The 124,142-nt window shown below is 42.1% G+C and overlaps 5 protein-coding genes and 1 long non-coding RNA gene across 15 annotated transcripts; 4 read left to right on the top strand and 2 right to left on the bottom strand.

Moving 5' to 3' along the window:
- The first annotated feature begins 379 nt into the window (after positions 1–379).
- Positions 380–21,406, top strand: LOC121621162 (serine/threonine-protein kinase BRSK2-like). Its single transcript, XM_041957506.1, has 19 exons — positions 380–471; positions 786–926; positions 2,034–2,150; positions 2,844–2,877; positions 2,958–3,026; positions 3,885–4,031; positions 7,314–7,345; positions 7,568–7,732; positions 9,288–9,385; positions 9,539–9,689; positions 9,844–9,904; positions 12,250–12,347; positions 12,423–12,526; positions 12,904–12,952; positions 14,097–14,220; positions 14,351–14,452; positions 15,233–15,341; positions 15,905–15,994; positions 16,104–21,406. Exons 1-19 carry the CDS (start codon positions 380–382, stop codon positions 16,325–16,327), a joined length of 2,007 nt encoding a protein of 668 aa, XP_041813440.1. The 3' UTR covers positions 16,328–21,406.
- Positions 21,407–23,180: 1,774 nt separating this feature from the next.
- cpt1a2b (carnitine palmitoyltransferase 1A2b) lies at positions 23,181–56,495 on the top strand. The gene is made up of 19 exons (XM_041957905.1): positions 23,181–23,293; positions 28,307–28,449; positions 29,542–29,681; positions 31,643–31,820; positions 32,338–32,439; positions 32,595–32,732; positions 34,042–34,119; positions 34,373–34,480; positions 35,986–36,073; positions 36,331–36,526; positions 37,728–37,916; positions 38,703–38,808; positions 39,443–39,559; positions 46,580–46,744; positions 49,646–49,774; positions 50,011–50,166; positions 51,208–51,321; positions 51,524–51,616; positions 52,571–56,495. Exons 2-19 carry the CDS (start codon positions 28,309–28,311, stop codon positions 52,697–52,699), a joined length of 2,367 nt encoding a protein of 788 aa, XP_041813839.1. The 5' UTR covers positions 23,181–23,293; positions 28,307–28,308; the 3' UTR covers positions 52,700–56,495.
- Positions 56,496–59,591: 3,096 nt separating this feature from the next.
- On the top strand, positions 59,592–93,375 carry pih1d1 (PIH1 domain containing 1). Of its 8 annotated transcripts, none has more exons than XM_041956519.1 (17): positions 59,592–59,929; positions 60,743–60,802; positions 60,880–60,945; positions 61,066–61,116; positions 61,207–61,290; positions 61,447–61,549; positions 61,673–61,684; positions 61,821–61,859; positions 70,282–70,581; positions 71,524–71,553; positions 71,894–71,917; positions 72,748–72,851; positions 75,257–75,316; positions 82,855–82,928; positions 84,460–84,542; positions 86,226–86,283; positions 86,445–86,582. In XM_041956519.1, exons 2-16 carry the CDS (start codon positions 60,764–60,766, stop codon positions 86,246–86,248), a joined length of 1,092 nt encoding a protein of 363 aa, XP_041812453.1. In that variant the 5' UTR covers positions 59,592–59,929; positions 60,743–60,763; the 3' UTR covers positions 86,249–86,283; positions 86,445–86,582. The 8 variants fall into 8 exon arrangements, 6 of the variants coding, with proteins under 6 accessions (XP_041812453.1, XP_041812452.1, XP_041812456.1 ...); XM_041956518.1 differs by having other exon boundaries at positions 59,596–59,929; positions 61,441–61,549; XR_006007575.1 differs by lacking the exon at positions 86,445–86,582 and having other exon boundaries at positions 59,597–59,929; positions 61,441–61,549; positions 84,429–84,542; positions 86,226–86,282.
- On the bottom strand, positions 85,227–95,494 carry LOC121620478. The gene is made up of 4 exons (XR_006007577.1): positions 92,917–95,494; positions 91,985–92,110; positions 91,156–91,334; positions 85,227–86,602 (listed from the first exon to the last, which is right to left on the bottom strand). It is a non-coding gene; the product is annotated as an uncharacterized LOC121620478 (long non-coding RNA).
- Positions 95,495–101,781: 6,287 nt separating this feature from the next.
- On the top strand, positions 101,782–109,118 carry tnnt1 (troponin T type 1 (skeletal, slow)). 2 transcript variants are annotated; one of them, XM_041956525.1, is made up of 14 exons: positions 101,782–101,822; positions 101,935–101,948; positions 102,042–102,113; positions 102,338–102,355; positions 104,931–104,951; positions 105,445–105,466; positions 105,599–105,659; positions 106,375–106,491; positions 106,717–106,794; positions 106,950–107,063; positions 107,164–107,273; positions 108,357–108,447; positions 108,738–108,778; positions 108,882–109,118. In XM_041956525.1, the coding sequence occupies exons 1-14, from the start codon at positions 101,797–101,799 to the stop codon at positions 108,925–108,927; spliced, it is 831 nt and encodes a 276-aa protein (XP_041812459.1). In that variant the 5' UTR covers positions 101,782–101,796; the 3' UTR covers positions 108,928–109,118. The 2 variants fall into 2 exon arrangements, with proteins under 2 accessions (XP_041812459.1, XP_041812460.1); XM_041956526.1 differs by lacking the exon at positions 104,931–104,951.
- Positions 109,119–112,533: 3,415 nt separating this feature from the next.
- On the bottom strand, positions 112,534–122,909 carry syt5a (synaptotagmin Va). 2 transcript variants are annotated; one of them, XM_041957030.1, is made up of 10 exons: positions 122,819–122,909; positions 117,780–117,946; positions 117,257–117,271; positions 116,074–116,255; positions 115,485–115,571; positions 115,137–115,304; positions 114,812–114,979; positions 114,591–114,708; positions 114,356–114,489; positions 112,534–113,506 (listed from the first exon to the last, which is right to left on the bottom strand). In XM_041957030.1, the coding sequence occupies exons 2-10, from the start codon at positions 117,937–117,939 to the stop codon at positions 113,297–113,299; spliced, it is 1,242 nt and encodes a 413-aa protein (XP_041812964.1). In that variant the 5' UTR covers positions 117,940–117,946; positions 122,819–122,909; the 3' UTR covers positions 112,534–113,296. The 2 variants fall into 2 exon arrangements, with proteins under 2 accessions (XP_041812964.1, XP_041812965.1); XM_041957031.1 differs by lacking the exon at positions 117,257–117,271.
- Between the last annotated feature and the right edge of the window lie 1,233 nt (positions 122,910–124,142).

Raw genomic sequence — 124,142 nt, forward strand, 5'->3', positions numbered from 1 at the left:
CTACGTCTGAGCTAGCTTTCTGTACAAGCTTTGACAAGGAAGCTTGACAGCACAGGCTGCATTTCATTCAGAATTTCTAACCTTTCCTTCCCTTCTTTCTTCCATTCGTCCCTCATGCTTTTAAAAACACACTTCATCACAGTTAATACTTATTTGCTTATTCTGGCCCTTCCAACGACTTGTTTCTGCCTAGAAATGAATCCTGAGGATTTTACAGCAACATTAACAATGCCTGCCTCTGCTCCACATTTCACCTCACTCATTTCTCCCCCTCTCTACCTTCCTCTTCCCTCTGACATTTCAATCTCCATCATTTCTAACCTCGCTCCTCCTCTTTTCTATCTTAACCTTTCTCCGTTTACCCCCCCTCCCTCTGTCTATGCAGGTGGAGAGAGAAATAGCTATTCTCAAACTAATAGAGCACCCTCACGTTCTGAAGCTGCATGATGTCTATGAGAATAACAAATACCTGTGAGTATCTCTTTATCTTTCTCCTTTCCGCTGTCTGTTTTTTTCTTCCCTCTCTGCCTTTGGATCTCCGCCAGAGCAGAAACAACCTTGAATCTGAAAAGGAAAAAAGGTTCTGTAAGACAAAACTGAGATAAATATGCACATGACGTGGTAGATATAAAGAGCTGCAAGTTTGTATGTATAGAACAAGCATCCATGACTTGCGTGTGAATTTGGATGGCAGGTATTTTATCTTACACGTAGCTGTCAACAAAGATCCTCCCGTTCCTCACCTGTTCTCATCTGTCTGACCTCTCTGCCCGTCTGGCTCTCAGGTACCTGGTGCTGGAGCATGTGTCCGGTGGAGAGTTATTTGACTACCTGGTGAAGAAGGGCAGGCTGACCCCCAAAGAGGCCAGGAAATTCTTCAGACAAATCATCTCCGCCCTTGACTTCTGCCACAGTCACTCCATATGGTCTGTGAGAGCTAATGACCTTATGAGGCCTGGCCTTTTGTGTGTGTGTGTGTGTTTGATCAGATCACATGGCCTACTATAAATTTAAAGTATATATAAAGTTGGGAACACATGTCCACATTTATGGGGTGGTCATGTGACCTGATACCACCACATCCAATGTATATATTAGATTGGAAAGACAATATTTGGCACCATGTTACCCACACATTAGCTAGCTTACGACTTTGTGTTGCAGCTAGCGTTTGATGTTTCTATGTTGAAATACTTCACCGGTGTTTTTTCCCCCTCCTCTGCTGGCACATAACTTTCTTTGGACATTATCGCCACCTGTAGATCAGTGAAACAGTGCAAAAACCATTGGCAGGCTGTGCTGTGTATTGCATCATTCGCATGCATGCACATGTGTGTCCTTGTGCATGTGCACATGCGCCTATTTAAAGAAAATCTGCTCCATAGCAGTCCAAAGAGTAATTTAGCTTTGTTTTACTAAAAGCTGAAGTTCAAACACGAATGAGACTCAATTATGTAAAGTATAAAATGCATTTTATTGATAATATGAATTAGGATAATCAGCTTCTTAGCCCATGTCATAGAAAATATGACAGATGTTGTTAATTGTTTGATTTGTTGAACCTCATACAGTCTAGACATATGAGTTGGTATGAGAACAAGCATTCCCTGAAACAAGTGTTTGGTGGAAAAGGTTTGGTTTGATCATCAAACTTCTGATATGCATCCATATTAGATCCATCTGAAAACCACCTTTACGTTAAAAACCTGTTCATAACCTCGTGTCAGAACATCAGAACGGAATTATCATCAAGCTTACTATGTTTCTGGAAAAGCCAACATTTTTCACACCAGCGTTTCCACTGACGTCAGCCAAAGTATTAAACCTAGTTCCCCGTCAGAACCAGGACACACACACGACTGCTTTCTGTTCAAGATCACTTTACTTTAATAAACAGCAGATCAGTGTTGACGTGCCATGTTGAAGTTAACCAAGTGTGCGAACAAGGTTAGTTTAGAAAAGACTCAAGCATTTTCACTGAACATGTGTGTGTGTGTGTTTGTGTGTGTGTGTGTGTGTGTGTGTGTGTCCAGTCACAGAGACCTGAAGCCGGAGAATCTTCTCCTGGATGAGAAGAATAACATCAGGATAGCAGACTTTGGCATGGCCTCACTACAAGTCGGGGACAGCCTGTTGGAAACCAGCTGTGGGTAAGTACTGGGTTAGATGGGTCAGCTTGTATTTACAGGTGCATCATATTATCACCACCCTTTGGTCATCCACCTGTATAAATAACAACTTTAATTATATATATATATATTTTTTGTACTGTACCTTATGATTAATTAGAAATATTATATGTTCATAAAATGTAAGTTATTATACAGGAGGTCAAGTTATTCTTAATAACTCCATGAGACAGCTGTGTTCATTTTAATGTTACAATGTGTGAATTGCCTTTAAATGAAAAAAAAAACAGGTGCATATATATCATATTTATGATATTGATGTATAAGACTGTAAGATTGAAACAGCTGATCACATTGTGTGATATACCAAAGCGTGTGCAGAACATCCACTCACTGCTCTGCTGTGCTTCTTTTCACATAATCGATGGCTTTGTCCATTAAATGCTTAAACATTTTGACAGCGCCTGCCCATCAGGAGGAACGTGGATTTAACCGACAAATTTAGCAGGGGATTGTAGCGTTCACCTGGGTTCACCTATTCAGTCTGGTCCATGGAGCAAAGAGCAGCTGTTCTCAGTTTTTGTACACTCAGGCTGCAGTGCTTTTTTCCATGAATCAGCACTCTACACTCACAGGAAGTCACTGCTTCCTTTGTCTGTGTGTGTGTTTGTGTCTGACGAAAGCATTTAATAATTTCTTCTTCTTTATTTATAGATCCCCTCATTATGCTTGCCCAGAGGTCATAAGGGTAAGTTTCCTTCTCATTGTGTGTGTGTGTGTTTGTGTGTGTGTGTCTAATGCCACCCTGTCCTTGCATTTGTGTTGCAGGGGGAGAAGTACGATGGTCGCAGGGCAGATGTTTGGAGCTGTGGAGTCATCCTCTTTGCCCTCCTCGTGGTAAGAAGATCCCTCTCATGTTCTGTTTGTTTCTTTTCTTTCCTTCAGTGTTTCGCTGCATGTCTTTCTCTCCCTGCCCTTTCACTGCCGCTATTCAGCTCAGGCAGAACAATAAAACCAACGCTGGCGACACCTTGGAGCAAAGTTGTGATGAGCTGGCCACCATTTTGTTTGTTGTATCTTGTGCTATACTAGCAAGGTAGTAGGATGCAGAGGCATGTGGGTGACACAGTACCCGGCTGCTGACGGCTTTACACTTTGCCTCTGAATGACAGTTGGTGGGTGGAACCTGCCAAGAGATGCAGCAATGCGCCAGCGAAAAGCAGGGAAGAAAAAGAGCGCTAGCAGACATGGATGTCGACATTTGTGAAGCCTTAAATATAGATACAGTGTACAGAGAAACATAACACAAAGACATCGCTCTGCAAGAAAGCTGCCCCTGTCAGCCCGTCCAAAGCTCCCTAATTAACACATTATATCTCATTTGTTTAAATCCATAAATGTAGAACATAGTGCTCAGTAAAAATGGATATTGTTATTTTACACTTCAGTTATTGTACGGATTAAACAAACAACATGCGGTACAACATAATCATTGAGCTTTAGAGGTTACCTTTAAACAACGCCAGGCTAGCTGTTTTCCCCTGATTTCAGGCTCTATGTTAGCCTAAGCTAACTGCTTATTGTAAGTTAGCAAATCCAAAATGGTGAACTATTCCTCTAGCCATGACATTTTTTACACACAAAACAACCAGCCACAGACTGTGCATGGTTCCACTTGCACAACCTTCACCTTTTTCAATGTCTTCTTAATCCGTTTCTCTCTCATAATGTCTCTCCATCTTCTCTCTTTACCAGGGTGCCTTGCCCTTCGACCACGACAACCTGCGGCAGCTTCTAGAGAAGGTGAAGAGCGGGGTATTCCACATGCCCCACTTCATTCCTCCTGACTGCCAAGCTCTGCTGAAAGGAATGATAGAAGTCAACGCTGACAAGAGACTGACGGTGAGGAGCCTGTGCAGGGACACCTCATTACCTGGCTAATGGCAGCGTGCTTTGAATTATATTGTAGAGAAAAACATCATCATGGACTCAAAGAGTTGCTAAACCTCTCAACCCAACAAGTCATAGTTCAGCAAACGACCCGTCAAGCGTCTCCACATGTTGAAGTGGTGCGCAGGAGGCTGTTGTCAGAGTGATGCTCTGTATTTATAGAGTTTAGCAGCCTTTCTGAAACCAAAACACGAGAGTGTAAGGAAGGAATGGGTGGTTATCTAACGTAGCTGCGAGCATTAGCATGCCCGGCTAACTAGCTGACTGCCTAACCAAGCGCTACTTCCAACACCAAGGAGGCTATCAGTAATTAGCTTGTGGTGTTCCCGACTAGCACATGCGCTGCAGTATTTTCTCACTGTGTGGGCTGCTCGCTTTCCCCTCAGATAGTGTTTGTTTGTAGCTCCGTCCTGCTTTTTATTGGATTTGGGGAAGTTTACAGTCCAGCAGCCCCATCCGATGACACCCTGCGGTACCTTTGTGTTTGCCAAACAGACCAGCAAGCCTTCATCCTACAAGTCTTTCCTCCTTTAACGTTAAAGTGAAAATGTGCTGTTTGAAAATACCAACAATTTACACTTCAGTACAAGAACATGCTGTTTCTTTATGTCCATGTCTTCTACACGGATTATCAGCCTGGAGCATGTAGCGCTAGCCTCAGTCTTTTAGCAGGTATCATGTATGCAGCCATCAATTTCAAGATGCTATCAAGACCACTTTCAGAGCGTTTTCATTTTAATAAGAGTCAGCCACATGCAATAAAATAATCAGCCAACATTTTTAGCTAACTCCTGGAACTAATGCTAGTTTAATTAGCGAGCTACCGCTTATGTAACCTGTCAGCAACTGTTCGGTCATTGGTTGCTGACTAAAAAATGCTGGTGTTGACTGCCTCTGTTTGAAAGAAGGGGCCCAAAAATTGCGAAGCATTTTGATCTGCCTCAGTCATCATTCTAAACTGCACATGAACGGAGAGCTTGACAGGAAGTGACAGTAACAAGTGAAGGCGGGTCAACCGTCGCCACTCACATTGTACCGCATCAGTTTCTGCAGCACATGAAGCATGAACCAGGCATTTAGGGAGGAGGGAGGAGGAAGCAGAGAAGACCCAGCCCCAGGCTGCTTGAAGATGTGACAGAAATTGACCCTGACGCAAGACCTTATACAGGGGGGAAGTGGGAGGCGAGGCAGGTGGAGAGACAGAGCGGAGGGACGGGCCTAAGGTGCTGCTTAAAGGCAGGAGTGGAGTCAGCCATGACAGGACTGGCCTGAGCCTTTATTTCTGTCCTCAGAGGCAAGTGCGCAGTTTATGTGGAGACTCATGGAAACTAAGACATATAAAGGATGAGAGTCATATACGGATACATGTAGAAGAGTGAATGGATGGATAAAGCAGCTTCATCGGCGGCTGTGGAGAAGGATGGAGCCACTGAGGGTGAAAAAGACTCTGCACTGGCTTCCTTTTCACCTTAATGCCAGCTTTCCCTCCTGAAAGCAAGGCGCAAAACGAGACTGGTAGTTCAGAGCGAGCTGGAGGAGAGAGGATGATGAATGAATGAATGAATGAATGGCTGAGTCAATGGGCTGCTAGAGGAAATTCCAGTGCACTCAGGTTATGAAGAGAGGCTGGGATAAAGCAGGCATGTGGGGTGGAAATGAATTCATGTTTACGAGGCAGACAGCTGTGATAATGTGGTTAGCTACATGCTGTAAAAGAAAGACAGAGGGAAAGAGTAAGTCCGGTCAGTTAGTCATTCAGCTACAACAGAGCAGATGTAATCAAAGCTGTGGCTTCGTCTGATGAGCAGTTGATTAATGGAGCCTGAAACCAGGTCAGACTGTCTCTCCCTCTGTCTCTGTCAGTCTCTAGCAGCCTCCATGGTAAACCACCTACCGTGCAAAGAGGCAGAATTCAATCCACTTCAACAGTATATGGGTAGCTGGCAAGGAGAACATTAGGATGTGAGCCCTCATATTAGTGAGGGTGTCTCCTCTGTGCTGCATGCATTACTTTATAAGGAAAGTAACAAATGCAAAGCTCTCACTGCATGCAGCTGCTTGCTACTCTCTTCTCTGCAGATGTACAAATACGGCGTTCACAGCAGGCCCACTTTTGACTTTTTACATGCTTGCAGAACTGCAGCTGCTCCATTACTCCAACCCCAAGAGATAGTGTGCAGTATTGATGCAGTGGCTACACTGTATGCAGTCCAAATGCAGAGGGGGGACTTTTTACAGAGTACAGTATATCATGTGCTAAGGGGATTTAGGACCGGACTTTCTGCTGTTGTGACAGTAGAAAAAAGAGTCTGTGGCTATGCTGGTGGCTCTGTGAGGCTGTACATGAGCTAAATGCTAACACGCTGCTACTTAGCAGGTGTAATGTCTATCATGTTCATCACCATGTTAGCCAACCAACTTTTGCTAATTAGAACTATGTATAATGTTTTACCAAGGCTGATAATAATGATAACAATAATGCTAATAATATTTAGAATAATGATAATAATGAACTTTATTTCTATAGCACTTCTTTTAACAATGTTTAAGCAATCAATAACTAACCATAGAGTCATGCCACTGGCATGACGAAAAACTATGTCAAACAAATGGGACAGTCAAGTCATAGATGTTCAGAGCTGGATGCTGGACCCAAAGATGGCATCTATTCACTTGCCTGGTGCACACACTAAAAAACGTTTCTAGCTTTCATGTTTCCTCTGGCAGTGTTTATAGCTAGAGGTGTCCTGCCCACAGTTTTACAGATGTCTCCATTACAATGTGGTCTGTGTGGTGGGGGATTTTCGGTTGCAATACTGTGACTGGCCACCGGGAAAGATTGGAAGGCAGGCTGAGTGTCGGCGCCACATCCAGCTCTTACAGCCCATATAGAGAGCTCATAGGAACACACCGAGACAGGCTAACTCCTGAGACACATTTATTACTCTCTGGCCAATACTGTGCAAAAGAGCAGCTAAATGTAGTGTTGTGATTGCATCTGCAATGCTGGTGCGCCAGTGATCGACTCCCATAAACGAAAATACTGGTTTGGCTATTTTTCTTATCTTTCTCCCTTTTTTATATTTTACACAGAACCCATCATGTCATTTGTTTGACAGCAGCTGCTTAATCTTTGTTGACTTGTTTCATGTTAGGGTTATATGATCAGTGGTAAAATGGGAAGACATGTTTGGATCAATGCTTCATTATTGTTTTTTTTTTTGTTGATTACAGCTTGAAGCAATACAGAAACACGCCTGGTACCAGTAAGTACATCTATTTTTCTTTCATTCTTCTTTTTTCTTACTCCCTTTGCCTTTTCCCTCCAGCTGCCTATACTGACATTAAAATTATTATTCTATCTCTACCTTATTTTTGTTAGGAATTATCTGCACCATCCATCTATCAGTGCTTGCTGTAAACATTAAGGTGTCTCTAATGTTTGTAATTGCAAACATTAACCACGTGCACTGACTTTTCCCTGTCAGGAGTGGTCGTAATGAGCCTTGCCCAGAGCAGCCGCCCCCTCGCCGGGTGTGTGTGAAGAGGATCCTGTCCTTAACAGAGCTGGACCCTGATGTCCTGGAAAGCATGTACTCCTTAGGGTGCTTTAGAGACCGGGTCAAACTCACACAGGACCTTACAAGTGAGGAGTGAGTAAATATAACCATCTACCCATTTCCACTTTGAAGAGATGCAATGTTCATGGAGGAATGAAAGAACTGAAAACACTGTCTGCGCTGCACCTGTTGATCTCCAGGCATATGCAGTCATTAAAAGACTTGAACAGACATGTCAAGTCTCACACATGCAATTTGCAGGTTTTCTTGCATGCACGCTAAACAAATATTGCATAATTGTGTGCGTGGTTGATTTAATTTCTGTCTCATAATGTCTCACTCTCTTGCTCTCTCCCTCATTGTCTTTTTTGCCTCATTGTGGCCAGTCAATTACTTACTTCATTAATCTGCCTGGCATGGCAGGAACAACAGCAACAACATCAACAATGGCCCTTTTATCTCTCTCCCCGTCCATCCCTTGTGTCCCACTTCTCTCCCTAACTGATTTGGCTTCTCACTACCCATAATGCACTGCCGTCCTCTTCAACAGGACAAGCCAACAAGCATTCATATCAAAGCTGCACTAGTCAATGTTTTTATATTAACAATGGATCAAATGATTATGAGTATGTAAAAGGGGCTGTCGTGACAAAAGCACAGATGATTATCACCCGACTCTCTGTCTCCTCAGCTCTACGAAGCATTTTAGTGTCATGCGGCTCATTGTTTTGTTTGTTTCTGGTCCAACTCGACTGCTTTGACTGAGCCTTGCAGCTCTCATCGTCCTCTTTAACAGCCACAGTAGGCAGCTGTTGGTACAGTTTTTGCCCAGTTTTTGTTTAGATGTGAACCTCCAGGATGATGTCAGCTGTAGCTGACAAGCAGGCCTGGAATTTTATCATTTGAGGGGCAAGGCCAAAAGAATGAAAGAGGCAATGTGTTTGGTGTTTTCTTCTGGCAGAAAGGCCAGCAAAGCAAACAATGATTTTACGGGTTAAGGGTGATTTTATTTTTAATAAACAGTATGATTATCAGTAAAATAAATGAATAGGTAAAGCTGTTAATTTCACAAAATAACTTACTGGTTACAGTAATGTTACAAACATTGAGTTAAAATAGTGATTAGGCACGTAACACTTCAGCTAAGTCAAAGTTGTAGCGAAATATGAGCAATGTTTAACTATATATATTATATATGTGCTGAGAAATTCACTCAGTCACAGCTTTGCAGCATTGGCACATCAGCATTGATGCAGTTCAGTGAAGTCTTCTGGTTGGCCGGTGCTAGATTTGTGTCACACTATCATCATAAATAGACGGCAGGTTTTCCGCCACTGCTTGTGTGCACACTGGATGTTGTCCAATGAGAATTCAGAGTCATATTGACAGGAAAGACGCAGAGGAGAAAATGGTTAAACCAGCAGGCAGTACAGATGGGGCATCAAGGCCACCGTGGCCACAGGACATATAACTTTTTGAGGGCATAAGGCCAAAATGAAGGAGGGCACAGCAGCTGTGGTCCTCATGGCCTGTGTGAAATTCCTGTCCTGCTGACAAGCCTCTGTCTCATCCTGTGTTCTCCAGCTCCGTCAGTTTAAAGCTTTCTCTGACCTTTGAATTCTGTGTCTGTCTGCATCTTCTTTTGCAGGGAAAACCAAGAGAAGATGATCTATTACCTCCTGTTGGACAGGAAGGAGCGATACCCCAGCTGTGAAGACGAGGATCTGCCACCCAGAAATGACATAGGTGAGACAACGTCTATAGCCTTGCCGAGGACAACAAGGCAAAAGCTTGATTATGAAAGAGAATTTGGAAGTTATTACTCATCTGATCTTTGCAGATTGCAAATAGACTAAAATCATACTTTCTATTTTTTTAATAAACATTTTGTCCTTCAAGACCCACCCAGGAAGCGCGTGGACTCACCCATGCTGACGCGTCATGGCCGCTGTCGTCCGGAGAGGAAGAGCCTGGAGGTCCTCAGTGTCACAGAACAGGGGTCTCCCACCCCACCTCGCAGGGCCCTGGACACTAATGCACACAGCCAGAGGTACAAAGCAACACTGACATACCATGCAAGGTTTTGTCAACCTCAGTAGCAAGTAACATCAGTTATAAACTAGAGAATTAGTTTTGGTTGTTGCACCTGAAACTCTCATTCACCTCCCGTGAACCTCCTTGTTGTTTGTTGCTGTCTTCAAAAGGTCTCGTTCAGTCAGCGGAGCATCCACAGGTTTGTCCTCCAGTCCTCTCAGCAGTCCCAGGGTAAGAACTTCACTCCGTTCTTCTCTTACTGTCTCCAACTATAGTATTGAGCTCTTTGTTTCTACTAGTACTATGTGTTACCTCTGACCCAGCTGCCTCATGTGAAAAATAGGGTTTGACTTGCTGTCTACAGACACAGATACAGACTTTTAATCAACTGTCTTATGGTGAAGGAACTTGTGAGATTTACTTGTGAGTTACACTGCTCCAACATCAGATACCTGCTGTCTCTCATCCAGTAATCTCAACCATCTTAATCTCCCTATGCCTAAACCAGTCCTGGCCTAGCCTGTAAAATGTGCTGTTCTGTACTGTACATCACATAATCTGACTAAATAATGACACTCGTGAGAGTGGGAGAAAGGCACAGAAAGCTGTATTAACATTCAGATATCACTTTAGCAGCTATTAATTAAAACAGCAAATTTTGCTGTTGTCACTGTTTTTATATAGTTTCATATGGCAACATGTCATAATATACCAGTAGGTATGTATACTGCATTTCTTGTTAGCCATTTTCCCTAGGTTAGCCATGCTAATGCAGCTAATGCAGATTCTCATAGATATTATTGCTGCTGTTTACAAGCAGCTGAAGCTCTAATTTCCTTTTTTAGATGAGAAGATCAAAACCACTCTCATGTACCGTATGTACAGTAAAAATGAAGCAACCGCTAGCTCCCTGTTAGCTGAACCTAACACAAATGCATGAAACAAGAGGAAACAGTTAGCCTATTTCTGTCCAAAGGTAATAAAATCACCCTACCAGCACCTCTGAAGGTCACTATTTATTATATCTTGTCTGTTCAAGTCCGTATGAAACCTACATGTAAAAAACAACTGTTCGTGGTTGCTGTTTTATACGTACAGTAAGACACAGTAATTGCAAAATATAATAAAAACCATGTCTGCAATCTGTTGTGGACAAGCCTTCCACTCTGTCTGTATACGCAGTGGAGCTCACATGTCAGAAACTGGGATCATAGTTTACCTTCCTCACATTAAATGAGCACATTTGAAGGACAAGGATGATAATATGTTTCTCATCAAATCATCAAAGAGACCAAAACAACAATGAAATGACCGTTCTGTGCAGCCAACGCCTGTCATAGCTAATTCCTCCATAGACTTCCATTTTTGTCCAAAACCTATTAGAACACATTACTGTTGCTCTGGGCGACATGCTCCGTTATTAACACCACCCTGGGCACTGTGGTTTATTTTAAGTCAGTGCCACATACGCCCTTTCTTCCTGTTTGAGTAACATTGAATAAAACTACAGTGTGCAGTTGTTTTACAACATCCTGAGTCTTGAAACTACATATTTGTGGCCATCTTCAGTAGAGACCAGTAGGCTTGGAGCTGTGTGCCAAAGGCAAAGAGGGGAAGTCAGGTAGTAGTGAGAGATGACTGAATGTGTTACTTTTGGTCTTTTTCTTTGTAAGTGTTGACAGTAAGAAAAATATTGAATAATTCCAGCCTCATCCTTTAACTTGCAATAATTTATAGATTTATACAGGTTCCTGCAGGCAACATAGTGTTAACTAACATGATTAAAAACAGTTGTCAGATGTGTCAGAAATCTGTCTTTCCAGTCTTTTCCTATGAACACACAGTAAACACGTTTATTATTGGCAGCTTCAATATAGAAATATCAGTTCTGGATATCAAAAGCACAAAACCAAATTTCCTGTGATGCTGTTTTTTTTGCTGAGAGCCTTACCTTTCCATCATACTGTCACATTCTGAGTCATACACATTCCCATTTCACAGATACATCATGCTTCCTTGTAAAAAAAGTCTGTGTGCACATGCTGACGTGGACAAAAAGAGACTAAAACACGAGTAACTATACCCAAGAGTAGAGATCACCGAATCCATCTTCCATTTGCCGCCTCTGATCGAGGATTGTTGAAGAATCATTTCCTTGAACCATAATTCATGACCATTGCCTTCTCATCTGTCCACCCCCTTTCCCTCCTTCTCCCCATCTCTCTCTGTCTGCCCATCAGAGCCCGGTCTTCACTTTCAGCCAATCAGAAGTCACCCCCACCTCTGCTTCCTCCTCCAAAGACCCCAAACCAGGAAATGCCACCACCTCTCGGCCTACCCGCCCAGCGCCTGACCCAAAAACCCAAACCCTGCCCTCAAAGGGCCCCACTGACCGGCCCCAGCTCCACTCCATGAAGTCCCTCCCTCTTCAGACTCCACGCTCCCCCTCTCCGTCCCCCTCCCCACTCCTCTCCCCCATTCCACGCTTCTTCAACTTCCCCTCTCCCTCTGTGTTCAAGTCCAAGAATGTCCACTCGTCCTCTAACTCCTCTGCCACCCCTCCTCCTGTGTCACAGGTCACGCCACAGGGCTCACCGCTGCCCACCCCGCTGGGCACACCTGTGCACCAAATCCAACACCCTTCCTCCACCACCCCTCCCTCCTCTTCCTCCTCGTCTTCTTCTTCCAGAGCGGACGGAGCCGGCGGGGCCTCGCTGTCGCTGACCCCGCCCTCGAGCCCGGGTGGCAGTGGCGGTCTGGCCGCCTCGAGCTCCGCCCACTGGAGAACAAGGCTCAACTCGTTCAAAAACAACCTTCTGGGCTCGCCGCGCTTCCATCGTCGCAAACTGCAAGGTGAGGTTGAATAAGTTCAGCAACCATAACATGAAAGGTGATGGTGTGAATCCTCTGCACTGATTGGTTGAACAAAATCTGTTTGACAGCTGTAGAGTAAGTAACATTTTTCTCCATCAGTGTGAATTAGACGCTCTGCTAACAGTTTAAATAATCTAAATAAAGAGTTCTCCTACTCTGCATTCGCATCCAAGATAGAATCTATTATTACCAAGAAACTTGTGCGTGCCCCAGCCTGCAGCCTGCGGCTGTGATGAGTAATGTCTGATTCTGTGATAATCTGTAATTAGAGCAATTAGATTAGAGCCTGTCATCAAGATTCACTTCCCTTTCCCTTTTCCTTCCTCTCTCCTGTCTCTGTTTTTTTCTTTTTTTAGTCCCCACATCAGAGGACATGTCCAGTTTGACTCCAGAGTCCAGTCCAGAGTAAGTCCACGCATTTTTCTATTTTACATCTAAGTGCAGTACAGAATTTAAACAGTTTGTTGTGCTCATTGATGATGATGTTCTGGAGCTTTGGACAATTCTTGAAACACTGGAAATTGTACAGGAAATATTTTAAATGATCTTACCCACTTGTGAAACCATGCGCTTTTTCACCAATTAATGATTTAAAGTGGCTATAATCAAACTTTTTTATATCACAATGGATCACGCGACTTCATGTTAAGTTAAAGTGTCGCCCAGCTTTACAGTTTTCTCAACTCTACAGAGCTTTTTAGCATTTTTTAGCTAATTGCTATGGTTTTCCGTCAGGCAAGGTTTCTGTTTGGGTCTGTTTGGAGCAGGCAGCTGTTCTCAGTGAAACGTTCTGACAAACCCACTGCACACTTTCTGTCCAGCACCACACTCGGGTAGCGACTGGCTGGTGAACATAGTGGAGCATTCAGCAGCACATAGCTGAAATAAGAGTGAATACTGGACTTTAACTCATTGGGTGGTCAGAAACACAACTCCAAATCAGTGCTAATGTAGCTCTGTAGCTGCTGGATGGGAAAAGAAACATTTTTTAGGCATTTTAAGCATTGTTTGCTGGCATGGATTGGCCCATAAGTGGCCAAAAAAATCTGTTACTGCAAATTAAAAGATTGAATATGAAAATAAATGACTTGATAAACAGCTTTGCAGAATGTGCTGTATTTCTAGTTGCTGTGCTTTTGCCATCAGGGCCCCTCAGCTCTGGAACAACACTGTAGCACTTTCACCCTTTATTTTCATGTTGTAGATCCCTCCACAACCTCAGGCTCCTGGAATTATTCAGTTTTGAATGATTTAATGATCATGCATGTGTTTTTTAGAGCGTTATTTGTTCTCCCATTTATTCTCCATACTGCAGAACTCTGGTCACTGCTCAGATTTTTTTATGCCAAATTTAACAGTATGACCAAAATGCTATAAATAGTCAATTCCTTGACGTGAGTGTCTCTGACTGAACACTGTGTCAGTCATTACAGGCCAGTTAAAAATATAACATCCAATCCGAATATTTTGTACTCTAGTTCATTTGTACTTGTGTGAAATGTGTGAATGGAACTAATCTGTCGCATATCAAACACTCATTTATTTGCAGACTGGCTAAGAGGTCCTGGTTCGGTAACTTCATCAGCCTGGAGAAAGAGGAGCAGATCTTTGTTTTGATTCGAGACAAGCCGCTGAGCTCTATCAAGGCCGACATCGTGCACGCCTTTCTCTCTGTGAGCACAATTAAGCTTAGATAAGCCTTGACAACTTCCAGCAATGCGGTATAATGCCATTTGTGGCTTTAAAGGCACAGATTTTATGTTCTTTTTTACTGAACGTCACCCTTTCCCTGTGCCTCTCCAGATCCCATCCCTCAGCCACAGTGTGGTGTCTCAGAACAGTTTCCGGGCAGAGTACAAGTCCTCCGGCGGCCCCTCTGTCTTCCAGAAGCCTGTCAAGTTCCAAGTATTATTACATTTTCTACCTCTTCAGCCCTGAGCGCAATGTTTACAAATGCATGTTGGCCGCTCATTGTTTGGGTCTTTGTAATGTAGGTGTCCTATACCTGAAAATTCAATAATGCAGATACACAGTTTACATCTAATACTAGAATACAATCTGGAGAAAAAAAGCTTTTTTTTTGCCTCCTGTCAGGCAAGTTGTAGTTTGCAGTTAGTGTATGTTGTTATTGTTGGATGTATGTCTGATATATTCTGTGCATATATTACAACCCTGATTCCAACAAAGTTAGGAAGCTGTGTAAATGTAAATAATTACAGAATGCAGTCATTTGCTAACAAACTGTGTTTACCACCAACAGTTTTACAAAGTGTTCCTGAGCCCATGTAGTAATATCCTGTTTATATATTTAAGCATTTTTGGAGCATTCCACAACTTTTCCAGTCTTTTGTTACCTGTGTCCTTACAGTTACATACATCAACAACAGAGAGCTGTTTGTTTAATTCATTTCTCAGTGTTATCCTTAAAGCCACTATGTGTAAATCTGAAAATTTCCAACTTTGGTGCCCCCTAGTGGTTGTAGTAAAAACCCAACAGATCCATCCCAGTGAGATGAATTAACTGAAGAAAACATACAGACCAATAATAATCACACAGAGCCTTATAAAATTCACCCTAAGGGCGCCTGTATCGTTTCAGTTTTTGATGTTGCGTGAGACAGCCTTATTAATGCTACAATCTTGGTCGTGGGTTCAAGGATATGTGGTCCTTTCTCTGCCTCATAGGTGGACATTGCCTTTTCTGAGGGAGACAGGGAGCGAGAGAGGGAACGAGCAGAGAGGGAAGGAAGAAGAGAGATGGGCATCTACAGCGTCACCTTCACTCTAATAACAGGTAGGAGGATCACTAGCTAAAGTCTTTCTGTTAGGATTAAGCTGTGCAGCTACATGCAAAGGTTTCGTAAATTGGTGCAGTAGTCAGTCTGCGTCCTGCTTACATTGGCACATGCTTGCTAAGTGTATATTAATGGTTATGTGATATGCGTTTTCAGGTGTGTTAGTCTGGCCAAGGATCTGTTTTAACTTCTCATATTTACGGCTTGGCTTCAAAGCAATCTATACATTATTCAAAAGATCCTGAAATATGTGGGATACGAGGCTAAAAGTGTGTACCTCAACTGTCTTGAAAGAAAAAAGTTAGCATTTAGTCGCTAAAGAGCCGGACGTTTCACCAAGGAGACAAAAAGCGGCTTAAAAAGAGCCAGGTGGCTAGAAAGACGTCTCCACGTGAATGCTAATGTTGCCGGTTAGTGACAAAATATAGGCAACAGCTTGCTTCAGCTTGAAAGCTGATAATATGTTTTGTGTTCACAATGTATTTCTGCTGCACCCAAGTTATTGCAGGTTTATAGATCCTGGAGTATATGATCTGAGAAGAGATATCCTGTCTCCTCCCAGGTCCCAGTCGCAGATTCAAGAGAGTGGTGGAAACCATTCAGGCTCAGCTCCTGAGTACTCATGATCAGCCTTCTGTGCAGGCACTGGCTGGTAAGTTGCACACACACACAACCAAACACACTCACACACACTGCATGTACCAGTAGTTCAGTTGTTGGTTTCACTTCTCCTCTCCCTGATTTCACCCCTGGCCCCTCAGATGAGAAGAATGGCCAGCTCTCCCGGCAGCCCAGCACTCCATCGCGTCAGAATTCCCGGCGTTCCGAGAGCGGATGCGAGCGGGACCGCGGAGAGAAGGAGCGCACGGCAGACGGGGGAAGCGGAAGCGGGAGCAGCAGCGGGACCGTCTTACAAAGGCGAGGATCGGGGAAAGACAAGACCAGACTCCTCTCGTCGTCCAACGGGACGCAGTCTCATCCCTGAGAAGAATGTTGTGGAAGAGAGGCGAGGGTCATCTGCCTGGCCTTTTTCTCTTCCTCCCCTCAGTCCTTCCCACATTCTTTCCTTCCTTATTCCTTATTTCCTGCCTTGCTTCCTACCATTATTCCAAAGTAATGGGATGTAGAAGGGGGATGTTTTCCCTTGAAGCTGATCTAGGGTTATGACGGAGAACATCCCACAAATTGCTGATTTTAGCAGAAATGTATACTTACAGGGGTGGCAGAGGGAGTTTGAGCTGATCTCCAGTCAGCCTTCAAGAGCAGCTTCACACCAGAGGGGCAAGTCCAAAGACAGCATGTCCAAAAAGTCCCAACTTACCAGAGAAATACAGGAAAAACTCACAGCCATGGAAACAGAGTTCACCTTCTCCGACGAATCAAGAAAGCACATGTCCTTCTCACCGACCAATCACATGCAACACATGGTTCAAATCCAACAGCAAACCGCCCACCAGTCACAACGCCACAGGAAGATCCCGGCCAGCAACAAAGCCCCTTCAGCCATTCTCTTTTATCATTTTCTGACCAGCCAGCTGTCACCTGAGTCATCAAGTCTCCTCAACACCACCTGACCGGACATGATGAGTCACATGACAGGAAGCCCGCTCGCCTCTCGTCCCCTCGCTCTCCATCTGAAGACAGATGTGTATTCTCAAGCAGAGCGACAAAATGAGGTTGTCTTTTGAGAAAGTTACAGGAGTCAATTTAGACCTGATTGTTCAAGTGGATATTATGTCTAAATAATTAGCAAACTTAAGGCTGTCAAGGAGTCTCAGAGCAGAGGAAAAAACTGAGAAACGATGGAGAATGGATCAGAATAAGATAGACAAGACACCACTTTTCCTTGAGTGTATGAGCAGCATTAAGTCCCACAATTACTTCTGATAAAGCTATGATACCGTATTGCCTTTAACGGAGGAGAAAACAGTGGATAGTTTAGATTAAGCCCCATTTTGAGGACACTAGTCACACCACAGGTAGAATGTCTCACAAGTGAAGATTCCCACAAGAAGACGGGGGGATGAATAGATAGACGGAGAGCAAACAGAGGATAGCTAGCAACAGGTATCCCTTTGGTAGCAAAGGAAGGACAAAAAACAACTACAAATACTAGCCAAAAACTTAAGATAGCTTAAAGACAACAGTGAAACAATAGGTGAGGATTTGTTTCCTGGTCTATCTCAGCATTCGTACGCCTTATGTACATTGAAAAAGCTATTGTTTGCTGTATTTTCCTGTTGTACGTTCTGGCTGTGAAGCTTCCATGTGTGAATCCACTGCAGATGATAGGGGACATTTGTTTAGCCGAAGCTAATATGAGGCCTCTGCACTCTGAGTTAGCCTAAATAGCTAGCCATGGCAGGCCTGTTGAAATGCCGTACATGGGGCTGTAGCAGGCGAGATACTCTGCTTTTTTCTGTGTTCGTAGCACAATTAGCCTATCATGTAAACAGCGTATTTAAGACCCGTTAAAAGGTTCTCAAATTAAAATGAGTCAGTCTGAGTTTTCTACCACTAATGAAAAATTAGCTCAATTAGCTAGCTAACTAGCTAAAGCTGATTTTGACGGTTGACTGTGAGTCAGCAGCTTGAAAACAATAAGCCTGCTTTGGTCTACTTAGTAGAAAGGTTATTTTTAGTAGTTCTTTTTAGCAAGTGGCAGATAGTGTTACTGTTGAAAAATCCTGATATAACTGACTCAGATTAGATCTAGAAAGCTCGTTTGCTGCTTATACTCAATACAATGCAAACGTGGCACAAGCCGACACAAGACAGAGATACACATTTCATTTGGCTAACTTGGACTGCTTAGTCCTCAGTTTAGCCTCAGCTGACCATCAGAATGCATTTTGTCTCCTATCTCTAATAATGGAGTCACTTTAGGAGGGGATCACTTCATGGCCAGTGTGAAGAAGAGGTATGATTACAGCGACCAGTGGCTCCTTCAATTCACTGTACACATGTGCATGTATGTGTTGTCAAAAGGCGCGAAAAAAGTCCAAATCTATCCAAACAGAGAAGAGAAGTCCATGAAGCTACTGTAACTGAAGATGGATGATGTGGACTAGAAAAAACAAGGCTGGTCAAACAGGACAACCGAGCGTTTGAGCTTCTTAGACCCACAATTAGGCAACTGAAACCCTTCCTACGTTCCTTGCCGAATGATGCAGGGCGACTCAAAGCCCCAGCAAAAGCCTCAGCCTCAGAGATGGGGGGAGGACGTGAACAAGAAATGTACTTTTCACAAGAAGGAAAACAAGAAAGCGAGATAGAAAAAGGACTCGGGTGTGTCTGTCGTCGTAAAAACTCTGCACACGTACTGCCTGGAGGGGGGTAAGGAAAAATGAAGCCACACATAAAGAATGAAGTTTTGCTTGTTTTCTCTTTTCTTTCCGTATGTTCTTTTTTAAACTGTCGTCTGGTCTTTGTGTGTGTTTTTTTTTAATGTTTACGTGTTTGCCACCAGCAAAATAGAGGGCGGCGCTAACCATGTGAATGTCAAAGACTTCTCTGAAATTGTTGCAAGAGTGTTCACATATTTTTGTTCCATATGTTTATTGAAAATGTATTTATTTATCTATTTATTTATTTATTCGCCATGTATTTGTTGCAATTGTGATTTTTTTTTTTTTTTTTGAAAAGCAGGAAATGGTTGAAGACAGGGAAATGTCACTTTCAAGATGTCTGACACTGCAGAACAAACCAGCTTTCCCTGAACTGAACTGAAACTGAACAACTCCTCTCCCTTTTTCTTTAACATTATGACAATTGATGCTGCAAAAATACCTTCCATCTTTATATTGTGTTTTTAGCTGCTGGAATTTTACATAATTAGTTGAAAGACGCCTGTGTGTATGTAAGACACACACACACACACACAGACCTTTCAAATTAGAAGTCTTTTTTAGTCAGGCTAATGTCGTGGCTCTAGAGATAGCAGTGGTTTAAAGGTTGATCCACCACTGGGACAACTACTGGATGGATTGCCATGAATCTTTACAGACATTCATGGTCCCCAGAAAATGAATACTAATGACTCTGGTGATCCTCTGACTTTTCCTCTAGCGCCACCAGCAGGTCAGAGCTTTCATTTATCCAGTGAAATATCTCAAAATCTACCACTTGTTTTGGCACCTAGGGTTGGACAGAAATTCGTGATGTATACGCTCCTTCTGATCCCTCATCAGCCATCATCAGGTCCAAATTTGTCCGATTGTTTGGTTTGTGAAGAATTACCTGAAAAACTGGCGTTTCTTCTAGCTGCAGCTGCACTTTATGCTCAGAGCTAACTTGCACTTGTTAGCATGCTAACAAAACTAAGAGAGCAGACAGGACCTGCTAAAAATCAGCATGTTAGCGTTGTCTGTGTGAGCATGTTAGCATGCTAACATTAGCATTCAACTCAAAGCACACCTAAGCACAGCCTCACAGAGCAGCTAGCATGGCTGGAAACTCGTAGTCTCGTGCTGAATAATTCATGAACAGTGACTGCAAACACAAATGCGTTTTTTTGTCATATTCATTCCCTGTGAAACACTGTTTATTCATGCAAACCCACACTCTGCTGAAACCATTAAACATTCCTAATTGACTTTCTATAGTCTCTTCACACACTGTGCACACTTAACTGAAATAGCTGAACAAGAACGGAAAGAAAGAACATTCATTTACATTTTCATCAGCCCTTTTTTAGTCTTTCACAAATTTCTGAGTAGCTGGAAAATGCCGTTAGCAATTGTACTTAAACATCCTAGAATCTGTTTACACAAGATTAGGATCCAAGTGCAAACAACTTCATCAGAATATCCTGTTTGATGAGTGTGTCATAGCCACAAGGGATGTTGTGGAATAGTTTCAGAAAGCTTTGCCTGTTGCCTGCCTGTTTTTCTGGACAGTTTTGCAGTTGTGGCACAGCACTCAGTCTTCACTGGTGTAACATTAGATAAAAATGGGCTTTATTCCCCCTCTCATGCAATCAGAGGTTTTCTTTTCCCGCCCTGGCGCTCTAAGTGGGCCTCTTAGAATCCAGCAGTGAGGTGACACATCTGAGAGGTCAAAGGCCGAGGAGGTTTAAAGTAACAGTCTCACATGCACGAACAAGTGTTATGTCAGTCTTTTTTTTTTTTTTAAACACGAGGTCAGGGTCAAGTTCACCTTCCGTCCATTTTTAAACAGAAAGGAGCTAGTTAAAGGATAGTAATGGGCAGAGCAAAGACAGACAGAAAGGCAAAAGAGGCTGCTCCAGACTGTGCTCCACTCTGAGCAAACTACACCAAAATCCATTCACAGACACAACGGGACCCTTGGCACGTTTGTGGCTGGGAGGCTCTGGTGTTCGCGAAACTCTCCTATTGAAAAAACTCTCACCCCTCCCTCCCTCATTCCTCCTTTACTCCCCCCCCATTCACCCATTCACTTCACATTTTCTACACCCCCCATTCCACCTCTTTGTATCTCTTGAATCTGCTCCACGCCCGTCCTTGTCCCAGCTGCACATATCTCACCCCTTATATAATCGCCCCTCCCCCCGCCCTTGTATACATTTTATACACTGTATACTTCAAAGCAGATGCTGTATACATTTGTATACACTGTATGCCTGTCTCTGTCTCCATTGTATGCCATCCATATCTATGTAGCGTTCACTATCTTTTATCGACACTGTAGTCACCGTACATCTCTTCTTCTCATCATTATGGCCCATTCCTATTCTGCAGTTAGAGTTGTACGACTATAACCTCTTGTCTCCCTCTCATATTCCCCTCCACTCCCACCCTGCCCAGCCACACCCCACCCATGACTACCCCCTCACCCCCCATCTTGTGAACCTCCACACCACACAGTAGAAAAAGTTTTTTTTTTCACTCTGGAGGAATTCGTGATGTCAGAAAAAACCCGAAAGAGGAGGAGGTGTGTGGGGGAGGGTGGGTCGAGAAAACTGCTAAAACGATTAATGATGATGATGACAACGACGAAGAGAAATGTCTGTAGTATAATTACAAAAAAGGAAAAGTGCACTATTATGACAATGATTATTATTGCCTGTGAGAAATACTGACCAATAAACGACAATGGAAATATATGTGGGTGTTTGCATTCTTTTTCAGAGTCGGCTACATAGAAATGAACAGTAATTATCTTTACTTACATACAAAGACTTGTGCAGAGCTGCAGCTACTCCTGAGGACACGTCCTCAGTATGTGTTTGTAGAATTAACATTCTGCAGTAACAGGAATTGCACATAGTTTTTTTTACGGCTGATTCTGGCATGACTTAGACTAGGTATCTTTAAATAGTTCAGTTTTTTTGGGGGGGGGGTCACTTATTCACTTCCCTAACTTGTATTATGTCATTTCTTTAATCACAAAGTGTCAAACTGACACATTTTGTTTTACAGGGGAAGTCGCTGTGCTTATTCTATAACTTACTATAAACACAAGGCGCTGTTTTAATTAGTTTTTTGTACACATCAAACCAACCATATATACATTATATTGTGTTAATTAATGAGCTTTGCTGGTACTGGTGGGCACATTTTGTTTCCTTTGGATAAATTAGCATTATTTACAGTGGTAATTTGAAACAGCATTTAGATCATGTAGTGAGAGAAAACTTACAGAATATCTAACAGTCAAATTCATAATTGGAAAGGCAAAATTTCAGTCTGAAAATCTGATTTACTTTTTGGTGTCTACTCAGTGGTCTTTAAAGTGGAGTGGGGGAAGTGGGACTTCTGATTTAACTCCACAACTTTCTAATTGTGGCTACGGCCATGTTCAAGTTCTTTGCACACAGTAGCAGAGGTTTTGGATATCTGGATTGTGACCGAGTTTTTTGTTTGCCATGACATTTGTTCCTGTATACTTGTAGAAAAACTAGAAAACGATATAGAATATATATAATATAGAATGTATAATAGAACAAAAGTGCTGTAACCTGTTTTCTAAAAAGGGTGTGGTAAGGGGGCATTCAGAGATAAGCTGCATCATATTGACAGTTCCAAGCAAAAGATAATGAGTCATTTGGACAAAGAAATACAATAAAATCAGTTATATGTGTCAGTTGCAGCCCGGCCAATTGTACTAACTAGACATACCTCTTTTGGGAAAAAAAGAAAAAAAAAAAGATCCTCCATGTGTCAGAAGTGGGCGTGTCGCGGTGTCACGTGTAGCTTCCTGCAGACAGAAGAAGAAAGTGAAGAGCTCTCACTCTTATACCAATATAGTGTCCAGATGTTTTTATCTGTACAATTGAAGGTGCTCAGTGGAACAAACTGTACGTTTTTCAAAAATAAGCTGCAATGCAGATGAATTTACCTCACAATGGCGTAAAATTATTGTAAAGAAAAGTCTTAAATTAAGTTATTGTCGCTTCTACAAAGTGCTGCAATTTGGGCCAGTTTCAATACAGAACGTGTCCGAGTATGGAAAAGACAGTGTTGGTTATCTTTATACCGTCCTTCAGGACCACTACACTATCCTATTGCACAATAATAATACATGCTGTCTTTTTTTATTGCATTATGCTACTGTGTGCTTCTGCTTTTGTATTCTCTTATCTAATATTGATTAAATATCCTTTTCACATAATGTTTCTTAATGTTATATATTTGTTCTGCATAAATGCTGATGCACACATAATAATGTACTGTTTGTAGTAATGCTAATGTTTTATCTATGTCATATCTTGAATTATCTCATCTTGTGGGCTACAGTGCGCATGCATCAACGTAAGTCCTGCAGTCCGCCCTGCCTCTCAGAGGGAGTGCCTCATCTTGTCACACCCACACGATCTTTGTCTGCTGGCGCTGGTAGTGATTTCCTCGCCGCTTGAGGAGAAAGTCTGAGTGAGTGCGCCGTGTTGCTGGCTGGAGAAGAAGGGAGGGGTGCTGACAGACGTGTTCGTATCAACCTTCTCACCGAGAAAGCTTCTCGAAAGACACTTCAGGTACAGTTTAAGTCGTATTTAATCATTTCGCATCGAACTTTTTGGCCCAGTTTGCCTCAATTCAGTTCTATCCGCTCCTTTTACTCTCTGCTGGCTTTTGTGCATCGCAGGGGTGGGAGATGGAGCTGGGCATGAATGGACCACTGTGTGGTGAATAGCATATTACAGTAGGCTACGGTGCATGTGTGCTAATACGCAGTACGTTCACAAAGTTAGCTTAAACGTGTCCAGAGTTGCTGGTGTCTGTTTGTTGTTTTGGCAGGCGTGTGTGTGTGTGTGTGTGTGTGTGTGTGTGTGTGTGTGTGTGTGTGTTTCTGTAGTGATTGAGAGTAGCATGGTTACGTCGCACACAAACCACTTTCTTAAACCAAACTGGTCTGACCATTCAAACCAGTCCTGGAGCGTCTTCAACGTTACTTTGCATTGATGTTGTTCCTCGCTGACATTAGAAACTGTGGGCTGCTCTGAGACCTGACAGCGCCTTGTCCTGTTAATATATTTACAGCCAAATAATAGCGTTATGTAGTTTGTTTTACATACCAGCCCGTACATTTAAATAACATTTATTGAACATGAAATGCTATTTATCGCAAGAGGTATGATAGATAATTGTGGCACTTACGCTGAGATAAAATATGATGTTAGCCAGATATTTGAGCAAATTCTTTGTTAGTTGGGCCAATAAGACATAACACAACAAAATAAACAAAAAAACATCGAAAGACGTGAAGATTTGTGTGTGTAGTTTAGCCTCCTTAGTAAAATGAACAGCCTACAGACTGTTATTTGTTATACGTTACGTTAAGCTAACATGTAAATGCACTGTGTGTGAGCTCGTGCACACGCGCTTCTTCTTTCCCGCCGTGCTCGTGTCCGCGTGCTGAGCCTGTCAGGCTCTTCTGGAGTCCCCCCTCCCGCTCCGACAGGTAAAACTTGTTGGTCTACCTAGTCTTGACAATTAGGAATCAAGCACTAATTTTTAGTTTTGGTGTGAAAGTTCAGGTCCGTGTGGTTGCTCGTCAGACCCGGAAGTCAACATCCCTTTGGAGACACAATATTCGCAGCCTGAATAACTAACTGGTCACCATAACAACACAGATGTTAGCATCCAATATTCCTAAAGAATATATACCTGACAATATTTTGTTATTTAATACCACTTTCTGCTGCTCTCAAGATGTTTCCAGTATACTCAAAGTCTCATCAAACCACCTGGATCTAATAATTATTTTGTCTGCTGTGCAACAAAAAAATGTAACCTGTTTTCCAGATTTTCTAAATCAAACAAAGACGATAGCTGGAAATGACATATCTCCTGCTCAGTGAGTGCAGTGTGAAGTGAAACAATAGCATTTATTATCAGTCATGATAATGACTTTCCAGTATTTTATATTTTCATACAAAATAAGTGTTTGTATTTTTCTTGTGTCATACAAAAAGAGATATAATTTCTGGCTTCCTGGACCAGGAAATACAGCTGTAACTGAGAAACAGGTTATAAGTCTTCTTTTATTGTTCAGCAGACTGAGTATTTGTTTCCTTCAGGTGGTTAGAGTTGAAGAGTCTTTGAGGATTGTTGAAATACCTTCAGATCAGCGGTTAGTTTTGTTAAATGACCTGCTGTGTTTTAAAAATATCTCCAGGCATGTATTTATAGTAAAACCACATGCTCTATAATTGAAATATGACGTTATTTGTAATGGTGAGAGACACAAACTGGAGCTAGATTTAGGTGAGATGTGTCATGACATAGAGTTACTGTTGCAGACAGCTAGGATATATATATGTGGAAAGACTGAACGCTATGCAAAGAAATCATATTACAAGTATTTTGACAGATACTATGATTGTGATATGAGTCACAATTTTAGTGGGAATTGTATTTTTGCATTTCATTTTCACTGAAAAAAGTATAATAGTCTTTAGTGATTAGATTTTTTGCTGTACCGAACAAGCATGCTCCCTTACGTCTGGAGAACTTAATTAGCAGGCTGGGGCATCTCTGTTGCACCGCAATGCTTCATTTATAATGTATGTTGTGGTACATTTTACCGTAATCAAAAAACTGCTGCTCCTGCGATTTGGATATTGCAGCCATAATATGTAGCCATCAGACAAGACTTTCAGAACCAGTGTATTTTGACTGGATCCTGTTTGTAGTTTTAGAGACAGGCTAGTCCTTACCTACCCAGGAGTGACGGCTGGACTGGGGTCTGTATAGACATTCCCAGGCAACAGTGAAGATTTTGGAAAAGTGAACCTTTACTTCTTTAATGTGCTGCTTTACTATGGTTTAAAATTATTTTAGGCAAGGTTAAGGCTTTTGGGTCAGGCTGGAATGGAGTTTAGTTTTTGGGATAAATGATGTTAGATGTGAATGTAAATCACATGGAGGTCCACCTAAGTATAGTAAGGGTCTGTGTGTCCATCTCAGTGTCAACACCTACAACTGAATGCTAGTTAGCATACCCACACATTTCCTCCCACCTTCATTCTCTCTCTTCTCTTTCTGTGTGTTTTTCACTTCGCTCTCTCTCTTTCATTCAGTCACACACTCACTCGCACAAAGAGCTGTGTGAAATAGCTGTGGGAAGTGAGAAATATGCAGCAATCAGTTGCTTGGCCGGATAGAGAGAAGGGGAAGAGATGAGAGAGGTCCCCACACACAGCTAGTGCACACACAAACATGACTCACAGCAACTATATGTTGACCTACTTTCTATAGTTATCGTGTCATCATCCAGTACTGTATGTACCAGAGAGAACAGCTGTGCATTACTCTGCCGTTTAACAGTACAGGATGCCAGAGCTCTCAGGCTTCCCTGTCCCGACACACACACACACACACACACACACACACACACACACACACATACACACACATACACACACACACACACACACACATACACACACATACACACACACACACACACACACACTGCTGCAGAGGGTTAGGCGAATAAACGGAGAAATTGAGCTTTTGGACCTGGCAGATATGTTTCCATCTGAGTTGTTATTATCTGTTTAGCTGGAAAAAGTCAGCAGCACAGCAATGACTAAGCATTTCCTTTAGTTGGAGCAAAGGAATTCAAAACAAACCAAGCCAGCAGTGACACTGTCAGATTTCTGTCCAATCTGTGGCTGATTGCTTTGGCAGCGCCCTGTCTGCTGCCTGAAGGCTGACAGATGAATGTTCCTGTGCAAACTTTCTAAACATAGATTGTAAATTTAAAGATACCAAACCATATGCTGCTGTAGAACAAGGATGTTCATGCGATGTCATCTATAGGCTTGTGAATGGATGTTTTAGACTGGGATTTGGAATGACGTTTGCCATCTTTGTTGTCTGAGTACAATAGGCTGGGTCTGGAGGAAAGTGTCCAATCATCAGCAAGTGTGACAACCCCTAAGATAAAGATGAAGACAGAGGAATAAAGTCATACACACAGGTCTTAAACGTTGAACTCGCTTTTGATGGATTTCAAACATCATCCGTCATCAGTTCACATCCTGCTTTTCCCGTGCACACTAGTCTGTTAACATGCCCTGCTTAAGGGTGAGCTGTAGCTCAAGGAATGTTAATTGATGACATTCTGTGCATAGGTTTTAGTGTTTCGCTCTCTGTCTCACAGCAGTCAGTGAGCCAGCACGAACAATGCCAGGAGCCTGAAACTGAAGCAGCGAAATGGAATTCAGCCATCCTTATTGTTATTGTTTGTACATGTGACATGTTTTTATGAAAAAAAGCCTGTTCATAGCTTGCCTTCAGGGGCAACTGCTCCTCAAGCACTGCTTTGGAAAATGTGGATGTTGTGTGTTGTAGAAATGACGACTTGGAAGAAAATATTTACGACTGCTGGGACACTAAGAATGGCTTCAATGGCTTTTGAAATGTATTGTATTTTTCACAAAATGTTTTTAGTTGAGGTTATTTTTCACACAGCTTTACATGAACAGAACTGATGACAGTCTGCTGGCCTGTTGACGGTGTAACTTGTATGAACCTGTAGGTAGGCTCATAAAGTAGGTGCACATTTACACAGTGCAGCGTTTAAAAAAAGAGAATAGTCTGACTGGCCAGACTAGGTACCAGGACAGTAAACACTCTGTATTAACTGCATGCCATACAGCACTCTGTTTTCCTGAGCGGAACAGTCAGTATTTTTACATCCATAACCTAAATCAAGCCTGCCACAAAGAGAAATGGCATCCCATTAGTTTGATCATTACCTCTGCACACTGCATTCACTCCCCTTATATAACAATCACAGTCACTTGGACAATAAAATGCAGCAATTTGGCATGGCAACCTTGATGAACCAACGGTCAATCAACAACAAACAGACGTGTTTATATAGCAGTGTAGACATAATGGCTGTTTTTTTATAGACTACATTGCCAATACTCAGTGCTCTATGTGGTGGTTTTTCCAGGTACAGTGCACCTCAGCGTTTAATATTTTGTGTGTATAACCAGGTTACAAAGTTAGTGCAAATTTGTCTTTCAGCGCTTAGTTGAAGTTGTATGTTTACCAATTAAAGCTACTGTATAACAGAGGGCTTCACACAGTATCTCCTCCCTCAACAGGAGAGCATGCTGTGTGCAGTTCTGTACTCCGTATTCTTGGTTGCTGCAGCAGGACTCAGTGAGACAACAACATTCCACTGACACATTAAATTACTCAAGTATTGTCGCACAGAGCGTTTATACAAGAGAGAGCAAACACTGGTGTCTGCTGGCTTATAAAACCAGCTGCTGTGTAAAGTTCATGCCATAAACAAACAAATGCCACAGTCCCAACAAGGTAATGAACATTTTCTAGCCATCTGGTTCAAGAAGAACACACATAAAATGGCAAAAAACAGACTTGATTTTTGAAAATCAACAATAGATTTGCAATGATGAATTTTATTTATACATTACTCTCTTAACCCTGATAAATGATTCATGATTAACTAATACAAGGAGTGATATTGGTGTTAACATTTTTTTTCATTTGTGTTTCCATAGTGATGGCGGAGGCCCACCAGGCGGTGGCGTTCCAGTTCACCATAACGCCAGAGGGGATAGACCTGCAACTGTCCTATCAGGCCCTGAACCAGATCTACCTGTCTGGAGTACGATCGTGGAAGAAACGAGTCAGCCGCATGAGGGTGAGGATGATGGCTAATCCCTGTGTTTGTCTGTGTGCGTGCACGTGTGAAAATGTGCCGTCTTTGTCCTCATATTTTACATATCGTTCAAAACTAACTTCAGCTAAACATCTTGGCATTTCAATATCTGTTTAATTTAACCACTTTAAAGTGTAAATGTCTTTAAATTAGATGCTAATTGAGCTGAGCCAGTCAGCGCATTGAGGGCAGGTGTGGGTTATCCTGAGTCATGGTGCCCAGACAAGGCAGGACAAATCCATCTGAAAAAATCAGCTGTCTGTGATAGTTTGGTCTTTGTTTTTGTGTCTTTCTTGTTGTTGTTGTCATGGGTAACTGGACACGTGAAAAATGTGTCATACATTTTTTCTTTGGGCGATATGTTAAAATTTTCCTACTGGCTACTGTCTGCCAAACAATTGGCAACTGCTGCTAAATAAAAACCTTAATTCACGAGTTAGATGTGAAAACATTCTGCCACTACATCCCCGCTGCCTCTCTCTGCTGTTGCTGGCGTTTTTGTGTGACTGGGTAAGCTTGCAGAATGAGAGTCTGTGGCTGGCTCAGCCGTTATTCATTAATGTTGAAAAATAAAACAACAAAAGTCAGTCCAAAAAAAATAAACAACTGGCAATTGACTCCGCCAATTGCTGACAGCCGATACAGTATATTTAACCAGTCCCAAACCCAATCGTGTCTGTCATGCATCTCTAGCTTAGCCACAATGGACTTTGTAAACAGAATTCAGAATGAGCATATATGTATAAAAATCAGTGTTGATGAGGTCAAACATTAAATATATTGTTTTTGTGTTTATCAACTATAAACTGGGGGGGATGTAATTTGTTGCAGGGGTAACTGAAGGCCTTATTACAGGGTGTGAATTCCCATCGGTATAAGTGAGGAATGGTGAGCCTTTCCTAACATGTACAGACATGCATTTTTGCCACAGCCGTTTTGACGACGACATGATTTATAGACTGCACACTGCGTACTGTAGCTGTGTTGGAGCCTCTGTTTTCAGTGACCCAGTGTAAAAGAGGGGGAAAGTTTCACTAATCACAATACCTGCTGTTTCTTCTTCTGTGGTAACAGAACAGCGTGATAAAGGGAGTGTACCCTGCCAGCCCTTCCTCCTGGCTCTTTGTTGTCATAGCGATCCTGGCCACCATGTATATGCATTCGGATCCCAGCATGGGGCTCATCACCAAGATACAGCAACACCTGCCACTGAGGTACACAGACACACACAGCTTTGCTTTCGGCTTGAAGTTGCTGATCCATGACTTGAATGTCATTTTATTGAGAGCCATCCACAGTCAGTTATAATCTCTACAGCAGCATCTTGGCCTTGCCATGTGTTAACTTCTAACTTCTCCTTAAAGAATGATGTTGTTTTTTCTGTGAATAGATAGAAAAGAAGACTCCCATATGAGAGTTTGAGTATATTTATTTAAACCCCACAAACTGTCTGCTTACACTCTCAAAACATTTTTACATTTATGATGCCACATCTGACATTCAAAAGCTACGATGCTGTGGTTGGATGATGGAGATAACCGGGAAACATTAATATAATTTTTTTACATACAGCATCCTCACATTGCTGCTGTCCAAATTAGCAAAGCAAAGCAATTACTAGTTCAAATGTTTAAAAGAATGTTTGTGTAATACCTGAAACTAGAGTTAAACTGATAAAACAGCAGCCTGATTTGTGTCGTCAGTTAAGTAACGAGAAATTGTCCACTGGAAAGCCCCTCTTAGCATCGAAGATTAATATGGAAGGGATTCGCAATGATTAAAAAAATTACGATTGTCTCATACATCATGATCAAATATTGAGAATCCGGTATTTGTTGAGCAATACTTAGAGGTGATGCTGGCTGAAAGTCACAGCTCTACTTTAAAGTTTAGTTAGGTGATGGAGGCTGATCCAAAAAAACATTATAGTATATGTGGGTGTGGTGCCTTCACTTGAACTCTGCCCTACTTACTACCCTGTCTACTCGCAAACTGTGGCTTTAGATGTTTACAACATTGCTGACTCATTGCCTACCTCATATGCAGACACACAAAGAAATACACACACACCTGCCACATTCTACCGAGCTAATGGAGGTGATGGAGGCTGTAAACGGTGGCATTTCCTTTGAGTCACGTTGCTACTTGAGAACACTGCCAGCTGAAAATGACAGCTCCAGTTTGAAGGCCAGTCTGAGTAGCAGCAGCCTGGCAACTAGTTCTGGTCCATATCAATATTAGGGCATTGAAACCACCATGGGGGCTTCTGTTTGTGCAGTGCATTATAGAGCACTTATACCATTGCCACTTACTGCAGGATAAAAATAGACTGTTTAATCGTCTTCCATTTTTGAAAGTGCCTGTCTAAGCCATGGGTCATGTCCCCTTCACCAATGAGTCAATGGGTAATGCAAAGCAAAAGTGTTGCCGCTGTGGTTACCAGCAGTTTAGTGTCCCTGTTCCACAACAGTGGAATAGTGTTTCCCAAAAACAAAACAGTCACCTCTCAGTCAATCAGAAGCACATATGTGCATACCTTATAATGGAGAGTCACGTTTTCCTTGATTTCACTGCATACAGTATGATTTTCTGTTTATTACACTCATGCCTTTTATATTCATATTATCTTTTTATTATATGTGCCTCATTTTATTTATTCCACATAAAATTATATTTTTTTCAACATTTTTATTTCTGTTTTTTTTCGTGCTTTGTGTGCTTCAGAAAAAAATTATTTCAAATTCACTTCCTGTTCCTGAATCTACACTGAAGAAAAATATGAACACAACACTTTTTCATGAATTGAAATAAAAGACTTAAGACTTTCTCTGAGCACACAAAGAGCTTCTCTCAAATTAGTTCACAAATATGTTAAAATCCTGTTAGTGAGCCTTTGCCAAGATAATCCACACGTGACAGGCATGGCATGTCAATATTCAGATTGAAAGCACGATGATTACACAGGTGTGCCTTGCCAGGTCACAATGAAAGGCCACTCTAACACGTGCCATGACATCTTGCGTTGTGTTTTGTGTGTTTATTTATTTGGTTCCAGGTAACATTAAAAATTAAAATTGAAACCCTAAGAAGTGCTGAATTGAGCTTTTTATCACCGTCAGACACACTGTTGTATGTTCACAGCCAGTCATTGTTCTTTCCCCCTCCCTGTCTCCAGTCTCCATGTCTCCCTCAGTACCCAGGGTCAGACCATGGTGTCTGCGCTGGTCTTCAGCACTCTGCTGTGGCTCTCCCTCATCCTCGCGCTCAGATTCTGCCTCAAGCTGCTGCTCTCCTACCACCAATGGATGTTTGAGCAGCACGGCCGAGTTTCCAACGTCACTAAAGTCTGGGTGGTAAGCCTCGCTATCACAGCTCCCTCCAGTGGCCGCTCTGCAGAAGTCGCTTTGGGCCATAGACACAAAATCAAATTTAATTTTGTTTCGTGGTAGTTGTAACAGCTTGTTTTTCAATCTAACACCATGTAAAGGATTACAGTTTAAAGACCATTTTTGTTGAAATTATAATCCCACTAAATTGTGTTGAATTTATTTTATATTTAAAATCAATAAGATAAAATAACTAAGTATATTAGTATGAGTTAGTTATATAAAATATCCTGTGCAATGCGAGTGTGTGTAGACACCATATTTTGGCCAATATTTATTTTTATACTCTTTCTGTATAATGTACATAGCCTTCTATAGTCTATTTTATTTTGTATCTTTTGTTCCTTTTGTTGTACTTGTTTTTCTACCTCTCCAGTTTTTCATTCTGCTGCTATAACAGGTGGATTCCCCTGGCATTGGATAAATAAAGTCTCATCTTATCTTTAAAGTGTCACAAATATCTGTCATCCTTTGTTTTTCTCAGACTCTGCTGAGGTTATTATCAAGCAGGAAGCCTCTGCTGTACAGTTACCAAACCTCTCTACCTCACCTGCCTGTTCCTTCCATCAAGGACACAGTGAGCAGGGTGAGTGCACACACATTATCTTCACATACAGTGTTTATGTGTATACTGGGTGTAAATAATCTATATGGAGAACAAACAGCAGAACAGGAATTGCTAATCATCTAATGCCCACAGACGCAGATTTTGACTGATGCTCTGTTTTCTCTCCGTCTCAGTACCTGAAGTCAGTGCGCCCTCTGTTGACTGATCCAGAGTTTAAAAGAATGACCGAACTGGCCAGTCACTTCGAGTCTAACCTGGGAAACCGCCTGCAACGTTACCTGAGACTCAAAGCTCTGTGGGCCACCAACTATGTAAGTGTACCCAGTTGCACGCAAATTTGAAACTGTTTTGAAAAGTCGACTAACCGTTCCAGTAATTCTTTCAGCAAAATGGTACAAATTCTCCAGCTGCAGCTCCAGCTTCTGAAATGTGGATATTTTCCTGCTTCTTTTTGTTTCTTGTTATAGAATTTAAATATCTTTGGATTTGGACTGTGAATAGAATCTTTGGGAGTGTGCGAGGTTGATTCACTATTTTTTGACATTTTATATACTAGGTGATTTAACATTTGAAATGATTTAACACCACACTTGTTACGTTTTCCAAATCAAATGTTTACACTGTGTTAGAGAGGCATTGATTTAACTATATGATCATTTTGGAGGATGCACTTTGTGTTTTTGTTATTTATTGCGTGACACTCACAGGCGTTTGTGTTATTTTGCCTCCCCCATTTATATCAATGGCAGCAGGGAGAGCTTGCACAGTTTTGCACACCACCTTGTGCACAGAGGCTCTTTTACATTGTCTGTCTGCAATGCAACAGTTGTTGATGTTTTCTGACAAATGACTACAGTATAACTGTGTTGTTGTACTACTAACTATATTTTAACTGTATTTCTGCACTTTCCTGTTTGAATAGAATGCTTTGAGCCTCTTGCTCTGCAGAGTCCTCCACAATCTACCCTACATAGTACCGCTTAGCTCATGTCATTATAGTGGCCTTGAAATGGTGTGTTCAAAGAGCATCACTAAGCTAGCATTAAATCAATGATTATTTAAATAAAGGTAAATACAAACTTTTTGATGCCATTGTGAAATAATGCTATTTCTAACTCTAACACTGTTGAAAAGTAGGTTTCCCAAATGGGTCAGTAATCAGTGTTCAATTCAGATAAGTATCAGTATTTAATGTGCTCAACATGATCACAAATGCAGGTATTTAAGACCTCAAGGCATGGGCTGCCAGCATTGTTCATGCTGGTCGCCTACTTGATTTATGCACATATTGAGCATATTAAAGTTTTTCCTGCATTTAATGGTTTCTCCTTTTTCGCTTTGTGGTATAACTGAAACCAGACCCTTTAATGTAGTCCTGCACTTCAAAGCGTTGTTGCATGTTTTTGTTACTGGTCACAGACTTCAAAAAGAGGCCCACACATGCTAATGCACACCTCCCAACTTTAAAAGTGACTTTAAAGCAGTAAGCTGTGGCATGTTCATGTTTCTATTTTAAACACAAACAAAGTCAAAATAAAGGTGTACAGGAAGTACACAGTTTTGATTTGTCCTCTTTATTTCGTATGGACAAAAGTACAACCTGTCTTGTTTTGGTTTCAGGTGAGCGACTGGTGGGAGGAATACATCTACTTGAGGAGCCGAGGGCCCATAATGGTCAACAGTAACTACTATGGCATGGTAAGCAGCTACCTTTCACAGTACAGTTTAGAAAAATACTGGGCCATGTGTGTTTTATCTTTTTGCATATTTTAAGATTAAGTTTAGCCAAAGTTGATGGAAGCTTTTTTCATTATCTTCCTTTACCTTTACCATTCTTGCTAACATCTTTCCTACATTTAATTGTCCTCTGTTTGTTTTTACGTCTTCAAAAGCAGACATCTTAAGTCTTTTTTTTTTTTTCATTTTAATGTCCCATGTACATGCTTTCTAGGACTTTCTATATGTGACCCCGACCCCGGTGCAGGCAGCCAGAGCAGGCAACACCATTACTGCCCTGCTGCTCTACCGCCGCAAGGTCAACCGGGAGGAACTCAATCCAGTAAGGCCACATACGTACACACTCAATGGGTTCATGTGCAGCTTACGTTATTGGCCTGTAAATGTGTATTTGATTTATGTAGATAAATTACAACAACCGTAACGTAAATGTATAAATTAGGTTGTGGTAGTCTCCAGGAAATTAATGTGATTTTTAATCAGCAGCTTGATATTCCATACCTGTCAGGTGGATGGATTATCTTTACAAAGGAGAAGTGCTCACTTATGCCAGGATCAGACTACATGAATCTAGCCTCATTTTGAGACGATTCGTCGTGGCCGAGGAATTACCAGCATCATTGCTGATCCTGAACGACAACTGGGAGTGGATAGTTTAGTGTGACATGCTAAATGACCTGTCGTGTAGCGTCTGCGAAGCCTCACGACACCCTGACGAAAAGTGTAGCATGGCAGAATATTCTTTTCTTCACAGGCATAGTATGACATCTCCCATGACATGTTAATCATTGAGCTGTGGGAACAGTACTCCTGCCTGTTTGATGTTTCCTCGAGTGAGAACCATGACTGACTCAAAATAGAAATAGCAGAAGCACTTCATCAGCCATGGGCTGTCATAACATTAACCCCGGTCCTAACTGCGGGAATATGGCTATCATTACTCCAGTAGCATGTGGTTGATACCAGCTTAACATTAAAATAGCCTGTTTGATGCAGCCACGCCTGCTACCTGTAGAATAAATAACTATGGAAGTAAAATTATTATATGTGAAACTCGTAGCTGTCCTAGGTGTTATCCAGATGCAACCCAGTAGATGTATCAATAATGGATTATTTATTTATTTATTTATTTGGTACACAAGACCCCCAGCATCATACACAATGCCTCTGTCAGTTTGATTGACAGTTGCTTCACCTGCCTCCCCGATGACGTCTGAACTCGCATGATCTTGAAGACGTGCTGTGATTGGTCAGGGTCATATGTGTAGTCTTGCCAGTCGACCGATGAAGACACAGCAAGAGTTTATGGCACTGTGATTGTTAGATCTGACGCGGTGACCAAAGACAAAAATATTGTGTAGTCTGATCCCGGCATAACACAAACTCTAACACGTTTTTGCTCAAAATTTAAGAGAAATCATCCATTTGTGCTCACAGAGGCATTTTTTTCAACTTGTCCAAAGTGGGAGCAAAAACAAAAGTGTTGTCGAGGTATTTGCAGAGCTTGCTCTCTCTGAAGTGTCAACATCATTTTCATGATACCATCATGAATTATTGGCCATGCTAGTAGCACAGCTTTGTGGATGGCAATGTCAGTCTGTCATCATCAGTGGCTTTGTTCATCACTTTGGTTCAGATTAAAATATCTCAACACTATTCAATTAGGGCTGAACAATTATTCAAAATGTTATGAACATCAGTGAGTCATCCATCAAAAGAAGAAATGACAAAAACATGCACGAGCATCACTGAGTGAAACTGGCATTAAACTGAGAGAATGTTAATTAAACAATGAGTTAATGATGGACATGTCTGTGTGTGTGTCAGAGTCGTGTTCCAGGCACCGTCATCCCTCTGTGTGCCGCTCAGTGTGAGAGGATGTTCAACACAACACGCATGCCAGGAGTCGAGACAGGTAACACACACACATACACACACACAAACAGCATAGCAAGCTGATGCTCATTTTACATTGAGATGAAATGTGTATTTATAAAGTAGAAATGAATTAGAACCCAAAAAACAAGACAAACACATAAATAGCAGATATAGAGCACGAAAAAATATCCATCTAGTGTTTATTCACTGGACTGGCAAGCTTCAGTAACATGTGTTTTTTTATTGAGTTGAGCCAGTGAGAATAATCAAGAATAATCCTCTCTTCCTCCACAGATGTGCTCCAGCACTGGGAGGACAGTGAGTTTGTGGCAGTGTATCACAAAGGGCGCTATTTCCGCCTGTGGGTGTACCGTGCAGGCCGCCTCCTGTGTCCCAGAGAGATTGAGTACCAGATCCAGAGGATCTTAGATGACCCTTCACCCCCACAGCCTGGAGAGGAAAAACTGGGAGCACTCACAGCTGGAGACAGGTAGGAGCAGTAGTTGTCTGTATGATGCATATTTAAATGTGTGTCTCTCTTAGCAGGATACACATGGCATGTTGTAATCTATGTTTGTGTACAAGATCTAATTGCAGCATGAGTGACATAATCTGTGTCGTCTTGTCGTAAACGTTGCTCACTTGGCTGCTTGAGAGATGACTGTGTGAATTGGTGTTTGTGTACATTTCAGAGGACCCTTGAGTATTTAAGAAGTTGGGATGTTCTTTGTACTCCACTCCTACTTCATAACTTTCTCTAATCACAAACACCACTTTGCATAGATCACATTACACACAAGCACATTTCAGTAATGGAAGATTATCTTATTGGCTACAGCAGTCAGATTTTATAAAGGCCCCATTAGCGGCTAATAAGGCAACAGTCTACTCTCCCCGGGGTCCATCAGAGTGGTCTCGTACTACTCTTAATGAATGTAAGAAGAGGACTTTCATTTTCAGATTAGAAAAGGTTGAAGTCCTTATTATATCATTTGTTAAAACATTTGGCTTCAACTGTTGATGCCTTAACATTAGTGCTCATCACGCTCTTTGTTTTGGATAAAGGTTTAGAACGAAGGCCAGACAGGGTAGGATGACAGCTGGGTGTTGTAATTTTTAGGGAACATCCCTTGACATCTCTTGGAAAAAGGGGAAATGGTATTTTGCTTTGTCAGCCAGTCTTCCGTCAACAGTGACGTCCTCGCCAGATTCTGTCTGTCTGTACCTTAAGAATCTGCAGCCACTAGGTGGCTCCAGAGGAAAAGTTGGAATCACTGAAGTCAGTGGGATAATCCTCTGGGGATCATGAATGTCTGTGCAAAACCTCATGGCAATCAGTGCAGTTTCAGTTGGGCCTCTTTTCCAAGTCACTGTGACAAAGAATAGAGTAAGAGAATCTATAGACCTAAGTATAATGACAACCCATTATTTTACTTCCACATATCCAGCTTGTTGTTGAAGTAACCCCAAATACATCTTAGATGCTGAGTTCTTAATCATATCATCATCTTAGTCTTAAAAGGACATCTGCAGTTTCCTCTTTCATGATTTTTTTTGTGCTTTTGAGATTCTTTCTGCAGCCTGTGCTGTTACAGCACTACACATCTGTGTGTGGATGTGTTAGAATAGAAGTTATAAAATAATATTTATCATGAGTCTGAAGTGTGTTCCTGTGTGTCACCCCGTTCCAGGATTCCTTGGTCTCAGATGAGGAAGCAGTACTTCAGCTCCGGCATCAACAAGCGATCACTGGATGCCATCGAGAGGGCAGCCTTCTTCGTAACCTTGGATGATGAAGAACAAGGCATGAGGGGAGAGGACCCGGCAGGAAACCTGGACCGCTACGCCAAGTCCCTGCTCCATGGCAAATGCTATGATAGGTGAGGAGGACACGGGGGAAAGATGGTCCCAACCAGAGATACTAGTTCTCTCGTACTGTACTTTGTGCTTTTCTGCTGCTTCTGAATCCCAAAATATCAGCCTCCAATCCTGAGCTGTACTTCTTCTGAACTGATCCAGAGTCCCCAGTAATCAGTCTGCAACGCCTTAAAAACTTAAACACTAATTAAACTGTTGGCAGAAAGGTGGCGTACCTTATCTCATACTCTACCTGTTAAATGTTCTCACAACCGTCCCAGACAATGAAAAAAGATTTTTTTTTAATATTTTATTTTCAATCTTGTGAGCCCATAAAACAAGTCAGAAAAACATAATGGTACCCACACTGGCAGAATCACCACTGAAGTAATTTTGGCAAGATTCCCTTTAAACACCAGTGCAGAGTTGTGAACGGGAGGAAGCTGTAAGATGAGGTGAAACCACTGTGTCATTGAGAGCATGCTAGCATGCTGATTCGTTTAGTTAAAAGCACTGCTCAGTAGAGCCTCACAGAGATGCTAGCATGGCTGCAGAGTCTTGTTAAAAAAGGAATTGTTGGAATCCACTGTAGCTGATGTGCAAGGCTCTGCCTACAGGAAGCACTGCATATCCCCTCTGTGTTTGTAGCGGTTTTAGATTTTATTCAGGACATTTTGTTCATTTTTCCAAATACACCAAGAGTGTGAGTGAATATGTACTGCAAATAAAAAAATCATAATTCATTTCCTAGATTCTGAGCTGTTTCTCTTTCTCTTGCCATTTCCTCCCTTTCATGTCTTGTCCCTCAGGTGGTTTGACAAATCCTTTTCCATTGTGATCTACAAGAATGGGAAGAGTGGACTGAATGCAGAGCACTCCTGGGCTGACGCACCGACAGTGGCTCACCTATGGGAGGTGTGTGTGTGTGTGTGTGTGGCCATGTATTACTGATGTTGTGAGAACATAAAACCGTTTACACAGTCACATTGTGGGGACTCACCTTTCCTGTGGGACAAGTCCCCATAATGTAAATCATTAAATTTTATGGTGAAGACTTGGGTTAGGGTTAGGGTTAGGCAAGTAGTGGTTTTGGTTATGTTTAGGGTAAGTCTCCAGAAAATGAATGTAAGTCTATGTAATGTCCCACAAAGTGATAGAAACTGTGTGTGTGTTTGTGTGTGTGTGCGTGCGTGCATGCGTGTTTTCATAGGATTTTGTCCCATAAGTGTGAATTCCTGCTTACCAGTATTAATCCACTGCAGTCTGTTTCTCATAAGTCCCCCTTTTCGGAGAAATGGCTCTATTTAGAGAAGGAGGATGCAAAAAGAAATTGAGATCATGTTGCCAGAAACAGGCAGCGTGGTCTGTGTACATCCCTGCTTCCTAGCTTTGTGCTATTTTTAGAGCTCTGTGAGTCAGAGGGAATGAAAAGGTAGTTAATGAACAGATTACCACTGTGACCTTTTTGATTCTCTGTATAAAAGAGAAAACAAATAAGAGCTCTAGAAATGAATGGGTGGAACATGAGCATATCTCTTCCCTCCTCCAGTACGCCCTGGCCACTGATGCCTTCCAGCTTGGCTACACCGAGGACGGACACTGTAAAGGCGAGGTTGACCGCTCACTGCCACGACCCCAGAGGCTAATGTGGGACATTCCGTCAGAGGTATGTACACCCTGCAACATCTGTGGGTCTGTGTACGTCTGTTGAAACACTCTGTTTCACTTACTCAGTTATCACCACTGTGCACTCAGGCCTAGACGGACCCATATCTACAGTTACATCTAATGATGTTCCTCTTTGTGAGGAAATTGTGCATGCAGTCCCACGTATTAGACCTTTCTGACAACCCATGACTGCCAATTCTTAAAACTCCACAAAGTTAAAGATGCACCTGTCGAAATCAGTCAAATCATTCTATTTTATATATCACTTTAGATATATTCCTGCTTATCCTTTCAAGTTTAACTTCATTTAGAGTAATATATCAGTGATTGTAGAACTTATTGATATGTCTGCTGTGAGCAGGAAAAGCACATGACTAATGATATTTATCATGGCTCCATTTCATTTATTTATGCCATGTTACCTGGGTGGCTTACCTTGTGGCTCACTGTACATAAAGTACTTTCATTTTGGACCAGCTCATGTAGCCCGGTCTGAAACTGCAACAGTTGTCACTGGATTTGAACTATGTGTTCGTGAAACTACTTTTATGCTTTCAGGATGCTGATAACTAAGCAAGTAGTGTACAAATACAAAATTGACTCATGTGAGAGCAAGTTAAAACACTGATTATACACTCACATTTCCATTTGACATAGCACCAAATAAAGGACGTCACCACAGTACCCATATTTATCTCTACGTGTACTGAACAGTGTTTGCACTGTTTTCTACCCATTAATCTAAATGCTTTTGAGCCACATGTGACTCTCTCATGCATGTCTTTGTGGTGGTCCCACCCCTCATCTGGGAGTAATCTGAATTTCCTATATAAGCTACAAGTATTTTACCTTTTACTTCCCTTTCTGTTCTTCATTTTATCATTTTTTTAAAATCTGAAATTGCTACTGAGCTATCATTAATGTTACGTAACTCATTGTCTTATAACAGTTTTGGTCATGTAAATACATTTGTGCAGTACCTCGATGGCTTAGTAGTTGGGAAAGTTTGCATCACCCTCAGCATAGTTGATGAACACTTCTGATTGTTGCATTTCTAAAAAGCATTAGGAGTTTCAGACTGGGACAATGGGCCCAGTGTAACCCAGTACAACATTCTGGAAGTTTCTCCTAAATGTAAGATAGTAGCTCACGACAAACATAACAATGAAAAAGTAGTGTCTTCTTTTTTTTCTGTTGAAAATCATGGGTTCTGATCTTTTACTTTTAGTATTTTAGTCTTGTACAGTATGTTCTTTTCTAGTTCATTAAAGCCAGAATTTCTGGAATGTCCAGAGGAAACATAAGGTAGAGTTTTCTTGGTAAACATAACCTTATCATGACAGCAGGTACCAACAGTGGTGGTCCTGAGGAAAGTGGTGGTGGTCCTGAGGAAAGTCAGCCAAGTTGTCCATGGTTTGATTGTCTTTTGGCACGCTGGGAACATTTTTTTTTTTTGTAGTGCAAGATTTCATAGCAGAGGAAGAGTCAGCCACAGTCACTTAACCAAGATGGAAAGGTTACAGTATGTTAAGAGAAAGGGAAAATAAGAAGGGAGTATAAGATAAGAGGAAAGTTAAATAAAATACAGAACTTAGCAAATAAATATTTAAAAGGTATATAAAATAATAATAAAATAAGAAACTACACAGTGCAATTAAAGTCAGAATTCCATAGGTATTAGACAATGGTAGTACACATACAGTACCCACAACTTGTGTTGCATTTGAACTAATGTGAGTCATATCATCTCAAGCAAAGTGACAGTAGTGACATAGTGGTGTGTCTAGTAGCAGCAAAGCGTAATATGCAAGAGTAACATGATACTCGGCCTTAACCATGTACACCAGAATATCAGTGAGTATGATTATAGATTGATAGTCCCAGCAGGAAACACCAGTTTAGAGCCAAAGCTATACAGACTTTATCAACAATAGCTTAACACAAGTGGGAGATTTTATGGGTCACATGATTGAAAGAGTGATGAAAGCTTTAAGCTATTTCCTGTGCAAACAATGAAGACTTTTATTTTTCAATTGAAACAGGGAAGCAGGAGTGTCTGCCCTTCAGTGAGAGTGTTAGTTAATCTAAATATCAATCGGTGATGCAAAATAAGGAAACAGACGTGAACGTGACTTGGGACCCGAGGTGGTTTCCCATGGCGAAAGTCCCCTTGTAGTCACTGCTGCAGCATGCGGGCTGTTCAGCTATTCAGAAAACTGCTGAGAGGAGAGGCAGGGATTTTCCCCACACTCTCTCTCTGAGCTGGCTGTCTATCTGACTGTCAGTTTATTACCTGCACCTACTGAAAAGGCAAACGAAAAAGGAATCAGGCCTGAGAGACCCATAAAACCTGTATATGACTAGTTTCTCTTTGATTTGTCGTCCATTCACTGCTGTCTGTCCACGGAATCATGTAACAGGAACTGAAATAGTCACAATGTGTTTATGTGTGTTTGGGAGGTAGGAGGTATTCAGTGTTAATGTGGGATAGAATGTTAAATGTAGTTTTATTCTTAGTTTCATACTGAAAATTGTCATTTGTTTGAAGTCACATTTTGTTCAAAACGTGGACAGTGGAATGGATTTTTCTCCTGGCTAAAAGAATACCAATGAGAAGTAAGCATGACTTGAAGTATGTGTGAAGTCATTCAGGCATGAATTTATTTTCCATGTGTATCTACAACACAACAATCCTTTCTGGCCTCTGCACGTTCAAGTGTGCCAAATAATTCCAACTGATATTTTAATGTTTTTCTCAAGTCTTCTGCTGAATTCAGCGTGCTTCAGTGCTTCCCTCGATAGAACGATTTAATGAATCAGCAGTTATTACCATGGGGAAATCTTTAATGCTTTAAAGCAATAATTAACTGTGAATTGTGGTAAATGGTCACTAAATGAGTGTCTGTGTATGAGCTGTAAGAAATCTAAAATTATCAATGATAATGTTTTCATATGCTCACTCTAGCTTAGCCTTTCCAACCGCACAGAGGCAACTATGTTATCTTATCTTACTCATCAGAGCACAATGAACAGAGATTTATTGAGCGAGTGAGTCACTTTCTCTGTCCATGAGTTGCTTCACATCTAAGCATAAGACCTGTACAGGATATGTGAATGATAAGATATCAAACTTGACTGTGTGTATCAAAGAAGGTTCACTGAAAGCACTGGACTCTGGCTCACATTTCTACTGTGGGTGTGTTTTAGTAATGTGTTGTCAGATTTAAAAAAAAAAATCCCTGTGTTTTGTGTTTGTGCACTGCACCTGTAGGTCAATTATTATTAATGTTGTATGGAGTAATAAATCTGATATCTTAATAAATAATTAAAATGATTATCTAGTTTGTTAGGTTAACACAAACACACACGCATGCGCACATCTGCCTGAAAGCAGAAAGCTCAGAGAGTGTGTGCGAGAGAACAATAGGCTCCCCTCCCCTGTTTATATTGGCATTCCCCTCTGCCCTTATCAGACTCTCAGGAAATGTGAATGGGTGTTTACACCCAGCTCTTTTTCTACGTGCAACATTTGACTTACCAGGTCTCATATCAGGGTGTGCAGTAAACCCAACCAATCCCAAAGAGCTGTTGAAAGGTGCTCTCTAAAACTACTTTTCCTGTTTTCTTTTACTATTTCCTCTCCTCACTTTCATTCCTTGATCACAGCATCCCGAAAAAAGAAGTGTTTCTTGTGTATGCTCTGAGCTAAATGCTCCAGTCAAAATATACATACAGCAAAGAAATCAAAGTATTATACTCTATGAATGTGTGTGTCATGATTTGTGGGCAGATTTAACCAGAATTTGGGGTGCAGCTCAAAACATAAATCAGTGTCACATTTCTGACCAATTCTGTCTGGAGACATGTGTGTTACAGTATTTTTCAACCACACACAGCAACCTAGAAGTGTGAATTGGCTGCCATTCGTCACACTATGTACATAAGCAGTGACTTGTGCTTCTGTTACTGCCTGCGCATTTAAGAGAGGATCATTAAAAAAACCAAAACATCATAATAAACATAATAACTGACTGATTTACCCTCACAAAGGGTCACATGATTTGTGGTAAGGTCAGTTTTTAATTGAACTCCCTGGCTCTGAAGTGCAAGTGCAAATTGCACAGGGGTAATTAAGAGGTCAGATATGTGGACGATTTGAAAAAGGAAGAAATGAAGCATGAATTAATCTTCTTTTACAGAAATGTCAGTGATACTAGACAAGGAGTAGGCCTGTGGTAGTTCTTTTGAATTCTAAATCAACACTGGAATGCTGTGCAGCTTTTTTGTTTGTTTTTTTAACATATCTATTCATGCTGTTGCTTGCTCTGTCATGCCCCAGTTGCTTTGCTAATACAACTAGCATTATGCTATTTGTGGAATTACATTCTGGTAGTGGCTGTGTGGGATTGTTTCTGGCTCGTGTGATCCAGTTTTTCACATCGTTGAGAGTTCTCAAGTCCAAAAGTCAAATTTTACTGAAAAAAGTTTTAAAAGATTCAAAAATTTGTATTAAAAAAATTAATATTCTGGTTCTGCATTTGCTTGGCGCTCGGCAGTCCATCAAGACGTCCTCTTTCATACCGACTGTAGAAATCGGCAGTTTGAAAGCATTTTAAGATTGCTGATGATAATCCCAAAAAAGGCAGCAAAAGTTCTCTGAATTTTCTCTGCTTGGCTAACAATTAAATGGCTTCTGAACTCCCATCAAAATTCAGCATGCTAACATGCCCGCAGTCACAATGCTGACATGCCTATGGGAATTTAATGCCAATCCATCTGATAGATGTAGTAGCAGACATTCACTCAGTGCCACAAATTTCAACCTCATGCTGGTTTATTGTTTATTGTTTATTTAAAAGGATCCCCATTAGCTGACGCCAAGACAACAGCTAGTCTTCCTGGGGTCCAGACAATACTTACAAAACACAATAATTATCAATACAATATCAATTGCTCACAATCTCGGTTAAAAGAGAAAAAACACTGAACACTGAAAATACTTAAAAAATTATAAAATATAAACACTAAAACAAGGAAAAGCAACACACCCTTCATGTATCACATGACAAACCTCACTCAATCAAATAAGCAAGATGCTTTTATGAGAACATATACATTCTTAATCGCTTTTTTAAAGCAGTTTTTCCCTTAATTTCACGAACCACCACTGGAAGATTGTCCCAAAGCACAGTTGACCTGTAGAATACAGTCCTCTTCATAGAGTCAGACTTAGGGAGGGGTAGAGTAATCTGTCCACTATTTGCCCCTCTAGTGTAATGTGAATGTGTATTTGAGCAGTAAATTATATTGTCGTAAAGTAATTTAGGAGTCTGGGTGTTAATAATACTATAAAAGTATATTAATAAATTAGTAGATAATCTATCCACGACCATCAGCCAAGCAAGACATTCATGCATTTCTGCAACACTAGTTCTTGAAGAACAACCAAGAACCAGTCTTGCAGCCTTGTTTTGAGCCACTTGTAATTTCCTTAGCAGACAGTTTGATGCAGCAGACCATACAACTGAACAGTAATCTAATGACATAAAACCAATGTACAAACAACACGACTAAACAACTGAGAATTGAGAAATGGTGCAACAGCTCTACCCATTTTGGCAACAACATTGTTGATGTGACCAGACCATGACAATGTGCAATCAAGCCAAAGTCCAAGAAGCTTTACCTTTTTTACTTGCTGAATAGTTTGAACATTTATTTGTATATTCATTTTAGGATTATCTGATAATCGATACTTAGAACCAAATATTATACTCATTGTTTTCGATATATTTAGACTAAGTTTATTTGTATTTGTTTGTTTTGATCCAGTTATATAATTTGCTGATCTCACAAGACAGAACCTGATTAAGCTCTGAGCATGTAGGGGCTGCATAATAAATAGTAGAATCATCAGCAAACATAGTCAATGTGGCCTTACTGAGTACATATGGCATATCATTAGTAAAAATTGAAAATAAAAGAGGTCCTAGGCAGCTTCCTTGGGGGACTCCGCAGTCCAGGGATTTGCTACAAGATAATGCACCATTAAAATAAACTCTTTGCGACCTCTCAGACAGGTAGCTCGTGAACCACTTAATGGCAGAGGAAGTAAAACCATAACTAATAAGTTTGGAAATCAAAATGTCATGGTCGATCACATCGAAGGCAGCACTGAAGTCAAGTAATATTGTACCCACGAGCATTGAGTCATCAATTGATGTTAACCAGCTATCTGACATTTGTGTCATTGCTGTGCAGGTGGAATGACCAGACCTGTAAGTTAATATAGATCTTAGTGCCCTTTAATTTCTTGGCAGAAGAAAGAATCAGCTCTCTGTCTTTAATGCAAAGAAGTTTGACAATTTTCCTTGGCCTTCCCCCCCTCCTGGTATTGACCAAGCCTCTGTGCACGCTCAATGTCCATATTGTCTAAAGACTTGGGCTTGGATGGAACAAGCCCAAGTCTAAAGACTCTACCATGGATGGTGGTAGAGGAGAAGTCAGGGCACCACCACATTAATTTGGATTCAACCTCTGGAGTAGAATGTATGTACAAAATGATATGTGGCAGTAGATCCAGTAGTTGTTGAGCTATAGACCGACTGTCAATCAGTTCATGAACACAGTTTGTGAGGGCATCTTTACTGAAAGGTACATTAATTTGCCCTGTGCATTTTTAATGTCCAAAGGTTTGTCCCAGAGGTTGTAAATGTCACAATAGCACCGACCCACACACAAACCAAGGCAGTCATGCTTCAGGCACATATGAAACTTTAGAACGTATTTACGCCTTTGAGCTTTGATGCTAGTCTCAAGCATCTTTCACATATTGCAGTCTGTTATGACAGAGAATGTAATCTGAACTCTTTTACACACACGGCCTGAGGCTTAAGGCCTATGGCAATACAAAGCTGGATAGTGGCAGAGGCTCTTAGCCTTAAAAAGTCATATTATCACTTTTGTGTATTTAAGTCTCTTTTTCTCTGTCTGTCTGTCTGTCTGTCTTGTCTATCAGGTCCAAGCTCAGGTGTGCAGCTCCCTGGCTGTTGCCCAGACGCTGGCAGATGATGTGGACTGCCACGTGTTTCCCTTCAGAGAGTTTGGAAAAGGACGTATCAAGAAGCTGCGCGTCAGCCCCGATGCATTCATACAGATCAGCTTACAGCTGGCTTACTACAGGGTAACACACACCAAACACACACATTGCAGATTGGATTTGGAGAGGTGTAATGTCTAAAATGTATACTTTATGCATTGCATTTCAATCAAGAAATGCAATGAGTATGTAAAACAATATCTAGCTGGAGCTGATGAGCCTGTCCTGAAAGCCGCAGTGAAAATGAAACGACTTGGCTCAATCTTGTCAGGCGCCAACATATTCAAACATTATTCCCTGTGTAACTGAGGTACAAGATCTATGAATATAGATAGTTGACTTGTAAGAAATGGTCTTAAGAATGGTCCTAACTCTGAATTATCAGTAAAATAAGTCGTGGTAACAAGCATGACTTTTATATCAAGAAGCCAAAAGCAACTTTAAATAAAGTCTAATTATGACTACAGTGACCCCTGTTGTAAAATAAGGACTACAATCATGTCTACCCACACTGCCTTCCCTGAAGCAGGCAATAACACGCCTCCGTGTTATGGCTGATTCCTGATTACAACTATCTGTCATTCATTCAATGTACTGAAACATGCACGGGGAAAGCTGATATAAGGTATTTATCCAACACTCATGTTGACTATACAAATACATGCAATTTGGGATATAATTAATAAGAGGCCATCTTACGATGGGATCACAGCCCCCATCAGCATGTTGACATTCTGACCCATGAGTACTCAGTCGTCATCACTACATTGTTATATGTGTACTCAGTACTCATGGGTCAGACCATATTTGAACTTGGCCTTCATTTTGACCTCAACTAGATGTCTGTGAAGTTTCATGACTCCATCTAGCACAGTTGAGATGCTATTGAGTGTCCACAGACAGACATTTAGTGTACTGTAGTACTTTAGTACTGAAAATCCCATCAGTGGTCCTGCAGGACCATAATATAAGATAATTTGCACACACACACACATGCACAAGCTAAACATAAAAACCCAGCCACAACAGCTAGCTGGTGTAAATCTTAAATAAGTTGAAGTAGGATATAGAAAGGAAGCCCATGTCGCCGAATTGTTAAGGCACACACCAGCAATGGAGAGAGGGATATGACAAGTGTAGCTGCCATAGCTGCTGCCTCTGCTGCTCACTCCTTCAAATGAGTTTTACAAACTGTCCTGAGGAAAACATGTTGCTGTTGTAGTCAGACTTAGGTGGAAATGTGTTATGGACACTGGCCCGTGTGCCCCTCTTCTTTTACCATTTCTGTTGTGTTCCATTTATGTGTTGCACATGTTCTAACATGTGAAATAGTTTTTTTTATGTGAAGCTGCTCATGCTGGCGTCTTAAACAGGACTCTGTAGGAAGAGATCTTGTATCTCGATGGGACCTACCTGGCTAAAAAAAGGACAAGAAAAGCTTACTCACTAAAGATCAAAATCTTACTCGGATTGAGCGGCTTCGTACAAACCAGCCCAGATCCCATTTGTGGCCTCTGCATTGTTTAGTCTATCTGCGATGGTTGTAGCAGCACAGAGCTGTATGCTGACTAGAGGAACACACAAATGCATGAAGATATTTCTTCAGCTTGTAGACACAAGCCTGACTTAACCTGTAAATTGACTTTAACAAGCCAAGAAAACACAGACGTGACGTTGACAGTTCTCGCATCCTCTTAACACTGACGCTTGTGAATGTCGTTTCTCATTAAAAGGTTGAGTTATTAATGGTGCCTCCATAACAAAAAGCAGTTTGATAGCAGTTCTAAAGATTTTTTAGTGACTGGACATCTTTGTGTTTGGCAAAGGCCGTCTAATTTATCATTTTGTGGATATGATCCAACTCATTCAACGTTCTTCCACACATTTCATGTTCGTGCAAGAGAATGCGTCATATAGGCGTTATTTGTGTCTTATCCAGCCAACAGCAGGGCAGAAATCTGGGTGGAGGTTTCTTCAAGACCTGTTCAGCATGTGCACTCACCAACTGTAACATTGTTTTCTTACTGTCTGTATATAGCTTGCAATCTTGTTGGATAATTTCTGTCCTGGTTACAGTGTAACAAGCAAAGGATTCTGGACTTTGAGCATGCACTGTGAACTTATTGATTGGCTGAACTCCTGCTTCAATTTGATAGGGTTATTGTGGTTATTAAATAAGCTTGGTGTGTTGTCCAGTCCCGTGTCCAGACCAAGCAACAACCACCATGGCTCAACGTTGAAGCAAATGTGAAGTGCATCAAGATTGAGAGTTAAGATTAAGAGCTCTGCTATCAAAGCTCAGATTGAATTGATGTCAAATGAAAAACCTCTTCAGGAAAAATCCCATTTTTTGCACATGAAGTTGTGTCTGTGTTGTGGAGACAAAAAGAATCTGTTGACAGTCTAACAAGTAAAGTAAGTTAGATATTGATTGAGGCACAGGACAGTAACTTTGGTCATAATCACCTGTTTTTAGACCAACAGCATAATTCCATAATTGACTTTCCTGTCTCTAAGATTCTGGCTTTTTAGTCAGACAGATGGTTAGATTATCTGCCTGGAAACATGTCCTTAAATGTCCTTTCCTGGACCGGTCTGTGTGGTCAAGTTGTTCTCGCGTTTCCTGTTTATCTTTTATGTGACTTCTCTCGGCTGGTATTTGTATTGAACTTTTTTTTCTTCCTATCTTTGATTTGTTTGTCTTACCTTGAAACTGGTTTCATCTCTCTCTGTTACCTCTGTGTCTGTTTTATGACCTTATGGACCCTGACTACAACAGGTTTAATGTATCCGTTGCCTGATAACGACACTAAACAACATTGTTAGACAGCAATGTTAGCTTAGATGGTCAGTTTTTATGGTTTTTATTAACTCTGCAATCTTCAACAGTGTCTTTAACAGTGACCACATGTTTACATCTCTGTCATCTTCTCTCATCTTCCTCTCAACCCTCCACTCCTCCTGCTCCTTCTCTTCTTCCTCCAGGATCGTGGTGGTTTCTGTCTGACTTACGAGGCATCAATGACCCGTCTGTTCAGGGAGGGCCGCACAGAGACTGTGCGATCCTGCTCCAACGAGAGCTCTGCCTTCGTCAAAGCTCTAGAGGATGGAGAGGTGCTGATAAATTCCTTGATTCCTTGAAAATTTTAAATTCCTGCTGACCCCAATGACCGTCCAAACTCCTGTCTAAAATCATCTTGTCACAGTAAAAATGAAAGTCTAATATTTACTCAGACTCTCTAATAGTTAGACTGTTTTGTGGTGTATTTCTGGTGAATTTACAGTTCAGAGATGATTTATAGCTGATTCTGTTTCATAGATGTCATTGAAAGTGTGATTTGGTTCGACAGGCAGGGGAACAATGCAGGCGTCTTTTCCGACTGGCTTCAGAGAGGCACCAAAACCTTTATCGAATGGCTATGACTGGAGCTGGAATTGACAGACACCTCTTCTGCCTCTATGTGGTCTCCAAATACTTGGGGGTGGAGTCACCCTTCCTCAAAGAGGTAGCCTTTTACCTTGCTTCAATGTTACATTGCTATTTTAGTCTTTTCTCTTTTCATATACAGAATGTGTGTGTGTGTGTGTGTGTGTGTGTGTGTGTGTGTGTGTGAGACAACGGTGGCAAAGCAATACTTAAATGCAGATTAACAGTAACAACACACTTCACAAGTGTTTTTTCTGATCTGTTATTCAGCCATAGTGCTGATTCAAAATAAGAATGAGTCACGGTAGTTTGATGATGATGAAAACCTGTCTGATGTGACTCATGTTCATGGATAAGGTATGGTATTAAAGTCTAAATCACATTAGGTTTAGTGACGTTCATTAGCTTCCTTTCTCACTCTCTGACCTGTCATCTGGTGTTTTTGTGTTTCCCCAGAAGTTATAGCAACAAGTGACCAAATGAAACCCTCTGATACCTGTTACATATTAAACCTTAGATATGCACACAGGCAGGTTTTAGACTGATTGCTGTTCGCTATCTGAGGCTGTATTTTGACGCACTGGTGCTTTGAGCAAAATTCTCACAGACAAAACGCAAACATATTGAAGTTTAGCAGGTAACACAATCTTAGCTTCTTAGCACGCTAACATTGGCCAATTAAAGCTAAACATAAAGCCCAACAGATGCTGGTGGAAATGTCATTAGTTTTCTCGTCAGTCAGCGTGAGATCACAAAAGGATGGCGATGTAATCGGCCCCCTCAATTAACCGTTATCAAGTGTAAATGTAAGTGTAACATAAACAGCATGCAGAGAAATATGATGACAGCTTGTTGAATCAGTCTGATTGCCCAAAGAACATATCAGCTGCAAACTCTTTCATATATCAGTAAGAGCATCTGTAGATGTCGTTGTAAATCTATCAGCAGAGATGAAAAATGAAAATCCTCCAACAGGTAAAAAGCTGATGGAGAGGTGTGTGTTCCATGGCATGATTTACTACCTGCTCTCACCATGAATGATGCCTGTAGGGCAGATTTATCTTCACACGATCTGCTTCACCACACTCGTTTTCTCTCTCTCTTCCCACTCACATTCCAGGTTTTGTCGGAGCCTTGGCGTCTTTCCACCAGTCAGACCCCAGTGCAGCAGATGGAGCTGTTTGACCTGAAGAACCACCCCGATTTCATATCGCTGGGCGGAGGCTTCGGACCTGTGAGTGACACGCACTTTCCTCTGGTTGTGACTGCAAATGTGAATGACAAGAATGTACTGGGTGCATGCGTTTTATAGTCAGAAGACTGTGCACTTGTTAACACACACACACACACACACACACACACACAGGTATGTTTGTACAGTAGGTGGTGTGTAAAGCATTAACACTGATCTCATATGATCTCTGTTGTCGTGTCAGGTTGCTGATGATGGTTATGGGGTTTCATACATCATTGTGGGTGAGGATATGATCAACTTCCACGTGTCATCCAAACACTCCTGCAGTGACACTGTAAGTAAAGCCTTTTCCTGAAGTAAAGCATGCTGGCATGATGGTGCACTGAGATGGTTTGTAATTTAAATAGCAATTTAAAGATTTTGTATCAAACGGCAGCGAGTTACCATTTTTGCAAGGTAAATGCGACTGTGTGCAGTATACTGGGAGGAGGCAGAGAAATCATACTGTAGTATTTAAGGTTTGCTTTTCAGTTACTTTTCATGAAAATGGCTGCACATTGGTACATGATGCATCACCCGGCTTGTTGAGACATGCAGGGCGAGCATTCAGCTTGACTCTTCACTTATTACGCAATAACAGTTCTGATGAGTTTCCCCCAGACATTCTGCCTTGCCAAGCAAAAGACAAAGTTGCATCAGCGTTAATTCATTCATACACCACAAAGCACATGACAGGACAGGAGAGACTGTGCTGTGCTTAGCTGTGTGTTTTCACTTCCCAATTCATTTTTATTGTAGAGTCCTGCATTGATGAAAGTAGCCAGGTCAATATGTGGACCACTATCAGCTTTCAGATATGTCACAGAAGGAGGTATATCTGAAATTGCTGTGCAGAAATGCTGAATTCAGTTTGAGATCATTTAGAAACAGTGTTTCCATGAAATAGTTTGTCCTCCTGAAGTCACTGGCAGGTTCATTTACACTGTAAAATGTAAACCAAAAACAAATCCAACAGGCCTGTATCAAGCTTCTTAATGTTATGTGTTTTAATAATAAATTACTATCAGCATATGTCATTACGGATTTTTTTCAACTGTCAAACAGCCTCAAAAGTCCAGTATGAGCAAGGTTATGACTTATATTACTTCTGTACCACTTCTCTCTGTCCACATCCTGCCGGCTCTTCCTTCTTCTCTCTCTGTGGCTTTGATTCTCCTCCCACGGTAGTTTGTCTCCACTCTTTCCTTTTTCCGTGCTAATTTTCAATACTTGATTTTCTCCATTTCAGGACTCCCACAGGTTTGGAGCTCAGATAAGTCAAGCTCTCCAGGACATCATGACTGTCCTCTCTGCTGACGCCAAAAGCTCCTCGTCCGCCAAAGGCACGGCCCCGCCTCAGCCCAAGAAGCTCGCCTGAATGTGGCAGAAAGCATCTCGCCGTGTGGGCAAACGTCCCCCCTGACAAAAGAGAATTTAATGAGTAAAATCAAAGGGAGGTCCCAGCCTAGTTCAGGGGGGCTTTGTTTGCGTCTGCCATCATTTTAAGTCACACCAGTAAGATAGCTTGTAGGCCCCATTCAGACAGAGAAACAAGGCACACTGAAAATGCAAGGAGCCCGTTGATTTTGACAGGTGATCTGTGGCTCGTCCCCCCCCAAAAAAAAAGAATAATTAGAAAACACCCACACCTGCTTCAGAGCTCTGCCACACCTCACCTGAATGTTATGATTTGCATTCCTCCGTTTAAAAAGCGCGGAGTTCAGAAGCCTCTCTGTGTGAACAGGCACTAACATATTTGACAGCTATTGAGCATTAATACACGTACGTACGCTTCAGAGAGACTCAGCTTGACGGCATGTGAGCCTGCACAATGCCTCCAGCCCCTACTTTCTCTGAGAATATGAAACCAGCGATGGGTGATTTTCAAGAAAGAGGGAGCAAAGGTCGTCATCTTAAGAGGAAAGTCTTAGTAGACAGGTATGAAGCAGAGAAAGGGAGACACATCTCCCCGAGCATTAGCAGACCATAAATCTCAAAGAGAGCTGAAAGGGAAAGTTTTTTTAGTTTGTCCCCAGTGTGAAATGATGCTGTGGAGAGATAAATGTCTCTGAAGGGAAAGAGTTATTTACAGACCTCCACCCAAAAGAGCCCCTTTTTTATATCCTTTAACTTCATGGCGTTTAGAACGAGGCAATGAAAGTCCCAGTCCTGCCTTTAAAACGGCAACTATATAATCTTTGATGTTTGGGTTCCATTAGCGTCACCTGATCTCTGCACGAGCCTGAATCAATCGTTAACCGCTTGATGTCGTAGTTAAATTTTCAGTAAATCAGGAGGAAGCTGTTGCTGTTTATAAATAACTGCTTATATAGTTACATTTCTCACCAAAACGCACTGAGTCTGTCCTTTACGTCTTCAGTTAAAGTAGCTGTACCACAATGTAAAAATATTCCACTCCAAGTAGACGTCCTGCATTCAAAATATTACCAGCAATTGTTTGCATTTCAAGTATATAAAGTACAAATACTCATAATGTGGCTGGAAGTCAATACATATTATCAAAAGTACATTATTTTTAATAAATCATGTATTTGGATTTAATGTTGAAACATGTTTATCTCCAAACTACAGCTCTCAGATCTGATCTGTAGTCATGTAAAAAGTACAAGACTTTCCTCTGAAATGCAGTGGAGTACAAGTATAAAGTAGCTGGAAAAGTACAAGTATCTCAAACGTGCACCTTAGTATAGTGAACTGCGGTTTCATGTGTCATCGGTTATGATTCAGGTTATAACTGGAGGCCTCCAGCTCTTCTGAGCATTGCGTAGCAGTGCTGTGCTCACAGTGCAGCCACAGGAACACCAAACAAAAAGTTTCAGTCCTCACATTATAGAATTTAAATTCACTGCAGATTTATGCAGTTCAGGTACAGTCTCTGTTTACAGTAACTGTCCATAAAAGCAAATACATGTTTTTCAGGCTGACTGAGATCAGGCGGTAACTTACGATGTCACTGGAAGTTTTATTTATTTATCTGTTGAAAGGATGGAAGAAAGCAAGAGAGGGCGGCAGAAGAAAAGGAAGCGCTAATGACCTTTTCATGATTTTCTTTTACTTTTAATTGTCAGTTCAGTGCACTGAATTAATGAGTTGTTGATGTTTTAGTTCAGAGGATTTACATGATCGTAAGGACATGCTTCAGCTTACCAGTCACAGCTGTTGAATGAAAGGCAATTCAAGTGTTGCGGATGGTCACAAGTAGACTGTTTATATGTGAAATGCAGTCACGTTGCCTTCATTATTCTTACTGTCACTGAACCAGTTACTTGGAAACATTTGAGAGGGAAAGTGAAAGGGCTAAAAGGCTCCTGCCAACTCTATATATTTCCTTTTAAAGGACGCACACTTATTAAAGCAAAGACAGACAGCAGTAAGTTCCCCATTTGATCAGGATTCAGGTTTACATATGGTACACACAGTCCACCTCTGGGCCAGTGGCACTTTATTCCAGGGGAGGACATCAATAAGGTGGCACCCACCTCCAACCATCCGCCGTTTTAAAGCTACGGCTTTTATGAAACACCCTCGTGCCTGAATTCAAGTATTCATTAAAACACTTTCAATGCAATTTCTTAATCAATGCAATTCCTACAGGAAACCGTGGAACACGTGTTGTTCTGTGTTCTCTGTGTGCTAATGAGAATGTACTACAGTTTCTCAGTTAGTTAGGATGTGTTCTCATGTGCAGCGATGTTGTGGTTAAACAAAAAGCAAGTCAACTATTGACTCCATCTGTCACAAAATGGTACATGTCAGAGCCTCCACTCCAACATATTCATGGTCTCATACAGACAAACATTGGCTAAAAAGAGGCAGCGTTGACCTTCCACCACATCTCTGCTCATGTTTTCTAACTGTACCCTAACTTTATGCGATCTCTTTTTAGAGAGATTTTTTTGGCTTAATATTTTAGTAACGTCAGACCACAGTGGCTTCAGTCTCACTTTCAACATTTAGCAGCTCATTTCCCAAACTGTTTACGGCCGAGCGGCCGTTTGTTTTTATAATCGCTCTGTTATGCAGCCACAGGGCATGAATCTTTTTGTTTTGTTGCAGCTGAGATAACTGTAGCAGTGTAGACCAAAGTAGAACAACTTGTCTACTTCTCTCCACTCATGACTTTTCTAACAGTTTCACTTTGTGGAAGGCCCACAACAATGTGTGTACAAAATGTGTATTATTTCTGCCTTTCCTTTTCCTTTTATCACAGTATTTACAGTATACTGAAACAACAATCATTTTTAACATGAGTTTTGTTTACTAGTAATCACAAAATTCACAGAATTCATGATCACAAAGTATTCAACATTTACCTACTTGATAAAAACAGACCTAAACCAGTTTAACCGCTCTGTCACGCTTTTGTCGTCGAGGTCTTGAAATACAACTAATGGTTTCATTGTGATCACAGAACAATCAGGCTTATGTTTGCATCAGAAACATTTGTCAGGATCACACAGACTTCTCTAACTTCCTCTCCTGCCTTCCACACTTACATGATGTCCTGCATGTTTGGGCAAATCCTCGAGAGAAAACTAGAGTCACTCGTCTCTTTAACAAGGGCTTCTGATAATGTTGGTGGATCTAAGATCACTCTGTTGTTGCAGTTTGGATAAGAGCTTCAGCTAAATGCATCAAATGCGATACAGATGTTGTTTAATCCTCACTACTCTCCGTTGTTCACTTTATGCCTCACCTGTCTACACAGCCAGTCAAACCATCATGTGCCTCAGTCCACTCCTTATACGTGAGGGAATCAGTGTCCCCGGGCTGTCAGCTGTTCGCTCTCACAAAAAGCAGCAAAGCTAGCATTTAGCAGCAGGTTTACAATGTGCTTAAGATTCAGATCAGCACCGTCTTTTCTTACTTTTTAAAATTTGGGATACATTTTTATGTTTATGTCTGTGTAATCTGTAAAACTGCTGTTTATACTCCTGGTTAATAGTGATGCTTGAACATTTTTGATGAATTTGTGGGTATTGTAGTTTTGTGTTATATCCCAAGTTTACTGACTTTACACTCCAGACAGTGCTAATTATTGAAATGTTTTTGTCAGTGATTTTCGTTCTAAAACTTATTTAAACGTCAATTATGAACTTGTAAAGGTCTTTTATACATGGTGATGGCGTGAAATAAAATACTCTCTGACACTACAGTGCATCTGCATTTTGTCTTTTGTTTATCAGTGAAGTAATTGATTTGTTTACATAACTGTCAAATTAAAACAAACATTGAACATTTCTCAATACAGAAAAATGTCAGCTAGGTGACAAAATGTCAGAAAAATGGTGCTTTTCTCACATCACTCTGAAAGTTTGCACAACAGTTAGTACATTTCTCAAAACAATTAGTGCAAACTGCAAAGCCTAGTGGCTAACCTGCATAATCTCATCACTTGCTAAAAATGGATAGCCCATCCCTCAAATGCAAGTATTTATGTCAATGAAACTGCCAGTGTCATCAAAATGAGAAGTCTTGACACCATCGTGTATGAACAAGATAGTCAAACGGCTTTGTCACGTTTTCATTATGAAAGTTTATTCTGTCAGTGTTTTCCAAAAAAGGCCAGAACTCGGTGACACTACCTGAAAATGCTCAGACAGCACTGTACACTACCTATACAACCATTGAAAACAACAGTAAAGTTACTCATTGCTGTAGTTAGAGGAGGAAGTGAGTACAAGACACTGATTACGTATGTTTCACATTTTTACTGTATATGTGCTTTGCAATTCTACAGCTTGTGCAAAAGAAGAATACACTGCAGTCACTTATTTAGAGCAAACATAATAAACATTCTTTTGGTAGAGCCGTGCACAATGTGAACAATATCACAGCTAACTGAACATAGGTAAATCATTCTGCCACATCCAGACGGTCCTGTCTGTCTGGCCACATAATTTCCAGGAAAAATGATAAAGAAAGGTAAAATTTGCTTTAAAAAAAAGACTATTAAATTTCTTAAGAAATGTGAGTAAAACTTTTTCCAGTAGCGTCTCAGTGCAAAAGTGTCCTTGTTCAGTTCAGGTTATGTTTTTCAAATTTTGTTGTCAGTGCTAAAATTTAAAGTCACTGTTCTGGCTCCATACATATTCCTCACTTATCTTGTAAAGACGGTGGGGGACAGTGGATCTCCCCTGGATGGATGGATGGATGGATGGATGGATGGATGGATGGATGGATGGATGGATAGATAGAGTACTGTACTGATCCCCTAAGGGAAATTACAATGTTGCAGCCACAATGCACAAAACACACAATTTACAGAAATTGGGAAAGAAAAACACTATCTTTAAAAGATATGCACATGCATAGAAACTAATGAACTAGATAAGAAGTAAACTAGAATAAAACATAGATAAACTAAGCTAAGATGGAGCTCTCACAGTGCAAATGAAAGTCCCTCAGAAGCTAAGTCTCCATGCACAGAGGAGAGACATTCTTTTATCTGTTCTCACCTCGACTACGACACTGGGCTTCACTCGGTCTCGGCCGGGTCTCGCTCCACCGTCTCCACTTGGCTCAGAACGCTGCAGCTCCACTCTCTGCTGGAACAAAGAGGCACGATCACATCACCCCTGTGCTCGCATCCCTACTCTGGCTCCCTGTTTGACGTCAACTTGACTTTAAAATGATATTGCTTACTTTTAAGGCCTTAAACTGCCTCACTCCTAAATACATCTCTGATCTGCTGACCTGGTACGTGCCATGTTGACCAGTCAGATCTGTGGATGGAGCCCTGCTGGTTCCTCCCAGGTCACAGTTTGTGGCTAAGAGTGATCAGGCTTTTCCTATTAGAGCCCCCACACTGTGACCTCTGACACACTGAGTCTCTGTCCTCTTTTAAATCTCTTCTTCAAACTTCCCTTTTTGTGAAAGCTTTTGGAAATGTTTCTTATACGTACGTTTTATTTAAACTGTTTTCCTTTCTATCTATTTGATCTTGTTCAGTTCTTCTTACTGTCTTTACTTCCTCATGTCCTCAGACATTTTTCTCATTTAATCTGCCTCATCTGGTTTGGTCTTTCGTACAGGTCTGTGTAACATTAAGAAAAGCGCAATATAAATAAAGTTTATAGTCATTATCATATCAAGTGATCATTATCATTACTGGTAGCCATATGCAGAAGGAGTGGAAAGTGATGCTGCAGGAGTGCTGCGAGGAGTTTCTGAATATTTGATTCTTTACAAGTTGACAACAAGCTGATAATTCACAGTAACTGTCAGAGAAGAAGCCTCCGAGTCTTCATAGCTACCTTTCAGATCAGCACAGGAGGAGAATTTGATACAGATATATTTTGTCTTAAAACATGTTTCTCTCTTTCCCTGTACTGGTTTGGATGCTGACAGTCGGCTGTGTTTGAAAACGACCCCTCTAATAGATTACAACGTGTAAAAATGGCTGACGTTCATTCTAATATCTTAAATATCACCAAAGATGCTCCGCAAGGTTCAGTGTTAGGTCCGGTGTTGTTCTCGGTTTACATAAATGCTAATGTCCCCTCTCCTGAATCCGGTAAACTCCATCTTTATGCAGATGACACAGCTTTTTATCGTACTGCAGCTTCTACACAATCTGCCATTCAGCGTCTGCAGGCTTCATTGATTCACTCCAACTATTCAACCGCTAGTTAGTGCTAAATGGATGCTGTTCACTGAGGCTGCTCATACCGAGTCTCCCAGCGTTCATCTGGCTAACAGATAATGGCGTATGAGATAATTCTGTCTAAACTCACATAATCTTTCAGAGAATAAGTAGCTGGAAAAATAAGTCCCTCAGACCCTCAGTTGGCATAAGGCCATTCAAATGTCAGATCCTGTTTTAAGTGATGTAAATATGTTTAAATATGCTGTAATGTTTTCTTTTTATTACTCTTGTATCATTTAATCTTATTTTAGATTTAATTGCATCTGCTTTGTTTTCATTTATCACTAACTACAGTAGGTTTATTTTAACTTTTATCTATCATACATGCTTGTTTTTATCGGTCACTGCTCCACACCTGTGGAGGCAAGGACGCCTCCTCTGCGGTGAGACAAAGGTGGATGAGGTATCAGCCAGGTAAACCGTGGTGAACCGCAGATAAGGCTGCAGCCAGCCACCGGCCATAACGCGCGTTCCGGAGAGCTTCTCCTTCGGCTCAACCGGGTCTGAAGTCGACAACTCTCCGTTGTGCGGGGGAGTGAGGGGTTTTTTTTTTTTCTCCGCGTCTTTGGTTAGAAGAAGTTTCAGAGGACGCGGCCCCTATTCTGGAAACTCCGGGGGTGAGATCACAGTGGGAGCTGACGACTGAAAAGGTGGAAAGTGAAAGTAAAGCCTCAGAAGGAGAATGCGCGCAGGCCAGGAGCAGAACGGAGCAGCGCGGCCAGCACCACAGCACGCCAGACGCGTCCGCACTTAGTCACCGCGAAGGATCAGTCGCCATTCGGTGCGCGCCCGGACCGTCGTTCTGAAGCTGCCGGACCAGTGAACGGGTGCGACCACACCGACGCGCGGCTGCGCACTGAATGCGTCTCCTGCAGGCTGCGCGGAGGCTTCCTGAGGTCCGCGGAGCTGCGAGGGCTGTCGCGTGTGCAGGAGGGACAGGTGACAGACATGTTCAGCTCCTGACAGTCATCAGGAAATACTGTGTGTGTGAGAGTGTGTGTGTGTGTGTGTGCGCGCGCGCCCTCTGTAACGCCTGTGAGAGCACATGCATGGAGACAGAGAAACCAAAGGCTGTCTTATTACAGTTCAGTCTATTATCTTAAACCAGGTCCAGCCAGCCGTCTGGCCAGAGCTTTCTCTTGTTCGTTATTTATTTTTTTTATGCCTTCCTTCCTTCCCTTCTTCCTTCCTTCCTTCCTTCCTTCCTTTTTTCTCAGCCCTCCTGCATGTGTGGTATTTGTGAATCAACACGTCCCCTCACATTGGGCTCATATTGTAGTCAGAACAGTAAATTTCACCCATTTATTTAGAGAATTTGGCGAAATGTTTAATTTTGCACAGATCTGATCACTTCATCGCAGCGCTCCAGAGGCATGTTCAGACTGAACTGAAGCTTTTTTTTTTTTTTTTGTGCCTGGATTCGACCACTGGAGCGCTTTTGGTGAAGCTGTAGCTGGTGCCATGAAAAACAGATTAGTGGAGAGACAAAGTGGTTTTCCTGGCATGGTTTGGTTGTCCATTTAGATCCTAAGATAAATAATTTCTTTGCTGGTGAGAGTGCCCCATTATACAGGGTGGGAGCAGCCTCTGAGTGGTTTGATGTGGGGTTTTTTTTGTTACTTGGTTGGATTATGAGTGGCCTTGCCCTGCACAGACAACAGTCTCTGTCTCTTATCATCGCTACAGACCCAGCAGCACACCCACATATTGCTGCGTCACCTAACTTTCATTTTTCTCCTTCCTCTTCTCTAGTGTGAGTCTGGTGGTGGCAGCATGACATCATGGAGATACGTGACCCACCTGTTTCTCTTTGTAAGTGGTTAAATGAAGCACTTTCTGATCAAAGTGCGATAGAACCAATGATGCACGTTTCACATGCTTTCTGCCAGGTGCTCCTGAGCAAGATCAACCTGTCGAAAGGGGGCTGTCACGACTACTTCAACATAAATTCATGGGTACGTGTTCCTCGCTTTTTGTCTCGGTTGCTTGGTGTCCACAGCAGCATTAAATGCTGTCAAATAGAAGGTTGATGATTCATATCTTCTGTGTGTCCACTTCTCCGTTCCACTTTTAAGGCTAAAAATCTGACAGAAACCATCTCCCTCGTCAAAACTAAGAACTCCGAGGTAACATCCTGGCACAGATTCCGTGTTGATGTGAATACATTTTTTTCCGGACAGTTTTGCATGAGACTAAGTGTGCTCTTCCCGATGCAGGACATAGTGGAGTGTACTGTGGAGAGAGAGTGCCTGCAGGGAAGGAACATATGTCACATACTGTATCAGTGCTTTCAAAGAACAGTAAGTGAACGCCACCAGCTTTTCACTGCCTTTCTCTTCACCTTGGCATCGTGTCTGTTTGTGTGACTTTTGTGAATGACTCTGAAGTCCATGCCTCGCTTTTCTGAGGGCCAAGCTTATGAATTGTTGTTGTGTCTTTTTCCATTCCTGGTCGAGGTAAAGGAAATCAGCGAAAAATGCAAAGGGACCACTTTTCAGACCGTCCCGTACTATCACTTCATGTGCCTGACAGCCAGAGCTTTCAACCACATTCCTGAAGGTATCACTCGTACAGATGGTACAGATAGCGCTGTAGCTAAGACACTCACTGAACTGAGACTCCCGCTGTGAAACTGTAAAACTCATTGTTATCTTTTCTTTTCTGTCCTCTCTTGCATCACAGGCTGTAAATACGGTGAGTGCACGTGCTGCATTGTGTGTGTCAGTGTGTGGTTTCTGTTCTGTCAAGTGTCCATTTTTATGGTGTGTTCATGACCTTCAGTGACGTGATGCTGAATTGATGTTGACTTATTAATTTTTTTTTTTTTTAGAGACCGTGTGTGAGCTCTATCGGAAAGAGCCCAGCACTGGTAAGTCACACCCTTTGTTTGTTTCCCATGCACGCTGAACGGCAGCTCTCCCCCTCCCCAGCCACGTTCCCACAGTCCAAATGCACGGACAGTCTCATCACTCAGGGAACCATGGATACATATGTTACCTCATCTTTGCTCTGATTGATCATGAATCCATGATCATTGATCATGTTACGTTTTCATCTTAACATGGATTCAATTCATTTCTTTCCATCATTCACTGATCAAACACACAAAACTCCACAAAGCAATTCATTTAATAAAAACTGACTAATAAAAGACTGAAATATCCCTTTCACATACAGTAAGTATTCGGACCCTTCACTCAGTGCTTGGTTAAAGCAGCTTTGTCAGCAGCGACAGCCTCAAGTCTTCTTCGAAATGATCGTACAAGCTCAGCACATCTTTCTTCTGGAGGTTTTCTCCTGGTCTTCTCCCGCTCATCCCAGTTGGATGAAGAGCGCCTGACGTTTTCAGATCTCTCCAGAGATGCTCAGTCGGGTTCAGGTCCAGACTCTGGCTGGGCCAAATGTAAACCTTCGCTCCAGCCTGAGATCCCGAGCGCTCTGGAAAAGGCTTTCACTCAGGATCGCTCTGTATTTGTGTTTGCCTCCATCCTGACTTGTCTCGCAGCCCCAGTAGCAGAAAAACATCCCCACAGTATGATGCTGCCTCCCCCATGTTGGACTGCAGGATGGTGTTAATGAGGTGAAGCTCAGTGCCTGGCTTCTCCTTGGTTTCATCAGACCAGAGGATTTCACTGCTCATGGTCAGAGAGTCGTTCAGGTGCCTTTTGGCAAACCCCCACCAGGCTGTCATGTGCCTTTTAGTGAGGAATGACCTCCGTCTGGTCACTCGACCATAAAGGCCCGATTGGTGGAGCGCTGCACTGATGGTTGTCCTTCTGTGAGATTCAGATGTTTCCACAAAGGAACTCTGGATCTCAGTCATAGTTGACAGGCCCGAAGGCACGAGGTTTCTGGACTCAAGGATGCAGACCGAAACAGCAGAGAGATTTTCAAAATAAGAATAATTTATTTAACAGAAATCGCTCAGGATGTAATACAAATAAACGTTGGCAAGAAATCAAAGTACAACAAAAAGCGCTAGGGATAATAAAGACTGGTAACTAATTAACTATGATACAAAAGACTAGGAGGAAAAGTAACAAACAAAAGGCTTAAGGCAAAAACTAGGCACTAAGGCTGGTTAACAAAGTATAAACAAAAGACGCAAGGTTAGACTATTCACTAAGGCAAAGTTCAAACAAAAGATATAACGCTATACTAAAGACAAGACTTAAAAGGGAATCAGGAGACACGGATCATGAAAGCTAGACAGCAAGGCAGTACAAGACATGGCACGAGACAATCTGGCACAGGACAAAGGGAGACGTGGACTATATATACACGAGGTAACAATGAACAGGTGGAGACAATTAGGGCGGGGTAGACAATCAGACAGGCGGGAAACACACCGGGAGGTCAAGGGCCTGAAACGAGAGGAGAGTTAGGTTTCACAATAAAACAGGAAGTGCAAGACATGACGCTCGTGAACAAAACAAATTAACACATCTGACGAGACATGACAGTAGTGACCTTTAGCTGACCGAACCTCTTCATCCCTGATTGCTCAGATTGGCTGGGCGGCCATGTCTAGGAAGACCATTGCTGGTTCCAAACCTCGTCCAATTGAGAATGATGGAGGCTACCGTGCTCTAGGCCACTGTTCTTGTATCGTTCTGTACAGATCTGTACAGACAATTCTCTGGTCCTCATATCTTTTCAACATGTCATACACCATCAACTGTGAGACCGTATGGAGACAGGGGTGGTGTGTGTCAGGAAGGTGGGGACTTAGGGGGATCTATGAGGGGAACTATGAGGGGAAACAAAGGGTTGAACCCAGGTGCAGACAAACAAAGGGGACGTAGACTATGGATAAACAATAACACGCTACACAACGAGACAAGACTAGGGCAACACAAGGGACTCACTAACACACAGGGCAAGACTATGGACAATACAATAAAAGGAAAACTCAATCAGGACATGAACACAGACAAACCAAGGGATAGGCTAGATTCAACTTAAATAAATTTATTACTCACATCAAAAGACACAACTATGGGAACTAAAATTAACACACTCTCTAAGGTCAAGGGCTATATATACACAACAAGGCAACACAGGGAAAAGCTGAGCAATGGAAACACACTAACTCAAGAAACACAATGGGGCATGGGTGAGACAGGGGCAATACAAGAACTCTAACACGAAAGGTGGCGGACTATAACAAGAGAAGAAACTTAATTACATAAACTTGGGGCAGAACTAACACATTGACAAAACTAGAAACAAACTTTCAGTGAATAAAATAAAGAACAGAAAACACTCCCGAAGGAGGAAAGGACAATGGGCTAGGAAAACGGAACTGACTACTGAAGGAACTAGATATGAAAAACTAACAACTCAAAATGCACTACTAGTAAATGGAAGAACGAGAATCTAAATTACAAAAGTAATCTAACAGAAAATCGCTCTTAACGAGGAGGACAATCCGGCTAGGCAAAAAACTAAATTATAAACTTTTCAAACAACACACCTGAACAGAACATGGCATGGGACTTTAACAATCAAGGGAAACACAGACAACACTAAGGACAGGGACCCTACATAAAGCAAGACATGAACAAAGGCAACGCAGCAAAAACACACTTACATGAAACACGACTCGGACATGACACGGAATCACACGACAAACACTTACTATGGGACTAGGGCATGAAGTATAACAAGAACACAGACTAGGACTATGACTTTTGTTCCTCAGACAACGAACCGACCAGGACAAAGGGAAGACACGGACTTAAATACACTAGGGGCAAACACTAATGACGCACAGGTGGAAACGATCAGACAATCACACGGGAGGGAAAACACAGGAAGTAAAGTAACAAAAAGACACATAACATGAACCTTCAAAATGAAACAGGAAGTAACGAAAACCAGGCAAAGACAAGACAATGGGAAACTTAACAAAAATACCAACAAGACAGGGCAAGGGTAGAGAACTAAGACAATACAAAAACTCTTACATAAAACGTGGCATGACTATAGACTAAGACAAGACTAGAAACTCAAGCACATAAAACATGGCATGACTAGAAGACATTAGGAATACACAGTAGAACAGAAACGAACAAGAACTAAGAACACTACAATGAACACTTACAAACTGAATAAGGCAAAACATCGAGAGGAAAACTAAACAAAACCGCCGTGCATGGCACGGGTCATGACAGAACCCCCCCCTTAAGGGACAGATCCCAGATGTCCCTACATGGAAAAAAAGGAGTCCAAAAGTTCAAGTCAAGCAGGGTGGGTGGAGGGGGATCTGGAGGAGGGACTCAAAGTCCAGGCTAAGGCATAGTCCAAAGAGTTCAAAAGTCCCATTTGGGCAGGGTATTTAAGTCCATGCTGAGGCAAAGTTTTTCTGGTGGTCTGGCCAGTGGCCAAAGACCAAGGCAGAGTCTTTCTGGAGACCAGCAGCGAGGGTGGAACCCCTCTGGAGGCCGGCGGCGAGGGCGAGACCCCTCTGGAGGCCGGCGGCGAGGGCGAGACCCCTCTGGAGGCCGGCGGCGAGGGCGAAACCTCCGTTGAAGCCGGCGGCGAGGGCGAAACCTCCGTTGAGGCCGGCGGCGAGGGCGGAACCCCTCTGGAGGCCGGCGGCGAGGGCGGAACCTCCGTTGAGTCCAGCAGCGAGGGCGGAACCCCTCTGGAGGCCGGCGGTGAGGGCGTAACCCCTCTGGAGGCCGGCGGCGAGGGCGGAACCTCCGTTGAGTCCAGCTGCGAGGGCGGAACCCCTCTGGAGGCCGGCTGCGAGGGCGGAACCCCCGTTGAGGTCGGCAGCGAGGGCGGAACCCCTCTGGAGGCCAGCGACGACCAACAAGGTTGGAAGCTGGCGATGAGGCTGCAGGACAGGAGGCCGGCAGCGGGGCAGCAGGACAGGAGGCCGGCAACATGGCAGCCGGACAGGGGACCGGCGACATGGCAACAGGACAGGGAGCCGGCGACATGGCAACAGGACAGGGAGCCGGCGACATGGCAACAGGACAGAGGGCCGGCAACATGGCAACCGGACAGGGGGCCGGCAACATGGCAACAGGACAGGGAGCCGGCAACATGGCAGCCGGACAGGGAGCCGGCAACATGGCAGCCGGACAGAGGGCCGGCAACATGGCAACAGGACAGGGAGCCGGCAACATGGCAACAGGACAGAGGGCCGGCAACATGGCAACAGGACAGAGGGCCGGCAACATGGCAACAGGACAGAGGGCCGGCAACATGGCAACAGGACAGGGAGCCGGCAACATGGCAACAGGACAGGGAGCCGGCAACATGGCAGCCGGACAGGGAGCCGGCAACATGGCAGCCGGACAGAGGGCCGGCAACATGGCAACAGGACAGAGGGCCGGCAACATGGCAACAGGACAGAGGGCCGGCAACAAGGAGGACTGTAATCCTGGTCGAGGTGGTCGCTGCAGCTCCGGTTCAGAAGGCTGCGGCGGCGGCAGCAACTCGAGGTCAGAAGGTGGCGGCGGCAGCAGCAGCGGTGGCCGCACCAGCTCGGGCGGCGGCGGCAACAGCAGCAGCAGCAGCTTGAGGACAGGAAGCAGCGGCAGCACCAGCAGCTCGAGGTCAGGGGGCGGCAGCTCAGGTTCAGGAGACGGCAGCATCAGCTGCTCGAGGTCAGGAGGCGGCGGCAGCGGCAGCTCGAGGTCAGGAGGCGGCGGCAGCGGCAGCTCGAGGTCCGGAGGCGGCGGCGGCGGCAACCCAGGAGGCGACAGCAGCTGCTCTGGCGGCAGCACCAGCTCAGACGGCGGCGGCAGCAACGGCTCTGGCGTTGGCGGCTCTGGAACTGGTGGCGGCGGCAACAGCAGCAGGTCTGGCAGCAGCGGCGACGGCGGCTCTGGCGGCAGCAGCGGCTCCGGCGGCAGCACCAGCTCAGACGGCGGCGGCAGCAGCAACGGCTCTGGCGGCTCTGGAACTGGCGGCGGCGGCAGCAGCAACGGCTCTGGTGGCTCTGGCAGCAGCGGCGACGGCGGCTCTGGCGGCAGCAGCGGCTCCGGCGGCAGCACCAGCTCAGACGGCGGCGACAGCAGCAACGGCTCTGGCGACTCTGGAACTGGCGGCGGCGGGAACCGCAGCAGCTCTGGCAGCAGCCGCGACGGCGGCTCTGGCGGCAGCAGTGGCTTTGATCCGGGTGGTGGCAGCACCGGAGGCATGGTTAACTTGGGCACTTGAGGCGAGGATAGCTTGGGCTCTGGTGGCAGCTTGGGCAGTGGAACTGGTGGCAGCTCGGAGACTGGAAGCAGCTCGGGCACAGGAGGAGAGGAGAGGCTAGCAGGCTGGCTAGCCGACACCTTCAGTCGTCGGGATCTCCGCTTCCTCCGTGCAGGTGCTGGCTTGGTCGCTGGGGGTGGCACTGGTGACGACGGGAGGCTAGCAGGCTGGCTAGCCAACACCTTCGGTCGTCTGGATCTCCGCTTCCTCCGTGCAGGAGGATCGGGGTCCAGCGGAAATCCCCAGAAACGGGCACCTGGGATATAATCCTCGTCAGAGCTGTAGAGGGGGTCTGCCCGGTACAGGACCTGGGGTGGGCAGTTCTTCCCCGCAGAAGATCTAGTAAGGACCAGCGGAGGCCCCCAGTATGGGACACCCAGGAGGTCGTCCAGATCCGAGTCGAACTCGGAGTCAGTGGTGAATCTTATGTCTGCTGGGTTCATACTGGTCGGTTCGTTCTGTCAGGAAGGTGGGGACTTAGGGGGATCTATGAGGGGAACTATGAGGGGAAACAAAGGGTTGAACCCAGGTGCAGACAAACAAAGGGGACGTAGACTATGGATAAACAATAACACGCTACACAACGAGACAAGACTAGGGCAACACAAGGGACTCACTAACACACAGGGCAAGACTATGGACAATACAATAAAAGGAAAACTCAATCAGGACATGAACACAGACAAACCAAGGGATAGGCTAGATTCAACTTAAATAAATTTATTACTCACATCAAAAGACACAACTATGGGAACTAAAATTAACACACTCTCTAAGGTCAAGGGCTATATATACACAACAAGGCAACACAGGGAAAAGCTGAGCAATGGAAACACACTAACTCAAGAAACACAATGGGGCATGGGTGAGACAGGGGCAATACAAGAACTCTAACACGAAAGGTGGCGGACTATAACAAGAGAAGAAACTTAATTACATAAACTTGGGGCAGAACTAACACATTGACAAAACTAGAAACAAACTTTCAGTGAATAAAATAAAGAACAGAAAACACTCCCGAAGGAGGAAAGGACAATGGGCTAGGAAAACAGAACTGACTACTGAAGGAACTAGATATGAAAAACTAACAACTCAAAATGCACTACTAGTAAATGGAAGAACGAGAATCTAAATTACAAAAGTAATCTAACAGAAAATCGCTCTTAACGAGGAGGACAATCCGGCTAGGCAAAAAACTAAATTATAAACTTTTCAAACAACACACCTGAACAGAACATGGCATGGGACTTTAACAATCAAGGGAAACACAGACAACACTAAGGACAGGGACCCTACATAAAGCAAGACATGAACAAAGGCAACGCAGCAAAAACACACTTACATGAAACACGACTCGGACATGACACGGAATCACACGACAAACACTTACTATGGGACTAGGGCATGAAGTATAACAAGAACACAGACTAGGACTATGACTTTTGTTCCTCAGACAACGAACCGACCAGGACAAAGGGAAGACACGGACTTAAATACACTAGGGGCAAACACTAATGACGCACAGGTGGAAACGATCAGACAATCACACGGGAGGGAAAACACAGGAAGTAAAGTAACAAAAAGACACATAACATGAACCTTCAAAATGAAACAGGAAGTAACGAAAACCAGGCAAAGACAAGACAATGGGAAACTTAACAAAAATACCAACAAGACAGGGCAAGGGTAGAGAACTAAGACAATACAAAAACTCTTACATAAAACGTGGCATGACTATAGACTAAGACAAGACTAGAAACTCAAGCACATAAAACATGGCATGACTAGAAGACATTAGGAATACACAGTAGAACAGAAACGAACAAGAACTAAGAACACTACAATGAACACTTACAAACTGAATAAGGCAAAACATCGAGAGGAAAACTAAACAAAACCGCCGTGCATGGCACGGGTCATGACAGTGTGTGCACAGAGCTCAGCTTTGAGTGTCATAACAAAGTGTCTGGATACTTGTGTGCGTGATGGGATGTTTCAGTCTTTTCTTAAAGGTACAGGAAACTTGAGATTCAGATTCGGCTTTACTCGCCAAGTATGTGTGCACATACAGACTCCAGTTTAAACAAAGTACTTGCACAGGAAAAAGACATACAGCTCAAGGAGGACAAAAAAAGACAAAAAAAAAATAGATTGAGCAGTAAGTTGAGGGGAAGAAGATCTCAGCTGAACTGTTGGTTTGGATTTATCATATTTTTCTTATTGATTATGTTGCTGTGTCATTGCGTTCTGTACTTACTGATAGGACCACAGAGCAAATTCATCTTCTGACACTTAACGCTAAATGAAGCTGTTAACCAACAGCACTGTCTGATAGATAAGAGCTAGTGTGAATACCACTGCATGAGGCACTGTTGCAACATGATGCACTCATTAGAGGATGGCCTGTCTGCTGTCTGATTAGATGTCAGCAGAGGAGCTTCTAGAGCAGTTGAGATCCAGGGCTGAGCCCTGAAATCTTTGATTGAGTCTGGGGTCAGTAGATAAATAGCAATGAATAAATATCGCAATATAAGTAAGTAATATAAGTAATATACGAATAAAAACATATTATTATCGTTAGTCATTTTATTAGTAGAAAAATATGTAACACAGTAAAAAAAGTAAAGTAAGTGTAATATTGCACAAGATATTTGCACAAATGTAATTAACTTGAGCAAATAACCATCACAGAAACAACGGGGAGGTGTAGCGTAGCTTACTGTCGTAATACTCAGTTACACTCAGCATCTGACAGAAGTTGGCGTGTCGGCTTGGTCTCAACACTAATTGGCGTAATCGCTGTTAGCGACGTCAGAGGAGTCATCCAGGCGATAAAACACAGCGTAACTGATGTAAAAACCAGGAAATGAAGATGATTTTAGTTAAAGTCAAACAAATATGGCGTGAACACAGTTCAAACATATCCAGCACAGCAACACATTCAACATTTTTGAGTTTCCTGTTCCTTTGAATACTGTCTTTGATTTTTCAAAGTCTACAAACATTACAAACATTATTAGTTCTGCCTCATACTCTAAGATGTTATAACTGACTGATTGATGGCCTGCCTGCAGTTTTTGATCAGACAACACTGGCACCACCACCACCACCAACAACAACAACAACAACAACAGCCCCAACAACAACACTGCCAGAAAGAACAACAGCACCACCAACAACAACAACAACAGCACCACCACCAACAACAACAGCCCCAACAGCAACATTGCCAGAAAGAACAACAGCAGCAACAACAGTATTACCACCAACAACGGCAGCATCAACAACAATGGCACCGTCTGCTACACTAAAATCAGCATCACTGTCGCCATCACCGACAACAGTCTCACAGCGTGCAGATAGCAAAGCCCATGGTAAGCTTCATTAATGGAACATTGTACGGCCACTGGAAATACTCATTCACAGTTTGCTGATATTTTCCTTTATTAAAATCATACATCAGACACCATCGGCACCATTTGACAGTGGTGGATGCTTTCTGTGCTGAAGCTCAGCGCAGCAGCTGTGCGTTGCTCTTCATCAGAGGAGAGAAAGCTAATCAGACCAAACCAACCTGTCCTCATCCTTCATGTCTCTTCATGATGATGATTTTCCCTCATCTTTCACAAGCGAAGCAGTGAACCCATTCCACACTCCAAGACAAACACAAAGGTCTGATTTCTGCTTTTCTAACGCCACGTTTCGGCCTCACAAGACTTCAAGGATGAGGACTAACTGGTTGGTTTGGCAAATGCACATCTGGTTAACTTTCCCAGCTCAGTGGGTAAATAACCCTAGACCATGGCAAACTGATTCAGTTTGTTTCCCCTCTGTGGCCTTGTGTGCATTCTGCATGCAGAACCTGCAGCATGTATGAAACCGTATATGCATCCATGGTTTTCCAGTGGTTGAGACATTTGTCACCTGTGGCTGCATGGGCCTTGCCTCTTTTAGCAGGCGCTGCATGCAGCAGATTAAATAGTAAACTGCTTTCTTCTTGTGAGCTTTTTTTTTTATAATAATATTTCAAGACATGTCGTTTTCTGTGTTTACAGAACCACCCATTAGTCCCTTGATTTGATCTTGTTTATTTATATTTAAATAGTACTCAGGAGACCTAAAAAAAAAAAAGGAATCCTTGGGTTGATGAGATTTACATGGGTCAGAATGAAGTTGTGTAACATGTTGGCAACGTCTTTGTCCTCTGTGTATCAGAAGAGACACTGAAAGACACAACTCAACAGTAGTTTGCTTGTCATACACTGTACACTTGCATTTATAATGAAAAGTTTTTTTTGTGTCTCATCTTTCCAAAGGCCAAACATTGCAGTCCATGAATAAAACAGGTAAGCTTTTTCCCTCGATTCAAATGTATACATTTGAGTCAATACAAGCATGTCAGAGAGTTCAGTCTAGAAAATGTCAGAAAACAGCGTCTTCACACTCACATGTGAGCTGTGCAAGTAATGACCACCCATACCCATGCTTAGATAAAGCTTGCTTTTGCCTCCTTTTATTCATTTTTATGTGCTGAACAGCTCTGAAAAATAGAAAACAGCAGCCAGCCTGTGATTGACGTGGTCCTTGCTGGTCAAGATGAAGTGATGGTACAAATGGCAATTACCTTATGCTGTAAGTTTGTACTCACAGTGTACTGATATTGTTTTTTTTTTTGTCTTCCCATAGGCAATAATAATGCAGAGAACACAGGTAACTTTTTCCCTTCATTAAAATTTCACATTTGGGTTGTATTTTTTTCATATTTCAGGTAGCTGCTCTGGAAGCAGAAATAATCCGAATAGTTGAGTTTAACCCCACAAAATTAGTATCCAAGTACCAAGCAGCCACTGCAATGAAAACTCTCCAGGTTTTTCATTTTCTTTGTCCTGTAATTGTTTCCTTGTTTGTGGCTTAAACAGCATCTATTTGTTCTCTGGCGACATAAAAATGAGCATTTGTGTATTTTCGATCATAAGATGGCATCATTAGGCCTGAATGGAGATTCAAATCTCGCTCAGCAAGTTTTCTGGGTATAACCACGCTTCCGTTCTGGTCTGTGGCAGCGTGCAGTCAGCTTGGCGACATAAAAACACCACGACCAGGCGGAGGAAGGTGAACTGTCGCCGCACTCGGAGGGAGATTAAATCTAGCAGCATTTCCTGCGTGCTGCAACACAGCACGCAGCATATTTGTTTTGTGGTGCTGTTTGCTAAATGTCAATTGTGGAAAACAGTCAAAGAGAAAAGTGATTCTTTTTTTTTATGAGTTTTTTAAAGGTCAGCAGGTGAGCTGGCGAACCTTGTTGGCTCGCATAGCTTTAGACAAGCAATATAGGACATCAGCCGGCTCTAACTAATGTGCATTACTTCATATATATAGTACATTTATTTGCATGAGCAGTTTTTGTTGTTAGTGTTGAACATTTTTTACCTTTGCTGCCCCTTCTCCATCCTGATACGTGGCTGTTAGTTACTGTGTAGAAGCAGTTTCATCTGTTTGCCAACATTAACAGAAGTTTCCTCTGTTCTTTCTTTGACCAGAAATCTTAACCCTGAAGATATTATTAATGATCTCTGTGGCCTTCCATGTGCTCGTGCCGCTGGCTGTTTACCGGTACATGAGGAGGCAAGTCAGCGCAGAGCTGGTGAGTGTGAGCAAAATCACGTCTGTTGTTTGATGGTAATGGCACACAGGCTAAGACCAGTTTCGGAGCCTTGCTTATGGAGTGTAGCTCCAAAAGAGCAACTTAGCAGCCCCTGGAAATCTTGCCTTTGCTGACTTCCTGTGGTTTAACTTGTCTCCATGCTGCATTGCGTTGCAGGCAGTAAGTGATTTAAGGGAGGATGAGGAGGGAGGCCATCTAGTAGCAGAGATCTTGCTCAGTTGAATATGTTGGTCTGGTCTGCCTGGATCACTGGTCCTGATCTGATTGAGGTGTGTACAGGTAGACTGTATGGCTCTGAAACATCAGCAGCCTGACTGTGCTCCACGGTGCTGTCTGTGGTGCTGAAGTAACCCTTTTCTCTTAGTCCTGCTCTTCTGTCAGGTTCCTCTTTGATCTATAACAGTCTCTAAACTACGTATATTCAGTTCTATACTGTATTGAAGCCTGTATGCTCTATAGAGTAGTGTCGCCTTCATGATCAAAGGGATAAGTAGCAATGTGTAGTTGCATTAGAGTGAGAGGATCATAGAGGCACACTGCTGCCTGTAGTGTTCCTATAATAATCCCCCAACAGATTGAGCCACCTCTGGAACAAAATATTTTAGGGGAGACATGACTACAGATAGAGGTTTTACTGCAGGGTTAGGGTTAGGGGTTAGAATTAGGGCCATCCCTCATCACAGACTGGGTGCAGGAGCAGTCCAGGACCCGGTGACAGCACTGCTCTTCAGCCTGGTGTTGAAGGAAAGAACAGCACCACAAACTTTCAGCGTTGAGGAATAAATGGACCCTCGCTCATGGTGCACATAGCAGTCTACACAGTGTACACATTAAAGCAATTTTTATTTCCTTTTGTGGAATGACTGTGGAATGTCGAGTGGTAATTCAGCAGAAGCTCAGCCAGTGGAGCTGACGGTACTTTTAGATATTGTTCAGTTATGTGAGAAATATACTCTGCATGCACTGTTTCGCACTCGTTAGTCATGCTAGTTCAGCCATGCTTTTCTCACTAATGATTACAGCTGCTCTGTATCTGATCTTTTTACCCTGAAACCTGGGCAGCATGAGTAATTTAACTGCAGGGGGTAAAGATGAAGCCATGCAGGGGTGATGTTAAACCACCTCTGTCACTGGGCCAAGTCCAAAACGTAGTGAGTCATGTAAAACTCACTTTAGATGCAAAGAATTATTAACAGAGAGCAAGGGAACAGGTCCACCCTCCAGTGCTCTGATCACAGAAGAAATCTGCTTCAAGGACAGGTGAAAAAAAAAACTGCTAGAATTTTGTTAGCACTCAACAGCTACATCGCTCAGAACGTTCACCCTTTGTGTTGTCAATCTGATTTATTGATTTATATAAGTGACTTACTTTCAAGACAATCTGACAAGCTGTTTCCACAGCACCAACATTTTGTGCAGATAAGTTGGTAAAGTGCTTGCCCGTACGATATTCCAGTAGGTTAAACACAGATAAATGAAACTGTTGCCAAGAAACATTTTATATGTACAAAGAAAACTTAATTTCCTCATAATCACAAAAGACTTAATGACCTTACTGCAAACATCACCAACTGGTTCTCTTAAAGAGAGTTTATCATCAATCAGAATCTCTAAAAAACATGTCGGTGAAACTTATTTCCTCATTATGAATGTCAAGTTTTTTTTCTGTTAAGACCATGCACACATGCATGCTACTCACATGGAAGCTGTATCTTTACATTTGTGAATGGTTAACAGTGTCATGTGCTTTCACCTGGTCTAAAACACACCTATTGCATGCTCACTGTTATCTAAAGCTGTACGTTCTAAAGGTGCTAAAGGAGTTGAATGATTTCTACCAAATCCATACTCCTGATCACAGGGAATATGTCTTTAAGTGTGCCAGGATTCTTTTAGACACTAATTTTTCCAAAACCTTTGAAAAACATGGCGATATTGAAATTGGAAGATAGTTTGTAAAGGATTCCGGGTCAGCTGTTTTAAATAGCGGAATAACTTCAGCCATTTTTAGGTTATAAGATGTGATGAATGCAACAATGAATGTTAAAGGCTCAATAATAGGACTCAGAACTAATTTGTTTAGGGAGGCGCAAATTCCATTATTACTTGGGAAAAAAGTGAACCTTTAAGCCTTATCTAATGCTTTTGCAAAAAAAATGGTTTTGACTTGTGTCATAACCTTTTGTGAGTGACTGAACCACTGCAGGGTTGTTACAGTTACTATAGATATTAGAGTACTACACAGTAACTTTGAGACTGACCATGTGGTCATATTTAGGTGATAAGACCGTGTAACCAACTTGTCCAAACCTTCTGTTCCTGTAGTGAAACACATTCAGCTGAACTGAACTGATGTGTCTGTTCACCGCTTGCCTCTCTTTCAGTCAGACACACTGCCGGCATCTGTATATGGGAATCAAGTGGAGAACTCACATCTAATGCAGGTAATTATAAGTGCAGAGTGTGTAAAATACTGTATTCAGCACTTTCATACACACACACACACACACACACCCTGTCATACCAGCATGTCCCCATGTTTTTGACCTTTATCTGTAGTCTGAGCCAACAATTCCAAAAACAAAAAAGAAATCTGGGTCTGTAGCTGCTAGATGCTGGACCACAAGCTGCGTAGGGCTGCAGAGATCATACCTGAGTGGATCTGACACCAGCAGCGACCCTTTGTTTGGTGCTAATAATCTTGTGCTAAACATTCCTTAATGTAGGTTAAACTATTGAATCATTTTCTTTCTGCATGTAGTGGCCATTAGTGTTTGTTAGTGAGATTATTTGGTCAGTAATTATGTCTTGATGATGGCGCATCACTGTGTGCATCTGCTGCTGACTGCATTATAGCTACTGGATGGATTGGCACCAAATGTGGTACAAACATTGATTGTTCCCACACAATGTATGCAAGTGAGTTGGCGATAGCAGAATGTTGTTGTGCCACCAGAAAGTTGACGTTTCTGGTTGTGAAATGTCTCGACAGCTGTTGGATGGATTTCCACAAGCAGTTCAGTACTGATTAGCAGATGTTAGCACACTATAATGCAATGCTAAGGTGGTGAAAATGGTGATATTTTTACTTGTTACACATTAGCATGTTAGCATATAGACAAGCGCTGCTGTGCAGCCTTACAGAGCTGCTGGCATGGCGCTAGACTCGTAGTCTTGTTCACTGATAGACCCTTGTCTCCGTCTCTCTCTTTGTCACACAGCCCCTTGGGTGTGACTCCGTCGTCACACAAAAAGTTCAGAGAAATGACTGCTCTGTCCGCTCTGAAATCCTGCATTAAGGACCCCACTGTCAACATTGCCTCTGTCTCTAAAATCATGACAAATAAGCATCAGATTGGAGAGGATGAACTCTAAGGTGAAGCTACACTTCAAATGCGAAGAGGAGTGAGAATGAAGCATGCCAGTCCATTCATCCACGCTGCAGTCTCTCATCAACATGGAGTACTGCATCACCCAAGTCAAAGGGAAATGAAGTGAAACATCAGATCACTGTGATGAGTATTGAGCTCCAAATATTGCGAAATTTGTCTCCTGTGAAACACAGAAAAAAACTGGGCCACGCTGGGTACGAGACTATTCATGAGGGAGGTTTTTTTTCCACAGACAACAGAGAGGACAGGGGGGTGTAATTACCTGAATGAGTATTAGAAGTATTTGTCGTACCCAGATTGATAGCATAATCACAAGGAAGAAAATGGTACAGGCCTCATCAGGTTGTCTTTTGGTGGATCTTTATCTCAATAGACAGGTAATCATAGGGTCGGCAGAGCTCCCACAGGTGTGCACAGCTGTTTGTTTGCAGCAACATTTGTCAAATACGCCAGCTGTTAAGCCCAACGTGATACTTCAGGTGTTGTGTTGTTTTTCATACATGGAGAAGTTATGATGTGATATAGAGTAGCAACCAGGACAGGCAACACCCGACTGGCCCGTCGATACTTCAGTCAACGTGCATGCAGTTTTTGTGTTACATACGTCTTCTGTACAGGTTAATATGTTAGGTATAAATGAAAAACATTACAGCTTTAACGTCCACGTTAATAAGGTCTGCTTACTCACTAGCTTCTTCCTCTGGGACTCCCTTACAGTGCAGTTCAGCTAAAGCAGGCGGTGCATGTGAAGTAAGCTGCACAAGAAGAGAAGGAAGAAATGTTTTTAAATGTTGGTTAGAAAAATGCTGACTGTGTGACTCCAGGTTTCCTTTCTGTAACAGACAGAGCAGCTAATCAAGTTCTCAGACCCAAAAAGCACTGGTGTGTATTGCAAGCGCTTGTTTTTCTTTCCTTTTGAGTCTGATGGAGATAAAGTTGAAATGCTGGTCATGCACCAAAGTAACAGAAATGCATCTTTAGTTGAGTTTCCAAGAGACAATATATTTTTTGCTGTGTAGGAGCAGTAGAGTATTAATATATATATATATTCTTTGGACATGTTTGAAATGGCTCTTACGCATATAAAAGCTACACAAACAAACTTTTCCGGCCTTCAGATACATTTTCAATGTCAGCATGTTGACACATGACAATGACTGATGATAGCATTGAGTAAAATAACACTTCATTTTGTGTTACAGCCCATCTGCTGGTCACTGTGCTTGGAATACTGTTAGACTTGTGGTCCTGCTCTGCTTGGCTTGTGCGTTTTACATTGATTGAATGTGTTTATGGTTTCATTCAGGTTCAGCCACAAGTGTGATGCCTGATTTTTCTATTTTTTTGTAAGTCATCTGGGTTATTTATGGTGTCTTTAACAGACTGAATTGCCACAGTGTGCATGTGTGTGTGTGTGTGTGGTGTGGTTTTATACACTTTGCTAGGATTAATGCACTTGTACATACTACTTAGTCGTGAATAATAATGATGTGCAGACTGAAATGTGAGAAAGTTGAGTAGGCAGAGCTGACCTGGAGGCAGCCCTAATCTCACTGGCTGAGATCAATCTCAATGGGCGGAGCCTCTAGGTAAAGTCACAGATTACTAAAGGAGTCACTAAAGTACTGAAAAGTCACCTCAGTTAAAATCGTCCAGTTATCCAGCTTCCACTCTGAGCCTCCGGCCACTGAGGTTTAACTCGTCAGCCCTTGCATGTGTTCCAGGAGACCAGGACTAATTCGAAGTTTAGAGTGTGTATCATTTCGGCAGCACATTTCATTTAAAGATGAAATGGACTGTGCTCCATCACGTTGTGAACAGGAACCAGAACATCTAAGCTATGCCTGGTCTCTGTTTGTGGTATTTAACATTTCTGAAATGTATGTGTTTTGTAAAAATGTGAAGAAATGCATCCTCCCAATGGTTAAACATGCTACGCATAGAATTGTTATGTGATTGTAGCTTCTCTCAAACTATTCTGATAGCACTCCTATTGGTTTGCAGAAAAATGCCACAGTCCAGGTAAAGGTCAGGGTATCTGTGAGTGTTGCATCAAATAACAAAACAAATAAAGTCAACAACTAACAAATAAAATCATTCTACTCTGATGTTGCTCATTGGTGGTCATACATTTCCCCCTCACGATTATGAACAGTCTAATAACTTTATTTATGAGTGAAGAACACCATTTGTTGTGTTCCTTCATACAGCACTTAACACTACATTTTGTTCTATGTTCTATGGTCACCAGCTAATCACTAACTGTGAGTGTCTGCTGTTTGGTGCTGGCCAGGTCGTGTACAGTGGCTTTATCAGAGCACTTTGCTGAAAACAGCTGCCTGTGTCTGGAAACCACGCTGACAAGAGCCATTAGACCAAATCAAAACAGTAAAGCTGCAGACAGCTGTCAGCTGAGATGTACTGCAGAGTTCGATGGTAATTTCTCTGAGAAAGCTTTGTTGTCCCCAAACAAGTATCACTGATGAATGGCTTCCAGGCTGTTAGCCAATCCAGACCTCAGGGTGTTATCTGTCACCGTGAGTTCATTATTATTTCCTGAAAGCCTCCAACTGCGTGGGCCATCGCATGCTGACAGTTAAAACCTGGAACTCGGAGCAGCCACGCTCAGTCAAAGGTCAAGTTACAATACTGACTTGAAGTCATGGTCAGTGCTGTCGTGAAAATTGCATTATGTTTGCCCACTGCATACATATTGTTTCCTCTTACTATAAACTATGTGATCAGGGTATAAACAGTATTTCGTGAAGAACCATTAAACAGTTTACTCAAATGGTAAACAGTTATATGAAGGTATTTATAATGAGGCCAAATGGACCAAATTCCTGTAAGTATCCATCCATTATCTATACACCGCTTAATCCTCTGCAGAATTAAAATGAAAATAGGATTAGACATGGCTTTTGAATGGAAAATTATAATGCTATCTGGAATTTTCACATTATCTAATAAAGTTCACTATGGGCTTATGTTACACCCACCCAGAGAGGTACTTCAACATTCTTTAAAGTGTTAAAGTTTCACGAGTATCATTGGTACTTTCAGTTTAAAGCCATAGTTAGACATTTTAGGAAATACACTTTAGCTTGCTTGCCTAGAGTTAGAAGAGGAGACTGATACCAGGGGTCAATCAATTAATCTCCATCAGTGAATGAATTTCTCCTGCCTGTCAGATCTGTATGGCTGAATCCTGACAATGCGGTGATATCCCTTCAGATGGGGCAGAAAGCATGGCAGGTGAAGCTTTCAGACACATTGTGACCAAGCAAAAAGTTTTTCCAGATTAGTTAAATCACTTTATTTGCAGAAGAAAACTATTACGTAATGATGATGATGATGATGATGACAGTCTGGGTACTAACTTCACAGCTCTTAAATTTCTTCAGGACCCATATGTCTTTACACTGAGAGGCATTTTGTTACCAGGAGAAAAAAAAATCATACTTGTGTTATGGTCTGCAGTTAATCACAAACAAACAAGCTGAACACACAGCAGGAGAGTTATGGGATGGACTCTTCACAGGCTGTCATCCATTTAGTATTTACTGTTGTTTGAGTGGCTCTTGCAGCTACTCTGCCAGAACTGCAGCTCCTCATGTGAGTAAAATAGAAAAACCCTTGTCTATGTTACTTTTCCCCCTTCGGATAAATGCAGGCTATTCTTTCATGACTAGCAGACTAAAATAGCTACATCTCACGTTTCCTGAAGAAATCTGAGCTCTACAGTCGTACTGCTTGTGCACAGCAAATCTGTTCTTGTGAGTGGTTCTTACACAAGTCTCAGAGTGAATGATCAGGGAAAGGGCAAGTCAAAACAGAGGACATCTGTTTCATTCAGTTCCCCTTTCACTGATGACGTTTATGATGATGTGGTGTTGAAACAGTCGTACCGATGATGATTGTCATTCCATTCACATGAATGGACAAAACTCAAAGCTCTGGAGATTGCCACACATCATCACAAGTTTCCTCCAACACACAGCAGTGTTTTAGTTCTGTCTAAAAAGCTGTTGTATGCCCCCACGGACACATGTAATTAATTTGATTGCAAGATAGAGAGAGAGATAGAGATTGTCATCTCTATAATGCAATGGCCCACTCAATTATTACAAATGCTGATTTTGCCTTTACACTCCAAAACATTTGGTTTACATTAGAACATATGGGTATGATGTCAACCATTGGCTTATTTTTCCAGGTGATAGAGGATCAAGTCAAGGTTTTCCACTTTCGCTATCTTCCTTTGCCGTAGCACAAGATCCCTTGGCACAGAAGATAAGGCACCTACAACTGCCTTATTTTCTGTGCAAAGGGTTTGAAATGCCATCATGATGGACTATAAACCAAATTTCATTTTGCTGTATGCTGATGATACTGTGTTATATCTAAGTAAAGTAGTATGTGATTTCTGATATGCTATGGAAATATTTTTATTACTTACAAAAAAACCTGCATAAATCTGTAAAATTACCCCTTAATAGCTTATTGGACTATTCAGACCTGCAAACATAAATTCCAGTGGTTCAGATTGTCCAGACTGTGTCATTCTATTCTGGGCCTGCATGTAATATGCATTATTTAGAGAGCAATAAACCAAAAAATCTTTAAAAATTCAAGGTTTGTCTTATTTTATGTTATATAAATTAATTCATTTTCTTCACTCTTGTAAAAAACAGCTTTTACCAAAGGCATAACGTCCAATAAATGGCATAAAAAACATATTCTCACACACACAAAATACACAGAACATCACTGGGAATTTATTGGTATCTCTGCCCAGTTGTTTTTCCATTAAACCATTTACACTGAACATTTTATACATTCAAGAAATTCTAAATAGATTTGGAAACTTATTTCAATTACTGTTTCAACAGTGTCAGATTTAGTGGTAATGTTTTCATTATTCATGATGTAGCAAGTAGGACATCGGCTTCAGTTTTCTGCTTTTTTGGACAAAACAGTGTCATCAGATGGTATATTCATAAACGCTTTTGCAGAAGCTATTGCATTTTCATGCATATCTCTGTTCATAGTTTATAGCTAGTTTATGCAAAATGACCACAATTACATCACTTTTATGGAGTTTAATGTCTTTAAGATGACCTTCCATCTCTTGGAAAGCCACAGATTGAAACACAATATTGCATGCAAACAGTTAATGTGAGATATCTTGTGAGATTAATGACTTTATCTACCGCCCAATACAAAGACACACGTATAACTCTTGCCAAGATCTTGTAACTCAGTGTGTGATCAGAGAGGTATTTATCAGGCTCACAACAGAGTCTTTTGACTGAGGAAGGAATTCTGTTGAAAAAAAAGAGACAGGAAGAGACACAAAAGCCTGAACTTATCACGTTAGAGTAGAGAAGCTGTCCAAATTGAGAACATTCCGATGTGCAATTTGCATATTAATTTGTGCTGACATCAGAGGTGGCAACAGAGTCAAACGCCTCGAGCAAGTGACAGCCAGAGCTGCTTCTGTCATGGCAGAAGGAAAATGCTAGAGGCGTAGGGTCACTGTGGAGCACACAATGGTAATACGAAATAAATAAATTCTGAAAATACAGAAATGTATAGATGTGGCCTAGGGTGCCACTCAGGGCTAAGGTCAATACTGTGGTTTACTCCCCGGCTCCTACGTCCATATGTTTAGATGGACTTGAGTAAGATACTGTACTCCAAACAGCTCCCAGTGTGTCTATCAGTAGCTTTTGGACAAAACTTTCCCAAGATGAGTGTCTGGTGCTGCGTGCTGGTAGAGAAGGCCATTGTTTCCTCATTCACAGTCATATTTATGGGTGCAACACAGGAAAGCCCCACTGCCAATTTTCTCTGACACTGGCCTCAGCTTTTGGTATTTATCTGGCACCATGGGTTGCTAATGACACTGACTAACAATAAGATTTTTTTGAGGCTTTTTTTCCTGTTTGTGAGACCACACACACACAATGCCAAGTCACACACAAGCAAACACTGCAGCTACACAAGCCACAGGATCAGGGGAGAGCAACATGGCATGAATCACAATAGGATTTAGCTTTAGTTCAGTTGACACCCTCCCCTGAAAACACATGCAAAGAGGAGAAACAGAAAGGAGACGTGCAAACAATACAATATGTGATTTCTCTTTGAATCAGACAATTTACAGGATTTTAGTTTCTCCAGATGTTCAAACCATTTTAGCACAGATGTGCTTTAACTCTGTGAGTGTAATACTGCAGTTAACTTCTGCAATACATACCAGACACGTTGAGTCTGGCTTGTACAGCAGCAGCCTGTTTATGTTAGCCACTTGGTGTATATCTGCATTGACAATGTTGTTTCAACAAAATGGTCTGCTAACAACACAAAAAAAAAGGGTATAAACAATAGGAGAAAAAAAATTCCTCGCTGCTGCATTTCAGCTAACAATGTCCACCTTGTCATAGTGTTGAAATATGTTCAAGTCATGTAGGTTTAAATATTAATCAGTATGTTTTGTTGTTTTTCTACTTAGCCTTTAATTCTATAAATCTGCTCAGCTCAAAGCTCTGTCTGTTGCTAACGCATATGATGCTTTTATTCTGAAGGTTCCGTGTCAGAAGTGTTGCTGCGTTGAACACCTAAGCGACATCTCGCAGCAGAAAGTAGTACGGCTGAAAAGGTAAACACACTTTTATTTCGCTGTGTTGAGAGTAAGGACACTATAACACAGTACAGACAGCAAAGAGTGAACTTGTTTATGTAGATAACTACGAACGGAGCCAGTCGGCTAGTATGCACAGGCAGGAAGCTAAAGCTATGCTAACATCTCTGTACGGGTAACAACATGGGCCAGTTTATGTGGCTTGTAACCAAGACGACGAGCCTTCCCTAACTTAAACCGGTAGGTTAGCTGGTTAATGCCAATTTAAGAAGAGAAACTCCCGTGGAGATTAAAAACTAGCATAACATAGATTATAGGTGGTAAGTTATCAGTTAATGTCACGTTCACTGTCAGTCCTGCTGCTCGGGTTCCTCAGTTCTGACTGTCTGTTAGCTGCTCCAGTAACAGCGTGTTGTTGTTCGTATGTCACTACATATAGCAGCCTGCACACAGAAACTAATGTCCAGGCTCACAGCAGGTTTCAGTTCTGGCTGTAGAAATCACTGTCTTTGCTTTTTAACATGAAGCTTTATGTTGTGTTTACGTGACTAAAGCTATTTGTTGTGCTCGTCAGTGTGAGTACCACCCAGCCTGTGACAGCCTGTATAATTTCCCCACAGCTCTGGAGGAGCTTGTTAAAGTCTATAAAAATATGTCTGATAATGTCATCATCCTACATTCAGACAGTATTTTTGGGAATCTCATGATTTGATAATGATTCTAAATGGCGTCGCCTGCAAAAGTTGGTAATTTGAAGAACCTGAAAGGCCAGGCTAAACCTGCACCTCGCGTCCTCCCCAACTGAAACAGTGGAGGATATGTTTCCATTACACCTGCCAGGGTCTTTTATAATGGACTTGTTTATGGTGTGCAGTGGATTATGGGATACTGAGGGATGCAAAGAATATACTAATTCAAACCAAACAAGGCTGCATTTCTTGGCCTAATGTGGAGGAGCTTTTGTGATGGGACATGCCTTACCAACACCTCATGGCTTTGGAGGCGTCATCTCAAATCATCTCAAACTTTGGCCAAAAATTGTCTGACTGTGTAACTGAAAGACCTGAGAGCTGGACAAAAGGAGAGTGTGAATGTCACATCAGAAAAAGTCACTTTAAAATCAAATTCATTCAGTCATTCACCAGTTAAAACCTGTACAGAGGCCAGCACTGGCACAGTGCTGCAATTAAATAAGTAAGACAAGTAACACTGGTCACCTAAACTAGTTGTGGATGGTGGATTGATGAACCTGTGTTATTAAAACCTTAAAAGAAGACAGCCAGTTATCTTGTTCTCATCTGATATAGGAAGGAGTAGAAATTAACATCAATGAAGTAATGTGAACATATCTGAAAGTTGTTCCTGCAAATTATTTCACATTTGCCATGTTAAATTGTATTAAAGTCATGCAAAGTACTTTTTTGATGAGACATTAATCGATTTATGTATGTCAGAGTTATGTGATTTCATTGTTAAAATAAAAAATAAGTTATTAATTGATAATTTTTGGATTTGAAGGTTGAATTCTTTGGCTGATTTCTGCCCATAGCCATGACGACAGATTCCTCACTCCTCAACTCCGAGCTGGAGTTACAGCAGCAGGAGGAGCTCTATCAACAGCTGCTGTTGGAGGTAATGTTGCTTTAATGTTAACTGGGTCAAAATGTGACAGTGTGAATATTGCTTCACAGCAATCACCGTAACCCCAAGTGACACTTGCAGGATGGTAAATAGTCAGGCATAGAGTAACAGAAGCAGAAACAGAGAATAATCATGAAGCTAGCACGCTGACTGAGTAATGTCAGCTACACAGCTTTATCCTCCAAAGCATTAGCTACTGGTGATATCAGACCAAGTAAGGCTTCAGCAACAAAACCCATGAGTGTATAGAATTAAGCAAGAGACACATTTAATGCTAATGAATTCACTTTAATGCAATTGTTTGCTTTCTTGCAAAGTGTTATATGAGAGGATCAATACCACTCTCCTGTGTGTAGGTACAATATGTATGTATGTATGCAGATTAAAATACGTAAATGCAATAAAAATGTAGCAGAAATGAAAATATACTAAGACAATAAAAATATACTAAAACAATAAACAATGAAATATACCAATGAAAAGTACCATCAGCAGCTGAAATATACTAAAATGTGTGTGCGTGCAAATAGCTGACCATTTAGTTAAGCGTGTGTGTACTTAAATGTTAAGTACAGAGAAGGTGCAGGTGGAGGTGAAGGTGAAGGTGAAGGTGTAAAGTGCAGTGTGCAGTGGCTCATAGTCCTCACAGCCACTCCAGTGAGGGGCTGCTGGGGGTGATAGCTCTGACAGCTCTGGGGAAGAAGTTGTCCCTCAGTCTGTTGGTGGTGGTGCAGATGTTCCTGTACCGCTTTCCTGATGGAAGCGGTACAAACAGTCTGGAAACGGGGTCACTTCATATATGAGGTAAAGAAATGAGAGTGGTATCAATCTTCCCACCCAGAAAGCCAGTAAGTGTTTCTATCAAAATGTCAGACTATTCCTATAAGGCAAAAAATACATTACAGGTTTGTTTCATTCATGATGATACACAACATTAACACCATCTTTTTGGTGTTGAGAAACAGATTTGTTACTCAGCTTAGGTGAAATCATTTACATAACTAGTTAAAGGCTGTGCAGGAATGCTTGCTGGTGTAAAAACAGTTTAAATATGTAAATATGGAGAACGAAGTGAAGTCTCAGTTTTATGTGGCCTGCTCTGCAGCTTTCCAAATCCATTTGGAATTCCTAACCGAGTTTCACATGAACACAGAGGGCCTGTAACAGGCTGTAAAAAAAAGCCTGTCAAGTAAAAAGAAGCATGTTGTCTATCACAAGCATCTAATTATGATCCATCAATGAACATGGCATTGATTATGAAGTACTGGGGGTCAGGCCAGTTTGAAATGTAGCCTGGGAACTTATTGCATCACTTGTTTGTCCTTTGTTTGAGTTCAGTGGAGGCATATTTGCTGAAAATGTCAAGAGATAAAATGGCATGCAGAAAGCTCCATGTAGTGCAAGCCTTTCAAACACAGATGACCATTTCTGTACTTTGTGTTGGCGTATAATTAGCGCGTTGGTGCTCATTTCATTTCTTATGTGTCAGTGTGTCTTGACCTCCTCCTCTTTCCTTTTCCGCTCTGTCAGTGGCTCATGTTTTATATAACAATGTGACACTCAAGCGTTTTACTCTACAATAGTTCTTTTTATGCAGTTGAATATGTGTAAAACTTTCCAATAGGTCTGCAAACCACCACTGAACTTAAAATAAACTGCTGGTTATCTGTTTAGACAATGGGAAAGATGCAGGCTGACAATCCAGACTCCAAAGTAATCCGACCACAACCTGGTAAGTAGCTCTGCACTACAGCTTGTATCAGATCTTCAGATTTGGAAGGCAGTGCACATAAATCATTTATTTTTTCTTTCTCTTTTAGTTTCTCTTTGTCTTTCTTTAATTTTGCTTTCTCTTTTTCTTTGTCTTTCCATCCCTCTCCTCCTCCCTCCCAGGAATGTGTGTGAAGACTCTCTCAGAGCCGGGCAAGGAGAAGGTCTTCATCAACATCTGTCAGTCGAACTCAGTCCCACTGCCACCAGAACTGTCCAGAGAGGAGCTCGTGGAGCTGCTCCAGTCGGAGGATCCCAGCGGTTACAGAGTTCCCATGAGCCTTGGCGAGCCACACACAGAAATGGACAACAGTACGTAACTAAAGCCAGAGATGCTTTTTCTTAGGCATGTTACAGTGCTGTGAAAAAGTATTTGCCCTCTTCCTGATTTCTGTGTTTTTTGCATATTTATCACTCGCAAAGGTTTCAGTTCATCAAACCAATTTTAATATCACACAGAGACAACCCAAGGATATATAAAATGCAGTTTCTAAATGATGATTTTGTTTACCAAGGGGGGAAAAAATCCAAACCTATCTGACCCTATGTGAAAAAGTCATTGCCTCCCCTTGTTAAGTCACAAAGTAACTGTGACTAACCACAGTTTTGGGAAAGCTGAGTTCAATTTCACAGGCCACACCCAAGCCTGATTGCCACCACCTTTGTTGAATCAAGAAATCACTTAAATAGAATCTGTTAGACAAAGTGAAGTAGGCTACAAAATCTTAAGAACAAACGCATCATGCCACGATACAAAGAAATTCAAGAAGAAATGAGAAAAAAAGTGACTGAAATCTGTCAGTCTGGAAAAGGTTACAAAGCCATTTCCAAGGCTCTGGAGCTCCAGCGAACCACTGTCAGAGCCATTATCCACAAATGGAGAAAACTGGGAACAGTGGCAAACCTTCCTAGGAGTGGTCGACCAACTAAGATTACTCCTAGAAAAACATCCAAAGCACTGCAGGCCTCTCTGGCCTCAGTTAAGGTCAGTGTTCACGACTCCACTATAAGAAAGACACTGGCCAAAAATGGCATCCATGGGAGAGTTCCCAGGCGAAAACCACTGCTGTCACAAAGAACACAAAGGCTCGTCTCACATTTGCCAAAAAGCATCTTGATGATCCTCAAGACTTTTGGAGAAACATTCTGTGGACTGATGAGTCAAAAACTGAACTTTTTGGAAGGTGTGCAGCCCGTTACATCTGGTGTAAAAATGGCACAGCATTTGATAAAAAGAACATGATGCCAACAGTAAAGCATGGTGGTGGCAGTGTGATGGTCTGGGGCTGCTTTGCTGCCTCGGGACCAGGACAACTTGCTGTGATTGACGGAAAAATTAATTCTGCTGTTTACCAGAAGATCCTGAAGGAGAACGTCCGGCCATCAGTTTGTGCCCTCAAACTACAGCGCTCTTGGATCATGCAGCAGGACAACGATCCTAAACACACCAGCAAGTCCACCTCTGAATGGCTCAAAAAAAACAAAATTAAGGTTTTGGAGTGGCCAAGTCAAAGCCCGGATTTAAATCCAATTGAGATGCTGTGGTGTGACCTTAAATGGGCAGTTCATGGTAGAAAACCCTCCAATATGGCAGAGTTGAAACAATTTTGCAAAGAAGAGTGGGCCAAAATTCCTCCACAGCGGTGTGAAAGACTCATCACCAATTATCGCAAACGCTTGATTTCAGTTATTGCTGCCAAAGGTGGCACAACTCGCTATTAGGTTCAGGGGGCAATTACTTTTCACATATGGCCAGACAGGTTTGGATTTTTTTTGTGCCTTAATAAATTGAATCATCATTTAGAAACTGCATTTTATATATCCTTGGGTTGTGTCTGTGTGATATTAGAATTGGTTTGATGATCTGAAACCTTTGTGTGTTATAAATATGCAAAAAAAAACAGAAATCTGAAAGGGGGCAAATACTTTTTCACAGCACTGTATATTCATTCCACTTGTGACGACTTGATTCATAGTTTGTCTAACATCCGATCAATTATTTAGAGTAGTTAAATGAACAGTTATAATCCTCCATTCCTTTGTTTTCAATGCAACTTGCAATGAACCTCACTGTCATCATTTCAGTTCCAGTATGACTGAGAACAGACTCGAGCAACAGACAGTGGATCATCAGCCCACAAACGCAGCTGTGCTCCCCCAAGTGCCTCAACAAAACTAGTAATTAGTAGAAAGACATGTTAAAACTACTACTACGAGTTAGTAATGCTGCTTTCAGTAGCAACTACAGTGGTGTAGTTGGTGACAGTAATTAACATATATCACCTTGTACTGGAGGACATGTGAAAGCCTTGTGGTAATGTCTTGCTTCTTTGTTACGGCCTGCACGGTCAGATATTCAGTCATGTCATTGAACTCCTGGCACAGGCTAAGATAGCGCTTGGTTATGTTAAGACATATTTCTGCTGTAGTCACATAATACTCCCAAAAGGCTCTACACCAACCACAGCCAACATGCAGGCTTTGAGCTATTCGTACCGTCCTGATTGCATCAGGAGTTCACATCTCGCAGCTGCAGACAGATGGTGTCAAGAGAACTTGACAAACAGATGTCAGAGTTTATGCATCCAGCAAGCAGACTGCAAGAGGCCAAAATATTCAAGTGAACTTCCTGTAACGGAATCAAGGACCTGTGAGGTCAGGAAGACTAAAAGCTGGAACTCATCAGTTTCATCTCTCGATTTCATTCTCGATGGGAAATGAGGTGCATGTGTGTATAAGACCAAGTTCAATTCTCGGAGGAAAAACTGAAAATGCTGTTTCCTGTAAGCACATGTAAGCTGCAAATATGCAGCCTTTTAAGCACTTTTATGAACGGAAAATGTTAAATAATCTCATTTAGATCTCTTCATCACACCACGGGCAGAGGATTTCTAGAGGGTTACACTGTCTCAGAGTATCCGGTGTTGATACATGTCGTCATCTGGAATTCACACACAGCATTTCAGACAGCTAAGACCACCATTTGTACAGTATATCTGTTGGTTCCTGCATTTTATTTTGTCCTGTATATTGCTTACAGAAGCACAGCATTTAAAAAAATCATTGTTTGGACCAGATCTCCATTTCCTGTGATTTCACTCAGAGTCCCAAGAGCTTTCAAGAGCCTGCTGTACTCCACTCTGTACAGAATCCTGCTCAAGCTCACAAGATAGACCACTGACCTTATGTTGACTAGTAATGTTTCCACCTTTCACGCCACAAATTAATGTGTCGGTCAAGTGATTCAAACGATGTAATTATGAAGTGACACAAGGTCCTCCTCTTGTTTTGAAGCATTGGAACAGATGTCTGTATGTATTGTAATCACTGTTAACTTGTGAGCTGCAGTGATTACACCTCTGTTGTTGTCCTTGTACTGCATTTATTATCTTTTTCTGATACGCACCTATGAGTCTGAAATAACATTAAATAGAACTGAATTTTCTGTTTTAAAAGTTGTGTTTTGTAAGTTGTTTCATTTCATGAATTCATCAGTCTTTCTCTCTGTTTCAGGCTCTCAGGGTTGCACAGCGTATGATGTGGTCATCAACCAGGAGTTCTTCCAAAAGTGCCAGGTGTGTTTGGTGTCTGTGTGAGTCTCTAGAAGAGATATTATAATTGCATAGATTGTTGAAAATGTTAAAGAATGGAGGTTTATGTTGAAGTGCATGTATGATTTCAGAGTTATGTTATGTTTTAAAGGTTTTTTGTACAGCTGAGTCACATTTACATGATCTACTGTAAAGCTGTTCTTTTAAAAATCACAGAAACGAATCACAAACAAAAAGAATCAGACACATTTGCTAAACCCCTCTCCTGAAGCTAAGATAAGATAAAACTTTGGGCATTACAGCAGCATGTGATAGTAGTGGGAAGTGGGAAGAAAAATAGCAGAAGAGATAGAGAACATTTGAAAATAAAAAGTAGACTAAAAAAAAAAGTAGCCTGAAAAGCAATTGTCCAATCATAGCTTAGCAACTGTAACTGGGCACGGCAGGCCTGTCAATCTTTGGACTTCTCCACATGTTGGAGCATGTTGTACTACTTCCAGTGATAATTTTGCCAAAAACTCACAGCACAAGTGTAAGGAATGGATTAAATGGTGCATTCATGTTAGCACATCAGGCTGCTAGCTTACGAATATGTGCGTGCACATGCTCACACTTTTAATATGCTTCAGGGGCTAGGTAGCTTCAGCCGATTAAATCTGACCGTAATTATTTCAGCCGGCAAAGTCAACAGTTGGAAATGGGAATCCTGTTTTTGTCTCACTCTCTTTGGCAATAGGGACCCATTGTTTCAAAAAAGCAACAACAGAGAGCCAGAGGTATGTGCGAGAAGGGGAAGCTAGATACATGTAGCAACAGTAGCTGTGGAGTGAGAGGTCATTCTGAGGCCACACTACTGCAGTTTTATGTTGTCAGTTATACAATGATCAAGTCAGATGTTAATGTGAGCTTCAATGTAAAGAAATATTCAGATTGTTTTCCTTAGCAATCACTGAAACATGAGGCTGAGTTGAAAAATCAGAAATGTATTTGTCTGGAATGTGAAACAGTGATCATTGTGCTAAGCTGTGTTCTGGAGTCATCTGTGTCGTGCTGATCTGTAATCTTCCACACTTGACCAACAGAGGACCTCACAACCTTGACTCCAATATAAATGACCTCGTCTTTTTAACGTGGAACAATATGAAGTGTGGATTAATGTGTGTTTCTCGTAGAAGGATCCATTATTCCAGCAGTTTGTCATTCTGGTGTCTTTAGAGGGTTTAGAGAACAAATACAATCTGGAGCTAAGTCGAGGTAAGTGTGTGTGAGTGTGTGTCTGTAACCTTTCCTTCATGTTGACAGCAGTTGTCAAGATTTGTTCTTGTGTTCCTGCAGACTGGAAGGTGCTGAAGAACCGAAAGTTCTTGGGTTCTGTTAGCGAGCAGAACATCCGGACGAAGAGCAGGCCGGTGATCCAAGAGCTGCCGCCTCAGTACGTCCCTCCGACTGCCTCTGTGCCTGACTGGACAGGTTAACAGAAAACATGTGTGGCATCTGGAGACTGTAGCAGGGTTCTTATTTTTCTATCAAGTCACAGAGAATCCAGAGTAAACTGTAAACTGACTTACAAAGCACATTCCTTACAGAACAGTTTCATCTTATAATTTCTACCAGCTGCTAAAATGAATTGGCTACAGCTGATGATAAATACCCCTCCTGTACTCCACTAATTATCTTCGCTTTGATGTGGTTGTTTGGTTGTAGTTTACTCCAGTGTCGATCCAAAAAAGTCTACTGCATGAGATTATTATTAATTTGATGTGTTCACTAAAGCGCTGAAACATGTGCATTTCTCTAATTTTCTGACTTTAAACAACAGAACGAAACACTGAGCCGGGACATTTTCCAGAGAGTGAGATGTGAGTTTCTGATTTGATGATCTCTTCCTGTTCCTACAGGGAGAGCTCCACTGCTGCAGCCAGAAGGTAAACCTGTTATCATCGGCCTGTTTCTGGGTTTTCTGTGAAGTCAAAGCAACTTGCCGGACACATTTCTGTGTTTTCTTTGGCCCTCTGTTTTTCCTTTGTTTTGCATTCCTGTGTTTTCTTTCTCCTTGTATGTTGTTTATGTTGTCTGTGTTTTCGTTACATAACCTTAATGATTTCCTCTTACCATTAACTTGTCACATTCTTTTCCACCTCTTCTTTCCTTTCATCCGCATGTTCAGACCAGAGTTCACCTTGCTTGTGGAGCCCCCTGCTGGGGACCCTGAGTTCCTCATTGCAGAAATAAAACTGCCTGGGATGGTGAGACACACACACAAACACACACACATACATAAACACACTTTTGTCTCTCCCCCTTTACTCTCCTCTCCTCTGTTTCTTTCTCTCTTAGAAGCTGGATAAAAATGCATTCAGGAGCTTCACTTATTGGTGATTTTAAGTATAACATTTTGTGATTCTATACAAAGTTGTAGTGGGTTTTTGTTTGGTTGAAAAGATGAATTCATATAAATTCAAACTGTAATGTAGGAGACCTCTCACAGCTTGTAGCACCAGGCTCTACACTTGTGTAAAACTACAATTGTAAACCCAGTCAATGCTCAAGTAGTGAATTAATTGTTGACTGTAACGGAAGGCTTAACTGTGAAGTAGCTGCAAGCAAATGATATACACTAAATAGATGAGCTAGCTAATAGCCGCCAAGGCTACCAGCTAAATAATCATTGGGCTAAATGTAGATTCATTCATATTTCTGCACTTTCTCTTGGAGGTTCAGTTGTGGTGCAAAGGCGAAATAATGTTCATGTCAGAGTACATCAGCGGGAAACCAAGCTGTTATTTACTGGTTTGCTGAAACTGGACCCTCAAGGAGCACTTGATGCTGTACCAACGTTAGTTAGCAGGGTTCCAGGTCACATTACAAGTCCATTCTACGGGAGCTAAGATGCTAATGTATCAGAGTTCAGAGTAATAATAGCAGCTGTGTCCTGTTTATTTTTCTTTGAACTTTACAGTCCAGCTAAACTTGTGCTGCATTTGCCAAACTCATCAGTTATTCCTCATTCTCATCACATTTTCTCCAGTAAAAGTGAAGCATACTGTTTAGTAGAGTGTCAGCTGGGTGAACTTGTCTCCTTTGCAGACGTCGTCCCGCTCTTTGGTCCTTGATGTCGGAGAGGACCGACTGGTGTTGACGGCTCGGCCCTCGCTCTTCCATCTCGACATCTTCCATCCCCTCCTCGTCGACCAGGAGAACAGCGTGGCTCAATACAACAACAGCACTCAGGTACAAAACACACAGACATATAGTAGACGTGAACGCCACATACACACTGCAGACTATGCACCTGCAATACTGAATTATATTTACTCAACAAACCTGATATGTACACACACACACACAGTCTGTACCTTAACCTAACTTGTTCCTGTTTTTCCCCAGATCCTCACTGTCACCATGCCTGTGGTGTCTTCATGAAACTACAGAAGTAATGCCCAGTTATTTATTTTTTGTTCAAAAACGAGGCTGTGATAATAAAAATGTTTTTTATAAAGTCAGATTTCTCTCTGTCATTTCATTCATGACCTAAATAATTAGAGAAGCTGCAGGTCCTGAAGTCAGTCAAACGTTTCTCTTCGTGCAGAAGCTGATCTGCAGAGTGTGCAGTTTCTGTTTCTGTTGTTTTGGCTTGGACACTGGCGTTGGTTACATCATCTGGTAGAATTAGAAGTGAAGAGCTCTGTGTGCGGCAGTTTGAAATCTGTAGTAAAACATTTTACGAGTCTGCTTACAGAGGTTTCAGTCACCGCAGGCGAATCTTCCAGCAAAGTAAATGTAGCTGACAGGAAGGGGTGACGCTCAAAAAGCAGTCAAATCCAAATATTTGAGCCAAGGGTAAAAAAAGAAAACATGAAACATTTAAATTTACCCCTAAACCTCAATACGTATCATATCATTCAGGTTAATGATTTTTTAGCTGTCACCACCACATTTTTTCATTACCTTCTATGTGTTGACGAGAAAGTACATCGTTCTGTTATCTTTGGCCACAGGTAACAATCCCTTTGTTACAGCATACCTGTCATTCCTAAATTGACAGCTGGAGGTTCCCCCTCATTTGCGGTTGGCCAGTTGGCCACCGAGCAGCTCAACAGAAGCCCCGCTCCATCTCAGTGATCCTGTAGCTGTTGAGGGTTTGTCTTCCATGAACCACACCCAGATTTTTCAGCCTTCGGCAGCATGCTAGCCTTACAGGCTAAGTTTAAAAACAGAAAGCGATCATTTTCTTGTGTGGACTGTGTTTACCGACAAAGGTTTTACAACGTGTTCCTGAGCCTGTGTAGCAATAGTAACAACATGAGAACAGACCCAGTCAGGATGCATTAAAGCCAAATTAGATCAGTCTCAGATGTGGGATGGTTACTCCCTGTGTGGGCTCCTTCTGTCTGGAGCTCTTCCGGCGAACTGGGAACGTCCCCTTTCATGGAAAAGCGAATGAGTGAAGCGGTCACTTCTATTTTCGGTTCTTCTCTGGCCATCATTCTGCCTGACGCTCCCCTCCTTTCCTCTTTTATCTCCCTCCTCCTACTGTTGCTGAGCGTCCACATCTGTTCGGCTCGCTCTGCTCTCACGTTTCTTCCCTTTGTCATAGAGTTAGGAGCTGGGTGGGTCCAGAGGTAAAAATTCCATTAATTTTTTCTGTAGATATTGCTGACCATAGTCTGTTCTCAGACTGACAATGGCTGGCATTTCCAAAAGGAAGCTCACAAAACTTTCTGGGTTGTACAACACGCAAGAAGACGATGTGTTGAGAAACCTTGACGTCATTGAAAAAAGAAAGTCCAGAGAAAAGTGGACCATAAATCCCAAAAGCTTTGCAGGAACAACTGTCTCATTACTGACCTTTGTTACATTAATTTATTAAAGCTGCACTAATCAATATTTTGTCTTGAAATATATCACATTAACAAGTGTAATGTAAAAGACAAACCCACTGAGAATTCTTGCCTGGCTGCAGTTCCCGTCAGTTCTACAGAGGTTTCAGTGCCTTTTAACTCATTATTGTGCTTTTACACCACACCACCTTCCTATTCTGGTTCAGTTCCACAGCTCTCATCAACCAGCAGGCAGCTGCTTTTAGAGAAAGATCTCTGATGAATCTGCTGTGAGTTTCCCGCTCAGCACCAAACAGCAAACAGACAAAGTTAGTGACTGGCTGGGGAACATAGTGGAGCATCATATTTATTGTGTAGACGTGAGAGTGGTATCAATCTTATGATCAAACTCTCAGCAGGAAAGCAAATATGTATATTGTGCAAAGCATGAAGCTTTTCTTCTCCTCACTGTAGATGCTGCCATCGCCATAGTAACAGCTGCTGAGGCTCATGGGTAACACAGTATTCAGTACTTTGATATTCCTTTATCTTTGCCGCTGTTCCTTTTTTTAACGTTCATCCTCTGTTCTACTTAGTCCACACACACCTCATCCTTCCACGTTCTACTTCCTGTTTCCTGTGCTCGTCCATCCCTTCCTCTGCTGTGTCGGAGCTGCCAGCCCTGTGCCTAACTCTCATCCTCGTTAGCTACTCGCCACACAGCGTGTCGGGTCAGTTTTAATGAATGAAAGTTTAATGGCCATTGTCCTCTAACACACTGCTTCGCCTCTCCCCGTGCCAGTTCTTCTCTGCCAGCTTTCTCCCCCTCCATCTGTCACACCCTCCCTCTTCATTTTGTCATCCCCCTCTCCACCTGTGGCACCCCTCCATTTGTCCAGTGAGGTCATCCCTCTATGCTCCCTAATCCTGTGAGGTGCTCGTCTTTCTGCCTCTGCTTAATCCACCAGTGGCCCCCAGCCCTGACCACACACACACACACACACACACACCAAATCTGCACATTTGTGCACACAGACTCACAGTTATTCCTGTATTGTACACTGGGACGCTCAGTAATTCTCACAGCATGCATACACACATAGTCATTCAGACAGCACACACACACACAGAACCCCTCCACCTCTCTGTATAAAAAACTCCCTCTGTCTGTAGCCATTCTGTCTGTCTCTGTCCATCTGTCTGTCTCTTTTGTCTGGTGATACAGCACCTTCATACAGGTACGTCTGTCTCTCTGTCTTTTAACAAGTCTTCTGTGGGTTTGATATATAACCAAAGAATAAACCATTAACGTCACATTTCTTTTCAGTTAGCCATTGTTTTCTTTTCATTTCACTCGAGTGTCATCCATCACAGTGGGCATTTTGTTGCATGTAGCCAGTTTAATCAGTTCTCTGAAAACTCGTTTGTGTTTGTGTGTTTAAGGATGCCACCAGCCAAAGAGAAAGAAACCTTTTTTTTTTTTCAAACAAAAAAAAGAAAGAAATTCAACTGTCTGTACTTGGATGTAGGATGTCCTACATTTCATGTGTCTGTTAACTCGATCTTGCGACTGAATCCTTTGTCAGTACACCACTTCTCAGAACTTAAAACTTGACTGTCTGAGCATCCCTGAATGTACCACCAAAATTTAGTTTTAAAAAAGTTAATTCATTAACCAACTCAACATTCAGGTCTCAGCAAGTTCATACTTTTGTGAAATGAATGGAAATCAATGGCTACCTTGAACATGAACCAGTTTAGCAGTTATCTAGCCGTGCAGCGATTCTGCTTAATGTTCTCAGGTTTTTTAGATATCTCTGAATCTTCTGCCACTGCACCAACATAATGGAGGTGAATGGAATTTCATTTGTGTTCAGCAATGTCTCTCTCCTGAAACAATGCCCCTCTTACCCTGAATAAGTCACAGATCGCACTGTCAACAGTTTTATAGCGTGCTCTGTGGATTACCCAGAGTAAGTAGACACTGTTCACACATCAAACTTTCCCTGCTTTAAGCACCACGAAAAATCCATTCACCTCCGTTTTAGTTTAGCAGCAGCTGAAATGGATTAATAGATATTGCCAAGAAGTCCACAAATGGAACAAGCAATAGTTTATGTGATGAAATATTTAGATATGATATGCTTAAGTGTATGTTTTAATTTCATGAGTTACTCTTAAAAAAATCAAATTTTTTAAGATGAAAAGTCTTCATTTGTCATTTATAACAGATAAATATAATGGATGGATACAATGCAAGAACATCTGTGCTTCGAGTGTTGATTGCTGCGTTATGTGAACTGTCACCTCTACATCTTTGTCTGTGTTAGCATAGCAGACACTCAGACTGACAAATACACACTGCGCCGTTATCATGTAGGTGTAGACTGTTTATATGTACTGTGGTTTCTGTGCACTGTGGTCTGTGGGTGGGGGTTTCGTTCTGTAGCTCAGACACAGGATGAGGACTGACGCTGAACACTGACCTGCCAAACTATGTCCACATTCCTTATCCAAAAAGCTTTCATAAAAGCTGTCAAAGGTCTGACAGCTAATTAGGCTGTGTGTGTGTGTGTGTGTGTGTGTGTGTGTGGCCTATCACCCTTCACATTGTTCCCTTGCCTCCATGTTGAACGCTATCCACATTCACAGATGCTAACAGTCTGAGGTCAGGCGAACTAACTTTAGCACTCAGGGGAAAGTAGAAGGTACGAAACAGCAGTCTGCATACACAAATGTAATCTGTGTGTGTGTGTGTGCGTGGAACATTTACAGTGACTAGTTCAGGTCAAGATTAAGTTTCCTGTTTTGTTCTCCTTTGTTCCCTTGTGAGTGTGACATTTTCATCCTACCACACCTTTAATAACATCCAAAACAGCCAAAGTTGGCCCGCCATGACGTTCGATGTGGCCTAGAGATGTTTGTAGTGAAAAAAAAGAAAAGAAAAACACTGCAAATCACTCTTTATGCTATTTTATTTGCTATGAGGTAAACATGTAGGATCTGTAATTACTGGTTAGCATTATTAATGAGCATGGTACACAGTGACCAGGACGTAGGTAAGTTAAGGAAACTTGGTTACCATTTTACATCTAAACAATGCAATGCAGTACAACAGGTGTAACAAGTCTGGACACCCCTGACCAAGACCACACTGACACTACGGCCATGGTTGAATGCTAATGTTAGCTGTTGTCTAGCAGTAGCTAATTTGTAGGTGGGGTCAGGGGTGCCCAAATCGAAGAGTCAAAAACATACACCTATTGTCAGGTACTTTATTGTTAAGATGCAGAATGGTACAAAGATCCCAAGTTCCCTTCATCGACTGACTTCCTCCATCTGCCCACCTGTAGGAAAACTAATTAATAATTAGGGATCGTACATTTTTGAAGTGCCTTTTACCTCACAAAACAAAACTAGTTATTATGGCTATTGTCCCTAATTGTTTTTTAAATGATGAAAAGACATTCCTCAATATCAACCAGTTTTGTCCACCAAAACACACTGTTAGACTGCACATTAGAAGGACACGTCCTGCAGCCCATCTTCTAAGGAGTTTTATCCAAGCTGGATTCTTTTTCAAAAGCATTTTACCGACATGCTTCCCTCTCCTCTCTAAAATATATTAATAGCCCACAATAGCCTCTCTTTAACACTAAAGAGGTATTGTGACACACCCGTTCCCCTTCACTTCATACACACACACACACACACATTGCCCTTGACTAAAATTAACCTTGCTAAGGCCTGAGCCCATTGCCCGTTGTAACTTTACTCTTCTTCCAAATCCCCTGCTGCGCTCACATCTCCATCCCCCCACCCTCCATTTAGCAGTCGGTTTCTGACTGTCCCGACGGAGGTGTTGAAATGTGCACCTCTCATTCATCTATCTGTCATTCTCCCCCACATCCCCCTTTCACCTCTCATGTACTTATTCATTGGCTTTACCTTTACATACCTTTGGTGTAAAGGACAGCCTTCCCTCTTCATTTAATATTATACAGACAGAGCATTAAACGTGTGCTGAAGGCCCCAAAAAACTTAAAGTGCCTTTCTAATGTTGGTGCTTCATGTCCCTAAGTGGATTTCTCTGCCAGTATATACCAAATAAATATAATAAGACACATATTTCTGATCAAAATCATACTATTTTCTGTCCTCAAAGACGATGTCCAGTCTTCATGAGCAGATCAGTACCACTCTCATGTCCGTACAGTAAGCTTAAGACAAACAAAGCAGCTGGTTAGCTTGGCACAAAAACTACAAACGGGGAAATGGCTAGCCTGGCTTTGTCCAGAGATAACAAAACCCACCTTCCAGGTCCTCTAAAGCTCGTGGCTCATCCTGTTTGTTTCAACCTACAATCCACTCGGGGACAGCGGATACAAGTTGAGAACAAAAGATTGACATATCGTCACCTTTTCAGATGATGCATGAACAGCTGCAATCAATCAGCCTTCTTGTTTAGCTCTAGCAAATTAGCGTATTTTCCCAACATGTCAAACTATTCCCAACTATTCCTGTTTCTTTCGCTGATGCTTTGGATTTGGAGCAAGTGAGCGATTTTGAAATTGACATTTAGAACTATGAAGACTGGAAGTGCTTGAGTCTCTGTCTGTCCAGACACAAACAAAGAGAGGATCAGCAACAGGGCATGGAGGATTGGAGAGCCGCTGATTTGCCGTTGAAAGGACCGACGGTTATGCCGAGCTGCTGGGTCTGGCACGTCAGTGGGCACGACAACAGACAGAGGAGAGACGAGGCAGAGCTTTCGACGACAGTTACCGCCTCTATAAATTCAACCGCACAGTCACGGGGCCACTATAAATTCACCCTGATGACAGGAAGCGAGGGAGAGTGGAGGAGATGGCAGGGCATGACGTGTGCTATAATATTGTTAATAATGTTATAATAATAGAAGGAAATTGAGAATCCTTGTTACAAGCAGCTTTTGTTCGAGGTTTTAAATGATGTCTAATGGAGTGTGGAAATATATTTAGGCACATAATAGAGTGAAGGGACCTTTGACCTCCAGCCAAACTGATGACTTAGTTGAACATGTCAACCTGTGAAGCTGGTCATTAGGATGGGGGTGTTAAGTTTCAGTGTACTCACAATGGAAAATGTAAATAGCAGTGCGAAGGAATGCCTGTTATTTTTTTACGATGAGAAGGTGCAGACTCGTTCAACACAAACGTTCAGTAAATCATCCCGTCTAATTTGTCAAAGACACCAGGACGGGGGGGGGTGAGTGAGGACAGACGTGGACGGGGAGAAAGAGCGATGGATGGGTGGAGGAAGGAGAAAGTGAGAGAAACCCTATCTCTCGTGGTCTTTCTGTGTTTAACCCTTGTCACATTCTCACCTGTTGACGCTCCCTCAGCTTCCCAGCGTCCCCTGCCAGGGAGGTGTCAGCACACGCTCACTGTGTACGTCTGTCTGTGCGCGCTTTCATGTCCTGACGATGGCAGCTCAGAGATTTAGACAAGTTATTGCCAAAACCAGCTCAGTGGGGCCTGTGTGTGTTTGTGTGTGTGTGTGTGTGTGTGTGTGTGTTTTTCTATCTCCAAAGTGATTAATCGCAGGAGAATCAGGACTGTGGCCACCTGTGATTTAATGATGATGACTCACTCATGTGCTTATGCCCTGCCGGGCCTTCAAGCCTGTATATACATCACGCTGGTTGCTCAGCAACTAAAAATAAGCACCTGAGTTTAGATGTTTTAATCCAGGCAGCCGGTATCTTTTTTTTTTAATCATTTGTAATGTTAGCAGACACACCTATCAGCATTAAAACGGGCAGTGCATGCTGTGTTTCTGTCCTGTAAATCTTTCCATTCCAGATACAGGAGCTGTCACAGGACTTTAGGCTTTACAAACAGCTACGCTAGCAGCTCTGTGACGCTGTACTCACCTGCTAACAACGTATAATCTTTACAATGTTCACCATGTTAGTATGGCCTTAGTACAGTCATTAGTTTTGCAGGTTTTTGCTCATACACCAAAGTGCTGGTACTTCGTTCTGAGGGAGACATAGATGTCTGGACCACGTTTCATGGCAAATGTATAGCCAGACGTTAAGACGTTTATCCTGGATAGCCTAGTTCCTTATTTTTACTTCACAAATTTTTCTTATATTGTTATTTTGTATTTTGTATTGTATTTTTACCTCCTACTTGAAAGTTGTTCTTTACTTGTGAGTTGATCTCTACTTGTAAGTTGCACATTACTTGAAAGTAGTTCTTGTTCTTTTTTGCATGCCCTTGTGTGTCCACCTTTTGAGCTGCTGGAACTGCAAATTTCTCTTTGGAGATGAATAGAGTATCTATCACCACAGTTCAACAGTTGTGGAGCAGTGAGGGGATAACCACCGTTATCATCACATTCATCCTCTGGAAACCATGAATATCTGTCGCAAATTATCACCTCTACACACCCAACCATTTGCATAACCGCAGTGGATGGAAACACAATGATTCACTATTCCTTTTGCTGATTTTCTGGAAATGATGCTAAAATTTGGCCTTCTTTGCATTGGATAACTGTCTACTGATGTTTTTTTTTTTTTTTTTTTTATAAGTGAAATCTTTTACCTGCTGGTGCAGCTGGAAGAAAAGGCGGGGGGTCAGCAGGCTTTATCCTCTGTGGACTGTGAATGTCTTCCTGGCAATTCTTCCTACAGCTGTTGAGATATTTCAAACTGATGAACCAACCAACTGACAGACTGACTGACAGACTGACACCGCCATCCCTAAAGCTAGTCTGCTAGTGTGGCTAAAATGATGTATTAAATCATCAATCAAATAATATAAAAGACTTTGAAGGACCATCCATTTCTCAAAAAAGGGCTGCAACTAATTCATGTTTTATTATTATTATTAGATTATTATTTCAATGATGCAAGTAATCATTTTCGAGAAGCCAACAGTAACATCTTCAAACTGCACGATTTTCAAATCACAAGCATATGAAACTCAATGAAAAGCTGGAACCAGCAAGTGTTTGGTAGTTTTCTTAATCAGTGTTTTAAAAGATTACTTGCCTGTCATAATAGTTACAGTGCCTCTGCTCTCCTCCCCTGACATGTTTCTCTGTATTGCAGCCATGTCAGATGTAGAAGAGGAGTACGAGTGAGTAATGCAGCTTCCCTCACTGCTTATCATTTGACATGACTTGCTCATTTCAGTGTAAATGCATCAGCTGTGATGTTACCTGATAATTCTGTGTGTCTCATCTCTCCAGGGAGCAGGCAGAGGGTGAGTTCAGCAGGATGTGTCCATATTTGTCAAACACTTTGTGCTTTAGCAGACGTGAATCTGTGCTCATGTCTCTGTCCTCCTGTCTCCCAGAGGCTGAAGAGGAGCAGGAGGGCGAGCCTGAACAGGAGGAGGAGGCTGAGCAGCCAGAGGAGGATGGAGCAGGTAAGGTTACGAAGACTCCCAGAATGCAAAGCAGACAAAACAAAAATGTAAACAGTGAGACTGAAGGGGCTGTGATCATAATAAGATGTCTGTCATGAGATAAATGTCTGTCCTTGTTGTCTGAAGAAGAGTCCAGAGATCTTGTCACTGCACTAACTCTTACCTATCGACTTCCCCTCTCTCCTGCTTTCCTATTGGCTGACACTGCTGGTTCGGCCTATCAGAGCAGCAAGAGTACCAAGGTAAGATGACTGCATGCCAGTCATCAGTCACATATTAGACACCATTTATGGCTCGCCCTAAAACCCAATGCCAATGAAATTTGTATTTAGATATGTTTTTAACATTTATGAAAGAGAAGAAGATATTTATTGCACCTGATTTTGAATAGCACCTGGACCTCTGGATAGATTTTACCTGCACTGTATGATGAAGTACTTTTCCACATGTATGGGTCGACAAAACAGAAAAAAGGACTCCCACAGTACACACCTGATGAAGTTCTGTGTACAGAAACATCATTTTGACTACATTTCTCAGATCGGTAGTCTTTTGTTGTGGTTTGACGACTCATGGTCTTCTCCTGCGCACCTGTCGATCCACAGGTGTGCAAAGGTTTAGCTCTTTTGACGCCACATGTATCCTGTATGCATAACCTCACATGTCAGACCTGAGCACATTTCCACTGACATGCTGATGGTGCCTTAGTTACTGCTGCGGACATCGGATGGCTTTTTTTCCATTGCCTGCTGTTGCAGCCAGTGTTTTAAAGGTACAAACAACCAAAACAGAAATCAAATCTGATATTTCTAGAATCTTGTCTTGCATCTTGCAACTTTCATGTCAATGACGGATCAAATGGCCACGTGTAATATGAAAAGGATTGCTTGTAGTGACAAACCCACAGAGAATTAGCAAGCAACTATTCAGTCCCCCTGAGCTTTTCTGGACGTTTTAGCTTCTTTTAGCTCAGTGTTTGGGTTTCAATAGACTTCGCTGTTTTCTGGCTTATTTCCAGCAGTAGCAGGCATTTGTTTTTAGCAATAGCTTGGATAAAGCACTGTAGGCTACCCGTGCTAAGCAGCACAAAGTTAGCGACAAACAATGTTAGCAACAAACAAAGGTAGCAGCTAGCTCGTGACCCTACTGGCGTATTTAGAACTTAAATAAAACATTTTTCTCAGCAATGGTGGAGACCCAAACAGAGCTAAAAGGGGAGTGAACTTAAATTCAACATAGATTTTATCACGAGACCAGAAACACGTCCCCATTATTGATCTGTGTGTGTGCTGGATGTGTAAATAAGCAACTGTTTGCTAGTACTTTAGCCATAGCAAGCCTCTGGTGATGATATGTCAACGTTGTGTTTTCAGCTTGTTCTACTGCTCCCACTAGGCCAAACCATTCATTAATGTAGCTTCAAGAGATCCAAGAGATTGTGGACCATTCTGTTATGAGACAGGCTTTATTTCTGGACAGATTTCTTTTCCATAAATAGCATTAAATCATTTGAAACAGAAAGGTTTTAAAGATATCAGAAAGTTAGGCGTGTTCATATTCACCTAAAGTGAGCAGTCCAAGACAATAGAAATATCACACTGTTATACAGCTTCTGTTTACAACATGTTTTACCTTTACAAATTGTACAGTTCAGCTATTCATCTCTACAGCTGCAACCACTGAATGCATTCTGACAGTTGTTATTACACACATGCACATAACAGATGTGTTTTACTTCTACAAGAAGTTCTCTGAGGATTTACACCTTGATGAGCAGGGTCAAAGTTCCACCATGTTTTAGACCACACGTAAAGGCAAAATGTACAAATAACTGGCTGCTAATTGTTTTCTCTGCATTCACGTCCACGGTCTTGGAAGGTGAGAAGGTTTGCCAGATGGCTAGACTGTGATTCTTTGGCCACGCCCATTAAGGTTTAACTCAACCAATGAAATGATTCTACCGCAGAGAAACGCTTGTATTAGTAAAATTCCAATCTGCATGTACACAGTTATCCATATGTGCATATGTATAATTATCATGTAATAATGAATGTTCACAGAATGTTCCACAAAACTACATTTCCCAGCAGCTACAGTGGGTGGTACATATTAGTGCCAGTGAATGATGTGGCTCTCATTGCATGATGGGAAATGATAGTTTTAAAGTAATAGTTCAACATTTTGGAAAATACGCTTCTTTACTTTGTTGCTGAGAGTTAGATGAGAACATTGATACTGATCTCATGTCCGAATGGTAAATGTATAGCTGCAGCTAGCAGCTGGCTAGCTTAGCACAAAGGCTGGAAAAAGGGGGAAACGGCTTGCTAGCTGCCAGCTACTCTCCAGTTGTGTTACTGACCTTTAAAGTTGCCAGTAGGTGGGTTTTGTTAGCTTTGGACAGAGTCAGGCTAACTGTTTCCTCCTGTTCCAGTCTTTGTGCTAAGCTAAGCTAGCTGGCTGCTGATGGTAGCTTCACGTTAATTGAAGGTGAAAGAGTGGTACTGATCTTGTCATTTAACTGTGCAAGAAAGCCAAAAAGCATATTTTCCAAAAGGTCTAACTATTTCTTTAAGCTTGCTGCCTTTGCAGTATCGGACATTAACTTCTTTCGATCACTCCACACCTCTTCCCTCCTCATGTCTTTGTGTTTTCTCGTCTGTCTTTGACATGTTTTCCCTCCACCTTACCTTTTCTATTCCCTTGCTCTCCACATGCGTACTCTTCACCTGTCATTAATGACTCCTCTGTCGCTCCATGTGTTATTTCCGTTACCCTCCTTCCATCTTTCATTCTGTCTTTTCGTGGCTGGTCCATCAGATCAAGATGCCCAGGAGGAAGGTGAGAAACAGTAGACGTGTGGTTCCCTAAAGGGTTAAAAACTCTCCCTCCTCTCCTCAAGCTCAGTGTGCACAGTTTACCTCCAATTACCTAACATATTAAAATTAGTCCTTTAAATCCAACTGGACTCACATGTAGGAAACAAATTAATGAAAGCTATATTTTTTTGGAGTACCTTCCAAACAGCCTTGTCCTTTTTTAGAAAATATTTAAGAATAGCCTAATAAATGTGGTCAAAATGTAACAGTGTAGAAGTTTAGTATAACCCAGGCTTGGTAAGGCAAGTGTTTCAGTGATAAATCATTGTGTCTGTGCTCTTTTCTTTGATCATATCTAATAAAAATCAAGCTTGTCTTTTCTCAGTCCCATGCTTGCTGTGCTTTCAGTCATATTAGTAGCTTTAACAAGTTTCAAATTCAAACCAGCCTTTCACACATTGATTGAAACATTTTTATTCACTCGTACCATCTTTTTCCCCATATTTCATCAACAGAGGAGGAGCGTCCCAAACCCAAGTATGTTCATCCAATTTTATTTTCTTTTTTTTTCTCTCAGTCCAAAATGTCAGATTCAATTACTCCTTCACAATTTCTAGAGATTTTGTGTTCATGTCGTGTGCTCATTTTGTGTTTCTCTTTTCTCTCCAGACCTCTGGTGCCTCAACTTGCCCCTCCAAAGATTCCTGAGGGGGAGAGGGTGGATTTTGATGTAAGATGTGATAACTTGAGATTGGCCTCTGTTCCACTTGCTTGCCTGGTTCTGCTCATATCTGAGTGGCAGAAGACAAACTGATCACAGTTACACAATAACATACCTTCCTGCTCTAAGGTCAAATACGGTGCTCTATAGAGATTAGTACTGCCACCTTTTTTCTGTGTCTGCCACTCGATCACATCTTAAAAGCTACAGCATAAATTATCATTTATATCACCAACGACCCCTATCAGCTTGTGAAATGAGACTACCTCTTGTCTGAAGTTCATCAGTGAATGTGTAACAGCTTCCTGTGTTTGAATAGCCAGAGGACTGACATGCTGCTTGTTGGTCCAGCCGGGCGTAGAACAACTTTCATGGAAGTTTGCATTTTCTCAGAGTCAAGAAATTGGGAATTTTTTGATCCCTCTCTTACTTTTGAGCCACTCATCAAGAGTGTCTAAAAACCTTTTATCGACATGTTCCCAACAAGCAGCAGCAGAGCCAAGAAGTTTGATTGTACATGAATTAAGGTATTTTTAAACCCTGCTTCTGACTCACAGGGTTTTAAATGACTTAGCTCTTTCCAACATCTCCTGTCTTATTACTCCATGCTCACATCTTTATGCTCTCATGGTGCTGGTTATTTAACTGTTCCTATGTGTGATTTGTTTTCATGGGGGTACATATCAATTTAACATCGTACATGAACACTTGCTTGTTCCATCAGGACATCCACAGAAAGCGTATGGAGAAGGACTTGCTCGAGCTGCACACTCTGATTGACGTCCACTTCGAGCAGAGGAAGAAGGATGAGGAAGAACTTATCAGCCTCAAGGACCGGATCGTAAGAACATGGTTTACTGCATATCAACATTACATACTGTACATACAAAGTGCATTTTCTAAATAGCTGATACCTCTGGACTGTAGGATTTCTCCATTATCTAACAAGTTAAAAAAAAATAAGAAGATGCCTCTGTAATGTGGTATTTTAATCCACATGTCGCTTAATCTTTTAATAAAATCGCATTAAGAGGTTTTATGGCTAATTTGCTGTGCTCCCCATCAGGAGCGTCGTCGGTCAGAGAGAGCGGAGATCCAGAGAGTTAGAGCCGAGAAGGAGAAGGACAGACAGAACAGGATTGCGGTAACACAGACACTCATAATCAACAGTTTACACAGTAATATACTTGAATCATAAACTGCTCATATTTGATGACTAAATATGCTGTAATACAATTGCTTCTCTATTTTCCCAAAAATTTCAACTTCGTCATCACTCTGTCTTTCTTCATCTGGCAGGAGGAACGTCACAGAAAAGAGGAAGAGGAAGCCAAGAAGAAGGCTGATGACGACGCCAAGAAGAAGAAAGTGCTGTCTGGCATGGGCGCGAACTTTGGAGGCTTCCTGGCCAAGGTCAGGCGGCAGGAGAGACGGCGGTAACGATGAGGAGGAGGAGGAGGAGGAGATGATGATGCAGAGGATGACTGCAGACTGTGTGTGTGCTCTGTTCCAGGCGGAGTCGAGGAGGGGCAAGCGTCTCACAGGCAAAGAGATCAAGAAGAAGACCCTGGCGGACAGACGGCAGCCGCTGGCCATTGACAATTTAAGGGAGGATGCGCTGAAGTGAGTCTCCTCCAACACCGCTAAACAATTCTATTATACAGGAGCTTATATAACCTGAAAGCTGATTGAACTAATGCATTTAAAGGGTTTTGTTTAATTAAAATTAAGCATGGATGTATTCAAGATGGCCTTTACCAATTGAACTGATTATCCAATCATAAACAAGCAATCAGCACGTGCCTGTAACGAGAGTGATTCAGAGCATCTGAAATGTTTTGATAGTGGTAGAAGTGGTGGTGAGAGTTGTTTTGCCCTCTTCAACCTCAAAAATACAAGAGCTAAAGTGTAAGGGATGATTTAAACATTTTTCTTTGCCCGCTCTAACGTGAGCTTCAAATGTTAGCATGTCCAGCTAACTAGCCCAATACCTACAGCAGTGAACCAGCCCAACGTCACTTCCAAGCGCAGCAGCGTTTCATACGACCTGTTTTTGTGTTGTGGGTGGTTTGGTTTTTAAAAAGCCTTTTCACAATGGTATATTCACTGTGTTGTATTTCCTCACTGTGTGGAAGTCGGCCATGGAAGCTGCTGTGTTTGTATCGGCGTGTAAGCTAATGGTAGCAGCTCCATCCTGCTCCTCACTGGATTTGATGAAGTTTACACTCCAGCAAAACTCAGCACAATGCTGTTTCTTTATTTCCATGTCTTCTACCGCTCGACTTTTTGCCCGTGACATTCAGCTTTAGCCTTAGTCGCTCGGAGACAGCGTTGTCCACCTACTCATGAAGCTAATGTTAGCTTAACTAGCTAGCTAGCTACAGCTGATAACATCTGCCAGCTACATTTGTCATTACAGCTGACGAAAAAGATCAAAGGTGACCAAGTAGAAATGAGAAGTCTGCTTTTGTCTCTGTCTGAAATCAGAGACCCATAGTTACAAAAACGATCAGCTCGATCACTCAAGACCCACGAGCCAGTCAAGTGCATGGATTATTATTTTTATTAATTTAAACAGACCGACTTAGTAGAAGTTGCCTAATAGAGACAAGCTGTGGAGACCCATACCCGAACATAAAAATACATAATTAACAGAATGAATGTCCAAATCCTTGGACATTCAAATTTTGTCTTTGCGTTTCCAAGGCAACGGGCCCAGGAGATGTGGAACTGGATCTACCAGCTGGAGTCTGAAAAGTTTGACTTCATTGAGCACATGAAGCACCAGAAATATGAGGTACCACTGTGGTTGCAATGAGAAATGGTCAGGAAAATGACTAAAAATAAATAATGTTGTCTAGCTGGGTGAGTCCAGCTGATTGACATAAATTTAATCAACAAAAATCTTGTAATTAAGTAATTGATCAAGCAAAAATGTCAATGTGCTTCCTCTCAAACGTGAGCCCTTGGTGCTTTGTTCTGTTTCTATCACTGTGAATTAAAGATCTTGAGTTTTTGGCTGCTCTCTTTCATTTTTTGAACATTTCTCCTTTCTACCTCTAAAGTCTTTCTGTTTGCCTCCTGCAGATCATCGTGCTGCTGAACAGAATCCAACACGCTCAGAAATTGTGAGTAGTTCATTTTACACACTATAATAATAACCTGTTGTTCATCTTTTTCTACAATCCTGTGACATCCTTCCTTCCTGTCTTGTGTTCCTCCCTCCCACAGTAAAAAGGGCCATGGCAAAGGGAAGGTGGGCGGTCGCTGGAAGTAAAGGGGGGGTAGAGGAGAAAGAAAAATCAACACACATAAGAAAAAAAAGAGTTATTATAGGAATGGAGGAGCACTCCTCCTCTCCTTGGTCTTCTGGTACCAGATTCACTATGTAGGCCTTTTGCTGTGTGTGTGACAGATGCTGAATGTTTCTTGATGAGATGTACTGATAATTAAAACGACATGCACTCAGCCTTGACTTGGTTTTGTCACATTTCCAGTTTTGTTGTGGACTTACAGCACACAAGAGAAAGTCAACAAAAATCAATGTTTTATTCTTAATCAAATGTGTGTGAATCACAACAGCACACCTGACCCTTTCATATGTCATGACTGAGACAACAGGTGGGAGAAAATGACTTTCATTCAGAGATTACTTCCACTAAATTTTCCAAACTGAAAAAATCCCCAGAAAATGATCATAAACATGGTTACTCACTCAGATGAAAAAAACACTAATAATAACTAATAATAACAGTAATAATAATTGTAAACAAGAGGACTAACGTGAATGTCGGGTTGTCTAATGTGAACAGACAAAACAATGGTTACTGTGAAAACAACGAAAGGAAAATGAGTACGAGAAGTGTTTGAAGAGAAACTTCACTACATTTTAACTTGATTTATTATTAATTTTATCCAACATCTGACTTTAACGTACAACTGCCAAAATTATTCAATTATGAAATTATATTATTCTCTTCTCCCTTTGAACCATTTAGGGGTGTAGCAATACATCAATATTGATCAATATATTGATTCAATGATCAACAATCCAATATCAAAATATCGATCATATTGTCATCTAGATACACCTTTTTTCTTTTAATTGGCCCTAATACAATAAAACACTGGAGCCTGCAAAATATTCTTGGTCCATCATAACAGCGAAGTTTACAGATAATCCAGCAAGATGTCTGCATGACTGCAACAATAAGCGCTTAAATGCTGTTTTAAACACTGAATAATTACAATCTACACATGTGCATTGCAAAATCAATAAATAAATCAGTAGTGGAAATTATTTGAAAACAAGTGTTCACAGTTGCTCCAGCCACAGTCGTGTGGATGTGTGTTCAACAACTCTGCCACTTTTCAAAAATTCTAGCCATGAGGAGAGCAAGTGAGCAAAGCTCATCAAACAGCCTGCTGTAATGTCCAGGTAGGTGCAGATATATATGTCTATTACAGGCTACGGCTGTAAATTCCTGATGGTTAAAATGCCGTCCGGAACAATGAGTTAAACTGACGAGGAGCACAGTTAGTCGCAGTGCAACAGCAGCACCTGAGTCAGAAAGCAGTCAGTGTTGTCACCTACACAGCAACAGAGTTTGCTAACATTAGCGACCATAAGCTACTGGTCATACCAGACCATGTAAGGCTGCAGCAGTAAAACCCCTGGGCATGTAAGACTAAGTGAGGGTCCTTTTTATTGCCTATAAATTCAATTTTTTATTTGAAATAAGAGAATTCTTTTTTCTTTCAAAACATATAGCCTTACATTAAAGGCCATAATGTAAAGTCTACTCTTTAATATCACCATTAACATTTTATGAATGATGCATATGTGTCTGAGTCAGACATAAAAAAGTGCAGTGTCACATAGCAACAGGCCAACATCAGATCTGGAGTTCATCAGTGTGGTGATGTTAAAGTCCCCCTCCACTCATGTAGTTTTCTCCTTGTTGAATGTTTGAGCTTCACTGTGCAGAATGATGTACTTGCAGAGTTTGACCCTTGAAGGCTGCTCTAGATATGAAGAGATAACAGAGGGCATGGAGAAATGAGCATGAATAAACACACGCATGTATAGAGACAGGAATGTGACCTCTGTCCTGAAGTTCAGATGGTTCTCTGTTGCACAACATCAATTTATTCATTAGGTGACTAAAGTTGATCTCTTAGATATATGTAATCGATAACAGATATCAGATCTTTATTTATACAAATGTAACTACCATCTAGGTGGGGGAGCTTTAAAAAGAAGGGGAGGGGAGGCATGGGTCCAGAAGTTTCAGTAGATGTGTAGGCACATACCTCCACCCAGCAGTGAAGCTGTAATTTGAAGCTTAATATCCCAGTGAACTGCTCCCCCGGCTGGGTAAACACCGTCATTGCATCCTGATGGACCTGGAAGACCATTATTTGGATGAAAGGATTTTACACATATAAATCGCTGAATACAGATAAATAAATCAAACCAAAAAAGGCATTTTCTGACCCAGTTTTTATTTTTTCACATATCCTTGGAGCTGTGCACCAAAGCCAATATATGCCTGTTTTGACCGAGTAATAACATATTTATATCTCTGTTGGGTCATAAATTAAACCAGTGTTTCTATTATTTTCTTACTTTTCCTTTGGGTCATTCAGCAAAAAACAATATATAGTTAATTTGACTGTTTTATTTATGTTTGATTTAATTTCTATCATTTTCATTTATTTTAACCCTAAATGAGAAATTTCCGTGGTAACTAATTTTTAAGAAACCTCTTCAACAACATTTGACTTTTAGGTTTTGAATGAGATCTATTATGTAATGATTGGGATTTACGATGGTGATGGTGGCCTTGAAGGCATCGGTACAGTTGTTGCACCACCTCTGGCTCCAGGTTGTTAGCAGAAAAGACAGGAAGGACTGATGTGTTTTCTGTGTTGCTGCTGTGTCCAGGTCAGTTAATAAATGCTGTCAAGTGTTCAGAACTTCCTGAGGCTTTCCTCACTTGATGTCAAGCAGACTTTACGTACTTGTTGTTTATGACCCCACAGTATGACATGAAGTTTACAGCAAACGGCGATCTTACTTGTCTACACTATCTATAACATAGGTGTCTATATTTAACGATGTTATGACTCTGTTGTACTTTTTAACATATTACATTATGTGCGCTTTTAGTTTAGGTGGCGAACACAGGCTGTCTGTGGTAATTATGTTCCCTGTACGCGCCCCACCACCCGTCCCCTCCAACTCTAATTCCTGCCTCACATGTTTGGCTCACTGCGTGAGACAAGGACTAAAGAGGACACACTGTTAATCCAGCCTTTCACTGCATGGAATCAGGACATGCACACACGTATGGACGCTGACCTCCCTGAGGTAAGTTTTATCTGTGAGGCCTGCAGTGCCTCTGGACTGTGAAGACCACAGACTGTGCAGAAAAAGCCTCCACATTCATACTGTACAACGTAATTGGATTACTGGGACAAATGGCAGCAATAATCACAGCGTGAAGGATTAGTTACTTTCAGAAAATGACAGTAAACAGCTCAGTTCTTCTGATGGCTACTGTAACAATACGGCTGAGGGTATAATCCCAGTGTGAAGCATGATTTATCATAAATATTTATTTTTCAAAGGATTGTGGCATCTTTAACTGATTCATTTAACTGATTCGACTGGTTGGTGTGTGTGTGTGAGAGAGAGACAGAGTGACTTTCTGGTTGTGTGCAAATATAAGGATATCATGTTTGCACATGAGGGTATTATAGCGTGTGGGTGCACATGTAAATCCATCATCTGCTGAACCATCTGTTGTTGTTTGGAAGCGTTTTATTTATTCGTCTATTTATTTACAGTCACATAGTACGCATCGAAAGTAAAACCAGAAACAGCACACACACACACACACACACACACAGGTATGCACACTCATCACACACTCCAGTCAGGATCTCATTCAAACACAAGCACAGAAGGAGCCACAAAGAGACCAATAATCAGTAAAAACATGTAACTAAATACAACACATTTCACAGGACAGATCAACTTAAAGACTGTGTGGAAGATAAGAGAGTGATCAGGAAATATAAGAGGAGAAGATGAGAAAAAAGAAAAAAGCTGCAGCTCTGCAACAGCGCTTTAAAATAACTCAAAGACAATGAATTCATGTGCTTTTATTTTTTCATAGCATAGTGTCAAAATGTGTTTGACAGCACTGCAGTTGCCTCTGCTGAAAAAATATATTTTCCCTTGAGACAACCAGGACAGTGACTACATGAAAGGTGCACGTCAGCAAAATGAAAGGTAGCCAGGAGTATTAAAGGGGCACTTCACTTTACTCATCATAAGCAGAAGCACCGTGAGAACAGCTGTATTATGTCTTCTGTGGCTGTGGAGAAGCTTCTGAACGTCTGAGAGAAGAACAGAACAGCAGAAGGGCATAAGTGAGCTGCACAGTGTGTCCTGTCGGTTTGTCTGAATTTGAGGGTACATGTACATGTTTGTATTCAAAACAATATAAAGCACACATGTAGTCGTATAAAGAGACTGAAAAAAATGACTGGATTAAAGGTCGCTGTTCAAGTCGGAGGTCATCGTATCAAACCTCTCCTACGCAGATGGCGGTGTATGGATATGTGTGGGAGCGTGTTTAGCGGATGGGGGCCTTCAGAGCAGCGTCCACCTCCTCCTCTGGCAGCAGCGTGTGCCACTGAGCCACTGGACGCCTGGGATTGGCCAGCATGTCCGACCAGTGGCGCAGGCCGACGCCGGAGGCGCCGTAGCCGATCCAGCACTTGCCGATGGGGTCGTTGCTGCCCAGCTTGTCGTAGTCGTACACGGTGATCAGCACCTGGACTTTCTGTGGGCGGACACAGCGGAAAAGGAGGAGCCAGTTAGAACAAATTCTGCTATATATTTCAGTTAGATTGATTGATGTTAATAGTTCTACTGAGCTACTGGATTGTGTTTCTGCTGCTGTTTTCCTGGCTCAACGAGAGAAGCGAGTTTTCGATATTGTTCTGGAGGTTTTGAGGCTATTGATCGCTGGTTCAGATAGTTTCACTGGAGGGTAAACTTCATGCATCTCTCTGTTAAACAAGGCATCCAGCTCCAGAATGGTGAAGAGGAGCTGCAGTGATGATGTCATCAGGGTTATGTTGGCTCGAGCTTCAGCCTTAAAATTTGAAAACTGCTGGGATTTGAAAGAAGTGAGCATTCGGGAGGCAGAAAAGGTCGAATGAAAAGGGGCTCCAGAGTTTTTGGAGCTTGACCCGTACTGGTGAGATCAAGTTTGGATAACTCGGCCTCTGCTGTTTCAGTTCTGCTCGCTCTTTTTTAAACCTTTCTTGTTAGTCTCCCACTTTAAATGATGTGCCACACTATTTTGCTGGGATAAATAACGAGTTTAGAATTTGTATGTTCCTCAGACATGAGTTTGCCAATGCTTCTGTATAGCTATATAACATTCTAGACCCAGTAAGTAACAATTATTACTTATTACATCTCTCTGACTTCTTCTTTAGCAGCTAAAACAGACAGGTCTAATGTGTAAATGTGCACGTGATCTTAAATTTTAGTCAAGATCAATTAAAATCTTCTAAATTTCAAATCAAACCATACAGCAAAATGTGTATAAAAAGATCATCTGTCAGATCTGTGAGGCCATCGTGGTGCTTTGGGCTAAATGTTAATGTGAGCAAGACCAGACCTGGATCTGGGAGAAGGGGATCTCGAAGCTGAAGCTCTCGTTGAAGTAAGGATTCAGAGTGTTCTGTTTGACCGACGTCTTCTTCTTCTTCAGTCGCTTCCCGTTGTGCTGCAGCACCACCTTAACAAATGGATCTGAGAGAGAGGCGTGTTATGAGACAGTGGATCAGGATGACTGCCATCCATTGCATGGCTCAGTCTTTAGTACAAGCATGCACGCAGGTACGTGCGCTCACCTGACAGTCCTCCGACATCCATCTTCTTCAGATTCTTTGCTTCCATGATGTTAACCGTTAGCTTACCGGCCGTGGGGACGTACCGAAGGGAGATACAGATATCACCCAGCTTCTCTTGCTGTCAGGGACGAAACATACATGGACGATTTGTCGTACTTCACATTGCTTTGGTTGCTTTAAATGTTGGTGTTTTATGTGTTGTTGACCTAAAAAACGCCCACCTCCTCTTTCTCTCCTCCAACCAGATCCTTCCACTCGTGTATTGGCTGTCCGAGGTCTATGGAGTTCATGGGGATCTTGATCTCGCCGATGACGTCATGTTTACCGAAACGGTCAAAGTCAAACACCTGCAGCACCAGAGTCTGACCACCCAGCTCACTGTATGGTATCTGCAGACGGATGAGATGTAAAGAAGGGTTAACTCTGAAGTTAGCTGCTCTGGGGAGGATGCTGATGTTCATGCATAGTTTAAAAATGCTGCAGATAATATGATCAAAACATTTTCATTTTAATGTTAAGCATGGTCTGCAGTGTGGATGCACAGACCTTAAAGGTGAAGGTCTCATTGAAAACGGGACAGAGGTTCTTGCGCTGGACTTTGGTCTCAAACTTCTTCTTCTTGTCTGGCAGCATGTAGACTTTGACATAGGGGTCTGAGGTCCCACCCATGTCCATGGCTGGGAGGTCCTGAGCCTGGAGGATGCCGACGATCAGCTGGAGAGGGAGGGGAACATTAGTTTAGGGTCCCAGCCGGAGCTGGCTTTTCTGGCTAAAGGGCATCATTTTTGCCGAGTCCTTCAATTGTTGGGCTCATTAATCATTTCTATCCTTGACAGGTTGGATATTGATGTGGATGCTTGCAAATACTAGATGTGCAGGTGTGTGCAGGTGTACCTGGTTATCAGTAAAGTTATAGTCCAGTGTGTACTCCAGCTTGCCAAAGAACTCCTTCTCCTCCTCTTCCTTCCCTTCCTCTCCCTCCTGGGAGACACAGCATGGTTAGCAGGTAACAGACACTGTTATTAAGCTCTCACGTGTTATTTTCAAAGTCATGTGATGTGCTGCCGTCTGCGCAAAGCTCTCTGATTCCTGCTGTAAGACAAATATATTCAGTTCAAGTGGGGGCCAGGGGGGCCATGACCACAAAAAAGCATCATATGCTTCCCAGGTGCTGGCCCATCAACCCCACTGCACCATAACTGGCACTAACTCACCATAAGCACTGGAAACAGGAGGAAACACCGAGCCGAGCTCTGTCCAAAGGTGACGAAATGTGCCCTCAGCACCAGCGTTTTGTTGCCTCTGGACAGAGCCACTTCCACGTTTTCTGTGCTAAGCTAAGCTAACTGGCTGCAGGCTCCTGCTGCATATTTAGCATACAGACATGAGAGTGGCATCACTCTTCTCCTCTAACTCTCACAAAGTAAGTGAATATTTCCAAAAATGTCAAACTGCTCCTTTTCTTTGCTTGAACTTTTCTCACCTTCTTCTCCTCTCCCTCCTCTCCGTCCTTGTCCTTCTTCCTGCGCCCTCGTCCTGCCTTCCTCTCGCGGACCTTCTTGGGCTTCTTCCCCTTGTTAAAGCACTTCTTGTAGATGCAGAATCCCAGACAGGCAACAAGGGCAAGGACCACGACCACAATGGCTCCTATGGCCCACATGGGCACTGGAGAGAGGAGGAAGAGGAGGGAGAGAAGGGAGAGAGGCGTGTTGGTGCTGTGTGGTGACACTGCCTGAGTGAGGGGCTTTCATTCATACTGAGGTGGAAAGTAAGTACACCTACTCAAGTACTCTACTCAAGTACAGGTTCAAGGTACTGGTACTTTCCTTGAATATTTCCATTTTCGGCTACTTTCTACATGTACTCTATTATCTTTTTGAGGCAAATATTGTACTTTTTACTACATTAATTAGATAAGTGAAGTTACTTTACAGATTCTGATTAATAATACAAATAATGATGTAATATTATGGAACCAAAAGAGTCTCGTTGTGGGCCGGACAGCTGGAACAGTGAGCTGGAACTTGCTTTAAAGGTGCAGATTTGGGTGCTAATTTTCTGTTAGTCCATCCCTGCGAGCGACCCCCCTCACACTGTTGTTTGATACATTATTATTATGAAAGTATTGGTTATAGATTTTAACATTTGGAGACAAATCTCTTACATACTGTATCAGAGACTGTTGTATCATGCTAGGCAGTGATTCCTGAAACATTCACACTGAGATGCGAGGTTTTCACCTGTGATGTAAGACAGTACAGTGCCAGAATATGCATTGAAATGGTACTGATGAGGCCTGAAGGTCATGGTTCACTGCAGTGCAAGACAGAAGCTTATTTACTTAAAAAGTCACATTTTTTAATCCTATCTAATAATTTACAGTTTTTATTTTTCTCATTTCTTACATTTTAGCTCTGTTTTCTCTTTTCTCTGTGGAAGTGGCTTCCATTCATTTGGCAAAGAAGCCTAAACAAAGATTTGCTCTAAACTGGTGACGGGTGTGTCTCCATAATGCCTCCATAACTCAACCCTCCTCTCCAGTAACTTCTGTTGAACAGGAAGCATTGAAACCTTAACCGTCACTCCATCTGCAGAGGACTCGCTGAAGTATTTTTGTTGAAAACAGAAAGAACAGAATGGCACAAGACAGGAGACGATGGACTTACGCTTGAGTTTATGGTCTTGTAGAGCAGAGCGGAGTGGTCACATGGAGACATGAGAGAGGGCAAAATAAAGACATGAAACACATGAGACGTGAAAATGAGATGACAGGACGGTTAGATGATGGCATGTGGCTCATAGACTGATGCCTATTAGTCTGTGTGTGTGTTTGTGCCTCTAAATGCAGATATAAGCACGCTGGGGCTCGTGTTTCCAGCGCATGTCAGTGAGTTAATATTCTACTGTCAGAAAGTCGGGAGGGGGGTTGGTTCAAAACTTGTAGACCACAAAATGAAATCCCCAGAGTTACTTCCATAGACTTACATGTCTTCCAGAGCTACAGCAGATGTTGTACAGCTGTTCTTACAGTCGGAAGCCCAATTATTTGTACATTGCTTAAACAATTCAGTCTTTGAGAACACACCGAGTCTGAGGTGTGCACACGTGCATCAACAGCTGTGAGCATAAATGTTCTGCATGGTGTGTTCTGAGCACATTTTATGTGTGCACCCGTGTGTATGTGCTCACTTGGCAGGTGCGTGAGCTCATTGAAGAACTTGTTCTTCATGCTGGCGAACTGGTGGTTGGAGTGGTGCGAGGGGGGCTGGGGAGGCGGGGGCTCCCTCTCCTTCCCCTCCTCCTCGGCCGCCCGGCGGAACCGCGCCCTCTCTATGGTGACCAATCGCATCGCTGCTCTGTGAAGTCAAAGGAGAGCAGACAACAAACGGTCAGCGACTTTGTGCCCTCCAGATCAGCTCTGGAGACGTTAAAACCACCACAAAAAAAAAAAAAAAACCCACTGAACGTGTTCGATGTGTCCTTCTTTCAGTGTTCATCCCAGGTGACCTTTCACCTGGCTGTAATCTCTTTAATCCTCTGTGGCTCGTTCCACTCTCCTGCCTCTCACCATTTATTCACTTTTTAGTTTCTAGCATCTCACAAAGACAACAAACTGTCCTCATCCTGCTTTTATTGTATCGAGGTTTTACTGAAGAAGAAGTGGAATCAGGGTGCGAGTTTCCAGTGATGAAGAAACTTGGTTAAACATGGCTAGCTGAGCTTTGACTGTTTTATATACACTTGGGTATCTTAATGTACAACATTGGATCATCTTTTCATAGTTAATCATATATTTTGTAACATATAACTACATCTGAATAATATTTCCAGTGGAATAGAAGAACTATGTAGAAAGAAGAAAGGCCCTGTCAGACACAATGTGACGACATTGAGCTCTGAAATCCATTGTTTCCAATAGATGCACAGCGCCACGACAGCTTTTTCAAAGCAGTTAAATCAAAATAAAGTCAAAATATCTGGTTTTACTTGGTGACAAACTGCTGCAAATACATAATACATCACATGTGGCTTCTTTAGGCTATTTCTCTGGAGCCACTGCAAGGTTAGCACCAGGGCTAACGACCTTGGTATAATACATGAGCACGTCTGAATAAAGCTGCTTCCTGTTCCTCCCAATCGAAGGACATTGTGAATGCAGCATCGTAGCCACTTGACGAGCTAGCCCATTAGCAGTCTGGCTAGCAAACAACCACACGCTGGCTGGACAACATTAAGGTCAACAGAGGAGTAAAGTGCATCTTCCTCTCTTCCTCTCCTGCGTCCTTCCTCCATTTGTCCTCCTCCTCCTCTTCCTATGTTCATGACTGCTTCCCTTGTTGCTTCCTTCCTCCTCTCTTCCTTCTTCACCTTTCCTTCCTCCCTGTTTTCCATCCATGATGGCAGTGTGACAAGGAAGAGTAAAACTCAGCTCTGCAGCTTATTGCTTGCTCATAATAATCCCTCTGACTTTGTGATTGCAAGGCTTGACATGCACACACACACACACACACACACCATCATTTGTGAGGACATTTTATTGGCTGTCAGAGCTCTGTCACAGCAGACATTTTGACTTGTCATAGCAGGTAAAGCACAGATGTTAGTGTTACTATAGCAACATTAATGATGGCTCAGTGGGACAGTGAGCCATCATGACCAAGGCCAGGATGCTGAACCCTAAGCAGCCAGAGGGATTTCAACCATATTCTGTTTTATTGTATTATTAATTATCATTATTTAGTGCACTCATGGGCACACTGACATTTAAACACACATGCACAGGCCCCACCCACGGTAGACATCCCTCTGTCGCTGCGCAGCCATGTAACAAGATTAATTGCCAAAGGTAATCCAAAAATCCCTGGGATTAAACAAATTAAGGACAGTTTGCCTCTCTCTGGGTCTCCTCCCCTTTCTCCACCCATCCCGCCATCATCTCGCCTCCACTCACCCTGTCACCCCTCCCTGTCTGTCATTTATCCTCCCTCATGACAGCTGAAATAGACACAAACGTACGCACGCATCATATTTCCGAGATGAGATCTGATTTAGGTGGCGAGCTGTGTTACATTAACCCTTTTATCTCCCTGGATTGCATAAGCAGAGGATTAGAGAGGGAGACCTCAGTGTGTGTGTGTGTGTGTGTGTGTGGATAGAGACACAGATCTGTTAATACACCACCGTCCAGCTGATTGAAAAACCTTAAAGCAACAGTTCAAAGACACTTATTCACTTTCTTGCTGACAGTTGATGAGAGGATCGATGCCGCTCTGTATGTTCAATATGAAGCAGCCAGTTTGCTTAACTGAGAACAAAGACTGGAATCGGGGGGACGCAGCTAGCCTGGTCAGCCAAATATGCCCTTATTAGAAATTAAATATTATTGAGCTGTGATTACAGGTATCCACTGTTGTCCACCCAGAAGTGTCTGAGTGCTAAAGCCCCTGAAAATGTTTAATTAAGACATGAAAACTCTGAAGTGAAACATCATCCATGTGCTCAACCATATGAGGCTTTTGATGCAGTCAATACAAAATAAATACACGCCAAATTATTAATTATACAAAATACAATAGCAAGTACTTCATGTCAGGTTTTACCGGATGAGACCTCAGTCATATCAGAGGGAAATGAAAGTGAATGAATAACTGATATCAAATGAATGTTAGTATCAGTCTGAGCCTGGTGGTGTTACTGTGAGTACTTCACTGAGCCCTGTGTCATCCTGCCGTTTCCGCCAGGACACGTTGCATAATGACTTTTTAGATCCAGTTCAGAACACCCCAAAATCAGGATGACGACCACATCTGGGTCACAGCAGATTTAGGCTGGGCTGCCGCCAGAGACTTCTGTCAGTTAGTCAGAAACCCGGTCAGGTCTACGCACGTCTCGCTCTAGCGGCTGCAGGATGGACGACTTATAGTTTTGGAAACCCAAAATCTGAGGAGTGACATTCAGAAGGAGCAACATGTGTGGCTACGTGGGCTGTTGTTTGGCGTAGACATTCATGGTCGCCAGTCGATTAAGATTTGACTTGAGGTTGATATTTTTGGATTTTAGTGAAGTATGTTTTGGATGGATTGTCACCTAGAACATATATTCACGTCCCCACATGATAAAGCTGAATGACTCTTGTGATCCGTTAACTTTGCCCCTAGTCATCATCGGGTAAAATTTTCTATTTATCCAGCACGTCGGTTTAAGACCAAAAACCCGCAAAACTAATGACACCCCCGTCAGCTGCAGCTGTGCTTCGAGCTAATTTGCGACTGTTAGCATGCTAACACTGTAAAGCATGAGTCAGTTTTCATAATTGGTTCATTGTGTGGGTCATTTTTTAAGCAAAATGGCAAAAAGTCACTGGTTCCAGCTTCTCACATGTGAATATTTGCTGCTTTCTGTTGGTTTCACAAAAAAAAAGGAAGAAAGAAAGCATCTTAATATGTGACATTGGGTTCTGGGAAGTTGTAATAACCATTTCTCTACATTTTCTGACATTTCATGCTTTTATGCTCGTGCATATTGTATAATATCTGAAATATGTCTTTGAAATACTAAATGTTCGTAAAGCCTCATGTAACTCCCAGTACTTCAGACAGCCTTCGCAGACTGAGCTCAATCATAACCAGGTCTCGCACTGTTTTACCTTTCCAACGCTCTCCGGTCTGATCTGCATGCAGACAGATTGGAGGTGAACAGCCGGCGGTGGGATTTTGTCTAAAAGCTCACAGCTATGAACTGAACCTGAGGCCCCATTAGCCTTCTGACAGTCTGCTGGACTGCTGTAGGTGCATAATTACATGCACATGTCAGTAGACATGTAAACACAGTAAACACAAACATTTGGATCAGTGTGGACATAAAATTACAGCAATGTTCTTATGAGCATTTACATTGTTGCTTGAACTGCAACATGCAGAAAGTCTGAGAGACAATTTTCTACAGTGGAAAGGTTTAAAGGTAACGTGTTTTTTTTTTTATTTTCAACTGAAACAGAGATTGGAAAGAGCTAGCCTTCCTCTAAAAAGCCAAAAAATAAAAAATAAAAAATAAAAATCCACCTACCAGCCCTCTAAAGTTTACTAATAACATCTTATATCTCACACAAAAACTGAACTGTAAAAGTGCCAATTTGCCTTTCTTTGCAGGAGACCAGAGAAATAATTTTCCATAGCAGAAAGGTTGAAAAGGCCATGAATTAAAAGTATAACATGGTTTTATTTGAGTTCCCACTGAAACCTTGACAGGAGAGAGTATTTGTACATTATGAACGTCTTTTGGTGAGATAATGTTCATTTAAGCATCATGTTACTGTGCATTTACTGCTTCTAAAAACATGACATGTGGTCACCTGTATAACTACATGCTGCTCGCACAATATCCTTCAGACCTCTAGGAGACCACTGCAGTTAAATACAAGCCTTCTACTGTTTGCTGTAGATCTGCATCTTTGTACAAAAAAGCCAAAAAAAAGCAAAGAAACGAGTGTGTGCAGTGTGCAAACAAGCATCCAGGTCCACTGAAGCTCCTCCTGCTCGTGCTCCAAACATTAAGCAACAGGATTTTAAGGCTTTAACGCCAGAAACTTCACATAGGCCGCCACGGGAAACACCGGTGCTGTGGAGGTGCATTGTGGGTGACTGCACGTGAACACGGACTCCGCAAATAGACGTGCATTAGCCTCCTGTAATCCACTTAAACTAATCTTTCCCAGTTTTGGAAAACATCCTCCACTATGAGTAAAATCAAATGTTTCTCTCGAGCAGGAACTTTCCCAGTGAAAAGCGTTCGTCAGATGATGAAGAGCGTCATAAAATGAGCATTAAAGTCTAAAATCCGACAGATTAACATTAACCTTGTGCTCTGTGTGACCATAGCTGCTGCTTCTCAACAGATTCACAGCACGACTCAAATACATGCAGGGAGACAGCGAGGTGAATAAACTGCAGCTGAAATGAGTCGTTAATGGAGCCAAGGAAAATTTATCACAGCAAGTTTCATGATGGACTCATTTCAAGTGAAAGCAGCAACAGTTTGTTGTTATTGTTTCTGGTTTATGAGGTGGTTAGACTGTAATCTTTCATTAAAATTTTTCATGTAAATTGAAAACCTGTAAGTTTTTCCACCGCTAGTCTGGAATAATGATTTTAAAGCACCAATTCGGTGGTTACAACAAATGACTAACTCTAAAAGAATCTGCAGAAAAGGAGAAACAGCATATAACTCACCCTGTTCAGTGTCGGTCCCTCTCGGTCCTTTGGCTTTTATTTTATTCTACTGTTTTGCATCCAAATGTCCTCCAGACAAATCCACCACCAGTGACTGATGAGAATTCTCTGTGCACAGCTCCCCCTCTCTCTCTCTCCCTCCCCCCTCTGTGTTAATCTCCACAATATCCCTCACTGCCAACTACTTACTGTCCACCTCCACTGCAAAAAGTCCATCTTTAGGAGCCAATTTATCTGAGACTGTGGCTTTAAATCACATTTCTTTACAAGTCGCTGAGAACTGTGTGGCATATTCTGGTCCAGCATTTCAGACTCTGCTGAATGAGTGCGTTAAATACAAATCAGACTTAGATTGCAGTAGGTGGAATTATTTCTTACACTTGTAGATTTTTTTTCCATTGTCTCCCTGTGACTCCTAATCTGCTGAAACGGTGAAGGGACACTGATCTGTTGTCTTATTTAAAATACAGATATGCATGAAATTAGACTATTCAGTGGTGAAGATTGTTGCGTTTGCATTCCAGAAATAAAGTTGAATTACAGAGAGCATGAACTGAAATCTCCTGTGAAGGGCAGAACTATCTCTCCTGTGAGTCGGCTGCCATTGGCAGCATCTCAGAGTAGTTTGGTGCTTTCGCTTGAGTCGCCCTGCAGGCCTCAGCACCCTGCACCATCACACACTGGGTCTGATTTGAGCAAAGGTCATGACCTCTGAGAAAAGGGCAGCACGGTCCTTCAGGTGGATGGAAGGTTGAGGTAAGACCTCACATTGCAGTACCGAGCATCTCCAGCAGATGGCCATGATGCATAACACTACCTCAACCTCAAACATGGTCTAAGAGTAGAGGGTTGTTGTATGCTAAACAGACTGTAAAAGCCCCTTAAAGTAAATGTGTGATGGGTGATGTTGCAGCATATAAATAGAGTTGACTTCAATATCATGTCCCCATTGTCCAGTGTAGGAAAGTAACTAAGTAACCAACTTCTTGCTGCACTATATTTATGTTCAGTGACTGCATATCCTTCAACAGTATTTCTACATTGTGGTGCTGCTGCTTTTACTTCAGTAAAAGACGTGAGGACTTCTTTCACTGTCATCGTCATCCAAAGCAGCTTCTGATGGGAACTGCTCACACATTTGGACTGACAAGTGATCTTATCACCATAGTCTGTCCAAGGTGTACAAATTCTAACCAGCTATACACAACAACTGTATGCTGGGCAACAACACAGGGCTCTGAAAGCCTATCATTTCAGCTCCTAATGATCAGTGTTAGGATGGGGACAACAATGACAGTCAGCAATGAACTGGTGATGTGCTGAC

This window comes from Chelmon rostratus, chromosome 17 (assembly GCF_017976325.1).
Source record: "Chelmon rostratus isolate fCheRos1 chromosome 17, fCheRos1.pri, whole genome shotgun sequence".
Classification (NCBI taxonomy): Eukaryota; Metazoa; Chordata; class Actinopteri; order Chaetodontiformes; family Chaetodontidae; genus Chelmon; species Chelmon rostratus.

What these genes read in the sequence shown, in the direction of transcription:
- pih1d1 (XM_041956518.1), top strand. Translation starts at nt 60,764, where the DNA reads ATGACATCATGGAGATACGTGACCCACCTGTTTCTCTTT. An exon ending in TCGGAAAGAGCCCAGCACTG is followed by an intron (nt 61,860 to 70,281) that starts GTAAGTCACACC and finishes GCCTGCCTGCAG; the next exon opens with TTTTTGATCAGACAACACTG. An exon ending in AAAGTAGTACGGCTGAAAAG is followed by an intron (nt 82,929 to 84,459) that starts GTAAACACACTT and finishes TTCTGCCCATAG; the next exon opens with CCATGACGACAGATTCCTCA.
- tnnt1 (XM_041956525.1), top strand. Translation starts at nt 101,797, where the DNA reads ATGTCAGATGTAGAAGAGGAGTACGA. An exon ending in TCAGCCTCAAGGACCGGATC is followed by an intron (nt 106,492 to 106,716) that starts GTAAGAACATGG and finishes GCTCCCCATCAG; the next exon opens with GAGCGTCGTCGGTCAGAGAG. An exon ending in TTGGAGGCTTCCTGGCCAAG is followed by an intron (nt 107,064 to 107,163) that starts GTCAGGCGGCAG and finishes GCTCTGTTCCAG; the next exon opens with GCGGAGTCGAGGAGGGGCAA.
- syt5a (XM_041957030.1), bottom strand. Translation starts at nt 117,939, where the DNA reads ATGCGATTGGTCACCATAGAGAGGGCGCGGTTCCGCCGGGCGGCCGAG. An exon ending in AGGAGGGAGAGGAGAAGAAG is followed by an intron (nt 115,572 to 116,073) that starts GTGAGAAAAGTT and finishes TGTGTCTCCCAG; the next exon opens with GAGGGAGAGGAAGGGAAGGA. An exon ending in TCCCCTTCTCCCAGATCCAG is followed by an intron (nt 113,507 to 114,355) that starts GTCTGGTCTTGC and finishes GTCCGCCCACAG; the next exon opens with AAAGTCCAGGTGCTGATCAC.
- LOC121621162 (XM_041957506.1), top strand. Translation starts at nt 380, where the DNA reads ATGCAGGTGGAGAGAGAAATAGCTATTCTCAAACTAATAGAGCACCCT. An exon ending in TCCTCTTTGCCCTCCTCGTG is followed by an intron (nt 3,027 to 3,884) that starts GTAAGAAGATCC and finishes TCTCTTTACCAG; the next exon opens with GGTGCCTTGCCCTTCGACCA. An exon ending in TTCTGTGCAGGCACTGGCTG is followed by an intron (nt 15,995 to 16,103) that starts GTAAGTTGCACA and finishes CTGGCCCCTCAG; the next exon opens with ATGAGAAGAATGGCCAGCTC.
- cpt1a2b (XM_041957905.1), top strand. Translation starts at nt 28,309, where the DNA reads ATGGCGGAGGCCCACCAGGCGGTGGCGTTCCAGTTCACCATAACGCCA. An exon ending in CATGGCAAATGCTATGATAG is followed by an intron (nt 37,917 to 38,702) that starts GTGAGGAGGACA and finishes CTTGTCCCTCAG; the next exon opens with GTGGTTTGACAAATCCTTTT. An exon ending in AACACTCCTGCAGTGACACT is followed by an intron (nt 51,617 to 52,570) that starts GTAAGTAAAGCC and finishes TCTCCATTTCAG; the next exon opens with GACTCCCACAGGTTTGGAGC.